A 121,896-nucleotide genomic window follows, 5' to 3' on the forward strand; every position below is an offset into this window, starting at 1 on the left:
CAGCAGCTTCTGGGGACAACCTCCCATTTTTTAACTGGGAGAGCAGCAGAAAATCCCCTATTGAGAACAGAGCATGAATCAATGACAACAGAATGACACTGATTAAGTTAAACACAAGATTAAGGAGGAGCTGGGGAGGAGGTGGGTTGCAAGCAGCGTTCAGTGGAAGCAGCCAAGCAGGCAGAGAGACGGGAGCTGCGTTTAAGTAATGCGCCTTATTTTATAGTTGCCAATGGAGTCCATAGAAGTTGGATCAGCTGATATGGGTGGGGTTGGAATTTGTGAATCAGCTGATAACGAAGCTTGACTACGAGGCCTGCCTGAACTAATGCTGACGCTTAATTTGTTGTCATAATCTTGCCTGTCTCTCATTGGACAATACTGATCTGTAAGATTAGATTTGTATTTAAAGGTTTTGCCACAGTGATTCATGATGCTTATCTAGAGAACACTTCTTTGCTTATCTGCTGCAGGCGTGAGCTCTTGGCCGTGTTTCTGCTCAGGGCCCCATGGAGCCTGACGTGATACGCATGTACTCCTCCTCTCCACCCCCGATGGAGGACGGCGTCGAGGATGACGACGATGAATTCAGTGACTTCACCGGCGTCCCGAACAGCACCAGCTTCTCGGAGTTTGACACACCCACTTCGTTCAACCAGTCTCAGGCTTTGAACGCCACTTCGCCGCCGGAGCTCTTGAGCAATGGAAGAATCGTAGGACTGTCTCCTCAACCCGCAGGGTCTACGAAGTCTAATGGGGTGGCACCTGGCGTTGGCCAGACAGGCACGCCCAATGGCAGAACAGTTAGCGTAGAGGAACTCAAAAAGTTGTCCGAGCACCAAGCTCACATCACATCCCTGGAGTTTGCAACGGGCTCTCGGACTGACAGCGACACCATTGACTGCAATGGCACCATTGAAGTGCTTACGAACGGATTTGCAACGTTAGACCAAGGAGGAAGCCCACCTACGCCACACAAAAACAACGAAATTGATGTCAGTCCAGATGATTTTGCAGATTTCTCTGCTTTTTCAAATGCTGAACACAACCAGCCTTCAAATACAGACTGGGAACATTCAAATCAACCGGCACAGAATGACATTAGCGACAGCATTGAAGTGCGAGGAGCTAGTATAGTGGACAACAGCAGGGACTCTAGAAACATAGGGTTTGGATTCCCTTTGGAAAACTCAGAAGGTCTCAGCAACGGGAACTGGAGTTTCCATGAAGGGTCGGATTTAGATCAAAGGGATCCAGAAGCTGATACTACTGAAGTGGTTAGCACAGCGCCACCGCTAGCCCTAAACGGCGTCGCTCAGAGTGAGGCTGATGACGAGGTGCCGCCCAATTCTAATGGGGAGCGATGTAGTGCTGAACAATCAGATGAGAAAGGCTCAGAGAATGAGACCGAAGAAACTGAGACAGAAACAGAGACCTCCTTCGGTCGGCCGCTATCGACAGACGCGCTTGAAGAATTTGGTGACTTTAGCACGACGGGATCCGTACCCTCGCCTCCGCTTCAGGAGGAGACGGCCACTCCGGCCGATCACAGTCAACTGGCCGAGGACGACGATGAGGATTTTGGGGATTTCGGCGACTTCGGAGACGCCAGCTCATTTAACACGACTGGATTTGCTGATTTTGACCAGCAGGGGGCCACGACACAAGTTGCTCAGTCTGAAACGGCCCCCATTCCACCGGTGGATGTTGAAGACGATGAATTTGGTGATTTTGACACATCAAAAGAACCTAGTAAAATAGATTCGGCAGGTGAGGAAGCAACAACGTTTGCGGACTTTCCTGAAAGTGACAGTTTTGCGGATTTCAGCTCCGCGCAGGTGGGCGATGCCGGTGATAACGGAGGATGGCAGGCTTTCTCTGAGCCCGATCAGAGCCAGAACGAAGGGGAATCGTGGGCAACGTTCGGGCAGGAACAAGATCCATCATGTACTGAAAAGACTAGAGACGACTGGCATGAAAGCCAACAGGTTACGGCGCCCCCTTCTGGTGCGGAGGACCGCAAAAGTTGTACAACGGTAGGTCTGATTACATAAAACACTAGTTTGATGGTTTATATTTACTGTTTTTCACTTTGCACCATTCTGTTCCTCAATGTTATTGTAAATTAAACACTGGAATTGAAAAAGGTATTGAAAACTGGCTCAGGAAATGATACCAGATTCAGGAATGTACCTGGGCTGGATGGTTTACTCTGTCTGCACGAGTGATTAAGCAGAAACAAAGCCTTTTCAGACTTCTCTATTTCATTAATTTCACTGTGCAATTTAAGTCAAAATGAAGCATTTGCTAAAAACACCAAAACACACCATGGTCTTGGTATTAAATAAATCCATCTTTCTTACACTAAGCATAAAGTTTCATAACACACATAAATATTGTGTAAAATATTCAGTTTTTCATTGCACTGTGCTATTTTCATAGATTAATGTTTTTAGTAATAAATGAAATATGATAAAAGTACACTGCTGTTCAAAAGTTTGGGGTCAGTAAGATTTATTAATGTTTTTTGAAAGAAGTCTCTTCTGTTCACCAAGGCTGCGTTTATTTGAGCAGAAATACAGTAAAAACAGTAATATTGTGGAATATTATTACAATTTAAAATAAGTGTTTTCTATTTAAATATATATTGTAAAATGTAATTTATTCCTGTGATCAAAGCTGAATTTTCAGCATCAGTACTCCAGTCTTCAGTGTCACATGATCCTTCAGAAATCATTCTGATATGCCGATTTGCTGCTCAAGAAACATTTCTGATTATTATCAATGTTGAAAACAGTTGTGCTGTTTAATATTTGTGTGGAAATGTGATCAGATGGTTCAAAAGAACAGCATTTATTTGAAATTTTTGTAACATTATGAATGTCCTTACTGTCATTTTGGATCAATTTAATGCATCCTGCTGTGTAAAAATTAATTTCTTTAAAAAAAAACTTTTGAACAGCTGTGTTTTTAATCAGTTTATTTTTATTTTATTTTTTTATCTTTATGATATTTTATGATCTTTTTCAAAAGGTTTTTGTTAAAGCTGTTGTTTTCCTCTGTGTTTTGTGCTAAGACTGCACTGTTCAGCCGTTTGGAGAAGATTTTCCAGGCCAGTTTCGAGCTGGTTCTCGCTCCTCAGGTGGAGGTAGACGTGACCTCGCTCAACTCCTTCCTCAAACCTCACACTTCAGACACATCAGAACCAGAAGACGGTGACAGAGGGACAACCAACGGGTAAGGAGCTACGAGTTTGTTTGCTGGGTGCCACAGACTTTATTGAAGTCATCATTATTTTCTGTTGTCAATGAAATGCTCTCTGTCTCCTCCTGTGGGTTTTGTAGGGCACTGCGGGACGTGTGGCAGCAGCTGCAGGATGTTAACAATGCCTACGGCCTCCGGTACCAGTGGGGCGGCTCTCACACCAATAAAGCACTGCTCTGCTCTCTTGGCATTGACACCAGAAATATAGTGAGTCGGATTGTGGGAAAACATGGGATTTGAAGAGGACGTATTATGTTTTTTTATTACATTTATTGTGTAATGTTGCTGTTTTCAAAGGGAGTTATTCTCTATCAGTAAGTGTTTCTGAACTCCCTGAAACGCCTCCATTGTAGTCTTGAGTTTTCTTCAGGGAACGAACTCGTCACAGTATTGCTCATTTTAATAATTTCCGCTCAAGGCATATGCAAATAAAGGGGCAGGGCCTGGTTGAGTTAGTTAGTAGTGTGTTGAAACTCGCAATTATGGTAAGAGGCATGACATTTCCCAAACACGCTCGAAGCGGTTGACCAATCACAACACACAGGTCCAGCTGACCAATCAGAGCACATTATGTTTTTCAGAAGGAGGGGCTTCATAGAGACAGGAATTAAACAGTTACTGAGTGTTACTGTCAGACTGGAAGAGGAGCTGCAACAATGTCAAATATGTGAAAAATAATGTGTTTTTTGAACATTCAAGCATGAACCTATTCTAGTAGAGCCCAAAAACCAAATCAAGACCTTTAAAAGGGCATAATATGGCCTCTTTAACTTTCCCTTTTCTCGACTTCTGTTTTTGTCTCTTTCTCTTCAGCTGTTCACGGGCCAAAGAAAGCAGCCTGTAATTGTGCCAATGTACGCTGCCAGTCTGGTGAGTCGAGCCCAGCTGCGTGCAAACTGTGTGTGTGTGTGTGTGATCCTGGTTTATTTTAAACGTCCTCTTGAGTGCATTTGTGTTTAATCAATCATCTTTGACAACTGTTGGCCTGCAGGGGATGCTGGAACCCACGAAAGAGCCGGTGAAGCCTGTCTCTGCCGCTGAAATGATCGCCTCAATAGCACAATCTCCTTCAGTCGCCACAGAGTTGAACACCTGTCCACCAGACACCGCCCAGGTGAGCGCCTTCGCTAACCTTCATCTGTTGAAACTAGGGCTGTCGATTCAACGTGTTAATTAGATCAATTAATTATGGTGAAAATAGCGTGTTAAAATTAGTCCCCAGACCTATGTAGATCATCTGACATTTCATTCAGTTGATGACGAATATGAAGCAGGGCAACAACTCTCTGCTGAGCCAATAGGATGTAGTCAGAAAGTCCCTAAAATTCAAGGTATGGGGCAAAACATGCACCTGTTTGAGTTTTTGTCTCATATTTACAGATCATATGATATAGTTAAGCACTCAATCACGAGTGCTGTTTTTCTCTCCCAAATAGCACGAGTGCAAATGTGATATTGATTTTATACAACAGTTCAGTAAATAAGAAGTTAATAATGTGTTATTTCAGACACAATATTGTCTGTTTTGCTCAATTTTGCCAACGAAAATATGAAGTCAAAATCTCTGAGCAACACTACGGCATTTCAATTCTGAATCTGCGTTTTGAACGAATCGGGTGAACTATTATTAGGCATGTTGGACTTGAAGTGGTGCTGCACAGACCAATCGGTGAAAGACATCAAAAGCATACAGAGCCGTCTGCTCTAATCACTCTCGCTGTACTGTAAATTTGATGTGCGATTAATCTGCGATTAATTAGAGAATTGTTTGGAAATGGTAATATTGCAGCATATCGCACAGCTCTATATGTAAAGTTGGATATATAAATATATAAAAAGTTTTTTTGTGCACTCTCACATTTCTTTAGTGTACTTTTAATTTGTTCCATTTATGTAAATCTTCAGTAAAAATCTTGCGCGAAGGACCTTGAACTTTGCATTTGTTTGGTGTGCGGATTACCCTTTTCTACTTATATTGTATATATAGATTATCCAACTTTATCTGCATACTCTATGTATACTCAGATAAAGCAAAATATATACTGTATTGAAAATCTCAATTGCATGATTGTTTATCATTGCAAAATGTAACTATTGTTCAGCTCTTTATATATAGTTGGATATACAAGTATGTACAATTTTAACTGCATACATACAGTACACTTGCGTAACGCAATTATATACTTTATAGCAAATCTCAACTTATGCGATTGTGTATATCATTGCAAAAAGTAATGATATAAAAGTACATTTTATCTCCTAGCTCTTTATATTAAGGTGGATATATAACTTTATTCGCATACATAAAGTACACTTGTGCGGGATGATATATACTATATATCAAATCTCACAAAAATGTAAACTATATTATAAAGTTTTATTATTTTTGCATTGTTTTTGTGACAAAACATCCTAAATCAGTAGCTACCACAATTTATAGCATCCCTTTCTTGACTCATATTATTATTTTCATATTATAAAAATGCAAAAAAACATATTTCTAAGGGTAATATGTTAATCACTAAATTAGATAATAAACCACGCGCTGCACATTTAAAAAGAAATCAGATAACTTTAGAACAGATGTTATACATCAAGTTTTTATTTTTATTTTACTTTTGTAAAATGTGATATGTTGTCTTTTTTTCCGTCAGGAGTCTCTTCCTCCCGTTCAGTTTGACTGGAGCAGCAGTGGCCTTACAAACCCTCTGGACGGTAACAACGATCTGTTGTTTCTCTCACTAACATCACAGAGAAGAATGGAAAAAACTAAGCTTTTCTTGTTCTTGAATGTCTGGCAATGTGAAACTAACCTGTTGATTAACAGATGTACAGTAACCGTCTCCATGTTTGTGCTGGATGTTCATGTACTCTTCATGAATCGCTAACAGAAAAGAGCACTAAACTGGTCATGTAGTTTTCATCACTAATCCAGATCTGAGCATATGCCAACTTCTGCTTTCCTGTTTTCTCTCTCTCTGTCCGTAACCCTTCTCCTCTCTTTCACCATCCCTCGTTCTCTCTAAAGCGAGTGGAGGCTCGTCTCTGCTCAACCTCGATTTTTTCGGCCCCGTGGACGAGTCACCCTCCGGCACAGCCACCTCCATACCAGGTTTGCTGTTTAACACCAGTGCTGTCTGTGTGTTCTTGATTTCTGCTCTATTTGCATCTATATCTTTAACCGTCTATTCAAACGATCGTTTTCACATGCGTACAAATGGTAATGTATCACAAAAGTGTGCTGATATGCTTGTGATGGTGTGCAGGAGTGGATCCGGAGCTGTATGAGTTGACCCAAGCGAAGCTGGACGTCAGCGGGAGCAGCAGTAGGGTCGTGGATGCGTTCGCTCGCCTCATGTCGACCGTCGAGAAGACCAGCACCTCCACCAGGTCAGTGAGCCTCACTCATTCACTCTACTGTTGGCATGGACTCATTTTTACACAAAATTGAAACAATTGCAGCTGTTTGAAACTTTTATTGTTATATTGCATACTTGTATGTGCTGCACATACTGTTTTTTTATGTGCAGCAGTAGGTTTTTATTTACTGTCCAGTTTTTATCCTTAGAAGTATGGTTATTTTGCATTTTTAATCTTACTTTGTGTGGCAATTTTTTAATTTTGTAAGTCTGATCAAATATTAAGTCAAGAAAGGGATGATATAAATTGTGGTACCTACTAATTTAGGATTTTGTGTCACAAATGTAATAAAAATGATTTTTTTAAAAAAATGTAGAAAAGCTGTTCTAATGTTTTATGTCTGTTCTGATCAGTCTTATCTGCCTGATCTCTCTGAGGTCTTTCTCTGATTTGTCTCGACTTTTTTTCTGATCTGTCTGGTTGGCTTCTGGTCTGTTTGTGATCTCTGATCTCGCTTTCTTCAATCAGTTGTCTGCATCTATCTGATCTCTCTGATCTCGTTCTTTCTCTGATCTGATTTCTCTGATATGTCTGATCTCCCTCCCTGATATATCTGATCTCTCTCTTTGATCTTTCTGATTTCTCCCTGATCTCTTTGTGTTGTCTTTTCAATCAGTCTGATCTCTTTGTATCTGTCTGATCTCTTCCTGTCTGATCTTTCTATATTTTTCTTATGTCTAAACTCTTTCTGATGTCTGATCTCTTTCTAAGATTTCTGATCTATTTCTATATTTTTATCAATCTGATCTCTTTCATATTTTTATCTGTCGGATCTCTTTTCTGTCTGATCTCTCTCTGATCTGTCTAATCTCGTTCTGTCTGATCTCTCTATCTGATCTCTTTCTGTCTGATCTCTCATCTGTCTGATCTCTGATCTGTCTGATCTTTCTGTCTATCTGATCTCTCTGATCTGTCTGATCTTTCTGATCTGATCTCTTTCTGTCTGATCTCTTTGTCTGTCTGATCTCTTTCTGTATGTCTGATCTCTTTCTGTCTGTCTGATCTGTCTATCTGATCTTTCTGATCTCTTTCTGTCTGTCTGATCTCTTTCTGTCTGATCTCTCTCTGATCTGTCTGATCTCTCTCTGATCTGTCTGATCTTTCTGTCTGTCTGATCTCTCTGATCTCTTTCTGTCTGATCTCTTTTATGATATTTTTATCTGTATGATCTCTTTCTGTCTGATCTCTTTGTCTATCAGATCTCTCTGATCTGTCAGATCGCTCTTCTGATTTCTCCCTGATCTCTTTGTGATGTCTCTTCAATCAGTCTGATCTCTTTGTATCTGTATGATCTCTTCCTGTCTGATCTTTCTATATTTTTCTTATGTCTAAACTCTTTCTGATGTCTGATCTCTTTCTATGATTTCTGATCTCTTTCTATATTTTTCTTATCAATCTGATCTCTTTCATATTTTTATCTGTCTGATCTCTTTTCTGTCTGATCTCTCTCTGATCTGTCTAATCTCGTTCTGTCTGATCTCTCTATCTGATCTCTTTCTGTCTGATCTCTCATCTGTCTGATCTCTGATCTGTCTGATCTTTCTGTCTATCTGATCTCTCTGATCTGTCTGATCTTTCTGATCTGATCTCTTTCTGTCTGATCTCTTTGTCTGTCTGATCTCTTTCTGTATGTCTGATCTCTTTCTGTCTGTCTGATCTGTCTATCTGATCTTTCTGATCTCTTTCTGTCTGTCTGATCTCTTTCTGTCTGATCTCTCTCTGATCTGTCTGATCTCTCTCTGATCTGTCTGATCTTTCTGTCTGTCTGATCTCTCTGATCTCTTTCTGTCTGATCTCTTTTATGATATTTTTATCTGTATGATCTCTTTCTGTCTGATCTCTTTGTCTATCAGATCTCTCTGATCTGTCAGATCGCTCTTCTGATTTCTCCCTGATCTCTTTGTGATGTCTCTTCAATCAGTCTGATCTCTTTGTATCTGTATGATCTCTTCCTGTCTGATCTTTCTATATTTTTCTTATGTCTAAACTCTTTCTGATGTCTGATCTCTTTCTATATTTTTCTTATCAATCTGATCTCTTTCATATTTTTATCTGTCTGATCTCTCTATGATGTCTAACCTCATTCTGTCTGATCTCTCTATCTGATCTCTCTGATCTTTCTGTATGTCTGACCTCTCTGTCTATCTAATTTCTTTCTGTCTGTCTGATCTCTCTCTGATCTTTCTGTCTATCTGATCTCTCTCTGTCTGATCTCTTTCATGATATTTTATCTGTCTGATCTCTTTCTGTATGATCTCTTTGTCTATCAGATCTCTCTGATCTGTCTGATCTTTCTGTCTATATGATCTATCTGATCTGTCTGATCTCTCTCTGTCTGATCTCTTTCTGTCTGATCTCTTTCATGATATTTTATCTGTCTGATCTCTTTGTCTATCAGATCTCTCTGATCTGTCTGATCTTTCTATATTTTTCTTTTCTGTCAGTTCACTCTGATCTGTCTGGTCTTTCTAATGATATCTGATCTCTTTCTGTGACGTTTCTCTCATCGGTCTGATCTCTCTCAGCAGAAAGCCTGTGCAGAAGGAGGAGAATCTGAGCGAAGAGGCTCGGCGAGTGATCGCAGGCCTGCCGGATCTGTCGTTCATGCAGGCTAAAGTCCTCATGTTTCCCTCCACGCTGACTCCTCTCCTGCCCTCCTCCACGCCCGACTGATGTGTTCTTCTCTTCCTTTCACCTCTCTTTCTCTGTGTATCGCTCTCCAGTCTTCACGATACTGACAGTTATATGATTTTAATTTCATCCTTTTGGTTTTCTAGTTCTTTTTTTTTTGTTATTTACTTGAGCGTTTTTAAGTTCAAATACATCATCCTATGTAAGAGAGATAATCGGCTAACGATCGATCGCTTTAGAGAAGAAAAGACTAGATCATTTTATTAGGAAAAGAGTTTGTGTTTATATTAGAGCCAATCTGTATATAATCAGGGATGAGAGTTTCCTTTTGAGTATCCTTTACAGATAAGTTAGTGTGTATGAGAGAGAGAGAAAGAGAAAGAGGCACTATTTGTTTTCGGTTGTTTGTTTTTATGAAACACTGGCTTAAAAGTCCTTCATTGGCACAAATGTTGATGTGAATGATCTGATTTATATTTGGATATATTAATGCATAGTTATATCGACTTGAAATCAAACCGCCTGCAAAATTTTCTTTCGATTTTGTGTTACAAAGGCCTTAGATTTTAAACGTTTTGGCTATTCCATTACAATCAATATTGGTATTACTTGTAGGTTTTAGTTTTTTGATTTCACACATGCATTAGTGAACACAGAAGACTAGTTTAACAATTAACTTGCTTTCCAGACTGTAGACGAGTCTTTCAACAACTATAGAAACGACAGCTTTTCTTCAATATTTTGCTGCTCGTATTTTTCAGTTCTTATTTTGTTGTTTATTTTTTAATGTAAGTTGAAACCACTGGCTTTGGACTGTAATGTAGTGAAGGAATCGTTGAATGAATGATTAACTTGAATATATATATATAGCTGTATTGAGAATAAGGGACCAATATCTGCTGTAACGTTTTGCTCATTTCCCTGTTATCATTGTGTTTTTGGTCATGCTGTATCTGTGTTTTATTTAATCTGCCAAATCCTAAGCGACTCTTTTAGGAGGACATCTGCCATCACAGCGGTCCTGTACACCAGGAGTGCATCATGGGAAATGTTCACCAGAAACATCTGTAAAGAGTTTCCCATCTTTTGGCTTTTTTCTCCCAGTTCTTTTTTTTTTGTGTGTGTCATTGTATATTCTGTCTCCTGGAGGATTTTGCACATTGTAAAGATATACGGAAGAACTGCTTACATAGTTAACTGTGGCTTCGGACTGTGTACAGTCAAACTATGGAACATGTAAAAATTGTTATGGGAAAATTCCTATGGAAAACTCATACAGATGAATGATATCTCTAAAGAGCCTGTACCGAGGTCAATCGCGCATGCCTGGGTTCTTTGAAAAAAAACAAACTAGTGTGTAAATTTTCTTTAAGTGTACACAAGAAATTAAAATAATTTAAGAGAAAATGCTGTTTCGGTGTGAAATCTTGTCACATGTCTCTATTTTACTGGTTTATTTTAGTGCTGTCAATCGATTTAAAAAACGAACTAATCAAATTTTTTCTGTAATTAATCCCGATTAAACACATTGGAGTATTTTTATATTGTAATAATTTCACAGTTACTCTCTATATTAATGTAGAAACATTCATATACGAAATTGACTTTTTAAAACATTAATTATAGACATCCAACATTACAGTACAACTAAAATCTATCAATTTCAACATTTATTAGGCATTAATTTAGGTGAACTTCAAACAATCTTCACATAAACCCGTTATAATATCATATTTACCTGTGGCCTGTCTAACAAGTAGGAAATATACAGAAATTCAATAAAGTTCAAACACTTTACAGTCTACAGTATAGATTAATCCTTATTAAAGCAACAATTTTCTCTTACCTTTGTTCTTATCATTAATGACAGATATTACTGGTGTATTAGGCTGCTGTCACTTTAAGAGCTGCTGTTGCCGAATATGACGCTCATCTCATTTTCTCACAAGTTCATTTTAGACAGTATTTAACTCATTTAAGACTGCTCTTATGAGGATACTCGACAAAACAGGCATTTTGTCATAATTCTGTGTTATTGTTTGTTCGAGCGCGAAAAAGAACTCTATAATGGCGAGCGTCTTTCTGTGCATGCGAGTCATGTGTCACATGACAGCGCGTTCTTGTTTGACTTGTGACGCTAGAATGGTTTAAAAGCATTTGTGTGAATAAGAGCGATCGTATAATGTAACGCTAGCCAAATTTTGACAGAAAAAAAAGGATATTGCGCTAAACTTAAAAAATTAATCGCATGCATTGACGTGCAAATTTTGATAGCACTAGTTTATTTTGAAAGGACAAACTGAAAGACATTTTATTTTGAAATTTCTTTTATTTTAACATTTTAAATACTAAAATAATGTAATTCGTATTAAATTTCCACAAGAAAAAAGAGTATTAAAATATCACTTTATAACATTATAATGAAATTACAAAATGGCTGCAATATATTACATCACGTTGAGCACCCTCTGCTACAGTATCAAAATAAATATATGAACATATGCATATACATTGCCATAGTAACCTTTTTGCAGTACATACCATAATACAGAAAAATTGACTTCCTGATACAAATACAAAAAGTATAATTTGCACGTCAAATTATGACCCAACCAAAACCTCCATAATGTGATCCAGTTCGTTCAGATCAAGTTTGAAAGTCTGATTAGACGGAAGAGCTGATTGGCTCGCCCCACCGTTTCCGTAACCAGTGAGTGTCTTAACAAAGTCGTCCGTTACCATGGAAATGACTCTCGACGTGCCTGAGGTCCCACTCAGGGATGAACTGCAGGGGGTGTTGTCAAACAGGATGTTGTCTATTTCCGTGAACAGGAAATCGTCCAATGAGAAATCAGCGAGAAATGAGGGGGTGTGGCTTAATGCTGACTGGGCGGAGTCAGAGAGAGCGATAGGTGGGTCCACACTGCTGTGCATTTCAGAAAGATCAGGATCTGTATTTCTCGATTCACCTGAATGAATCAAGTTAGTGCTGCTAGTGATATCTGGCATGTTCTGGTCTGATGTGAGTGAGCGAGCCGCCTCTGTAGAAAACAAAGCTGTTATTCCCACTGTCGGACACAGAGATTCAATTTCGGCCAGGGCTGCGCTGAAGCTGTCCTTTATAACGGGGGATGAAGGGGGCTGCTGTCTGGGAACAGATGGGGGCAGAAGGACCCCCTCCTCCCCTCTCAGCTCGTCCTGGATGTGTCTGAGTGTGTTCGTGATGAGCACCCTGCGGGCCAGGCCCGGGTCCGTGTGTCCTGGGTGGCTGTGCAGCTTCAGCAGGGAGAGGTTGAGCACGGTCTGCCGCTGGAGCCAGTAGCAGGTTGGCGACACTTCCTGAGGGGAGGCCATCTTCATGACGCCATTCTCTTCCTCCTGCTCCAACTTCCGCTTCAGGCCTTTACCCAACATGTAGCGTGTATCTAAGAGAGAAAGACGCAGTAATGAAGCATTCATATTTTAATCAATATATATTTATAATTTATGATTATACTTAAAATATTTGTATTTATTAATTTGTTTTTATTTCAAATCTATAGTATTTTACTTAAAGGGTTAGTTCACCCAAAAATGAAAATTGACGTTTCACACCCGTAAGACTTTCGTTCATCTTCAAAACACAAATTAAGATATTTTTGATGAAATCTGATGGCTCAGTGAGGCCTGCGTAGCCAGCAATGACATTTCCTCTCTCAAGATCCATTAATGTACTAAAAACATCTTTAAATCGGTTCATGTGAATACATTGATTCTACCTTAATAATATAAAGCAATAAGAATATTTTTTGTGCGCCAAAAAAACTAAACTTTTTAACAATATCTAGTGATGGCTGATTTCAAAACACTGCTTCATGAAGCTTTGGAGCTTTACGAATCAAATCAGTGGTTCGGATTGCCAAAGTCACATGATTTCAGCAGTTTGGCGGTTTGATACGCAATTCGAATCACTGATTCGACTCAAAAGATTCATAACGCTCTAAAGCAGTGCTTTTAAATCTGCCATCACTAGATATTATGAAAAAGTTGTTTTGAGTTTTTTTGCCGCATAAAATTTTTTTGTTACTTTATAATATTAATATTTAACCACTGTACTCACATGAACTGATTTAAATATGTTTTTTAGTACCTTTATGGATCTTGAGAGATGAAGTACTACTGTTGGCTATGCAGGCCTCGCTGAATATCTTAATTTGTGTTCTGAAGAAGTTCTGAAGAAGGTCTTACGGGTGTGGAACGACATGATGATGAGTAATAAATGACATTATTTTCATTTCTGGGTGAACTAAGCCTTTAAAGTAATGTGTAAATATTTTAATGATAAATTTTAATGAACAACTGAAAGTAACAAATTGCCAATTGTTTCAGTTTTCTACAGTATATATTTAAAATGTTTTTTTTTTTATTTTAAAAACAAAATAAATGTAATAAAATTATCAGATTTATTGTTAAAGTTATTAAATATTTTAATATTAATAACTTGATTATTAAATTTAATCAATACAATTGAATGTATTAAAACAGTAAAAATATTATTTCAAAATGTATATTTTATTTTTATTGAAATGTTTTCCATAGTAACAAACAGTATTTAATTAAAAATAACAAAAAATACAAAAATGTTAAAATATATTAATATATCTTAATTATTAAATTTAATGAATAAAATTGACTAATAAAATTATATATATTAAACAATATTTTTTAATAATTTGAAACATTTTAAACATTTTATTAATAAATGAAGTTAACAAATGAACTTTATTGGTTAAAAGACAGTATTACATATATTAATATTAAGATTTTGCTCAAATGAACATTTGGTCAAAAAACAGAGCTATAGTTCCTGATTTTTAGATAAAACAAAGAAGAAAATAATATTGCTCTTTATAGAATAGCCAAATACACAGTACTTTCCACTTACTCAGCATCCATCAAACATTTCTGACTACACATATGACTTTTCTCTTCAAACTCTGTGATTACTGTAAATCACAACGCTTGCTTTAAGTTGCATCACTTCCTCCCATCAGCTGATTGGTTGGTTGTTATGGCTAATCGTGTGTAACATCAAACTAAAAATGACAAACAATCATGTGTAGTTCATGTGAACAACAGCCAGAGCCTGAGTCACACTGACACAAAAGCTCACTGGATTCTAGAACCTTTAGTAAATTCTGTAATTCTACAACTCTAAATTCAGACTTTTACGTTCGAATCTCTTTCGTTCTTTGCTGAGTGACGAGATAATTCTGCAGAAGTTATGTCATAGTGTGCACATATATATATATATATATATATATATATATATATATATATATATATATATATATATATATATATATGAAGTTTGCAGTTGACGACACTGAACAGACATGCAGAAACGAACCAAACGTGAATCTAAAAGCTCTGTTTTGGCATCACTGAGTGGATATTCACACGAATACATTATTTCATGGCAAATCTTTTAATTAGTTTGCTGCTTGTGGAGCAACCGCTCGCGAAGGACTGTTAACGCAAACTTTAGTTCTTCTAGTGCTGAACGCAGTGAAGTGAACCCGTGACATTTAGAGCTGCACGCCCACATTATATCAGCTCAAAGTGAAACCTCAGCTGGCTTACAGTAAAATGAAAGCTTCAGGGCTGTCTAATACTTTTTCAAGTAAACCAACAAGTAACGAGAATACAATAGGCCTATCTGAAACGTGATTAATAGCATTAAGACCATGACCAGCTGCAGTACATACTGCACAATGGCTCGAGTTTCGTGTCCGTTTACTACTCATTTATGAGCTTTAAAACCCTCGTGTTTTACTTTCAAGTCAATCCAAAACATTTGAGACATTCAATACATTACAATAGTATGTAAATAAAACCACCGCACAGTCATACATAACAAGTTTTCACCTTTATATCCAATTTTTACCCTTCGTGTTCTTTGTATTTTTAATAAAAATAACCATAACGATTAAATATGTTTTCTAACGCTTCATAATGAATCACGAGTAACAGTTACAATGAACTGGTTTGTAAGAGTAAAAAGTACATCATAAACTTACCGCATGCAGGTCAAACGAGGACTTCAAGCTACTCATCGGACTCGTATATCGTGTCACTCTGGTCCCGTTCGACTCGCGCGACTCTATTCGGTGTGTAAATTAAAGCGTTTGCAGCGCGCGCTCACGTAAAGCTCGTGAAGTCACTCGTTCCAGTCATCGGACGGACGAATCTATTCCGCCTTCAAGAAACCCGCAAGCGGAGTCTTCAGGAGTGACGTAAGGCTCGCAGATGTCGACTGATGAACGAATCATTTGAATCGATTCGTTTGAATGATTCGGTACACCCGATTCGAGAAACGTTTTTGCTGCTCGTATGCAATACAAACCGTTAAATATGGTAATAGCTGGAACAAACAGCTATAAACCAAAGTCCCTTTCAAGGAAAGTCTGTTCACTCGGCGACCGTATTTGCAATAACTCCTCCAGGCAGGTATTTCGGCGTCCATTTGAATGGGGGAATCCTGAAATCTCAAAAACTGCTCGGTTGAACTCAAAATTAAATAATATTTCAAATCAGCAACAAAATCTGACATGAAATGTCTCGTAAATGTTGTTTCAAATAGGGTTAAAAAAGCTTATTTTTATGGCAAGACGAGCCAATGCGCATGTGCAGACGAGCCAATGTGCGCATAAGCGTGAGTTAGGTTTCTATGGCAACCGGAGCTTCTAAGGGCAGCTGCAGTGACGCAATGACTTTATCAATCGGTGATTGGCTCTTTTACTTAGAAGGCGGGATAACATTCCGCCATATTGTGCGTTGCAGTTTCATAACTATATCTGTAGTCTTTATATAAACTAATTTATTAACTTACTACTACAGGCATTTTACGATTGACAAGCAAGATCATAATTGGTGCAAAGTTTATCCATTATTTAATCCCCCTGAAATCAAAATGTAAGTTTTTTAGCTTTTATTATGAATATGTTAGCCTTAAAGGAACACTCCACTCCACTTTTTTTTTTTTTTTTTTTGAAAATAGGCTAATTTTCCAACTCCCCTAGAATTAAACAGTTGAGTTTTACCGTTTTCTAATCTATTCAGCCGATCTCCGGGTCTGGCTGAACCACTTTTAGCATAGCTTAGCATAGTTCATTGAATCTGATTAGACCGTTAGCATCTTGTTCAAAAATGACCAAAGAGTAGTTACATTGTGTACTAAGACTGACGGAGAATGAAAAGTTGGAACTTTTGCAAGGAACTTTGCTGCCCATGGGTGCAGCAGGCGCAATGATATTACGCAGCGCCTCTATTTTAAATAGGAAAAATATCGAAACTCTTTGGTCATTTTTGAGCGAGATGCTAACAGTCTCATCAGATTCAATAATCTATGCTAAGCTATGCTAAAAGTGGTACCGCCAGACACGTAGATTGGCTGAATGGATTTGAAAATGGTAAAACTCAACTGTTTAACTCTAGGGGAGTTGGAAAACAAGCCAATTTTCAAAAAAAGTGGAGTGTTCCTTTAATGTTATGAATAAGCTGGTGTGTTCCGAAACAATGACAAAATTCACATTTAGGAGATATAAGCATTCAAAACTTACAGTCTCTCACAGAGCGGATCATATCCGCGAGTCGGCTCAGACCACAAAACGTTCGGACACATTTGAATTCTGCACAGAATGTTGTACATAAGCGATATAAAGGAGATTATGAGGAGAAACGGTTAGAGATTAGAAGGAAACTGAGGTTTTACAGAGTCTTATGGCTCTGGATACACTATTGGCTATTTAAAAAAGGGTCGGGGCTGTTCGATATATCGCTATATTTCTGTTTCAGTTGAAATTACGTCAACACATTGAATAATGCTGCTCGTTCCAACACTCTTCAGTGGGCCTTTAAAGTAAATAAATAACATTAGCATACAAATAACTCAATATTAATGATTTTCTTTAAAATATTTTTGTCAACGATCATTTTAGAAAATAAACTTTCGACGCAAGAAGTAACAAATAGCAGGCAGCCTTTTTTTTTTTTTACCTAAACGTAAATGAATCGTTGTTAAAGAGTTCATTGGAAATGAATCACCCAAACGAATCGGTTCACAAAAACGAATCAGACTTAGCAATGCTACAGATATCACCCCTCCCCTCTCATTCCAGTCTGCGTATGTCAATGAACGTGATCTCGCGTTCCGCGCTCCCGTGGAAAGCCGCAAATATGTGAAGTATTCACGGCACGAGCTCTCCGCTACTCTCTTCAGAAAACAATCATGCTAAATATATCTCGTATAGTAACTCAAGTTTATGTGCACATAGACAGAGACATAGATGGAGATCAAATACAGAGAAGTTTCAGAAAACATTTCAACTCTTCTCAGATTTGCCAGTTTCACTGCAAAAAATGCTGTTCTTACTTAGAGTTTTTTGTCTTGTTTCTAGTCAAAATATCTTATTTTCTTGACAAATAAAAATTATTTTCTTGTTTTTAGGAAAAAATATGTCAAAATTAAGTGAGTTTTCCCTTAAAACAAGTAAAATAATCTCATAATTTTGACTTATTTTTCCTGAAAACAAGAAAATAATTCTTACTTGTCAAGAAAAGATCTTTAAGATATTTTTGACTAGAAACATAACATTTAAGTCTCCTATATGAAAGACCAAAATCTGAGCAATTTCATTCTCGCTTTATTCAAAACCAGAGAAGCCTATATGACTAGTTTTATAACAGGTTGTCTTTCGGTTTACGCTCATGCGAATAAATGCTCAAATCTTTGTGTGTCAAAATGTTCAGACATGTTTTCACATGGTGCCGAATGTCGTGGAGGTCATCCTCTCCCATCTGAGTTCATACTCTCCAGATGGCCTGAACAAGAGGAAGAGATAAAGCAGCAGTCGATCATCAGAGCAGCTGAATCACCACACGTCTGCTTCGAAACCACATCAGACCTGCACCAGACATCCTGGGACGCTTGTCACGTTAAAAAGGCAGAAAAAAAATCCCAGATTTACACTGAAACGGAGTCATATCTAGAGAGCAGGAGATCGTAGCAAAGTTTGCACCATCATTTGATGATAAAATCATTTTCACGAGATGATCCGTGTGTCGCTTCATCTTAAACGCACGCACCCTCCTCCTCCTCCAAACAGCTGTCGCACACGCCTCCCCCCGTCAGACCCGCAACCCTTCGTCTCCCAGCAACCCAGAACAAAACAAAGCCGAGGGATCGCGATCCGCATGCACACGCTCCCGCATTGTCCTTGACCCTGACCTCTGACCCCTGAGGCCCAGCGGAGGACAGCTGTCTCTTTCTGCAGGAGTGTGGAAGCGTGCAGATGTCAGACTTCAGGCATGTAAGCGTGCCGCTTCGATTTCATTCTGCGATTTTAATGCAAATATATAACGTTTCTGAGCTGCATCTCACGATTGTAACATGTATGTTCAGTTTTGGCTTCGTTTCTGTGTTCCTGTTTTACCTGCTTAAACTCCTATTCGTTTTTAATTAGTCCCTCATAACAGTTGCTGTATTTAAGCCTCAAGTCTCATTCTGTTCCTTTGTCCGGTACTGTCTGTGTTTATGTCTCAGTTTCATGTTGTTGCCAGTTCTCCTGAGTTTTCTTGTTCTGGATTATTGGATTAAGTTTTAAAGAGTCCTGAGTTTCTGAATTATTTTAATGCAAAATTTTTTTTAAGACCGAAAGAGCAGTTGTCATGTATAGGTATAAAACAGCTTCACAAACAGTCTTTTGAACATCACAGGATGGTTATTTCTGTGCTACAATAATTCAAATGATCTCAGAAGTACTGGATAAAAGTTTATAGTTCAGATATAAACACTGACGTCTATGGTAGCGATCAATAGAGTAAAGCAGCTTTTGAAAGTAACTTGAAGCTTCAAATAATGATTGTGTCAATAACATTGTTACACCAGTAGGTGGCGACAAGTGACTGTTAAAAAATAGGCTTGTTGGATTTGAAGCAGCACTATGCAAGTACTGCAAGAGCGATTCGAATGCATAAAGTATACTTCACTTTTTACGCATACGTGAGGGTCAGCATACAGTGCACGTAACGCAAATTTCGTCATCAGAAGAGTACTGTGTGCGCACCGCCGGGTTTTTGTAACCGCGCAAACTTTGCACACACAGGTCGCGCATTTCATTTTTTTTTTTTTTGCAGTAATCAGTTTATCCACAAGGTGGCAACCGTGCCCTGGGGTGTCGATTCACAAGGTAGTCAAAGAAAAACTGCATAAACAAACTAGTCTAATTCAAATTAGTTTAATATTTGTAAATAGACTGCAGCAATTTACATTTTGTCAGAACCTCTAGTAAATTACGTTATATTGTTTAGTTGTCTGTTCAGAACTGTGCTCTCTGTAAAAAAAAAAAGAAAAAAAAAAGTGATTAATTAATCCAGAATCGCGCAGCTCTACATTGTAATATATTTCAAAATGTTTTTGTATGGTATTTTAAATGTTTTTAAAATAAGCCTCTTCTGCTCACCAAGGCTTCATTTGTTTGATCAAAAATACAGCGAAAACAGTAATATTGTGAAATATTACAATTTAAAATAACGTTCTATTTGGATATATTTTAAAATGCAATTTATTATCTGTGTTGGCAAAGCTGAGGATTATTTGATGAATAGAAGGTTAAAAAGAACAGCATTTGACTGAAAAAGAAATCTTTTGTAACATCACGCTCAAAAGTTTGGGGTCAGTAAGAGTTTTTTTTTTAAAGAAATTAATACTTTTATTCAGCAAGGATGCGTTAAATTGATCAAAAGTGACAGTATAGGAATTTATAATGTTGCAAAAGCTTTATATTTCAGATAGATGCTGTTCTTTTGAACTTTCTATTCATCAAATAATCCTGAAAAAAATGTTTTCATCATTGATAATCAGAAATGTTTCTTGAGCAGAAAATCATCATATTAGAATGATTTCTGAAGGATCATGTGACACTGAAGACTGAAGTAATGATGCTGAAAATTCAGATTTGCATCACAGGAATAAATTAGTTTAAAATATATTCACAACTGTTTTGTGGAAACTGATGCTGTTTTCATTGTTGGATTCTTTGATGAATATAAAGTTCAAAAGAGCAGCATTTATTTGAAGAAAATAGAAATCTTTTGTATAATTATGTCTTTAGAGTTATTTTTGATCAATTTAAGACATCCTTGCTAATTTCTATTAAAGAAATAATCTGATTGACCCAAACCTCTGAACAGTAGCGTCTGTAACCAGTTAGATCATGTGAACAGTGATGACTCACAATCTCCAACCAGCGCCACCCTCTGGAAACAACGAGATTGGCTAGTTTGTGATTCTTGCACACACACACACACACACACACACACACACACACACAAGGATGGAAAACATGAAACATGTTACAGAACATTCCAGTTAAAACCATTTTTATTAAACTTCTCCTTCATAGTTTATTTAAACATCATGTGACATAAAAGAGAACAGAAATACAGGAGAAAAAGACCATTTTCTCCCCCAAAACAGAAAAATTACATAAGCAATGCTGCTTTAACTATTGTGATGTCATTTCCTGTTTATCAGTCACTCAGTGGGATCAGCATTTATATAGATACATTTATACATAAATCTGCATCTCTATGACAGTGACGCTGCTGTTGTGCTGTCAGTAAACAAAGGTCGAGTTCAATATACAGGATAATATACATAATAATATACGTGTAAGCATCAAAACTGATTAAGAGAAAGAACCAACTCCTCATATTGGCATTTAAACTACAAGGGCTTGGTTCTTGTTTTCCAAAGGATTATTACACAGAATTGCACAGGATGATAATGCTGTTAGAATGGTGGCAAACAACTAGCACATAATGACAATGCGTTTGAACAAGCGTCACGTTCAGAGGACCGCTGTCTTGAAATGCTGAAGAGGACAAATAATAAAAAAAAATCTGAAAAAAAAACAACAACGGTCCACCAAACGCAGAGAGAAGGCAGCGGTTGAAGGAGAGGTCGCCGGAGCAACCACACCGGGAGCCATAGTAACGGAACCCACTATTCAGAGGTCAGTTATGACATCACAGTCCACTGCTTCCTTCAAAGTTCTGAAGAGGAAGTTCAAAGCGAAATCTAGTTGCGGTCCTCTAAAAACCTCGGAAACGGGACTTCTTCGTCCAAAAGTGCTTTTGGATGCTTGTCTAAATGAGCGCACAGAATTCGAGATGTTTAGCCCAGCAGATTGTGGGCCGCTCGCTGAATTTAGGAAACGTGTTTGTCTGGTCATGCAGCGACGTGCATGCATGATTCATTATCAGGCAATGTTTAATTTGATCCTTTCTTACTCTGGTTTCATTAATATTCTCTCTCTCACACACACATTCACTCTCTCTCTCTCTCTCTCTCTTTCACTCAGCTGTGGCGTATGGTAGGTAACGTTACTGTCGTCTTGATGGAGTTGTTGGGTGTTTGAAGGCAGCGGGTCTCAGCAGCATCCTCCGCTGGACGCCTTGACCGGCGTGCTCTGAATCTTGACGTTGGATTTGTCGGGCCCTCCTGCGGTGGCCCCGGGGCCCATTCTCTTCTTGATCTCAGCCGCCATGGTCATGAAGGCCTGCTCCACGTTACTGGAGCTCTTCGCACTCGTCTCGAGGAACGGGATGCCGAGAGAGTCCGCAAACTCCTGAAAGAGACGCAACAACGGATGATCATGTGCTTATTTTAACTGAGGAATTAAATGAAAAATAAATAAATAAATATATTGTATATATAAAAATTGTGGGAATGCATTTTTTTTATACATATAAATATTCAAATTTATAGAATGTGTGTGTGTGTATATATTATATATATAAAATAGTAAATTAAAAACATAATTAATAAATGTAATACTTACCATAAACTAATATATTTACAAATGTTTAAGTGTAGAATCAACATAAAGGAAGTATATTAATTTAATATTTTAAAAAGTATAATCATTTAATATTTAAAAAAAATATAAAAAAAAAGTTTAATAAAAAATAATCATCTAAATTGCAATTTTTTTATTCATTATTCAATAATTAATAGTGATTAAAATTCATTTTGCAACCAGGAAAGGTTTATGATTAATAAAATATTTATAAATCATAAAATATTATTTAATAATAATTAATAATTTACAAAATTACATTTATTTTTTTGTCTTTTGGGCTGCAAACAGGAAAAGTAAGTAAATATATAAATAAATGTATTAATGACCGTAAATTAAAAAACGTCATTAATAAATGTTATGCCATTTTTCGTTACATTAATAGGCTGCATATCATAAACTAATATATTTACAAAAGTAGAAGTGTAGAATCAACATAAAGTATATAAAATAATTTAATATAAAAAAAACGTTTAAAATAAAAAATAAAATAATTATTTAAACTGCAATTATTTATTTATTATTCAATAATTAATAGTGATTAAATAATTTCAGTTTGTAACCAGGAAAGGCTTATGGTTAATAAATAATTTATAAATAATTCATTATTATTATCATTATTATTACTTAATAATTAATAATTTACATAATTAAATGTTTACAGCTCAAAAGACTTGGTGATTAATAATTAGCAATTTATTATTATGTTTTAATTATTAATAAATAAATAATTATTTATAAATATATATTTATTTATTAATATATATATTTTTTTTATTTATATTTTATAAATTGCTAATTATTAATCACCAAGTCTTTTGGGCTGCCAACAGGAATTTTTTTTACATAAAATGCTTTATTTATAAATTATTATTTATTTAATAGCAAATAATAATGAAAATACTGTTAATTGTTTTAAATGATTAATTAGCCAGTCTATTCGTGCTGCAACCAGGACAGGTGTTTTGTGGGCAGTAGAGATCATGTAGCAGTTGTGTCGTAACTTGTGATTCTGGTGAATGTAGCGCTCTGTTCACGGGACAGATCCTGTACCTTTGCCGCTGTGTAATCCACAAGTTTCTTAGTGGTCAGATCACACTTGTTTCCCACCAGGAGTTTGTTGACGTTTTCACTAGCGTAGCGATCGATCTCCTGAAGCCACTGTTTGACGTTATTGAAGGATTCCTGAGGAAACACATCACATTAAAACCAAACAGCAGCAGCACTGACACATGACAGAAACGCTTCAGCTCAGCACTGAACGGCCATACTAATGGAATGTTTGGTCACCTGATCTGTGACATCGTAAACAACGATGATCCCGTGAGCTCCTCTGTAGTAGCTGGACGTGATGGTGCGGAATCGCTCCTGACCGGCTGTGTCCCACTGTCCACACAGCAAACACACACAGTTAGCAACTCCACGAACATATGAAGCAGCGCAACTGTTTTCATCTTTGATAATAATATTCAGAAATATTCATATCAGAATGATTTCTGAAGGATCATGTGACACTGAAGATGGGAGTAATGATGCTGAAAACTCAGCTTTGATCACAGGAATAAACTACATTTTACAATAAATTTTTACTGTATTTTTAATAAAATAAATGCAGCCCTGGTGAGCAGAAGAGTCTTTCAAAAAACATTAAAACACCTCAAACTTCTGAACGGCAGTGTAATTAACGTGTCTTATGGCAGTAATAAAACTAAAATGCCGAGAATGTGACATTAATTTCTGAACTGCATGCTAAAATGCAACAATGCTTGAAATAAAGCTTGTGTAACTAGAAGAGTTTGCAATAGTGTCGTCAAAGATATCAATATTTCAATGTATCGATACTGAAATATCTGAAACGGTTCAAATGCTCCTTTTCTGCAGTATTGATGCACCAATACCAGCTGAGTGTTTTCTCTCTGACGGCGAATTGACACACACCCGCCTCCTCGGACTCATCTCATTCACCACAGTTGAACAGTGTTTATATTCGCGCATGATTTTACTAATTCCCGCAAGTATTGTGCTCAGACCAAACGCACATGCGCCACACTTTCATCAAGCCACCTATAAAACAGCTTGCAAGAACCAAATTAAGTTCTTTTTCATGACTTTCTGGGATTAAAGGATTAGTTCACTTTCAAATGAAAATTACCCCAAGCTTTACTCACCCTCAAGCCATCCTAGGTGTATATGACTTTCTTCTTTCTGATGAACACAATCAGAGAAATATGAATAAATATCCTGACGCATCCTTACTTTATAATGGCAGTGGAACATGGGAGGCGTTCTGATGGAAGATAGATATTTTACTTCATAACTTGTTAAATATGGATATATTTTTTAACACAAATGCATCGCTTCGCTTCAGAAGGCCTTTATTAACCCCCTGGAGCTGTGTGTAGTATGTTTATGATGGATGGATATAGGGCTGCACGATATATCGCATGCGATTGTCACGTGCATTTCGTCAGTAAAGCCGGTTCCCTAATTACCGCTAAATCGCCATCACCTGCTTTCAAATGGAGCGGCATTTAATAGACAGAGCCGTAGATCACTGACAAGCCACGCAACATCTCGTTCATTATCGAAGGTGATTCATCTGCAATATGAACGCGATATTGCGCGGCTTGTCAGTGATCTACGGCTCTGTGTTATTAAATGGCGCTTCATTTGAAAGCAGGTGATGGTGATTTAGCGGTAATCAGGGAACCGGCTTTACTGACGAAATGCGCGTGACAAACACATGTGATATATCGCCCAGCCCTAGATGGATGCACTTACTTCAGCTCATACTCGTTGATCCCTGTTCACTGCCATTATAAAGCTCAGATGTGTCAGGATATTTATTAATATTTCTCTGATTGTGTTCATCAGAAAGAAGAAAGTCATATACACCTAGGATGGCTTGAGGGTGAGTAAAGCTTGGGGTAATTTTCATTTGAAAATGAACTAATCCTTTAAATGAAAATTCTTTCATTTATTACTCACCCTCATGCCGTTCCACACCTGTAAGACCTTCGTTAATCTTCAGAACACAAATTAAGATATTTTAGTTGAAATCCAATGGCTCCGTGAGGCCGAGCAATGACATTTCCTCTCTCAAGATCCATTAATGTACTAAATCAGTTCATGTGAGTACAGTGGTTCGATATTAATATTATTAAGTGACGAGAATATTTTTGGAGCACCAAAAAAACAAAATAAAGACTTATTTAGTGATGGCCGATTTCAAAACACTGCTTCATGAAGCTTCGAAGCATGTCGAATCTGCAGTTCAGATTGTGTGTCAAACTGCCAAACGGCTGAAATCACGTGACTTTGGCGCTCCGAACAGCAGATTCGATACACTGATACATTATGCTCCGAAGCTTCCTGAAGCAGTTTTTTGAAATCGGCCATCACTAAATAAGTCGTTATTTTGTTTTTTAGGCACTCCAAAAATATTCTCGTCGCTTTATAATATTAATATTGAACCACTGTACTCACATGAACTGATTTAAATATGTTTTTAGTACCTTTATGGATCTTGAGGGAGTAAATGTCATTGCTCCCTATGCAGGCCTCACTGAGCCATCGGATTTCAACTAAAATATCTTAATTTGTGTTCCAAAGATTAACAAAGGTCTTACGGATGTGAAACGACATGAGGGTGAGTAATAAATGACAGAATTTTCATTTTTGGGTGAACTAACCCTTTAATCAAAGAACAAAAGACAAAGAGAAAATCACTAGCTGCTCCTGACTGAATAACATTTGTAACATTAAATTTAAGCATTATTCTGTATACAATTTTTACAATGAAAACTATCCAGTGTTATTTTTGATTAGTTTAATTTCCGTAGTATTTCTTAGGGTGTACTCACACTAGGCGCTCTGGACTGTGCCCGAGCGTGTTTGACCGCCAAAGCCCTTGTTTGACAAGCGTGATCGCTCTGTTCCGTTCCCTGGAGCGGTTCATTTAGCCGGCCCTGACCCGCTTGGAAGAGGTGGGCCAGAGCGCGGTTCACATGCACTACTACTTTTGTGTGCACTACTGTCATCATTATGACAGCAAACGTCTTTATTACTACTCTGATAGTACACGTATCAATTCATGTAATTAATTTGAGTGTATTTGGTTTTATAGCAGGTATATATCTCACCTTATGTATGAACAGAAATTGTACTTTGCAAATAAAGCTGCAAATTCATCCATGAACATCAGATGCTGTAATAATCCTCTGATACATGCAAGTGAAAATCGATGCACGGCATAAATGATAAATATATTAGGCAGTATTTTAGCAAAAGTGCATTTCTTCCATTCAAAAAGTTGCATCGTACATGACGTAAGCGTGCTCTGGCCCGGAGCGTTCAGTGCAGTGTGAGTGCGGCCAGCAGTGGAGCTGGGAGGGGGACAATCGTGCTTACCCTTACTTGAATACTACTGTTAGACCCACCTGAAAAAATGCTTATTTCATCTGTCTCTTTATTCTATTGTTTTTATTTGTGCTATTGTTTGCAATTTTTTTTGTTTGTTCTTATTTTATTACAGTTTACTTGTCTTTTTTTGTAAATGTAGTTCAGTTATTTCTAAAAAAGCCTCCCTGTTTTGTGTGTAAACTATTGGAGCAAAATGACCCAAATCATCAAAAAATGATGAGCTAATAACAAACTACCTGTATGGCGGTACATATAGCAGTTTTCCCCGTGGTATTAACTATTGATATTTTTCAAGGTATCGTATCGAAGTTCTAGTATCGTGACAACTGAACGCTAGTTTGCGCTGCACTTGTGTCAAGTAAGTGTCAGTTGTTGAAGTGAGCACTTACGATCTGTAGTTTGATGGTCTTTCCATCAAGCTCTATCGTCCGGATTTTGAAGTCCACTCCGATGGTGCTGATGTAGCTCTCCGTGTACGTGTCGTCCTGACGAAAGAAGCACACACAATATTTAGGGTTTTCTTAAACACTTAATACTATGTTTCCATCCACAGTTGTGAAATTAACTTGGAATATCACATAAAACATTTGCGATGCATTTCAATCCCATGTGTTCAAGGGGACAAAATCACCTCTGGGAAATTGACACAAAATATCAGTAATAGAAATGGAAGTTGCTGCAAACAGGGAAGAAACTGTGGCTCTTTTTTCCTCCATTAAAAGTGACTTGCATCTCAGTTTGTTCCCTTGCGTTCGGATGCTGGTGTTTGTGAACACAATCATGTGAGACGCTTCTGGAGGGGAATTAAACCAAATCATTCTGATGACAGACTTTGACTCCAACATCTGAGAATCTGTGATATGATTGGTCCGCTAGTTAGTCCAGTCATCCAGTTTTTTGTAGTGAATCAGGGGATTTATTCAGAAAAATGTATTTCCATCGCATGTCTTTCTAGCAGATCAAAAAATTATCCAAATTATTCATTTTTTACGTGCATTTATGTGCATCTTGGCATTTCCATCCAGGGTTTATCCCAAAATGCACATAAAAATAGGTGGATTGAAACATAGCAACTGAATAGAGTTGCAAAATTAAAGGGTTAGTTCACCCCAAAATGAAAATTCTGTCATTAATTACTCACCCTCATGCCGTTTCACACCCGTAAGACCTTCGTTCATCATCAGAACACAAATTAAGATATGTTTGTTGAAATCCGATGGCTCAGTGTCTCTCAAGATCCATAAAGGTACTAAAAACATATTTAAATCAGTTCATGTGAGTACAGTGGTTCAATATTAATATTATAAAGCGACGAGAATATTTTTGGTGCACCAAAAAAACTAAATAACGACTTATATAGTGATGGGCGATTTCAAAACACTGCTTCAGGAAGATTCGGAGCATAATGAATCAGTGTGTCAAATCAGCGTTTCGGAGCGCCAAAGTCACGTGATTTCAGCCATTTGGCGATTTGACACGCGATCCGAATCATGATTCGATACACTGATTAATTTGTGCTGTGAAGCTTCCTGAAGCAGTGTTTTGAAACCGGCCATCACTAAATAAGTCGTTATTTTGTTTTTTTTTTGGCGCTCCAAAAATATTCTTGTCGCTTTATAATATTAATATTGAACCACTGTACTCACATGAACTGATTTAAATATGTTTTTAGTAGATGGATCTTGAGAGAGGAAATGTCATTACTGGCTATGGAGGCCTCACGGAGCCATCGGATTTCAACAAAAATATCTTAATTTGTGTTCCAAAGATTAATGAAGGTCTTACGGGTGTGGAACGACATATTCATTTTTGGGTGAACTAACCCTTTAATAACTGTTTTCATGCAACCAGGTAAACAGGTAGTGCCGCCCCTCCCGACCCAGTCAGCCTGGAGAATTTCGCATGAAGCTCTTTGACAGTCAAATCACCTGTGCAATAAGAGCCACTATCTGACCTGTGTGTGTGTGTGAGTGTGAGCAGTATCTCATAACTTACAGCGAAACGCAGCAGAAGGCAGGACTTCCCAACGCCTGAGTCTCCGATCAGCAGGAGTTTGAACAGGTAATCACTGAGAGAGAAAGCAGAGGACAATAACATCTGTCAGTAATCGCTGACACTCCTGCTCGGCTGTCATCTGTGACGTGGAACTGGGAACTGCGTTACGCAACTCGTGCACGTGTCAGCATGTCTCAACGGGAAAGAAGGGAAATGATGGACAGAAACCACATCTCAGGGTCATACATCACCCCAAAATAATCAAATTTGCAAAAAAAAAGGCAAAATGTGTTTTCTTTTCTTAGATCTGGACATGCTCTTGAAAGGTTCCCAGATCACATCCTTAAGTGCCATGGTATCACAATCACTGTACCATGGTAAAACCACAGACTTTGGAAGAGTGCTGTGGTAACAGGTGATTTAATTACCCAACAGCCCCTAAAACTGTCAAGCTGTCAGTAAGTTCAGGCCCAAGATCACATTTCAACAGTGTAAGATCCACTCTCTTAAACAGTTTGATCATCCTGAGGATGATTTTATCTCCTTATAAACATGATCAGATGTGAAACTGTGTAAATCATTCCTTCAGTTTCAGTTTAACTTGTCAGTTTAATAACGACGTGGCAGTTGAGTGTGTCAGAGCTCAAGAAACAGCCTGACAGTTATGTTATATATCATCATTACTACACATATCTCTATAAACATATTTATTGATAATCATTTTTAAGTCAAATCGAAACGACACCAGTTGTTTGATCCGATTAAACAAGAAAAGCACAGTTGTGATAAATAATAATAATAATAAATTAATCCTGATATATAAAGTAAACGTTTAGTTCAGTGTAATATTTTGTTTAGTTTCTGTGAATGTTAGTAAAGCAGGAGATGAGTGCGCGCTCATGTGTTTGATGTGTCATCAGCGCTTTTTTTCTTCACAAACTTACTATTCGGGATTCATGATGGACAGCAGACGAAAACTTCCGCTTTATCTGTCGTTTTCTTCCTCGCGGTGAGTGTTATTAATGTTCGAGACTCGTTTGCCGGTGATACCCGTTATTGTTCGGTGTTAAAAGCGGTTTTTAGGAGAGAAACGAGCAGAACCGGGATCCGGACACACATAAAAATGGCCACTCGATAGTGAAGCTTGAATAATAAGAGAGGCGATGTTCGGTCACTTTCGCTGCGCAACCCGCCAAAATAAAAGTCCTGACAAATAAATGACTAATTATATACATTTTTATAGATTTTGAAAGTATCATAATTTATTATTCATATGTTATATTTCTGGAAATTGTTTTGGCGAAATTTGTTTATTATATATTGCTTATTATGGATAATGTATTTGCAAACGACTTTTATTATGCCAGAAAACGAAAATGTTTATTTAAACATTTTTTGTTTTGGTTTCAAAGGCTTTTTTGGGCTTGACCTGACCGGTATTCACGCCACATTTTTAAACTTTAAAGGATTAGTTCACTTTCAAATTAAAATTTGCTGATAATTTACTCCCTCCCATGTCATCCAAGATGTCCATGTCCTTCTTTCTTCAGTCGAAAAGAAATGAAGGTTTTTGATGAAAACATTCCAGAATTATTCTCCTTATAGTGGACTTCAATGGAGCCCAAACTGTTGAAGGTCAAAATTACAGTTTCAGTGCAGCTTCAAAGGGCTTTACATGATCCCAGATGAGAAATAAGGGTCTTATCTAGAGAAACAATCGGCTATTTTCTAAAAAAAATTACATTTTTATACATTTTAACCATAAATGCTCATCTTGAACTAGCGCTCTTCTTCTTCTTCTCTATTTGAATTCCGGCAGTGTAGACGCTGCTAAGTGTATTACTGCCCTCTACAGGTCAAAGTTTGAGCTAGTTCAAGATGAGCATTTATGGTTAAAATGTATAATTTTTTTTATTTTTTTTAGAAAATGAGTGATGGTTTCTCTAGATAAGACCCTTATTCCTTGTCTGGGATCGTGTAGAACGCTTTGAAGCTGCAATGAAACTGTAATTTTGACTTTCAACCGTCTGGAGGCCATTGAAGTCCACTATAAGGAGAAAAATCCTGGAATATTTTCATCAAAAACCTTAATTTCTTTTCGACTGAAGAAAGAAAGACATGAACATCTTGGATGACATGGGGGTGAGTAAATTATCAGGAAAATTTAATTTGAAAGTGAAATAATCCTTTAAATCGACCAAAAGCTATTCTTTTAGTAGATGCATCATTTACAAACTGAGGCTCTGCAGGACATCCTGTGAAGCACATCAACCGTTTTCCCCTCCAGATGGCGCTACAATCCAGTCTGCTGTCATTGAGCGGGTCAGTCTGTCTGTGTGCCAGTGAAACACTCGGGTCATCATTAAATCTCCCTAAACTCTCAGACTCAGACTATTAAAAGGTCTCTGTGAGTTGCCAAATACTTTCTTTTAGGCTAGTGGAGCACGTATTCTTTCTCTGTTTTGCTTTTGGTGATTTCACCACAACAGTTTAACAATCTTCATCTCATGGAAGGGTCTGAAGTTCAGAGGTAATGCCAATATCTTTAACTCATCATTTCTACCAGGATTTGGTAGTTTGGCAGTGTCCGCTGATCTTGACCCGTCTTTGAACCGGTCTGAATGGAGGGGAAAGGCTTTTCCCTTATCCAAAAACACACACACACACACATGCAATGACCCCACAAATGCTATTAATACACCTGTCTGGTGACTGCATTGAGTGCTGGGACAGATATGGAAAATGACAGTAGAACGATGGGGCTGTGAGCCTTAATTGTTCGGATTTTATGTATAAAAGGCTTGAGGTTAAGTGCTGTTTTCCTGTGTTTGTTTGCACACGTGTCGGTCATTGTCTTGTTTTTCCTGAGCTAAACACACCTATAAAGCAATCAAACTCATAGACATCTCATGAGCTCATGAGTGATGATGATGATGCTGTCTAAGTACTAATGGAAAATGAACCTAAAGTGACTGTAGTGTGCTGTACAGGTGAGTATGTGTGTCTTCTGGTGTTTGGGGCTTGTGGAGTAATACAGCGATGGAATCAAAGAATCTCGAACGGCTTCTGAGCCTGTGAGTGTGTGTGTGTGTGAGCGAGTGTGTGCGTCTCTGTGTGAGTTTGTGTGCGTGTATTTTCTGGTGGGGCAAATAAAGGGGTGTGGTTAACATTTCAAGACAAGGAGAGGGACAGTGTGATTGACAGGTGATGTCACAAAGACGCAGTATAAAAGTTGAATGTGGAGCAAAATTGATAATCTGAGTTTATTTGGGGAGATTTCCAAACCCACAACCAGTCACACACTCTTCAGAGAGGACGCTGATATCGGTAAGGAGCTTGACTGGACTTTCTAATGCTTTGTCCAAAGGTTAAGATGCAAATGACTGCATATGCTATTATTCTAATACATAAAATGCTTTAAAAAGCAACGCAATTAAGTCTACTAGTTCTGCATTGATATTTAAAATAATACTATTACTTTTACTTATTTTTTTCTAGTGGAATTTGATTGAGAAGGGTAAACTATAATTTAAAAAGTGAAAATTAAAAGCTTAATTCTTGTAGGTTTTAAGAAGAATTCATTGGGACAAGGTAAAATAGTCAAATAAATGTTAAAATTGAGTGTTACAGAATTTGTTGAGAAAGTGAAAACTAGTAAATTCATTTACAAAGATAAAATGATGTAAACAAAAATTATATTTCACTGCAGAATTTTTTTTTACAAAGGGAAACCCCCTGAAATCGAATTAAAAAGTATATAATTTGTTTGATAAGGCTAAATTAAAAAGATTTAAAATTTAAATTGTAGTTTTTAAGCACAATTCATTGGTTAAAATTAAACTTAATTAAAGTTTAATGTAAAATTATAGTTTATTATATGCTGAGAAAGTGAAAACTAGTAAAAAAAATAATAAAGTAAAAATTAAGTAAAATTAAATTTTACAAAAAGGATGAAAGGATAAACATGCACATGAAAGTCCTAATTGAATTTAAAAATATTTAGTTTGAGAAGGGTAAATTTAAGTTAAACTTAAAAGTTAAATTGTAGTTTTTAAGCAGAATGAGACTTAAACTTAAAATGAAAAAGATAAAACAACTTAATAGTTTGTGACAGAATTTGTTGGGAAAGTAAAAACTAGTAAAAAACAAAAAAACAAAACCAATTAAACTTGAAAGTAAAAGTTAAGTAAAAAAATTATTTTCCAAAGGGAAAACATGCACAAAAAAAGTCCAAATTGAATTTAAAAGTGCAGCGTTTGCTTGAGAAATAAAGAAATAAAGTAGTAAAAAAGCTGATTTATTAGCCTATAAATTGATGATGGGATCTACGGAGCGTTTCGTTTAACTGTGAGTCCTCAAGGTCACCGGAGTGCTCCGGATCACCGGAGCCTGACCCTGGAAAAACACTTGAGAGCAGTTTAGTGAACATCACTGCAGGCGTTCAGCTGTACATTAACAATGACACTACATTCATCAATGCAAACAATTAGCCAAGCAAAATGCAGACAAACTGCATGAGTGTAAATGAACCTGTTTGAAGAGGCGAATGTCCAGCAGACATGAGTTCTTCTGAGGTCACTTACAGTATCATCTAAAAAGCTCCCTGTAAGTGTCTCATGTTTAGTGCGTGCAAACAAAAGTCATTAAACAATGTGCCTTTAGATGAAAGCGATGATGCTCATCTGACTGCCACATTAAATATGTGCTCAATTCCTAACACCTGAAATGTTGACTTCAGCACTTCGGATTGTTATTTTAAGACAGGTGTGTGTTTTTCTGGCTTGTACAGACGATGGCCGATCATGAGCTGGTTCTGAAGTGCTGGGGAGCCGTGGAGGCCGACTACACGGGTCACGGAGGAGAGGTTCTGACCCGGTCAGTTCCCGACTCGATGAGACAGAGCTGAACGTCATCTGCCCAGGTCTGCTAATGTTTTCTTTCTCTTCAGTTTGTTTAAGGAGTATCCGGACACGCAGAAGCTCTTCCCGAAGTTTGTGGGCATCGCTCAGTCTGATCTGGCGGGAAACGCGGCGGTGGCGGCTCACGGCGCGACCGTGCTGAAGAAGCTGGGCGAGCTGCTGAAGGCCAAAGGGGATCACGCTGCCATTCTTAAACCGCTGGCCAACACGCACGCCAAAACACACAAGATCGCCCTCAACAACTTCAGGGTATCGCAGGACACTTTCACCGACGATCTTCGTTTTTGGGCTCTGTTCCAAAACCTACTGCGCTTGCTCACTGCAGACAGCATCTTAGTGCAACTAGTACTTTATTAATATATAAATAATACTAATATTTATTAGAGATGCACCAATATATTGGCCAATAATCGGTATTGGCCGATAAAAGCAAATTTTCACACTATCGGCCGATAAAAACAGCCGATAGTCAGTGCCGATATATCAAAAGAGGGAAAATGCACTGAATTTGTGCTTTGTTTAAAGAAAAACGCTAAGAAACCAGTTTGATGTTCAATATTAATAGTAATTATATGAATTAATAACATTCAGAAAGTAAAGAAATATTAATTTATTCTTTAGAATTTAGTTAATGTGTGTAAATATTAATTTTAGTATGTGTTTGTTTATACTTTGAAACTAGAGGATGAAATGGAGAAAATAAAGTTTTTATTTGCATTTCTTTCAGAATATAATAATTAAAAATATAATGATTAATTATTAATTCTAATGAAATTATTCATTTAAAAGAAGGTTTAAAAGGCAGAACCCCCAAACTATCGGTATTGCTATCAGCAGATATCACTCTGAATAAAATTGGCTATCGGTGGAGAAATTTAGTATCGGTGCATCTCTAATATGTATTATTGATAAATAGATAATTTATATTAAATGTAAATAATAAATATATGTAATAAAAATGAATAATTAATAAATATATTTTAAATATCTGTTAAAATGAAATGAAGTAGAAAAAAAGACTTAAGATAAATTGTGATAAATTATTTATAATTATATAAAATAAAAATATATTTTATAACTTTTTTTATTATATATACATATACATATATATAAGTCTTTTTTGGGTAATATACTTTTGGTAAAACATTAATAAAATTATATTTTTGGAGCAGAATATTTGGAGCACTATATTAAATATATATATATATATATATATATATATATATATATATATATATATATATATATATATATATATATATAGATAGATAGTGGCTGGCTGAACTATTATAAGGAATATTTAGTATTAGTGCATCTCTTATATTTAGTATATCTAGATATATTAAATACAAATAATAAAATATATGTAATAAAAATGAATAATAAATAAATATAATATTTAAAATATTGTCAATGACATGAAGTAGAAAGAAAAAAGACTTAGGACCAATTATGATCAATTATTTATAATTATATATAAAATAAAAATGTTATATATTTTAAGTTATATATTAAGTCTTTTTTGGGTAATATACATTTGGTAAAATGTACACATTTTGTTGCAAAGCAATTAAACAAAAAATGAAATAAAATATATCATATTTTATATCATGATATAAATGATATGATGAAACCTATAAACTAGCAAACTATAACCTAACCATAAGTATATACTATTATAAGGATAAGTGACTGACTTTGAATGCTGTTCATTAATTCTATGTAAATAATAGTACTTGAATTCAAATGTCAGATCTCGCCAATGACGTTAGCAAGTTAATATCATGATACTATAAATACACAACAGCACAATCAGTGCTGGACACAGTCCACGATGCATGTGGAGGAACTCGTTTTGAAGTCCTTCTGACTTCATTTGCAGCTTTTGTATTCTTAAGCACACACACATGCCCTCGTAAACAGTTTGTCGTGAGAGGAAACGCCAACCGTGTCCTCTCTGTGTCTGTCTGCAGCTGATCACGGAGGTCCTGGTGAAGGTGATGGCGGAGAAGGCCGGTCTCGACGCCGCCGGTCAGAGCGCGCTGAGGAAAGTGATGGACGTCGTCATTGGCGACATCGACGGCTACTATAAGGAGGTCGGATTCGCCGGTTAAAGGATCTCAAGAAAACTGGGGTCTAGAAGAAGCGCTTGGCTTGTTGTTGCCGTTAGTGAATAGTAGTTACTGTGCAGCTAATCAGATTAAAAACTATCCACAGAGAACAAATCATGTTTAAAACCAGAATACACACGCAACCGTGTTTGTTATTGTATGCAAATGTGCTTTGGAATGAACAGAGCCAATCACGTCGAGTTTAGAACGTCACCTGATCTGATGATGTCATCATAACAGTGATTTTGGATGTGTTAGGGTCTCAGGAGGAGCGTCTAAACTTCATGTGAATTGCAAGTGATAGCACATTAAAATATCTTTAATTTGGGAAATGATCAATGAAAATGAAATTGATGCTTCTCTTATTTTGTTTCTCTGCACCTGCTTCGTCTTCATTATAACCTGCATTATAAGATTATGCTTTTGTAATGCAACACTTATTAATAAACATGCTTTTATCTGCTGAAAAACTGATTTGTGTCTTTGTCATTCATGCATTAAAAAAAACCTATTTTTGAATTATTATAGCTGCCATATGATTGAGGTTGGGCTGTTTCATGGTTAATAAGCATCACAAGGATTTTGTGTTTATGGTGCGTTTGACAGGTGCTTTATTCTAATCTGGTGTGTAAATCACATGGTAAAGTCATTCGGCCTTATCTGCGTGTGGAATGTGATTTATTTATGACTTTGTGACCCCTATGTTTTGTTAAGAGCATTTGCTAAATCTCAGCCTTTTGTTTTTATGTCTTTCTAAGTAATTTTTATCCCCAGAAAACTGCGGGTCAATCTGTAGCCGTGCTCCAAATCACATGCTCACGGACACACAGTTTTCCATTCCTCCCAAATCTCATTCAGGACGTTTGTGGACGTGACTGCAGCCACAGAGCTTTCCTGTGCAGCGATTTCCATTCCCATTTACTTTACCCTTAAGCCAAGAGATGTGTAATGAGCATGTGTGAAGTTCTCCCGGCGGGTTTGACTCGTTGTCACACCAGACGTGACAACAGTCACTCTCAAAATCTCTTCAGCCTGTCTCCCTCTCTGATTTCTTTAGTTGTTTCTGGCGAAACATAGCCGAGGACAAAGAGTTCAGCGAGTTCAGAGAGCTGACCTCATGTCCGAGAGATCCATGTGAAATCACACACATAAATATGACATGACTGACATATAAAGTACATCAGTTTGAGCTCTAATATCTCAGTTATATAGCAATGAGATCGAATGGAGACATTTGCAGAAGTTTCTTGCTTCTTAGATGATTCTCATAGAAAAAGAGCTCAGTAGTCTCCTGTGTGTCTCCTCCAGAGCAGGGGTGCAGGGACCCCCAGGGGCCGCAGGGGGTCTGAGGAAATTAATAATAATAAAAAACAAGTTTATAATAGTAATAATGGGGGCAGTTGTGACCTAATGGTTTGAGAGTCGGACTTGTAATCCTAAAGGCCTGTACACACCGGGACGAATATCGTGACTAAACAAAGAGCACCAATGTGAGTGTGCACACTGACGCAAAAAACGGCAGCTGTAAAAGCGTATTTAAAAAAAAATAATAAAAAAAAAACCTCAGGTTCGTTATTTTGGTTTGACATGCTGCGTTAAAAACTGGAGCTGGAGCTGCTGGAGTTACGGTAAAACACGACTTGGTGGCGCTCCAGCACAAAACGGTCTTGCCTAGCACACACTGATACCAAAACGACGAAGAGGAAGTAAGTAGATGACAAAGACCCCTACAAACTATCTGTAACGTAGTTTGTAGATACGGGAAGGAGGAGGCGGGAACCAGCGAAAGTTCAACAAAACTTTAATATATAAAATAAACAAATACAAAACGAAAGTAATGCCGGCAGACCCTCGCGGACGTCTGCTGCCCACACAAACATAATAAAACATAAAATAAAGTCCAGGCCTGGTCCTCTCTCATCCTTCACGGTCGTCGCTCCTCCTTTTATGCTTCCGGAGCTCCTCCGTGAGAGACACGAGGCCGGTGCGCCTCGCAGGTGGAGCTCGTTATCTCTCGCGTCACCGGCCTTGCGCAGTTCCCTCACGGCTCTCGCCCGCCCTGCTCGCTACACTATCCCTGCGTCTCAAAGAGCTCCCTAGCTTCCCAGGTCGTGTATAAGTATACCATGTAAATGAATGTGTCTTCTTTAACTTTATTAATATCATAAATGTTTATTTAAGCACAAGCACCATATACTGTCAGGGAGTGAATTTGCACGTTCACTCTGCGTATCGCCAGTGAACATCGCTTGGGTATTAACACAAAAAACATCTCAAAAAACGCTTGCGATAAGCGTGTGCGATATTCGTGTGCGATATTCGTCCTGGTGTGTACAGGCCTTAATGCTGGGTGCACACCACACGACAATCGGGCTGATTTGGGCCGATTTCTCCCCTTCCGACAGTCCAGTCAAGTCAAGTCAAGTCAGCTTTATTTATATAGTGCTCTTTACAATGTAGATTGTGTCAAAGCAGCTTTACATTGATAACTGGTACATTATTTTGGCTGCACAGCAGCTCTTAAAGAATAGTGTCAATGCAGGCAGATCAAAGCACTGTTGAATATCAAATGTCAAGTGTCCCCGACTAAGCAAGCCAAAGGCGACAGTGTCAAGGAACCCAAACTTCAACAGGTGACATCAGGTGGCAAACAAGAGGCAAATAGGTGATTATCTTGATGGTTCTGCAGATTATCTTATCAGATTTTCCTGTGGTGTGAGGTGTGTTAAGAGTGACTGAATCTGCTCAGAAGGTTGCGGGTTCGAGTCTCAGTACCAGAAGGAAATGTAGGTGGGGGAGTGAATGAACAGCGCTCTCTTCCACTCTTCCTGGGCGGCACAGCAAAAACGGCTGCCCACTGCTCCAGGTGTGTGTTCACTGCTGTGTTTGTGTGTGTGTTCAATACTCTCTGCTGTGTGTGTGCACTTGGATTGGTGAAATGCAGAGCACAAATTCAGAGTATGGGACACCACATTTGGCTACATGTCACATCACTTTCAAATAACAATAAATATAGCTGCAAGCATCAGTTAAGAGGCCAAGCACAAAGAAAGCATGATAAGTCATGCCAGCTTGGCTGGGAGCATCAGAACAACTGCAGCAATAAGTAATTAAAGACATATTACGATGATTTTAGGCAAAATAGCTGAATAATCATAAAGTCACTAGTAAAATGATTTAATGATTTCTCTTTTTTGACAAACAGGTGGTGCTGTGACCAAACTGATGTGGTATGGTCAGAGTGCAGTGACAATGACACTCGCAAAGTTTGGTGTCAGTGTGTCAAAGCATTGCAAGGATACAGCCTCAGAGTCATTTTGGCATCGTGCCTCAACTTTGTTGATGCGGTGTACGAAAGCAGTTTCGTCTATTGATACGAAATACGAAACCGATTTTTACTGGCATGGTCTGAAGATGATCTGACTTAAATTTGGTAAATATCAGACAAACGGTTTAGGAAGAGTTTGAAAAAGTAGGTTTTCAAAGAAAATAAAAATGGCGGACAGGAAGTTCGACCGACTATAGCAAAATTGGTATCTGTATTCTCAGCATGACCCAACAAATCTATTAAGATCAATTAAGTTATTAATCTATTAAAATTCATTGCAACAGGCAAAACTAATCAAAAGCTATTAACATCTTTTAAAATGTATTATAATTTTTGACCACAAGGTGGTGCTGCCAGAACTTTTTGAGTAACTTCAGGGCATGGTGCCGAAGACACACACCAATGCCAATGCGATCATAAAATATAACATTTTACGACAAAACTCAAAATGGCTAATGCCCAAAATAGCCGATATGAGAAAATTCAGCAAGCTGCACTGAATCTAAAGAGACCTGTTTTGTGATATTCAGAAAAAACGTTCAGAGGTTAAGCAAAAATGTCATATCTCCTGACCACTAGATGGCACTGTGTCGAAACAAACCAAGTTTGGTCAGAATACTCTAAAGCATTGCAGAGATATAGCTTCACATCCATTTTGACATGCTCGTCATCGAATTCGTTCGCATGTTATTCGAGAACGTTTTTATGGCGCTTCGGTGCTAGGCCCCTAATAATAAAGATTAAAATAAATAAATACATTTTTTATAAAGATACATTAAAATAAATAATTAGAATTAGAATAAAATATGAATTCGATTTTAAAATAAAATTGATTAAAACAAATAAAACTAAATAGACTAAAATAAAAACATCACATTTTGTAGCTCTATACTCATACCGTGTGTCTATAATTGACAACTGTGTTTATTTCTCAATAGAAATTAAGAGAATTTGAGACAAAGCTGATACTTTAGTATAATTCCCCTGAGCAATAAAAGAGCTACTTGTGAGCATGAAGACTTTTCTCTGAGTAGTTTGAGCCTGAGCTCTAGAAGCGCCTGTTGGTTTGATGCGTCTCTCCTCCTCAATACCAGCATTGTTCTGCGGGTCTGTTGAAAAGGGGCATCTGGTTTCTAGGACTTTTTGAATGTGTGTGTGTGTGTGTGTGTGATTTGTAAGGAAGCTCAGTGTCATCCTGTATTATCTGCTGTGAGAGGAAGAGGCAGGGCAGGAAATCGGAGGTATCCTGAGCTCTCCTGAGAGGCTATATACACACACGCTATTGACATCAAATTCAAGCTCACAAATAACTTGTGATTTTATAATGGCTGCATATGATATTGATACCTGAAGCCAATCAATTCTTGTTTGTCTCAAAAAACAAAGAAATACTGAAAATAAAAGGCTGAGCGAGATTTTTTTTGATTATACAAAACTCACTATCATAATGGTAGAGCGTTTCTAGGTGGTTGCTGTGTTCTGAATGTTTTTATTTTAGCATTTGTGGGATGTGAGGTGTTTTATGTGGTTGCTAAGGTGTTGCTATAGTGTTCTAGCTGGTTGCCAGGACAGTGCTATGAAGTTGCCAGATGCTCTGAGTGTTTTACAATATATCATGACTTTAACCTGTTGTTATTCCATTGCTATATGGTTGCTACAGCGTTGCTATGCTGTTGCTAAAGTGTTCAAGGTGGTTGCCATGACAGTGCTGTGCAGTTATCAGCTTTTTTTAAAATTGTTTTTAGTATGCTCCTGTCATTGCTAGAGTTTTCTGGGTGGTTGCTTGGTGTTTTGAGTGGTTTAACTTTCAACATGTTGCTATATGGTTGCTAGGGTGTTGCTAAAGTGTTCTATGTGGTTAATATGACAATGCTAAGAATGAGTGTCAAGTTTCTGCAGCATTTCAGCATTTTACAATATATGACGAGTTTGACCTGTTATGCTGTTGCTTTGTGGTTGCTAGGATGTTGCTATGCAGTTTCTAGGTGTTCTAAGTGTTTTTAACATGCTCCTATGTCAGTGCTAGAGTTCTGTGGGTGGTTGCTAGGTGTTTTGAGTGGTTTAACTTTTAACATGTTGCTAAGGTGTTGCTATGCTGTTGCTGAAGTGTTCTAGGTGGTTGCAAGGACAGTGCTTTGCAGTTGCCAAGCACTGTTTCAGTATAGAGCATTTTACAATAAGTCACGACTTTAACCTGTTATGCCATTTCTTTATGGTTGCTAGGGCGTTGCTATGCAGTTTCTAGGTGTTCTAAGTGTTTTTATCATGCTCCTATGTCAGTGCTAGAGTTCTCTGGGTGGTTGCTAGGTGTTTTGAGTGTTTTTACTTTTAACAGTTGCTATGTGGTTGCTAGGGCGTTGCTATGCTGTTGCTAGAGCGTTCTAGATGGTTACCAGGACAATGCTCGGAGTGTCAAGTCAATTTTATTTGTATAGAGATTTTTACAAAACACAACTTTAACCTGTTTCTAGAGTTTTCTGATGGTTTCTAAGGTGTTTTGGTTGTATATTGCAACTTGTATATATTGTTTCAAATCATCTTTACCCAAAATAACACAGATTTCTTCCCCAAGACACATGATATAAGCCATCATTTATGTCTATAGCACAAAAAAAGTTACACTCTAAAGTTTAACACTCAGCATTAAGGGTTGGTTTGGATCACTAACTATGAGCAATACCAATAGTGATGCTTGATTTAGCAAACACCCACTTTACCTGGCCATAAATAAAGGTAGGAATGTGTGTGAAAGTGGTACGTGCGGGCAGAAACGCATCCACTGCCGTCCTGCTCTGCCAATCTCTCAGCATGTGAACACACACACACAATCTGCATTATTCAGTAACAGAATGTTGAGTGGGACAAAGGCAGGTCTCTGGAGAGACAGCTGCACTGTAGATGTGTTTGTGAAGGACTCTAATGGACGCCAACAGAGCAGATCATAGAACAATATCACACAAACCTACTGAGACTGAATTAAAGTACTGTCTCAATGCTTTGTGTGTGTGTGTGTGTGTGTGCGACCTCATAAGTATAGCAGACCAATAATTTGGGACAATACTTGACTAATAATGCCTTTTATATAAGAAAGAATATGTCTTTCTGGAAAGAAAACCAAAACCTGACAATTGCTCTTGGACTAGAAAGGTTGTAGATTCAAGCCCAATTAAAAGAACAATTAAATGAAAGTGCGATGGCCTCTTCCTAACTGTCGAAGCACTATCGTGTGTCTGTGGGGTAAGAGGATATCTGGACCGTAACCCTGTGCATGAAGTGGTCAGTGAAGGGATGTCAAATGAGGTCAGTCACGAGGGACCGAACGGAAAGGTTGAGAGAGAGACGGTGGCACAGGTAAGATGCCAGAAAGCCTTTTTGTCATTTCTTCGCAAAGAACGTCCATTATTCAGGACTCAGGTTACTGATAGGATTGGTTTGCAACAGGTGAGGTTGTCATGGAAACACAAAAGAGGAAAAGAGTTGGGGGAAACACAGAGCATTTGGGATGAGGTTACTGTAGTGCAGCAAACGGCCCTTATTCAGAGTAGACCAGAGGTATTATAGGTAAATGAAACCATTAAAAAATATAATTTTGTTACTGTCACCCCCCTTTTTGAGCATACATGTGAAAATGCACAATCCAAATTTAAAAGGTTGTAATTCATGAATGCTTTGGATTATAGACCTAAGGTTGGTCTCTTTTTTAAATTGCTTAAGTGTAAAAAATGCACTGGACTAAACATGTTTGATACAAAATATATATTTTACTAAAATAATTTTACTCTAAATTTTTACTCTATTTTATCAAAGCCATAATGTCTAATCAAGTTGTGTTCCAAATTTGAAGTTGATAACACAAAAATTAAAGTTCCCATGAGATTTTGTTTAGGTGTAATACCAAAAGTAACCATCGGGTGAAACCGACAATCCATTGAATACTTTTAGATGTGTGACAAATTAATACATTTCTGTCACAACATCACTTCTATCACAAAACAGTCACCAAATATGGAACCATGAGTCTCTGAGCTTTCCAACAATGTGTGACTTGTCAAGAATTGAACTATTTAAATAATTTAAAAAAAATGAATAATATGAAACATGACACTGCCCACTAGAGGGAGGAGCCAGCTAAAAGGATTTAAAGTACTGTTTCCATGGTAAGGCAATGTCTGATTTCAAAATGGTTTTCACAGGATGAATTTTGCGTGTTTAAGCTTTCGATTGATACCTCATTTATGATGATTACAAAATATGTGATAGGAAAAAAAGGCAATTAAAAAACAGAGCACCAAGGGGTTAAATATTGTCTCGCGCTTATACTTCAATAAGTGTCAGACATCACTGCCATTGTCAGAGCGCGATCAGACCTCACTAACCGAGTGCTGAACGCAGTTGGACATAGTGGTGTTTTAGAGGTAAAAAAAATATATAAACAATCATCATTTGTGTTCTGCTGAAGAAACAAAGTCACCTACATCTTTGATGCCCTGGGGGTAAGCAGATGAACATCAAATTTTCATTTTTGGGTTAACTATCCCTTTAATTGAAATAAAAAAAAAACTAAAAAAAAAAAAAACTTTAAACTTATTTTATTTCAGCATAACTTCCAAAGAAGCATTTCTCATTTTCATTCAGTTTAACTTGATATACTAGAATACCTAAATCTAAAATAAACAAAAACTAATAACTAATAAAAATGACAAAAACACACAACAAAACTACTAAAAGTATGGAAAATATAATATGAAATATAAACTAATTCAAATCAATAATAAAAATCTATAATAGCATCTCAATTTACTACCAGTCACACCTAGTCAAAAGTTTGAACTCATCTACTTTCCTTCTTATTCCATCTACTTTTTCTTTATTTTTACAAGTATAGCCAAACTTACTAGTACTGTGTAAGTATATGTGACATACAGTACGGAAAAAAGTATCAAACTTAAATAGCCCATTAAAACAGTAGTCATTTGGTTAAAAATTCAAATATTTTATTCATAAATATTGTAGAGGGGTAATTATTTAGGAGAGACCCATTAGCTACCCAATGGCTCCCCCTGCTGGTTTGGAGGTTTTACTAATTCAGTAAAAGAGTGAATACGAGAGACAGCCAGTCATAATAACACACGGCAGACAATAAAGTCCGATTTCTTACACCCACCTGAACTATTCTGCAATCCCGTGAGATTATCTGCAACTTGTCTTTCCCTGGTGGAAATTCAAAGTAATGAACCGATTCTTAATGTTGTTCTTAAAGTAACTAATTCGTCTTATTGGTGGTCAGTCGTCTTCGAGGTCAGAGGTCACAGAGCAGCGGGTCAGTGAGGACAGATAGAGGGCGGTGGTTGCTATGGGCGACATTCCCGCTGACACCTTCAGAATGTTGAGGATCCGCACAGCTGCTGCGTTCACGCCATCTGCCGTCTGACAGAGAGAGAGTGACGTGTTGATGAGTGAGTGTGTATATGTGAGTGTGTGTGTGTGTGTGTGTGTGAGAGTGTGTGCGTTTACCCTGTGCTCAGCGCAGAGGACGGGACACTGATGTGAAGCAGCCAGTTTTCTCACGCTGACCATTCGCTCCTGTGTGTGAGAGCCACAGCGAGCTGCAAACAAACACACACAAAAAACTTACTGACCACAAACAGAAAATTAACGCTTTCATTCAGCAAGGATGTGTTCAATCGATCAAAAGTGACAGTAAAGACATTTATAATGTTACAAAAGATTTTATATTTCAAATAAATGCTGCTCTTTTGAACTTTCTATTCATCAAAGAATCCTGAGATAAAAATGCATCACGGTTTCCACCAAAATATGAAGCAGCACAACTGTTTTCAACATTGATAATAATCAGAAATGTTTATTAATCATCAAATCAGCATATTAGAGTGATTTCTGAAGGATCATGTGACACAGAAGACTGGAGTAATAATGCTGAAAATTCAACTTTTGACCTTCAGAAAATGTTAATTTATCTTGAGGCCAAATGCCATATTTATTTACTATTTTATGTTATCATTCTGCTACATTGTTACCAAAATGGGACATATCTGAAAACAATTTAAAATTTACAGCAGCGCCATTTTGATTTTATCGGTAATTAAAGCGAGGCCGTGAGGGATAGACATCTCTTCAGTGGGTTGTGCAGTTACTTAAAGGGTTAGTTCACCCAAAAATGATAATGTCATTTACTCACCCTTATGTCGTTCTACACCCGTAAGACCTTCGTTCATCTTCGGAACACAAATGAAGATATTTTTGATGAAATCCGATGGCTCAGTGAGGCCTCTATTGAGAGCAATGCCATTGAAAATCTGATAAAGGTACTAAAAACATATTTAAATCAGTTCATGTGAGTACAGTGGTTCTATCTTAATATTATAAAGCGATGAGAATACTTTGTGCCCCAAAAAACAACAACAAAATAACGACTTTTCAACAATATCTTGTGATGGTCAATTTTAAAACACTGCTTTGGAGCGTTACGAATCGAATCAGTGATTCGAATCTCCTATCAAACGGCTAAACTGCTGAAATCATGTGACTTTGGCGCTCTGAACCACTGATTTGATTCGTAAAGCTCCGAAGCAGTGTTTTGAAATTGACCATCACAAGATATTGTTGAAAAGTCGTTATTTTGTTTTTTGGTGCACAAAAAGTATCCTTGTTTCTTTATAATATTAGGGTAGAACCACTGAACTCACATGAACTGATTTAAATATGTTTTTAGTACCTTTATGAGATTTTCAATGGCAGTGCTGTCTATGAAGGCCTCGCTGAGCCATCGGATTTCATCAAAAATATCTTAATTTGTGTTCTGAAGATGAACGAAGGTCTTACGGGTGTGGAACGACATGAGGGTGAGTAATTAATGACAATTTTGGGTAAACTAACCCTTTATTTACGTTAAAAATGTTGGTTTGATATAAACATTAACAGCCAATCAGAATCCATCATGCTTTAACGACTGCAGCGCACGCTTTTAAAAGAGATTGTTATTGTCCGTTGGTGCGGACGCTATTATAACGATCGTTTCACTCACCATCAGTGACCAGGAAACACACCTTCCCCAGGAAACAGTCTGAGTGCAGATGACTGAGAGAGCTCTCGGCTGACTGAAGACTACAGAGAGAGAGAGAATGAGAGTCTGTCCACTCACAGACAGATCAGATCAGATCAGACAGAGAGAGCAGCGTACCTGCGCTCGGACAGCAGATTGATTATGAACACGATCAAATCAATGCGCGGACGAGTTTTCTTGTTCTCGACGGGCAGAGGGAGTTTTCTGGCCAGCCGCCTGAAAGACATCAGGAACATTTACACTCACTTATGTATGGTAAAAACTCAACACAATCTTAGATTATAATTAGAATTCCATATACCATCCATTTAAGCAGAAATTGCTATTATTAATATATTAATAACATTTAATAACAATAATATATTAATAACAATTGTTTTGAATGTGTGTGTGTATTATATATATATATATATATATATATATTATATATATATATATATATATATATATATATATATATTATATATATATATATATATATATATACACACACACATTATATATATTTCTCAATTTTAATTGAGTCTCAATTTTATGAACCGATATCGATTCTTAAATCCCAAGAATCAATTAGTCTGTTTTCAGTTGATGAATGAGCAGAATATGTAGCGACTCCCATCCAATAAATCACAATAATCTTTGTGCTTTGTTACTTTTGATATGAAGCAAAATCTCAGATTTCAAATGCCGTCCATCTTACTATGAGATTCAAAAAATAAATACCGTTTTGGCGCTGCTTAATGTGGCGTGACAGATCACTTTAGCGCCTCAGTTAAAGAGAAGCATGTGATCATCCTCTCCTCCGCTTTAATACCAGTTACAGCGCAAAATAAACTTGAATAAACATCTGAAGGTGTGTTAAAAGACACAGTACAACTTACTGAAATCCTTATCATGTCTCGTGTAATCGTCAATAAAACAGCTTGTAAACAATGACACGTAACGTCACATTTACCTCAGAAAAACATATTCAGTGACCATAAACTCATTAGTCAGCTAGAAAATTGAACTCTATAAAGCAACATTCTGATAAATATAGCTATGCACCGTTACATATTCATATTTTTTAATGTTCTTCAGTATTTAATGCATGTTTGAATAAATCAGTTATGACAGCCATGATTTAAATGTTTATATTTCAAAAAAAGGAATTGGAGTAGAAATATGATTATGTAATTCTAAACTTTATTTATAATAAAAACATAATTACGTGTAATTTAAGTGTTTTATATAAAAATAAGTTAATTTAACCTTCAATATTATTATAGTAGTACCAGCTGACTCCCATGAGTAGTTTACAGCATTAGTCGAGAGATTTTTCCTCTAGAAAATTTGCCATGTACTGTAACTGAAATACTACATCCAAAATAATCGAAACGAATCATAATCGAATCGAAAGCATGTGAATAGTAATGTAATCGAATTGTGAAAATTGTGTCAATACCCAGCCCTAATAATATATATATATATATATATATATATATAGCCTCCTAGGATTCAGGAATAGACTTCTGTCCTCTGTAGTGGACATTATATTTTAGTGATTTTCTCTGACATTATACGGTTTTAACTCTGGACATCCTGTAAAGAGCAGATTCAGGGCTTTGCAGAGAAACCAAATTTGTATAGGTTTCGCCATGAAAACAACTCAGTGGTCTTTAAATATGACTGAAAATCAAAATTAGCACTCTTATGAAAATATATGATAATATTTTGTAATTATCATTTTATCAGGCATTATAGGAGACACAACAAGTGAACAGTGAAATAAATTATATATCAATATCCCTATTAACTATTAGATATTATTATGAAAATGTTGCCAATTATTACTCCCATTATTACACTTCTTTTTTCATTGCATGCTGCTCCAAGACAACATTAATATGCAAATTAGATACAGTGTATAGATGCATTGAATTGAATGGGAAAACCCATGTATTTTACCCACATATTGCATAAAGTAAAATGGTATATCAATTCATTCAATTATATGAAGACTTCAGATGTAAAAGCCTCCAAGTGCCATCTGAAATTTTCTTCTAAAATGAGCATTTTTATCAAGCTCGTATGTTTATGTTCAGTTAATTCACTTAAATGGCAATGAAAATTACCTATTAATTGCCATTAAAGTGAAATTACTAAACCTAAACATACGAGCTTGATAAAAATGCTAATTTTAGAAGAAAATTTCAGATGGCACTTGGAGGCTTTTGTATCTAAAGTCCTCAAATCTTTAGATATTTGGCACTCACACGTTGACGTTGAACTCTTTCTCACATTGCACTATGACGTCGGCTAGTTTGGACTGAAGCTCCTCTTCATTTTCAACCAACTATCAAAAGAGACGATAAATATTAAAGTAAACTATTAAAATGAAACAACATCATCACTGACATCATCTGACGCGCGTTACTCACGAGGACAGTGGCGGTGTTCAGCTCGGGGACTTTACTGTACGGTGTCAGGAGCGACATGATGAGGTATATCAAAGACGCATTAAATTTTGTTTGTTTGTTTATCGATAAAACAGCGAAAACTCCTGATTCGCGCGCAGCTTCCTCCTCGCGCTTATTTTCAAAGTTCACGCGCTTGACGTCACATAGACGCGACTCATCATAGTGCGCGCGATGCTGCCCTCGCGCGTACAGAAATTACCTCACATTTACGAATAAGAAATTATATTATTAATATCCATTAATAAAGTGTTTAAAATACTTCATAGCTTTAATTTTTTTCCATAGGAATATTTTTTTTTTTTTAAAAAAAGCAATCACATACATACGCATAAATATACTAAATCTGAAACTAGCTTCCTCTTATCAGATACTGTAAAATGTGTCAATCTGTACGTTAACTGATTTAATCCTCAAGTTTAATATGGTTGGTGCAACCTAATGTATTCAGGTTGATTCAGTGATGTTAAACAGCATTTCTGACTGTATAAAAATTTATAAAACTGTATTAAATTTAGATGTAACCACATTTTTAGGGTAACATTTTTAAGTGTAGTGGTCTTTATAATACTTTTAACACTTTTGTTGCATTGCACAAACTTATTTCATGCAAATCTACTATTAACATTGATATTTATTTCAACAGAAGCAGAAAATCAGTTCGAACGACTTTCAAGATGAAAACCCAGAAACACGTAAACAATGAAAGCAACAGATTTATTATTTCATAGCACAATGACAAGGCAAGATGAAGTTTCAAGACAACGTCTCAACACCGCAAAACCAAAGAGTGATAAAAAGGGGAAAAGAGAAACTCAGAAAACATCCTGGTACCATGAGAAACTGTAAGCCGAGCTATAAAACGTGTGCGGTTATGTGTGAAAAGATGGTTTGGTTTATGTGAGGGGGTTAACAGCTCAGTCCAGCTCTGAGTTTATATCCATGTCAAATGAAATCAGAGAGAAAAAAATAATATCCACATCAAAAATCAATAATTTCAGTCATTTAAGGACCTTTAATTATTAAAAAAAAAGGAAAAAATTAACAGAGAAACCAGTTTAAAATGATGAAAAGAGAAAACTTCAGTGGTAGTTTTATATTCCTGCAGGCATTTCCTTCAGCCACCTGCCCTTATCTTCCAAGATAAAAAAATAAGCTACTTCTAAACGCACTCTTTCCCCTCTATACTTTCATCAAATGTTCTTTTGGTTTGCTGACTAGTTTGGAGCAACTAGATCAAGGTGTGTAACTCTTGCTGTCGGAGGCGTTGTTTGTATCTCAAATAATGATGCTGGTCTCACACACACACTCTCTCTCTCTCTCACACACACATCTGCGACTGGCTTCCTCTCTGTAGCCGCCGAGCTTCTACTGATGTATAAGTAACCGGATGAGACGGCCATTCAGTTATTGACAGATCAGTGTAGGCTGCGACTGCCGGCTGCGAACGCGACAGGGATCGGTAGCTACAGCATGTAAAGTATCTGATTCTCGTCTTCTAGATCTCTCCGGACTCTCTCTCTTCAGAGCTGGAGCGCTGGTCTCTCTCCAGCGACACGGATCTCTCCCGCTCTCTCATCTGGCTCATGTCTGGGGAGGCGGGGGATCGCTCTCTCTCCACCACGTCTCTCCGTCCGTTGTCCCGCCATCTCTCGTCTGCGGCGTTCTCCCGCCATCTCTCCTGAGGCAGAGGCTGTTCCTGATCTCTGGTGTGCGAAGACCTGGAGGAATTAGCCAGAACGAGCAACGGACTGAGTGCGACAGAGGAAAGATGGGAATGCACTATTATTAAATGCTACTTTTTGTTGGTAATGTTTACAACACATATATCACAATCATTTAATATAAAAACAAATGAAAACATTAAAATGGAACTTCAAATCATTTAAAATAATAAAAATTTTAAATATACATTTAGAATTTAAATTATTTAATACTTTTAACACATATCAATTAATTTTTTTTTTTTTTTAATGTTTACATTCCACAAATAAATTTCACAAAACTAATTTCAGTTATTTAAAATAGGTAATACAGTAATTTATGGTTAAGGTCATTTTAAATATATATTTAGAATTTAAATTACTTAATTTTTCATTATTTTAAATACAATTTAAAATATAAATGAATACATTTAAATAATTTCAATGTCCAATTTAAAGTACTTAATTTTTAAAAAATATTTCATATTAAAATTCCAAATAAATAAATAATTTAAAAAGTAATTTCAAATTATTTAAAAGTTTTCAATTTAAATTCCAAACATAAATCACTTAAATTTACAAACAAGTTGAAATTATTTCATATTATTTGAATTACAAACATAAATTAAAAAATTTAAAATTAATTTCAAAACTACTTTATTAAAAATTATTATTAAATTTAAACACAATTCCAAATTAATACATTTAAATAGTATAATTTAAAAAAAATAACAATTTAAGTTTCCAATATAACTTGAAAAATAATTTAAATATCATACTTAAATGTGAAATATAAATACTTTAAAAGTAAATTCGAATTATTGAAAATAGTTCAAAACTTATTTTAAATTAAACTAATAACTTAATTCAAATTCTATTTATAACGGACTTAATTTAAAAATAAGTTGAAATTATTATTTTTTTAACTTATTTAATTTTCCTAAAATTTAAATAAATTTAATTTCAAATATTAATTATTTAATAATTTATAAATTATTTCAAATGCTTAATTTTAAATTCATCTGGCGCTAAAATGTAAATCAGTATTTAACACAGCACATGTATTTGTTTTAACTGAACATTGCTATCTTGTCATAACGCTGTTGTTTACACTGATTTTTTACCTCATTACCACACACAACTGCCCTTCACTATGGTACAATCACTGTAAATCATGCCTCACTGCTCGAATGTAACAGTTAAAGGAAGAGGTTCCTCCACAAAAGATGTCAGATGCAGGTCAGGTCAAACTGAAGTCGATCTGGTACCTCTTCCTTTTGCTCCTGTGCGAGTGGGAGCGAGAGCGATGGCGGTCTTTGTGTCTGTGTTTCCTCTCCCTCTCTCGTTCCCGCTCTCCATCCTCACGGTGCCGACGAGAGCGATGGGAGGAAGAGCTTCCTCCTTCCCTGAAAACCAGAGAGAAAGATGCATAAACAGGAGATTTCCTTGCTTCAGCAATACATATGTTACGAGAAATAAAGACGATCCTCACCGATAACGCTCACCGCTCCTGGATCTGGACCTAAAAAGATAGGAATAAAGAGATCTTCATGATGAAACACTTAATTATATTTGATAGCTTCTCCGATTTAAAGATAGATCAATTTGATTCATTAATGTGAGTCAGTTCTTTCAAAGTTCAGTGAATTAGTTCAAAACACTGATTGCAGGCTTAATTACAAACGTACCTCCTGCGGTCTCTCTCTCTGTCCCTCTCACGCTCCCGCTCTCTCTCCCGCTCCCTCTCACGCTCACGCTCTCGCTCTCTCTCCAGCTCCCACTCTCTGGCTCGCTCCTCTTCTCTGTCGCGCTCCTCTCTTCTCTTCGTGCGCATGCGCTCCTGTTTCTCCGTCACAGCTTTCTGAAAACCAGAGCAGTTCATCTATGAGACGCTGAACGACACCAGGCTGATTGAGCTCCGTGTGCTGCCATCTTACCCGCAGTTTATCCAGTTTCTCACGGATTTCGATGAAACCTAGATGTAGTTTCCCTCCAAAGTGGTCGGCGAGGCGGCGGTCGTTGTCGTGGAGGCCGAGGTAAGCGGAGCAAACCTCACACACTCGCAGTTTCTGCTGCTGGAAGCTGGAGGCGGGCATAGAGTTGCGGTATATGTCCTAAACACAAACACGCTGTTCATATGAGCATAATTAACTGTAATAACGCCATTACAAACATGAACACTTTTCATTTGTGATCTGAATCAGTTCTAGAGCTAGAACTGAGGACTACAATGACATTTCCACCTTTGACCCACACTGACCTCTGCCTCTTTCTTCAGAGTGCGCGTCTTCTCCACCTTCTCCAGCACCTGTTGAGCCTCATCCACGTTCCCCTCGCCGCCCAGCTGCTCCGCACGCGCCAGCAGCTTCCCGATCTCCTCGTTCAGCTCGTGCACACGCTCCGCCTGCAAAACACACCCGTCAAGAAGCCTTAAAGGTAGAGTAGTAAAAATAGGCAGGTTAATACTAAGGGTCGGAGAGGGTGGCAAATTATCGTGAAAAACAAAATTGTGAAAAAAAAAAAACAAACAAAAAAAACTTTCTGTTATGAACGAATGAATGAATCTGTTACATCTCGCAATTCTGACTTGTTTTCAGAATTCCAAGTTTACGTCTCGCAATTCAGATTATTATCTTCAGAATTCCGAGTTTACGTCTCACAATTCAGATTATTATCTTCAGAATTCTGAGTTTACGTCTTGCAATTCAGATTATTATTTTCAGAATTCTGAGTTTACGTCTCGCAATTCAGATTATTATTTTCAGAATTCCGAGTTTACATCTCGCAATTCAGATTATTACTTTCAGAATTCCGAGTTTACGTCTCGCAATTCAGATTTTTATTTTCAGAATTACGAGTTTACGCCTCGCAATTCAGATTATTATCTTCAGAATTCCGAGTTTACGTCTCGCAATTCAGATTTTTATTTTCAGGATTCCAAATTTACATCCCGCAATTCGTACTTCTGTTTTTAGAATTCCTAGTTTACGTCTCGCAATTCAGATTTTATTTTTCAGAATTCCAAGTTTATATCTCGCAATTTGTACTTCTGTTTTAAAAATTCCGAGTTTAAGTCTTACAATTCTGACTTGTTTTCAGAATTCCGAGTTTACGTCTCGCAATTCCGATTTTTATTTTCAGAATTCCGAGTTAACATCTCACAATTCAGATTTTATTTTTCAGAATTCCAAGTTTATATCTCGCAATTTGTACTTCTGTTTTAAAAATTCCGAGTTTAAGTCTTACAATTCTGACTTGTTTTCAGAATTCCGAGTTTACGTCTCGCAATTCAGATTTTTATTTTCAGAATTCCGAGTTAACATCTCACAATTCGGACTTCTATATTCAGAATTCCAAGTTTACATCTAACAATTTGGACTTCTGTTTTCAGAATTCCAAGTTTACATCTCGCAATTCTGATTTTTATTTTCAGAATTCTAAGTCTACATCTTGCTATTCAGACTTTTTCTCGGAATTCTGAGTTTATAGAAGAACTGTGAAACAAACTCAGAATTCTGAGAAAAAAGTCAGAATTAACTCATGTCAGAATTCTGAGTCAGAATTTTGCAATTACCCTTTTTATTCAGTGGTGGAAACAAGCTTCCGTAACACATGGTCCCTTTAAAAAACCCAGATTGAGTTTTTCTGTTTCTAAGTATTTCCTATTGAAACAGGAAGTTGGAACGAGACACATTGAAGGGCTCATCCTCTTTTTTTTCTTCATTAAATGCCTATTTATATCAGAGCTGGGGAGCATGATTCACTACTTTCTAGTCTGTGTACAAAAAGCAGGTGTGTGAAACTTCAATATGAAAATGATCTGAAAGTGAAATGTCATATTGCCGAGAAGCGTTCAGGGATTCCCCACCGCTGCTGTGAGATCACATGGTCAGCTCTTTACCTTGGCAGCCACCTCAGCACTGATCTCCTCCTGCGTTTCGGCCAGTCGTTTCTTGGCCAGTTCGGTTCTTCGGTCACAGTCTGCGATGAAGGACTGCAGGTGCTCTGCAGCCTGAGGAGACGCGCCACAATCAGCCATTATGAGCAGTTTGCACACATACAGCATAATGTAGATGAATATAAAGGGTTCATACTCACGTCCAGCTCAAAGAAATACTCCTGCTGTTTAGATGCGATCTCATAATCTGCTCTCAAAGCCAGGTCATGAATTTTCACACACTCGCCCAGATCCATGCGCTGCACAAACACAAAGCAGGATGTCATAATGTAACTGTGGTGAAGCATAAACGAAGTGCTGCAGTTATCAAAAACGTTTTAGATGAGTAAAGTCATAACCACCGAAGCAATTATTGAGACACTTACAGTTCCAGACAGTATGTCATGTGGACACGACTCCAGCAGATGACTCTTACACACCCGCTCATCCGTGAACTTGATCCTCTGTCGCATCGTGTCGCCTGTGGGCAAATTATGAGCATCAAAAATCCTCAAATCGGGACTCAAGTCACATGTCATGTCAAACAAATAATGAGAGAGGAAATAAACAATCGTGCCACAAATCAAATCACCATTCCAAAATCATAATTTGATAAACACCAAATAAATAATTATATATAATCATGTCAACCATATCACGTTAATCATGAATTGCCTCAAATCATGGGCAAACGAATCATCATAAGCACAATTCTTGTTAAATTACATCCATGAATTTGACGGCTATAAAATCATTCCAGACTAATCCTAAGATTCATGACTTGTATTAAAGGATTAGTTTACTTTCAAATGAAAATTAGCCCAAGCTTTATTCACTCTCAAGCCATCCCAGGTGTATATGACTTTCTTCTTTCTGATGAACACAATCGGAGAAATATGAATAAATATCCTGACACATCCGAGCTTTATAATGGCAGTGAACGGGACCAACGAGTAGGAGCTGAAGAAAGTGTCTCCATCCACATCCATCATCATAAACATACTCCACACGGGTCTGGGGGTTAATAAAGTCCTTCTGAAGCGAAGCGATGCATTTGAGTAAAAAAAAAAACAAAAAACAAACATATTTAACATGTTATGAAATAAAATATCTAGCTTCCACCAGACCGCCTTCCCTATTCAACTTACGAAGAAAGTGTACAAAAGTCCTTATTAACCCCCAGACCCGTGTGGAGTACGTTTATGATGGATGGATGTGGACGGAGACACTTTCTTCAGCTCATACTCATTGGTCCCGTTCACTGCCATTATAAAGCTCGGATGCGTCAGGATATTTATTAATATTTCTCTGATTGTGTTCATCAGAAGGAAGAAAGTCATATATGCACCTAGGATGGCTTGAGGGCGAGTAAATCTTGGGCTAATTTTCATTTGAAAGTGAACTAATCCTTTAAAACAAGCCAACAAAATCATATGAACCATGACAATAATGGTTAACAACCAAAGGAAAAAAAGAGAATAACAGTCATGACAACGAATTCATGAAAATGTTTCAACCCAATCATGATTTCCCTCAATTCATGATTCTCATCACGGCAAATGAATCATAACAATCATGATTATCATGATAAATATCATGTATATCAAATACTTACAGACAAAATCATAAGATACATGATTTTTAATCAAATCAAGTCAACGACATGAGAAACAATAATGGTGTTTGCCAAATCATGGCCATCAAAAAGCAGAATAACATGGAAATAATCAATAAGACGTGATCCCCGTCAATCAAACCAATGAATTCAATGACATCAAATTATTTAAGCAAATCACGAGAACCATGAATCAAATGAAATCGTGACTCTTAAACACACATCAAATTTGAGTATAAATCAACGAGTTTGAAGGAACGAATCACAGACTGAATCAAGTAAGTTAACGTTAACGTTATATGGTTTAGTTTCGATTTGACGAGAATGAAAGAAACACTCACCATCTCTGCTGGTTCCCATGAGCTGGTCCAGCATGGCTCTCATCTGCGCCTGGGCCGACATCTTCAGCGGTTCACCTCTCAGTCTCTACACGCGTGTAATGGACCTGCTTTAACAGTAAACAAGTGCTGTTTCTCTAACCTGTTAAACTAACTCCTCATACAGCAGGCCTCAAAGCCACCGGCCGCCGAAAACAAGACGAAGCAACACTTTCTACCAACACCAGGTTCACTTCTGTGCTTAAAGTCTCTCAGATTCTTCAGTTTATAGTTGAGATCTCGCTGAAATCTGGCAGATCATAAATCAGTGAGTTTGAACAGTCTCGTGCGTTAGCAGCAGCGGCTAACTCTTCCCCAACGCCCCTGAATCCGCCTTATAAGCGCTTATTTATCAGTCCTAGCGCTGCTTTATCAGCCCGCAGATCAATATTTTGTGTAATGATCCATATTCGCAAAGTTTTGACAGTGTTTATTTGTTGTTGGTTTATTGTTTTATTTCTTTTTTTCCCTGTCGGAATGAGACTTCCGATCCGCGCGCGCGCAGCTCCTGCTTGGTTACGCGGCCTCGAGGAAGTGCCGCAGAGCTCGCGCGCTGATTGGCTGACGGGCAGGTGACATCATAACGGTCGCGCGGCCGAGCGAGTGTAGTTCGGGCCATTTTGATGTCATCAGAGCATGTGGAGCCACGTGGTTTTTTTTGGGGATTAAAAAACTCATGTTGAACGTTAACTGTGTCGTTTTAAATGTAAATATTTCATACATAACAACAAATTAAGAACAAAAACATAATGTACCACGAATGTCCGAAAAAATACAATAGTTTTTGAACCATACTATAGGAAAGTAACGTTACTTGAATTCATTTATTGTGGTATTTCTGTAGTTACTGTGATAATATAACAACTATAGTAATATAAACAAATTACTTTACCCAATACTGTACTAAGTCTTCTACACAACTATACGGTATATTATACTACAGTTTACTGAAGTAAAAACTAAAGTATACTACAGTATTTATTACAGTTTATCAGTTCACTAGTTAATACTACAGTATGCTGTAGTACTCATTAATAAAGTGTTGTAAAAAATATAATATATATAGTTTACTACAGTATTTACTATAAATTACTATAGTATATTTTTTTAATTAAGAGTTTTTTACTATCTTACTGAACACACACACACACACACACACACACACACACACACACACACACACATATATATATATATATATATATATATATATATATATATATATATATATGACTACTCCAGAATTATTGGCACCCTTGTTTAATGTGAGAAAATGTGACTTTAGGTACCGATAGCCTCGTGGGCAGCACCAACATATAACGCCATTGCGCTTCGGGCGACCTGAGTTCGAGTCCAGCTTGAGGACCTTTCCTGATCCCACCCCCTCCTCTCTCTCTCCCACTTCACTTCCTGTCTGCTTACTGTTCTATCATAATAAAGGCAAAAATGCCAAAAATAAATCTTAAAAAAAAAGAGAAAGAGATATACATTGTTTATTCTTTTGATCACGTTGGCCACAATTATTGCAGCCTCCTTTTGCCAAGATAACAGCTCTGACTCTTCTTCTATAATGCCTGATGAGTTTGGAGAACACCTGACAAGAGATCAGACACCATTCCTCCATTCAGAATCTCTCCAGATCATTCAGATTCCCAGCTCCATGTTGGTGCTTCTTCTCTTCAGTTCACTCCACTCATTTTCTTTAGGGTTCAGGTCAGGGGACTGGGATGGCCATGACAGAAGCTTCATTTTGTGCTCAGTGACACATTTTTGAATTTCTAGCAGAAGTGGTCAGGTTTTGATTTTTTATCTGTTGGCATTAGAACAGAATCCATGATACCATGTATCTGAACAAGAGGTCCAGGACCTCCAGCAGAAAAATAGGCCCACACCATTAAAGATCCAGCAGTATATTTAACCGTGGGCATGGGGTACTTTTTATCCATGTGTGCACCAAACCCATCTGGTGGGTTTGCTGCCAAAAAGCTCTTTTTTTAGTTTCATCTGACCATCTGTCCCATTTGAAGTTCAGCTGAATATACAGGAGATTGTTTATGGATGAGCGAGGAGGATTTTTCTTGAAACCCTCCCAAACAACCTGTGGGGATGTAAGTGCTTGATTTTTTTTTAGGCTTTCTGAGACTCAAGACTCAACTAATCTCTGCAGTTCTCCAGCTGTGATCCTTGGGGAGTCTTTGGCCACTCAAACTTTCCTCCTCACGGTGCATTAGGATGATTTAGACACACATCTTCTTCCAGATCTGTAACATCTTTAGTTGATTGAAACTTCTTAAAGTCCCCCTGTGGTGAAAATCAAGTTTTTAATGTTGTTTAAATGTCTATGTGGTGTTTTTAATATATTTTAAGACAAATCATGTGCAAATTCATCAGTCAACACCATTGCTGAGTATTTTATGTTTGAAACTGCAGTGAAACAAGACAGTCTCAAACCCGTGGTTTGAAATCGCTGGTGTTTCTTACGTCACAAACTACCTTATAACCAATCACGTCAACGTGCCGGCGGGCTTTAGCATAATTAAACATGACTGCTCTGAAGCAGGGGAGTCCCAATAGAGGCCAGGTTATCCTGGTATATTTTTCTGTTGATATGAAAAATCATGTAGATTTGGCAGTATAGCAGGTGTGATGTATATTATGATGTTATGATGAACTATATGCCTTTCTCCACTGACGTTCTGAGGTGCTCACAGCGTTTGTAAGGATACTGATTGTTAGAACAGGAACATGGTTTGTGTAACATTAGCAACACATTATCAGCTGTTTGATAAAAGAGTCAAGCAAAAAGTTATCATATTAATTACCGTTATGTGTCCAATGTTGTAAAGAGCGACACCATTGTGCAGCGTTTGCCTCAGTAAGTTGAGCTGGTGTCAGTGGGTAGAGGTGGGGCTAATTAGCATATTCATAGATCTGCATATAATAAATGAGGCAAGGGTTGAGTTACATCAATCTACTTTAAGGCATGAATTTTTTTTTTTTCACATGAATTTGTGTCATTTTGGTGATCAAAGATGAATTTTGAGGGATAAAATTATTGACAGGTGGACTTTAATTATTGCCCTGATGGTGAAAATGGACATTTTCAATGCTTCAGCTATTTTCTTACAGACACTTTCTATTTGTGAAGCTCAACAATCTTTTGCTGCACATCAGAACTATATTCTTTGGTTTTACTCATTGTGATGAATGATTAAGGGAATTTGGATTTTGTGTTTCCTCATATTTATCTCATGTGGAACAGGAAGTCATTGCTGGACAATTTCATGTTCCTGATCACCCTGGTGGGCTAAAAAACATAAATATGAATTTGTAGAGGTGCCAATAATTGTGGCCATCACGTATCGGAGAAAAACATTTATTTCATAACATGACTTTCCCCCCATTTTCAATTATTTCACTTGAAATGAAAGATCAAAACTATAAACTATAAAAGATCAAGGACACATTTATATGACTGTTTTAATATTAGGTCTCTTTGTTTTCATCTCACAGCTCAATAATGATCATAATTACATTGTAATGAATGACCACAAACACACAACAGTATTGGTTCTCTCTGTTTATTGTACTGATGTGGAACAGACATCTCTTAATTTATGTATGTTGTATATTATATTCATATGTATAAAAAAACATCCAGTCTAATAGTTTTTCTCCAACTACTTCCACAGAATACAAAATCAAACCCAGCAGTGATTATTAATTAGAAGAACGAGAACAAACAGAAACACAAAGAGGTTCTCTCAGACCGACGTCCATCCACCCGTCACACTGTGGTTTGGCACCAGATTTCAGGAGAAACTCCTCGCTCTCACCGCACTAAAGCACATGTGAAACACTTGACTACACATGCAACTAACCCTCCTGGATTTAGACTATCTGGTGGAGGAGAAAACGGCCCATCTATCGGCTCTCTCATGTGTGAGTTGGGATAAAGGTTTATTTTTTTTTTGCATTAGAATAAAAGTCCGAATAATACAGAGAAAACAATCATTAACATTAACATCTAACTGCTTGATTCAGTTTCTACGAGAGCCAGGCCGTGCATGTGAAGCGCTTCAAAGAGAGCGAAAACTGCTTAAATTGTGGATTTCTCTTTGCTTGTTGCATCTAGTTGTGGATTAGCTCATCGTGTCTATAGAGGGCCTCTCAATGAAAGCCTTTAAACAACAGTTTCATCACCAAGAATCACAATTCATGGATACACAGTATATAGATATACATAAAACAAATAATCAGCTCACATAGTCCCCCCAAAAAAATAAAATAAAATCAATTTAAATGTGAAAAACAAATTTTGTACCTCCAGAACAACACAAATCCACACACGGATGACCTCGAATTATGCTACATTTGACTCTTTCCATATTTCCCATTCATAGTTCTGGTCTCAAAAAAGAAAAAAAAAAAGAAAAAAGAAAAAAAAAAAGAAATTAAATTTGCCAGAAAAAGAAAGACATTTTTTTTAGCTGTATTATATGATAATTTGAATTTGAAAAAAAAAAAAATTAGATGAACACATTTACAGCTGCTCTACGTGTTTGATGCTACATTTTTCGATTTAAACATGAAATTGTAAAAATAAATGTGCATTCATTACCATATGTGATCCAAAGTTATCTAAATTAATGTGACAGTGATGGTCTTGTTGTGGGGGGAAAAAAGAAAAAAGGGGGAAAATGATTAATTCTGTTTCTTTTCATAGATTTATATGACCGGGTTGCACTTTCTGAGAAGTAGGCGTGGCTCCGTCTCATTCAACCAATCGGACATCAGTGGGCGGGGTGTTTTTGCTGGTCTCGTAAGGCAGTGAGGATTTCAGGCCTCGTTACATTCGGTAACACGGAGCAGAAGCCCTGACCGACTCGCGACGCTGATCCCGGATCAGATCTGCACCCAAACACACAGCGGCCCGCGTCAGCAGCATTCCGGCCGAATTCTGACCCAAGATCAGCCATGCATGTGTGTGTGTGAGAAGAAATAATTACGACACAGAACTACGATAAAAAACAAAGTGGAAGTACTAGAGGAGTTCAGGATCTCTTCTGAGGTATCGTCTAACGTCTAGCTCCATAGCACCATTTCCCTACGCCCTGATCAGATCTATCTAAATGACAGATTTAAAGGAACATCGCAGGTTTAAATCGAGTATCTGTGACATGATGTTGATTATGAGTAAAAATAATTTCTCGCCATATGAATGTCACAGACACGGCCCACAGAGCTCGAGATGAACCGGAAACCTTGAAGTTCAAATCACTGTCTGGTAATTTTATGTTTACGGTAGATCGACCATTCTGGTCGGAATTAATTAAATACATTTAATACACGCTGTCTTTCACTTAATGTTAAAAATCGTCTGCGCACGAATGTTCATAGTCTCTGTATCCGTTTTATTTGTTCGACTGCAGGTTTCAAATCTCTCTAAATGTTAATATAACATTTGATTCAGTAACATGCGATTCAATTGGCACTCCCTGTAAAAGTACTGCCGCTCAGATTGGCATTATGCTGATAAATCGTACATATGTACATTAAAGTACAGCCCTTATTTAAACCGGGCTTAGACTTTACATATCTATTATTATTACTACGAAAAAACAGTTGAACCTGTAAGGGAAAGTCTTATGGAAACACTTCACCTCAAAATCAAAGGAAAATGTGTGGTATTATATTTAGCATAAAGCTTTGCAACGACTTTACGATCAATAAGGTGACAATAAACACTTTTTCCCACCAAAATTCTCATTATTGTAATGCAAAAAAATCTCAACGGCATTCAAATAATATAGACTACCTTTCACAAGTTTGGGGTTGATAAGATTTTGTAACATTTTTTTTAAAAAGAAGTCTCAATAAAGGCTCATTTATACTTAAGCATCGGAGCCTCTGCGCTGTAGGCTATGCGTCTGTTTTCATTTATACTACTGCGTCGACGTGCATGCAGACCACTAGGAGGCAGTGTCCACGGTCATGTTGAGTATCAAAACAAAAGCCAAAGAAGCAGCAGCTCGTCATGTACGTTGTCAGAGAAGCTTACAAACAGAAACGGCAGAGAAGCATGAAATAGGTAATGACTTTTGTTGTAGTTTGACTGTATGTGTCCTCTGAAACAGAGTGTTTTTTAATTCATAGTGAAGTTGAAAGTGCTTGCTCTTCTCAGAGTGCTCTGCGCCAGTTATTTGACCGGAGGGAGGGGTTCTAGCAGACCAATCAGAGCGCTTGCGGTCCGCGTAGAATTGATGGGGGTTACATTTTTGAAGAGGTGCATGTCAGGCTACGTCGTATGCTACACGTGCTACGCACAGCCTATGCTGTAACTACGGCGTACACTTGACGCAGAAGTATAAATCAGCCTTAAGGCAGTGGCTCTAGAATCTGCACAGAGCAGAAAAATTAAGAGAATAACACAAAAAGGAAAAAACAAGAACAAACTTTAAATTTGTAAAGAACATCTTTAAAAGTGGATCTCTGAAAGTGTCTAAAGAGGATTATGAGAGACACTGGCCCTGTCCCAAATGGCACCCTAAACCCTCATGGTCTTCCTCTGGAGTTCGCACTTTAATGATTTAATGCTGCTTTGACTGCTGGGTAAAGTCCTCTACGTAGCTCACAGTCTTGCGGGCTCAGCAGAAGTGCGCATAGAAGATGCATAGCAGCCGCAAAAGGGGGTGCTCACGAGCACCATTCTTTAAGCTTAAATGATGAATGGGACACCCTACGGTCTTGTGTCCACAAGACCGAAAGTGCACAAGAAGTGTGCCATTTGGGACAGGGCCACTGTCCATGAATTTTCTTGGCAATGTTTGCCAAGCCTTGCCCCAACCCTCCCCATTACATTAAGTCTTGGGACTTACGCACGCATTCACACCTATGGCCAATTTGGCCCACCTAACCTGCATGTCTTTGGACTGTGTAGGGGAAACTGGAGCACCTGGAGGAAACCCACGCTGACACGGGAGAACTTGCAAACTCCACACAGAAAGCGCTCCTGGCTCAGCCAGGGCTTGAACCGGGGACCTTCTTGCCGTGAGGCGACAGTGCAACCCACCGATCCACCATGCCAAATTTGACATCAGCCCTCCCAAAATGAATGAAGTGCAAGAGGCAGTGAAGGCAAAAGATCAGCATCAGTCTTCCATATAGTATCTACAAGACTGCCCCGGAAGTTCTGAAATTTCTTTGGAGAAACATGAGGGTAGTATGGGAAAAGCAAATTACTCCCAAAGCCTGGCAAAAAGCATATTGAAGGAACTGCACGTCTTGTTCCTCGATCTGGTCGACCATTAGAAGCAGGCATCATGGCGGGGTGCACCATCTCCCTCTTGCCTTTAATATGACAACAGAGCTCAATCAGAGTCTCGAAATGGGTTGCCGTTGGCCTTTAATTGTGTACAAGATCCCCCTCAGCAGAGTGGAAAAGATGGAAAGGGTGATAAGCGCACAGGTGAAACAGTGGACTGCCACAGTGCTTAAGTGCTTCGAGATTACAGGAATTGCAATTACAAGCATGGTGGAAGAATTCAAATGCACCAAACCAAGGTTGGTCATGAGCCTCACTGACTCTGAAGATATTGCTGTTCGAACAGCGGTCCCTCGGGAGGCAGTGGGGAGAAAGTGGACACCATCTGAAGCCGTGTACAATGCACAGTCGGCGCTTTATTTCAGGGATGCGGTTGGTCAAGTTCAACATGGGAGAGCTGGCCTTGCGCTCATTCCAAAAGCTCTTCAATGGCACAAGGCAACATCAAGGCCGAAGAGAGAGCTTGTTTTGGAAGAGATTAGGAGGCAGGAGGACGAATCTCAATGGCCAAGCAGGGTCAATGGACTAACTGGGTGGATCCTGAAAAGAAAAAACCCAGCTGGCGTGACATTTGGGGGATGGAGGGACCTTGGGTAAGCTTTCTTATCAGAGCCACCTATGATCTCCTACCCACACCTCAGAACCTGAACCAGTTGTTGGGGGAAGACCCCGCTTGCTCCCTGTGACAAGCACCTGCATCACTGAGACACATACTAACAGGATGTGCTACAAGCCTCACCCAAGGCCGTTATACTTGGTGGCATAATCAAGTTATGAAGCAGCTGGCATCAATCTTGGAACAGAGGTGAACCACCACAAACATCAGCAGGACTTTCCCACTGCATTTCTTACCAGCAGGCCAACCTCCAGGACACCACATGACAACAAAACATGGAAGCATTCTGTGGGCTGCTCAAGGCTGGAGGATGGATGTGGACTAGGAGCAAAAACTGTTGTTCCCCCCAGATATTGTTGCTACAACACTCCAGCCAGATATGATCCTTTGGTCTACACCATGGAGGAAGCATTCGAGAGAGGTACTCTGAAATGGCAACCGAAGGTGCACAATATGGCTGGAAGGGGAGGATTTTTCCAGTGGAATTGGGATGCTGGAGTTTTGCGCCACATCCACAACCAGTCTACAGAGTAAAATGTGGGTTAGGGGTCGCTCTCTCCAACAGGCAATCAAGTCCCTGTTGAATGCAGCAGAAAAGAAAAGACATCAGCTGGGCAGCGAGATGAAGACGGGAGGACATTGAGGGGGGTGTACCTGGGATGTCAGGTGTCACCGTTGAGCCCTCTGGAGACGATGTGAGTTCATCAACGAAACGTCCATGAAGGAGGGTGCCCACTTGATGACCCCACTGATATTTGATAATTCTGACTTTAACCAAAAATTTATATCGTGCAATTCTGAGAAAAGAAGTCAGAATTGTGAGATATAAGCTTGCAATTACCTTTTTAATATTTTTATTTCATGGCTGGTACAAGCTTTCATAGGATTCTCACTACTGTAATACAGTATTATTATTATTTTTACAATATTACAGCAATAAGTACCAACCATGATATAAGTGCCACCATGATATATTTTTTAAATCTAAAGTATAGTATAAATTTACAATTTAAATAAATGTTTTGCATTACAGTACTGAGAATATGGAGGGAAAATCTGCATGACATTAAAATAAAGTCAACGCAAAATCTTATTGGTCCTGAAATAGGCTTTGTTTACTTTATGAAAGATTATTTTTCCATTTGATTTTGAGGTGAAACATGACCTGGACACACTATCGGCAGGTTTTGTGAGATTCACCCTCAAAGGGCATCAGTTCAACCCGTATTAAACCTAAGACTTTTATTTTGAAATACTCTGAATGTTCTCAATGGCTGCCCACCGTTTGCCATCTCTCTGAAATACTTCCTGTTATAAACTGAAGCTGAGCCACATAGAGGGGAAGAAACGAGTGGAAAAAAGGAACAGATGAATGAGGTTTTCACAACGATGTAGACAAAAGACATGAGATGGTGTGACATGAGCTGTACACACAGAGAGAAGGAGAAGGTGTGTCTGTTTGCATGTGTATGTGTGTGTGTGTTTACAAGCATCCCTGGGTTGCACAATTTTGTGTCACATGGTGTTATTCCACTTCACTTTGTAAGTGTTGAATTGAATGGAACGTGCGTGTACCTTGTTAACACTTCGGTGCCGACGCTTGTGTGTGTAATTAAAGGTGCAACTTCCACCACAGTGAGGTGAAAACATTACGAGAGAGACGGAGGCGAGAGGTGTTTGAGGTGCAGTGATACACCCGTGCCAGCGGGGGCGCCGCGGCCTCACAGAGCAGTGAGTCTCCCCGTCAGAGCGGCCTGGAGTTCAGACGGCAGGAACACGCCGAGCTCGGTGATGATGCCGCCCGTGATCAGCTGGTGAGGAGTGACGTCAAACGCCGGGTTCCACACGTTGATCCCTACGACACAGATATAACCAGAGAGAATGAGCTCCTTACAAACAGCCTTACTGTAGTATCACTGATATACCATTATAGTTTGTCATTATATTGTATTTTCTATATAACAAAGTAAAATTAAAGTGAAAATAGAAGTTTTAGTAATTTTGTTGTGCGTTTGTCATATTTATTAGTTTTTATGCCATTTTAAAGGTTCCTAATTTTGTTTCAGAGTCTCCTACAATAGGGTTACATGCATCCAAGGTCAAAAAACACTAATAAATTAGTCTGTTGTGACTGGTCTACTCTGCTATGATTGGTCAGACGGCCCAGTCTGTTGCGATTGGTTGACTGCTTACAGCATGTGTCAGAAACCAAACATCCATTTCTATATCTGAATTTCAGCTCTGGATGCTTCTTCAGCACTTGATACACAGTGACATGAACAGTAATGATTGCGTTATTGTTCGCAGGCAGCCAGTGAAGACCATAGGCTGGCATTATGCAAATTTGTGATGGTCTACACTCCTTTGATTGGTCAAGGAGGGGTTTAGAAAGACTGAAACTTTGAACAAACCATTTTCAGACTCTTTGAGAAATGAGGCGATGTGCAATGTATATTACAAGAAAATTAAAGCGTTTTTCTGACCTTGGATGCATGTAAACCTAATGTAGGAGACTCCAAAACAAAATTGGGAACCTTTAAAAATAGCTTAATAGGGGGACTTCAAAAGGAGCTAGTTGACCTTAATAATCGATTAGTCTGTTAGATGTCTAGTAGGAACAGTTCTCTAATGGTAACGCTATACAACTGCACTCTATAGACAGCTCACATTGAAACATTGTGCTTCTCTTCAAATATAACAGACATGTAACAGTTCCGGTGAAACTCTGTCAGATAAAAAGTTAATGAATGGATGGAGGTGTGCAGCTCTCCAGTCCTGTTCCCATCTCAAACTCCTGGTCTTGTCCACTGTGTGTCAGACAGCGGAGTTCATGAGAGTCATGCAGTAATCTGTCTCTCTCCCCCCCCGAGACGCCGGCAGCTATTAAACGCTGCAGCTTTAATTAATCTGATGCTTCTGACTCGTCTCTCTCTCCCTCTCCTATTTTCACACGTTATGTAGGATCATTCCTCCCTCACTCGGTCTCATATCACAACCGTTTAATTAAAAGCAGCTCCGCTCTGTTTCAAATCTCACTTAAGCCCTGTGGTATCACACACACACAAAATCGCGCACACACGCGCACACCATCTTTTTCTGACTTTCTCACCCCTTCTTCACTACAATAACCTACTGGTTTGAACATTTACAAAAAAAAAAAAAAAAAAAAATTATATATAGCCCCAGTGGCTTCATGGCAACTGTGCACGATGGGCAATATGCATTTAAACCAGGTAAATGTAAAAAGACTATTTTAAATTCACTTGAATATGCCTATGACCACAAGCCACAATAGCCACACCCATGATGTCATTTAATTGATGTCATTTCATGTCACAGGATGCCATAGGTCACTTTGAAATTAGTGCAAATTATCTTTTGCAGCTCAAACATTTGTAAGTCCAGTATTTATCTCTATAGTTGCGTCCCAAATGACACACTATACACTTATGCACTATGTACTCATCAGTGTAGTGCGTTAATTGTATAAGGTTATTTTGTTATTTAACATTGGAGTCTGACAGCCCCTTCCCCTCCGCTACGTAATTAAATCTGTGACAGTTGAGTGCATGAAGTGTCCAACATTCCACACTTTGTTTTTTCCGTTAATTTAGTGCATCTTCCAGGTTTTTAAAGTGTACTTTTTCTTTTTGGAATTTTTAGGGTGAACACACTACTTGCACTATTTTTACTTAAAAGTGTCAGAATAGTGCATAAGTACGCGAATTGGGACACACCTTATGTCTTTAACATCATTATTAAATGACCTAGTTAGCCCAATTATAAAACTTTGTCATTGTCATATAGAAAAGGATAAGGCCTAAGAGATTTCTTATCCTTTAATGTAGGCAAATGCACACAGCAATAAAAGGGTTAAACTCTAAACCATCAACACACTCAAAGAGAAAGAGAAGGATCCAGTGAGACGAAAGTACTGCACAACACTTTTAGAAATATACCTATGCTGCCATCTAGTGGTTATACTATGCATGAAATTAGATTTTTTTCATTCATTTATAGTAGTCAACTTTTGAAGTGGATCAAAACCTTTCATCAAAGTTGTCCTAAAACCTTCCTCTTAGGACAACTTAGTTCTTAGGACAGTTTTGATTAACTTTTTTGATCCACTTCAAATGTTGACTACTGTATTTCAAAAAGATAACAGCAATCTGTCTATTTTTAACTTGCACATACTTCTTGAATTGAAAAAAAAAAAAAAAAATAGAATGTGTTTATTTCTAATATTTGTATTTTATATAGTAATAAATGGTGTATAAATTATTGTTTAGAAGATATGAGACTCTTCCTGTTTCCTTTTTTTTGACATTATTTTAATCCCTCGCCATGGCAACACCATTCATAATTTCCAATATCCATTCGCAATTTAACATTTTCAATGTCTTAAACCGCTATAGCTTGATTACAAAACAAAACAGAAATTATATTCCATTAATAATATAATAAAATTCAATATGAATGCATTTCTGCCACAATACCATGGTTACAGTTAGCGTTACTACAGTAAATCATGGTAAATGTCATGGTAAAACGACTTGAGGATTGAAAAGCGTGCCAAATTTTTGTGTTACTCCTTGTACGCACTCACCAGGTGCAGCTACAGGAACTCCATTGATGCTGGTGAGCTCCTCAGGTGGACGTTCCTCAATCACGATGTCTCGTCCGCTCTCCAGACTCAGATCACAGGACGTGCTGGGCGCCGCCACGTAAAACGGTACCCCATGATGTTTGGCGGCGATGGCCAGCTGATACGTGCCCACTTTGTTCGCCGTGTCACCGTTTGCAACAACCCTGTCCGCTCCGACGACGACAGCTGTGTGCAAACAGGAACGTTAACAACATCTGGTAAAACTGATACAGAAACGAAGCTCAAGCAAACACGTGTCACCTCACCTGTGATGCCTTTCTCCCTCATGGCGAGCGCCGCCATGCTGTCTGTGATGAGGGTGGCCGGGAATCCTTCAGCGACTGCCTCGTACGCCGTCAGTCGGGCGCCCTGGTTGTAGGGCCTCGTCTCTGTGCAGTACAAGCGCTTCAAGCGTCCCAGTGAGTGCAGCGACCGTACCACTCCTGTATGGATCGGTTACAGCGATTCATTTCTATCATTTCTACACGAGCGCATGAATAACACACGCGCAGACTCACCGAGAGCTGTGCCGTATCCCGCTGTGGCGAGGCTGCCAGTGTTGCAGTGTGTGAGGATGGTGACGGAGTCTCGCGGGACTCCAGACAGGATGTGCTGGGCGCCGTAGTTGCCAATTTTTTTGTTGTCGTTCACGTCTCGCTCCAACATATCTTCGATCCAGCCAATCACGCTGTAGCAGGGGCGTGGCCAAGAGAGAAACACATAAATAGTCAGAGAAAGCAAATGTTTGTTATGATTATCAGTACTTTGCTGGAGATTAAAGGTCATACAAATAATTCTAATTCTCTCCCACAGTGAAAGTTGGATAAACAGTGAATTTGGATGCACACAATAACAATTATAATTTCCTTTAAGGCTCTTTATTAAATATATTCTTCATTTAAAAATAACAGTTATTTATATTATAATATGTAGATTTATATTATTTATTTATTATATAAATAGAGAAAAACAAACAGTAATACTGTGATATTACAATTTAAAATAACTTTTCGATATACAACATATTTTTGAATATGTTGTAAAATATAATTTATTCATGTTACAGCAAAGTTTATTTTCTAAATTATATATTATAATATTATAAATGAAATGAATTCTTATTAAATTAATTAAAATTCTTAAATCAAGATTTCAATTCTTCAAATATCACAACACGTGCTGGTTAAACTCCGGTTTCACGTGAGTGCCCATCAGTGTCACCTGTCTCTCAGCTGCTCTGCGTTTTTCTCCATGCTCTCGTTCTCGGTGAACTCCATGAGCTCGCGGGCGGCTCGACCCATGTTGACCGCTGTGGGTCGCGCGGAAGTCAGGTGGCACAGAGAATCCCTGATGAAGGAAACGAGGTCATCACCCCCAGCGCCCGCCCGCAGCTCCACCGCCAGGCTCAGGCACCCCACGATGGCGATGGCAGGAGCGCCACGCACCTGCAGGGTGAAAGGTCACACGCCAGAGAGTCAGAACCACACGTTCTCCAATGATTCTCATTAAGAGGAAGTTTATTCCTCACGCACTCTGCTCTCACAAATCATCTATTTAAATTGATTTTCATGATTTTAATGCTTCCATTCAGGTCTAAAATCAGCTCACTGGAATGGAAAAACACATTATTATAGTGAAAAGCCCCATTAATTAATTCATACTGATGTGAGACAGTTGAATGAGTTTTTCTGGACACATTTTTTGAGGAAAACAGCAATTCCTTTTCAGAGTTTCGATGAAATTGTCATAGTGTGACTTCAGTTCAGAGGTTATTAAACAGCTCCAGCTGAAATTACATAGTGTGTGGTAAGAATGATGTCATCATTCCTTAAGCACTTCTGTCATTATGATAACAATGGATAATTATGACATCAGTGGTCGAATGACATCATTTAGTTCAAAGAGATGATTCCCAGCAAACATTTGGCCGTTTAATGACCGTTGAAAAGACGTCCCTCCGACATGGTTAAAAAAATAGTTCCAAAATGAAAGTTATAAAACGTATCTGAATGCATTTTTAGCAAATGTTCTGTTGTTACATATTTTTATCGATTTATGCCATCCTACCTCGACTATTTTTGGCCCGCAATGTTGCTGTTGGACCAATGTTTGTTGGGTTTACATGACTGTGGTGGTTTAATAATAGTATGACATCACCATTCTTAACAGAAAACACTCAAATCTTTGTATGAGACACTCTTGGTGAATCATCAGAGAAGATGAATGGAAAGTATGACCATTACTTAAAAGGAATTGGTCACTTTCAAATAAAATTTTCCTGATAATTTATTAATTTATTAAAATTTAATGTCCTTCTCTCTTCAGTCTAAAAGAAATTAAGGTTTTTGATGAAAACATTCCAGGATTTTTCTCCATATAGTGGACTTCAATGGACTCCAAAGGGTTGAAGGTCAAAATTACTGTTTCGGTGCAGCTTCAAAGGGCTTTAAATGATACCAGACGAGGAATAAGGGTCTTATCTAGAGAAACCATCACTCATTGTCTAAAAATAAATGAAAAAATGTTATATGTTTTAACCATAAATGCTCATCTTGAACTAGCTTTGAACTAGTTTGAACTAAAGTTTGAACTAAATTGTCATATACAATATGCTAGTGCAAGTATATAACAATTAGTTCAAACTTTGACCTGTGGAGGGCAGTAATACACTTAGCAGTGTCTACACTGCTAGTTCAAGATGAGAATTTATGGTTGAAATGTGTAATATATATATATATTTTTTTTTTTTTTTTTTTTTTTTTAGAAAATGAGTGATGGTTTCTCTAGATAAGACCCTTATTCCTCAACTGGGATCATGTAAAATGCTTTGAAGCTGCAATGAAACTGTAATTTTGACCTTCAACTGTTTGGAGTCCATTGAAGTCCACTATAAGGAGAAAAATCCTGGAAAGTTTTCATCAAAAACCTTAATTTCTTTTCGACTGAAGAAAGACATGAACATCTTTGATGACATGGGGGGTGAGTAAATTATCAGGAAATTTTAATTTGAAAGTGAACTACTCCTTTAAATGCTTGCGCGTGCTTGTCACTTCCCGCCCATTAGTAAAGCTCTTGTGACAGTGACAGTGCCTGGCACAGGGCCGAGCCCCTCAATCCCTGATTGATCAATAATTCATGCAAGATATTTGCAGTAACGACTATTAATGAGGCGCAGACATGGCTGCCGGAAAACCATCACCCCAACACATTAATTATGCACCACATTAATCAAGACTGGAATGGCTTAAGAAAGAAAACTGGAGCAACAACACCTTGATGATGTCACAATGTGTGTTCATGAGCAATAAGTGGGCCGTTCACACGGGACAGGTAGCTATTTCCCAGCAAACATTGGACAGACGTCCCTGGTCAAAAAATAGTCGCGGTAGGATGGCATAAATCGGTAAAAATATGTTCACAGAACTAAAAATGCCTTAAACGTTTAGTTCACCCTAAAATGAAAATAATGTCATTAATTACTCACCATCATTTCGTTCTTCATGATCTTCGGAGCACCAATCAAGATATTTTTGATCAAATCCGATGGCTCAGTGAAGCCTCCATAGACAGCAATAACACTCCCTTTTTCAATGCCCAGAAAGCTACTAAAGACATATTTAAAACAGTTCATGTGACTCCAGTGTTTCAACCTTAATATTATAAAGCAACGAGAATACTTTTTGTGCGCCAAAAATAACAAAATAGCGACTTTATTCCACAATATCCAGTGAAGGGCAATTTCAAAACACTGCTTCATAAAGCTTCGAATCATAAGTTTTGAATCAGTGATTCGGGCGCGTATCAAACTGACAAAGTCACGTGAACTATTGAAGTTTCAAAACACTTATGACGTAACGAAGCCTCGTTTACTGAATTCGAGTGATTTTGGCGCTCTGAATCACTGATTCAAAACAAAAGATTCATAAAGATTCGAAGCTTCATGAAGCAGTGTTTTGAAATCGCCCTTCACTGGATATTATTGTGGAATAAAGTCGCTTTTGTTATTTTTGGCGCACACAAGCATTCTCGTCGCTTTATAATATTAAGGTTGAAACACTGAACATGAACGGTTTTAAATATGTTTTTAGTAGCTTTCTATGCATTTAAAAAAGGGAGTGTTATTGCTGTCTACGGAGGCCTCACTGAACCATCGGATTTGATCAAAAATATCTTAATTTGTGTTTCGAAGATCTCTTACAGGTGTAAAACAACATGAGGGTGAGTAATAAATGATATAATTTTCATTTTTGGTTGAACTAACCCTTTTCATAACTGTCAACTATTTTTCAACCATGACGTATTTTCAACGGTCATTAACCGTCCAAATGTTTGTTCAAATAGTTCAGAACTGTTTAACTTGAGTGTCATCGTAAAACACAACAGCCAAAAGCATCTGTGTGACTCATTTGTGCACAGACCAACAATTTAACAACAAAGTGCTGACCAAACGCAAGAAACTGTGTGAACGACCAAAAAATTAAACAGCGCAAAACTCTTTTGACGCAACACTTTAAAAAGGTGTGTGAGACGCTGAAAAAAATGATGAACGATAAAATATGTCTGTCAAACAAACAAACCAAAAATTAGCACATCAAAACACAAGAACAAGAGCCAGCTAATGCAGAACGTTCCCTTAACGTTAGTGTAAAGCATAGACTGTAAAAGGTGTTAAGTACTTGATTTTCTTTTTAGGAACATATTTAATTATTTACAACAATAACGTTCCCAATTATGTCGGAAAACAAAATAAAACTCACGCGTGTATTATTTAAATAAACATAGCGCAGAATGGACGCAAGAACGCGTCCTGATGCGCACAAGCGTTCATCACACTTTGAATGATGTGCGGGATCATTCCAGTAGATCAGAGAGGCCAACTGGGGTTTCATTAATGACATTATTAACGGAGATCCGTACCGATTAATCATTTAATTTAGTATGGTATAAATTGCAGGGACTTTATATCAAGCGCAGGTTATGCAGATCACACATGCACACGCACGAACAAAGCGCGACCCCGTGCTCTGATCCGACACAAAGGAACCTCTGCCCGGCATCGAGATGTTCGGACGTGCGTGAACGGAACCGGGCAGAGGATCCGTCGATCGGGCCTTCCGTACCTTCATGGTCTTGATGGCCTCATATCCGTCCCGCACCGAACGGATCTCGTCGAACACGGTCTCGTGCGGCAGCAGCAGCTGGTTGAGGATCTGCAGAGACCCGGACCGGTACCGGATCGCTTCCAGCGTCATGACCCGTATGAGATGCGGCTGAAGGTATTCCGGGAGCGCTGTCGCCGATGTGTGACGGGTTCCGTCGGTTAGTCTCGTGTCCTGTAGATTCGGGGTGTGTTAAAAGCAGGGTGAATCGTGAATCTTGAATCGCGAGGTGTGGGCGTAGTTTAAAGGCCTGCACGGACTGGGGGGGAAAAGCGCACGGCTCACGGAACCGCGTGTTCGCTCCGGTAGGAAGCCCCGCCCATCTGGTTCCTCCTACTCCTGTCAATCATCCTCCAGCGGCTGTGCGCGCTCCCGTGAATTTGACGTTCAGATGAAACCTTTTATTATTCTTTTAACTTCGGCAAAGCAACAGTAAGCGATTCAGACTATTCTTAGAGTGAATTGTAGGATCTAATGAAGAGCAGATGTGAGGACACTTAAGATCATGTTTCTGTGGAAGAATGTATGTATCGATTAAAATGCACACTAGCGCAGTTTGATATTTTTATACGTCATGACGTTATTCACCTCAGAGGGCTTTTCTTCTTAAGTTAAAACTTTTGTTATCATTTGCTCATCCTCACGTCTTTGCAAACGATATATATTCTGTGTAAACGAGATTTAAAAATGTTCACACAGATCTTTTTATACAGTGGAAGTGAATGGGGACTAGTTCGAGCGCAAAAAAAAGTCAAACACACTAAAGGATGATAATAACTGTTAAGATTTAATAATAAAGCATTTTAATGCTACAAGAAAATGAAAGTACACCACGACTATAATAACCATAGACTGTAAAAAAAATTGACGGCGCTTAATTCCTTTCATTGTATTGAACTTAAGCCAAAACGGACGCCGATGGGCGCTGACACGTTACGCAAAAACGTCAAAAAAAAAAAAAAAAAGTTTGGAGCCTGGGCAAATTATGCACAATTTAAAATTCTACCTATAAAATAATAGGCTATTCTGTTTCTAGACCAATAATATTTTGAAACAGCAAATTCAGTAGATAAACTCAATATAATATGCCACTAGAAACAACTCTAAAAATGTCAGAAACGGTCCTTCCATTTTAAATAAAAGGTTTAAACTAACGTTACAGGAGATCGATTGCTGTAGACAGTGCTCTATAATTAATTAGAGTAGGCTATCATTAGTTTTGTCCTGCTAATTATTATTTTAGACACATAAAAATAATTAGTAACTGCCAGATAACGATCACCTGCTTTTTCCCGTCATGGCTAACATTAGTGTTATCTTGGCTAATAACATTTATTAATTAGCTTATGAAGCCCACATTTAACGTTACCCAGAAAAGCTCAGATATCCGTCAGATCCTGTAGGTCGGTCAGTATAGTTTACTGCTGAACAACTCATTTTGTCGGTGTGAAATAACAGAAATTGAAAAATAATAGTTTTATATCTTGAATCTCCCCTCGAAGCTCCGACAGTCCTCAGAGAAGCTGTCAATCAACTGTGAATCACGACGACACGCCCCGTTTCTATAGCATCCAATTGCTAGCTAAAGTCAAACTTATCACAAAAACGAACAATTGAATATAAATCAGCGTGATAACAATACCTTAAATGACCAAAACCATCTTTCGGTAAATTTTATTTGAAGCATAATTTATTTTTATGTTTTAATTTAAGTCTCATTTGTTCGCATTGAGAGGGTGGGGTTTATGACCTGTTCTGCATCCTGTAGAGCCCGCAGCTTCACTTTTCAGGAAGTATGAGACACACCTATGAGACACACCCATAACATGAAAGATTTTTCCAGCTTATGAACAGTAAAAACATCGACAGCCAATCAGAATCCACCCATCTTTCAAGAGCTCGAGCATTTAAAGAGATAATTCACCCAAAAATACGGACCCCCGGACATGACATGCAGGAAAAAAATAGTAGGCTAAATCGTGGACACGATTTACTAATTCGTGCGCACAATTTACTATTTCGTTCCCTCGATTTACTCATTTGTGCGCAAGATTTACTAATTGGTAAATAGTAAATAGTGCTCACAATTAAATTTTTTTTCTGGCATGTCATGTGCGGGGCTCTGTACAAAAATGAAAATTCTGTCATCATTTTACTCACCCTCATGTCATGTCATTCCAAACCTGTAAGACTTTTGTTCATCTTCGGAAAGCGGTAGTTGCGTAGGCTGTCAATGGAGGGACAGAAAGCTCTTAGATTTAGTTAAAAAGACCTTCATTTGTATTCCGAAGATGAACGAAAGTCTTACAGGTTTGGAACCACATGGCATGAGGGTTCGTATATGATGACAGAAATTGCCACTAACCCCAAAGTGGCAGACGACAGTGCGTATTATAATAAACAACTATATAATTTGTTGGTATTTAAGCTAATATAGTATTGTTCTTATTCTGAACGGGCCTTAGGGGGCCATTCACACAACGCATTTTTGTGTAGAGAAGATTTAAAAAAACAACAACTCATGAATCTGCAAGACGCAGCAAAAAAAGAAAGAAAAAAGCTAGACAGGCACAGTAGTCAAAGATGTCTGTCAAACACATGCGCAGTGTTTTGAAAAAACGCATTCTGTGTGAACAGTCTCTAAAAGTATAAAAAAATCGGTATGATTTGTGCACAATTTGAACTTCAATTCTCAATTGCGCTTGCTTACTTGTAAATATGGCATGTCAAGATGCCTCATGTCAAGTATGTATAATGAACAAGCTGAATTTATAACCAAACTTTAAAGGCATGGTTCAACCAAAAATGAAAATTTTCCCATGATTTACTCACCCTCAAGCCATCCTAGGTCTATATGACTATCTTCTTTCAGATGAACACAATCAGAGATATACTTAAAAATATCCTTAGTTCTCAAAGCTTTATAATGGTAGTGAACAGGGGGCCGCGTTTTGAAGCCCAAAAAAAGAAATTGCATCCATCCATGGAAAAAGTAATCCATACGACTCCAGGGCATTAATAAAGTCCTACTGAAGCGAAGCGATGGGTTTTTGTAAGAAAAATACCACTACCATGTGTTCGTCTGAAAGAAGATAGTCATATACACCTAGGATGGCTTGAGGGTGAGTAAATCATGGGATAATTTTCATTTTTGGATGAACTATCCCTTTAAGTTGTTTTTTAATTTTTTCTTGAGAACGACAGTCCCAGTCCACATTCACTTTCATTGTACGAAGCAGCCAGGACATTCTGCAAAACATCTCTTCCTTTTGTGTTCTTTGTAAAAATGAAAGTCATACGGGTTTGTAACAACACAAGTGTGAGTAAAGGCCAGTTCACCCCAAGAACGATAAGTATGAAGATAACAATAACGATAACTATATTATAACATTGTGTTTACTATAAATGCACTCTTCAGTTTTGTCACCTGCCACTTTAAATGCTCGAGTTCTTTAAAGCTGGATGGATTCTGATCGGCTGGCGATGTTTTTATCATTCATCAGCTGGAAAAAAATTCATGAAAATGATTCCAACGTTATCGTTCCTCTGTGTCGTTATCAGTGTGGTGTGGGCTTCCCTATTCTCATTGGATTAGAACGATAATTATCATACATGCTGTGAGCGAGCCTTAAATGATGACAGAATTTCCATTTTTAGCTCAACTTTTCTTTTTAATTGCCACATTAGACATTATCATATCCTTCACCGTAGATACATTAGCAAATTAATGCAGCTTTTAAAAAATAGACCCATCATCAGAACATCAGTACATACATTAATACATTAGAAGTGATTGCCTTCAATGTGTGGAAACGCAATAAACCTCATCTGTACATACTGGAGAGAATGAGGATGATGAAGATGAAGGCAAGCTAATGGAGTTCAGACACCATCCTAAAATAATAAAGAGGTTGTCATGGAAACGAGGCAGCTTTATGTCTGGCTCTGAAAATGCAAACCAAACAAACAAACAAACAAACAAACACCCCCATGAAAGAGTTGATATGCATCACACAGACATACTGAGATCTAGAAATGTGGATCTGCTCTACACAAACAACAAAGGGGTCGGATTGTGTCGGTCAGGGGTTAAAGTTGATGCCCTTTGACTCTGAAATAGACAAGCGAAGAAAAAGAGGCGACAGCTTCCCAAAAACATGCTGATCTCAGCATCTGAATCGACACCACATGACACACACAAAACCTCTTTATCAGGTTTTCTTCATTATCACCCAGATACAAAACCTCTTTATACACACTTGCTCGATTTTATAAAACCAAACAGATCCATGAACACACACACACACACACACACACTCTGACACCATCCCCCATCCGAAACCCCCTCACAATGAACCCCATTTGATTTTCCCTCACGTCTGTTCTCCAGCGGGGTGCGGATAATCCGTGATTATGGGATATTATCCGCATCTCGTCCATCTAACACACTCACACACACACTTGAACATCTTCCCTAGAGTGCTGAGATTATTCCCATATCAGGGCCGTGCAGCGGCATTATCCTAATCTGGGAATACTGTAGGACACAGATTACTGTAAAGATGCTATTATAGACCGCAGATTAACAGCACTTATACATGAGAGAGAGAGAGAGAGAGAAGAGAGGTTAGGGTGAACGAGAGGAGGAGATGGATGACGAGTAAAAGAAAAATAGGCATAAAATAAAAAGATCAATGTCATTTTTGTAGTGCTAGTTACGTGCATGACTGTCAGTGGGAATGAATTCGGTTCTCAGATAACTATGGAAGCTTGTTTCTGCTACAACAAAAAGCAATTCTGACGTTTTCTCACAAGTGTGAGTTTTTATCATGCAATTCTGACTTTCTGTAATTTTAGTTCTGACTTTTTTTCTCAGAATGGCAATATAACTTACAATTGCATGATATAAAATCTGAACTGTCATATAAAGTCAGAATTGAGATATAAAGTCAGAATTGCGTGATATAATCAGAATCGGGAGTTATAAAGTCAGAAATGTGATATAAACTCACAATTCTGACTTTATAACAAGCAATTCGGACTTTATTACTTGCAATTCTGACTATATCTCAATTCTGACTTTATTACTTGCAATTGTGACTATATAACTCGCAATTCTGACTTTATAACTCGCAATTGTGACAACTTGCAACTGTGACTTTATATCTCAATTCTGACGTTATATCTCACAATTCTTATTTTAGAACTCACAATTATGACTTAATAACTCACAATTGACAGAAAAAAGTCAGAATAGTGATACAAAAATTCGCTATTACTTTTTTTATTTCATGGTGGAAACAAGCTTCCATAGATAACAGTGATCGTATGATCATATTTAGTTTTGAAGTATTTATTTACAGAGCATTTAGGAGGAATCTCACAGATTAATGTCATATTTCACAATATATATAAGAATTTTAAGACCATTTGAATTGGAAATTAAGCACAATTTTCCCCATAATTCTCATTAATAAGATTTTATATATATATATATATATATATATATATATATATATATATATATATATATATATATATATATATATATATATATATATATATATCCTAATCTTATTCCTTTTAATACTGTTATGTGAATCTAACCAGACACTAATAATTTGAATTACTTTTTAACAAATATTTTTAATTAATTTCAAATTGTATTGAAAAAATAAATGTACTACACTAAATATTACCATCCTGTATGCTTATTGTACGCTTTAAATTATATATACATTTTTAACATTATAGTTTAAATGTGCTTAATTATTATTAAAAAAGTCACAATGCAAAAAAAAGAAAGAAAAGAAAATAATAATGGTCCTAAAATAATCATATTTTGCTTTATCCAAAATATAATTTCAAATCTTTTGATTTTGGTCCGAAAGATGACCCAGCCATGTTCTTGATGGGTTTTTGTGAGATTCCCCCTATAGTCTATGATTTATCTTCATTCTTTTCATGAGGTGAGAGGAGTCTGATCTCACTGGAAACATTCAGACGTCTGTCCTTACAGAAGACGAGGAGTGTTCTGATGGTTTGAACCTCAGAGTAATGAAGTGCAGCAACGCAAAAAGCGCTTCAGTGTGTGTATGTGTAGTGTTTCCCTCTGCCGCTCCTTTACATCTGTCACGATTCATTTATATTCCCATGATTTCAGAAGTGTGTGAACAGTTTTCTTCACTCTCTGACAGCACGTTTCTTCCTGACTGACTCCAGCTGTGAGGGAGAGAACGAAAGACACGACAGTGAGTTCAGCGGAAACGTGACCGAGCCGGAGACTCTGCTGGCTTTAATATTCACCTCGTTCTCCACCATCTTCAGTCGGCCGAGGGCGTCTTTCGCTGCATCCTGAGAAACGAGAACAATTCTTTAGCTTTAATCAAAATGACTGATGCAAAAAAGCAGAAATTATTTAATCTCTTTAAAATGTAAATGTGGCATCCAGCGTCTGCTGGGTCACATCACAAAGTTTTGATGAAACATCTGCGTGAGGAACTGCATTACTGTTTCATTTCAACATGAAACAACATTCACAACCCATTTTACTTCTGTCGTGTCAAGTATTTCTGAGTGAAATGGGATATTTAATGAGAAAAATAGGACACCTCATACTCGATGGAGGACAATCAAGAAGCAAAGGACAAACTTATCAATACAAATGTGTGTGAGGTTTGCTCACCCTCTTGTCTTGGCTGGAAAATGTTTTCACTGAATCGGAGAGACCGTGAACGAACTTCCGCAGCACATTTTCATATTCTGAGACACAGACAGAGAGACACATTATTGATCATCTGTTTCTTTCTTAAACATATGTCATATGTAGCCTGGAAAGTCCAATGCATGGTAATGAATCAGTTTATTTAGACGATTCAATTAATTGAACCACTTAAAAAATGATTCACAGATGCGTTTGAATCATCAATCAATATTATTCCCAGCAGTCCACAGGCAGCATTTTTTTGTAATTAAAATAGTGAAATACAGCTGTTTATGACCATGTTTTTTTATTTATTTATATAAATTAGGATGTTTTTCATTTGAATAATTGCATTTCATGTAAATGTATTACGAAATACAAATAATGTATTAACAATTTAAAAACAGTAATATTGTGAAATATTATTACAATTTAAAATAATCATTTTCTAGGTGAATATATGTTGTCATTTATTCCTGTGATCAAAGCTGAATTTTTCAGCATCATTACTCCAGTCTTCAGTGTCACATGATCCTTCAGAAATCATTCTAATATGATGATTTGATGCTCAAGAAACATTTCTGATTATTATCAATGTTGAAAACAGTTGTGCTGCTTAATATTTTTTATCTCAAGATTCTTTGATGAATAGAAAGTTCAAAAGAACAGCATTTATTTGAAATATAATCTTTTGTAACATTATAAATGTCTTTACTGTCACTTTTGATCAGTTTTAATGACTCCTTGCTGAATAAAAGTATTATTTTCTTTAATTAGATTTCTTTTCCCATGGCTGCCTCTATTAAAGTTTGATGTGTGGTACCTGTCAGTGCTGCCGGATGTTTCTCCAGATATGATTTCTGCCACTGCAGTCGATGACAGACGTCCATGTGCTGCTTGATCAGCTCTGACGGATCTCGTCTGTTCTTCTTATAATCGCTGATCTGAAGAGATGCACAAAATGACTCATGATACAATCTATATCTGCTTAAAAACAGTCAACAGCTCACGACTGACACCAACACACACCTTCCACTCCAGCCTCTCTTTGTCGTGGTGAAGCAGGCTGAAGCTGTGCATTTTATACTGCGGAGGAGACGAGCTGAAACAGAGAGACACACGTGAACACGCTCACAGAGGAACATGAGATAAGTGCCGTACAATCAGCTTCAGTTTTACCTGGGTTTAAAGTTCCTGTCATGATCGTTTTGGGGTTTGGATCTTGGAGGGGGTGCTTGCTGGAAAGAAAATGTTTTATGAGTTTCTGTCTTTGTATGCAAGATTGAAAATACCACCAATTATGATCTCATACCCGTTCTTTTTCTTTGTTCTTGTCCTGCTTTCGCTCTTTCTCAGGTGAAGGTGTGAGCGGGTCGATGACGAGCCATTTCTCCGTCACCGGCTGCAGCTGAACTCCACCCAGCGGCTCCCGGATCTTCACACGCACCTCCAGCTTCCCTCCCGTCGCCTTCCGTCCGTCCAACACCTGAAATGGCAGCACAGCCTCATGGGACGCTGGCGCTTGTGTGAATGTGACACGTGAATGTGAGTCTGTGTGAATCACTCACGTCTATGATCTCTCGGATCTCACACTGGTTCTCCAGGGCTTCTAGCTTTAGCTGAGCGCTTCCCACCACTTTATCCGTCTTGAAGAGACCGCTGCGCACACACACACACAGATTATTAAGAGTCAGATCAAACCAATCTACTGACTATTTTGCCTATAGAAAATGAAGCTTTTTAAGATGATTACGTTCGTTTTGCACCATTTTCATGACAATTACAATTAAAATTTAAATAAAAAATGTGAGGAAATCCCCCCACCCCCCTCAAAAATCTCATTAACATATTGCCAAAAATATAAACTTTTGTAACACAAAACATTTATGATTATTTAATGATTATTAAATTATTTAAATTGTCGCAAAGCATTTATTAAGAATTTATTTTGCTGGCTTTAATTTATGCTGATGTGTTAAAATTACTTTTAAAATATTATTTAAAATTAGGGCTGTCAAACGATTAATCGTGATTAATCACATACAAAATAAAAGTTTGATTTTGCATAATATATGTGTGAGTAATGTGTGTAAATAATATGTATATATAAATACACACAAATTAATGTATATATTTAAGAGAAATATGTTATTTATGTACAAAAAATGTATTTATATATAATATAAATTATATAAAAATATAAATAAATACATATACTTGTAAATATTTCTCAAATATATACATTGATGTGTTTGTATTTATATATACAAAATAATTACACACAGTACACCCACATATATTAGGCAAACTCAAACTTTTATTTTGTATGCGATTAATCGTGATTAATCGTTTGACAGCCCTATTTAAAATATTTACAGTTTAAAAAAAAATACAATACAATACAGAGAATCACCAAAGAAAAACAAGAATTTGCCAATAAAATAAAATAAAATAAAATCCAGACATACTACGGCAATTTGAAGAGAATTTGGGAGGGAAATGTCCCAATGCAAAAACCAAATGATTCAAAAAATTAATAATCTCACCCTTTGTGTATGATTTCAAACTTGATGCCTTTGGCCTGAACGACCCTCTTAAAGCCTCTGTGATCTCGCTTGATGTTCAGCTTGAACTGCTCCTTAAACTCTAAAAACACACACAGACTGTCATCTAATGCCACCACCTGTTAAATACACAGATCTTGTGTGTGTGTGTGTGTGTGTGTGTGTACCTGGACAGTTGGTGTTTTTCACAGTGCTGGTTTTGTCCCTCTGAGCTTCTTCCTAAGAAAATAGTAGAAAAAAAGAGATATGTTTCCATTAAAGTTGTGAAATGAACTTGTGTGCAAGATTGGAATACTGCATTAAACATTTGCGAATAAAGCAGCGTTAGAATTTATGTGCATCTTGGAGTTTCCATTCAGCATTTTTATGCAATATTCCAAAAATGCACACAAAAATAGGTGGATGGAAACATAGCTGCTGTTAGATCCCAGTTGCATGCATGTGTATGTGTATGTATGTGTGTGTGTGTGTGTGTGTGTGTGAGAGAGAAAGAAAGTGTTGCATACCGCACTGGGGAACGGAAACTCAAAACGCACACTTGCATCCAGATCGTTGGCGGAAACTCCTGGAGAAAACACCAAAACAACATTTTGTCACAGAATTTCATTATTTATATTAAAGTATTAACTTTCTATTCATCAGAGAATCCTGAAAGAAATGTATTACAGTTTCCACAAAATTATGAAGCAGCACAACTGTTTTCAACATTGATGATAATCAGAAATGTTTCTTGAGCAACAAATCATCATATTAGAATGATTTCTCAAGGATCATGTGACACTGAAGACTGGAGTAATGATGCTGAAAATTCAGCTTTGATCACAGAAATAAATTACATTTGAACATATATTCAAATAGAAAACAGATATTTTAAATTGTAAAAATACTTCACAATATTACTGTTTTTACTGCATTTTATTTAAATCAAATATATGTCCTAAATACGTCCTAATATATACAAACATATAAGTAAATCATAAACAGACATATTTCACTAAATATTTATATTAAAAAAAGAACTTTCAAAGAACTGCTGGGAATAATATTAGTCAGCATAAGAGACTTCTTTTAAAAAACATAAAAAAAAACATTTGGAGATTAATCACAATCATTAATTTGAAACAATCTCTTTCCAGTCATATGACACACACACACACACACACACACACACACACACACACACACACACACACACACACACACACACTTGTACATCTATCTTTGTGAAGACATTCATTGACACAGTGTAATATCTAGTTCCTAATCCTGACCATCACAACTAATTGCCTAACACTTACTCTAAACCAACCCTTAACCCAATCATAACCTTATGCCTAAAACCAAGTCCTGAACCTCAGACAGGACTTTAAAGGGCTCTCAGAAAGTGTGGACCAGTCAAAATGTCCTCACTTTGCTCTCTTGGTTTTCACTCCAATGGTCTAAAACTCAAACTGGTCCTCAGAGAGACAGTTGTACAAGTAAACGCTACACACACACACACACACACACGCTACACACACACACACCTGGAGGAGCGGGCAGGTTGATTCCTTTCACGATGGTCAGCACCATGTCACTGGACGTCAGGTTAGGAAAGATCCTAAACACAGAGATGAAGACATTCAGGGAATCTGTGCAGGACGTCCTCCTCACTGACAAACGTGTGTGTGTGTTCTTACTTGAAAGAGTTGAAGGTGCGCTCCTCTGTGTGGTACTTGGGTACTGATCGGCCTTTGGCATGAGCTTTCTTCAGTATTTCAATATTACTCATGCATTCCTCTGCCAGCTTCTCAAACCTGCAACACACACATTTGTTTTTTATCATAGGCACTTTTCATTGACTTCTATTGTTTTTATATTGAGATAATGATCTTTGCTCTACAGCAAAACCAAACCCTCACACAACCCTTTCAGCATTTTTCATTATTTACTGTGTTTATTGAGCAGGTTTCCTCATGGAGACTGTTTGCTGCTCACATTATGTGTGTAATTTCAGGTTTTACTGTCCATGTGGGGACATTCGGTCTCTACAACGTTGGCAAAATCTGACACACTTTAAGGCTAGCTCAATATTTAATATTTCAGTTTAGGATTTTTAATAGTATTTATGTCTAGAACTTGATAGATATTAAATATTTTTTAATAAAAAAATAATAAATTCAATTTAATTTATATAATGGTAAGCTTTTTATACCATTAATTTTTTTTTTATAAATTCTAAATTACTAAAAAAAATAACTACTTAAAAAAAAAAACACATAAATTTATTAAAATTAGATGTTTAAAAATTGCAATTTTAGTGCTAATTTAGGAAAGTGGTTTTTGTTTTATACACAACTATTCAAAAGTTTGGGGATGACAAGATTTTCTCTTCTGCTCACTAAAGCTGCATTTATTTGATCAAAAATACAGTAAAAACAGTAATATTGTGAAATATTATTAGTATTTAAAATAACTGTTTTGTATGCAAATATATTATAATGTAATTTATTCCTGTGATCAAAGCTGAATTTTCAGCATCATTACTCCAGTCTTCAGTGTCACATGATCCTTCAGAAATCATTCTAAAATGCTGATTTGATGATTAATAAACATTTCTGATTATTATCAATGTTGAAAACAGTTGTGCTGCTTCATATTTTTGTGGAAACTGATCATTTATTTCAGGATTCTCTGATGAATAGAAGATTTAAATGGAAATCTTTTGTAACATTATATGTCTTTACTCTCACTTTTGATCAATTTAATGTGTCCTTGCTTAATAAAAGTATTAATTTCTTTTCAATCTTTTGAACAGTAGTGCACATTCATCACTCAAAACACACCTGAAAACTGTATGTAAGAATCTAAACAGACATGTACTAACACAAACACAGCATGAAGATGAATGAAAACACTCACCTGGCAGTTTCTGCTACATTCCCCATATGAGTGAACTGCTGGGAGTATTCCAGGCATTTCTGGAAACATGAATCATTCAAACAGTAAATAAGCGTTTGTCTTTAATTCTGTGTGTGCTTTATATGTTTCAGATCTATGGCATGTTCTTGAGTTGTTGTGTGAGCAACCCAGGAGCAGAGACCTCGTGCTGCTGTTTGAGCTGTCCCATGAGCTGTGTGTACTGCTCAGCCGAGCGCGGAGACACGGCCGACGAGCGAGACTGAGACAGTCTGTAGTCCTCCTCACTGACCGGAGCGCCTGGCACCTGCACACCAGAGACGAGACCGTCAATAACACATCAGCAGCACTGCAAACCGCACACTGACATCCGAGTTACGCACACATCTCGTCACATTAACACACACATCTGTTCAGACTGTCCAGAAATGCCATGAAATATAATTTAGCTGCACAACGAGATCAAGATATGAAAATAATCAACTTTTTCCTCGCTTAAACACATACAAACACTCATTCACACTAGAGATGAACAAAATTAATTTTCTCCTGAAACCAAAATTAAGTTTTCATTTAGCCATTACTGAAAAAAAAAAGTTTATTTAATAAATCAATTAATTAATCAAATTTACTTAAAACGAAACACTCAAAAAAACAGCTGAGGGAGTGATCCACTAGTTCCTAGAAATATTGGCGGAATTACCCGGATTTTGCCGTGTTCGCACCACAGGAACTAGGACTGATTTTAGTTCTAGGAACTCCTTTCGGGGTAACTAAACTTCAGAGTAGGGTCTAAACCAGCACTATAGGAACTATATGTAATGTAAGTGTACATTGATTGGTCAAATGCATGTCAAACACCGGCATTTTAAAAAGCCGTTTAAACATATGAAGAGTTTGGTTCCAAAACGCAATAACTCCATTTTGATTATTTTGAGTAAAAAGGTGTTTTCTTTACCAAGAAAGTGGCAGGATGAAACCCCTATTTTCTGTTTCAAACTTTCACATAGCATCTTTTGGATATAAAACCATTAAAAATTCAAATCTACATTTTGATTTTAAAAAGTTTATTATAAAAACGTATTTTTGTCCCCCAAAATGCAATAAATCCATGTCACATTTTTTTTTCAAAATGCAATTAATTCATCAGTATAAAAGTTATTTTTCATATTGAAAATACACAACAAAGTAAGTTCACATATATGACAGTCTAAACTTTGCCAAATATTTATCTTATATTCAGGCATTTTACTAAAAATACATTCAGCCGTCGCTCCCAAAATGGTCATCTTGTTAATGTTATGAATTATTTGTCATTACCAATTAAAGAGTATCTGGCGCCACCGCACGGTTAAATAAACACATTTGTCGAGTACATTTGTATTAAAAACAGCTTTTAAAAAAGCCTTCAATGTTTACAGTGCGTGGAATGGTGCGATGTGATTGGTTGAGAGCGGATATATCGCTTTCTGCAGAAAAAGGAGACTGGCGTTTGTCACGTTTTGGGAAGAAAGGGAGAAAACATGACAGAATAACATGACGGATATCGCATTTTGTGCAAAATTAATAAATGACTTTTCAATACCGACCAGACACAATACTGATTTTGGCAGAAACTCAATTTTTTGAAAATGGCGTTTATCACGTTTTGGAACCAAACTCTTCATATTTACTTCACGAACATGGAAAACAGCGATAACTACATTTACCTGTTGTCTGCAAGGTTGTGTTCTTTTCTCAGCCTTAAAGATATGTAATACTGAAAGTTGTCATAGGAGATTTCGTCTCTTAGCCCCACTTTTTGCTCTTTAAGTTGTGTAAATTATGCATTTACATTCCTTCTCTGTTATCACGAAACCCACGACACACAACAAACACAGCTCCGATCACGACATTCTCCATCCACTGGTTTTTGAAGTGTGTATATTACGCTCTTAAAGACGCCACTGTCAGCCGCTTCAGAGTTCCTACTTCCGGTGCGAATGCAGCTATGAAAATAGCCCGGGAGAGAATTTAGTTCTCGGGGAACTATCCTAGTGGCTAGTTACTATAACAGAGTTCCTAGAATTACCCGCCACGAAAACCCCTATAGAAAGCCTATCATGTATTTTTCTTTTTCTATTGGAGCAAATGGGAACACAACAAATATATTTGTTGTAATTTCTGTTTACACAACTAAGACGACATCTGCTTCTGAGAACCCTGTAAAAATGTGAAAAGGGTGGAATTCCCAAACCTTGGTGATGTCAACAGGAAGTCCGGCCTTGGCGGCATTGATCATGGAATCCATGCCTTTAGCATTTCTGAGGTGCTGTGCAGCGCCCTGCATGTCCTTCATCTCTTTAGAGCGCAGCGCCGCCTTCACAAACTGCTGCCTGCGCATCGTCAGGAAATCCAGCTGCTGCTGGGCTACAAAACAACAACACACACATTACACAACAGAACAGACACATTATGCCTTTATATAAACTATATCTACCTTTCCCTCCTGGTTTGGGGGCGTTTATGGAGCCAGTGGGCGTCCCTGCGGCAGACGGGGCTTTCGGAGGAGCGGGAGCTCTTGATTTCTGAATGGCAGGCTGAGCTGATGGCTACACGGAAACAGAGCGATGAAGAATCAGACTGAAACACAGTTTCTAGATCAGGGATGGGCAACTTCAGTCCTGGAGGACCACTGTCCTGAAGAGTTCAGCTCCAACCCTGACCAAACTCACCTGCCTGTAGCTTTCTAGAAATCATGAAGAGCTTGTTCAGGTGTGTTTGATCAGGGTTGGAGCTAAATTCTCCAGGACAGTGAGCTGAAGTTGCCCATCCGTGTTCTAGATGCTTCACTGACCTTTGACGCTACCTTTTGTGGCTCCTCATCTTCATCCGCGTCAGCATCTGCATCCTGATTGGCCAGTTTCATGGCTGTCTCCAGGACGCCCATAAAGTTCTGGTTGCCTCCCTCGGTGCCCTGCAGTGGAGGACAACCTGACATGCACACATACACAACGTCAAGAGAGGCACACAAACGATCTACAACTATTCTTCTGAGGACTTTCCTTTGACATCTGATTTTTTCAGGCCACTGCCCTGCAGAGTTTAGCTCCACGCTAGTGGTTCAACAGAACACAAAACTCACGGTTCGGATCATATATTGTTTTTTGATTCACGGATCAGTTCATTTTTCGGATCAGCAAAAGAAAATACTTGTAACTTTGCTTTCCATTTATTACTGAAATCCAACTTTAAGTACTTTGATACCACAGCAAAAACTACTAGCCTAATAGTGTTCAATCATTGCTAAAGGCAAGTGAAAAAAATATGACAGTAAAAAAATATATATTATCAAATTACAAGCATAGATAAATACAGTATAACAAAGTTACAAATAAAGCAAGGTCTAACTGTAGTATTCATTTTAGGCACAGAAATATAATCGTTAAATATAAAATAACACTATAGTGTTCACTGTTTAAATTAAATATAGATTAATCTTCTTTGTTAAAGCTGTGTTTCATTATTTGAAAACTTAGACAGCAGCAGATCATATAATGCCACTTTTAAAAGATGTCTCTGGTGTCCCCAGAGTGTGTATGTGAAGTTTTAGCTCAAAATAGAATGTTAAATTTCTCGCTTTTTGAGGGTGAGCAAAAATGCTCCGTTTTTGTGTGTCCCTTTAAATGCAAATGAGCTGCTGCTCCCAGGAAGAAGGCGGGGTTTCAAGAGCTCATGTAGCTCAGATCACCTCATGCAGACTCACTGAAAAGGTCGGAAACTGTTCAACATTTTATGTTCAAACCGATGTCGGACAATAATGGAAAGACTTAAGAAGAAGTAATATCTCCCTTTGCATTGAACTTTGAGCATCGTAACTTTGCGGATGTTGTACCTAATTGTACCGTTACATGGGGCTTGGTCCGAACAGATCACGGATCAACCATGCGTGCGTCTCAATCAGCTCCCAAGCTCATGAATCAGTATATCGTGTACACAAATTCGGGCACTGGTAAGGACAGTAAGGACCCTGGCTCACTACACATTAGGACACTGATGACTCTATATTTTCAGCGACATCATGATAACGTTCTCATTGTAGAACGTGATTTATGTTTCACGCTTCAGAACTTCTGTTAAGGGAACACAAAGAGCACAAATCAGTGCCCTAACTAGTGAACTAGGGAGCTGATTGAGACACACCGTTTAATCCGTTTTATCTGTACTCCAAACCCTAATCAAACACACCTGAAGAAGCTAATCTTCAGGATTACTAGAAAGCTACAGGCAGGTGAGTTTGATCAGGGTTGGCGCTGAACTCTGCAGGAAAGTGTCCCATGCTACCAACAAGTAAACAAGCATTACCTGGTGGAACAGGAAGTTCTGCCAAATTCACAGGCCGCCCAGCTTTATGAGCTTTAATGGCATCTTGATATTGCTGAAGTGAAAAACACACACACACACACACACACACACAAAAGTTGTTAAATAAATGGCTTTTTATTATTATTTTTTTTTTTTTAATTTTTTTTTTTACATATTGGCGTGTTACCTTGACTATGCGCTGGTGCATGCGTGCTTTGCGGTCATCTCCTTTGCTCTTGGCGCTCTCCGCAGCTTCTTTGTATTTGTCCATGCGCTGTTGTAAGGCCTCTGCGACGCTCCGGGGAGCAGAGAGAGCTGAAACACACACACACCACCTTTCATATACAGCGTAAATGATATCTAGACTGGGTTTCATCTGTGTCTGGGACATCATGTGATCACACACACGCTCTCACCTGTGTCTGGGGCAGCAGCGGGTGCAGCAGGAGGGGCGGCTGGTTTAGAGGACAGCTGGGGAGGGTTTGAACGTGGCACTTCGACCTCAGCTGAAACAGAGAGACTCTCATCAGTATCTGAATACACTAACTAGAATGTAACTGGCTTGAGTGATGATCTGTGAGGTGAAGATGTACCAGGAGGAGGCGGCAGTGAGCTGATGTCAACAAACACCCCTTGGTCAACTGTCTCCAGCAGTGAGTCTAACCTCTGAGAGACAGAGAGCAAATAAAAGTTCATTTTCATAGTTGTTGTGGTTAACAGTAACTGTGTGTTGTGTAAATCTGCAGTCCACAATAACAGACCTACACTTCTGTTCAAAGGTTTGGTGTCAGTAAGATGTTACAATGTTTTTGAAAGAAGTCTCTTCAAGGCTGCATTTATTAGATTAGAAATACAGCAAAAACATTAATATTGTGAAACATTATTACAATTTAAAATAACTGTTTTGTATGTGAATATATAGTAAACTGTAATTTATCGCTGTGATCAAAGTTGAATTTTCAGCATCATTACTCCAGTCTTCAGTGTCACATGATCCTTTAGATATCATTCTGATATGATGATTTGATGCTCAAGAAACATTTCTGATTATTATCAATGTCAAAAACAGTTGTGCTGCTTAATATTTTTGTGGAAGCCATGATATATTTGTTTTTAGAATTGTTTTAATGAATAGAAAGTTCAAAAGAACAGCATTTATGTTAAATAAAAACTGTTGTAACATTATAAATGTCTTAACCAGTACCACTAAGATACTTATCATTTTTTTGTATTTTTTTACTTTAAAGTTGTAGTCATTTTGTTGTGCTTTTTATGTCTTTATTAGTTTTTACTATTTATTTCAATTTTACTTCAAGACATGAAAAAAATAGCTGAAGATATGAAAACTTTTAGTTAACATTTATTTTATTACAAGTAACAATATTTTTTATGCTTTTATTTGTATTTACCTATACCATTTAAAATAATATTTTATTTAACTATAATACAATTTTACTGTTAAATAAATTTTACACATTAAAGTTACACATTAACTATAATACAATTCTGTAGTTAAATTTACTTTGAAATAACTATAAATATTTAACTACTTATTTAACTAATTATAGTATTATTAAATATATTTAAGTTTTTTATATTTAAATAATCTTTACTGTCACTTTTGATCAATTTAATGCATCCTTGCTGAATAAAATCTTTTTTTTTCTCCAAATAAAATATCTTACTGACCCCAAAATTTGATCAATAGTGCTCCTAAATAAAATGTGAAGAGAAACAAACAAATGAATGTAACTGTGGCCTAAATTACTTGTACTATTAATCATGAATCAGTGACACTCGGGTACCTTGGACACTTGGTAGAGTTGTTTGGCTTGGTCAGTGTTTCCGCTCTGTTTGGCCTTTATGGCTGCCAGCTTATACTCTCTCTGTCTGCTCAATATACTCGCTTTGAGCTCTGAAACACACACAAATGTGGTTATGTGTACAAGTAATAGCTTTCGAAAGAGTTTTCGAAAAGTTAAATGAGAAATTCAGTGCGTGTGTACCTGAGTGCTGTGCGTTGGGCTGGCTGGGCGTGAGGGGCGATATGGCTGGTGTATCAGGTGTTACGGCCATTGGTCTCGCTGATGGAGGCTGTAGCAGCTGAGGTTTAGGTGGAGCGACTGGCTTCACATTAGCCGTCTGCGGTGGCGTGTTTGCTGGAGCAGGTTTCTCTTGCTCTTTGATTGGCTCGGCCTGCGGCGAAGCGGAGGGTTTTCCACCAGTGGCCACAGGAGGAGGAATCTCATCTTCATTGATGGGTTTCCCCTTTTTAACTGATGTCAGCATAGACTGTAGAGTCTAAAAACAAGGAGATCATGTTACCGAACAAGTTTGTAATGTCTCAGATGGGATTCGACAGATATATATCGCCAAGAAATTTGGTCATTTTCTCTTTGGCTGATAAATGTCGTAAACAGGACTTTTATTTTGACGGCGGCCACCCTGCTTTCTCAGATATTGGCAGTTTCTATTAAAAAAACCCATATTGGTCGATCACTACTCTCAGATACGCTCCACCTTCAGTCCGCGGTCGTATCGCCGTGCTTTGCTGGTCTCTCCCCCAGCCTTGGCGTTGGTAATGGCTGTTTGGTACATGTCTAACCGCTCTTGCAGGCGGGACTCCAGGCTGGCTGTGGACTGGGGCGCTGCATTTGAACGTTGAGGAGGTGCTGGTGACGGAGGGGGTTTCCTGACCACTTGCTCCTCGTCTTCCAACACCTCATTCAGCTCGGCCTGAAAAACGACTTTGATCAAAATCTTTTCATGCGAGAAACATCATATCCCATGTAGTGGATGTAAAGATGAGAAGGTTTTTGCCTAACCAAGAGATCAGCATCATTCTCCAAATCACCGTCATCGTCTCCATCCTCGTCCAGGTCTTTCATACAAAGAGCTGCCATCCTCTCAATGTCCTCCATGGGAACCGGAGCTACATGATGCAAAAAAGAGAGAAAGATGATGGGAAAATGCCATGGTTTAGATAATTATAATTGTTAGTAGAGGTCCTATCTACATAACGTTTGGTGTCCTCACCTTTTCCTCCAGGCTTCCTGCCCGCTGGTCCGCCTCTCCCTCCTCCTCCCATCAAGGCCAGAAGCTCCGCCTCTAGCTCCTCCTCATTTCCTCCAGAGTCATCCAGCCCACCATCAGGAGCCAAATCCAACAGCAGTCCCATCTGATTACATGTGAGGATGGAGATTGAGATACTATTATATTGAATTAGTTGTTATTTTTATATTTTCCAATTTATTTTTAATTTCAGTTAGCTTTAATAATTTTGTTGAGACTTTTTTAATATGTCTATAAAGTTTTTATTTTATTTCGGTTTTAGTTTTATTTGTTTTAGTACTTAGTACAAGTTGAACTAAATGAAAATGACAAATGTTGTCAACTAGCAAGTTTTCATTTTGGCTAACATTTATTTTTAGAAACAAAAAAAAAAAGGGTTTTAACAGGTTTAATGTGTTAACCCTGTGCAAAGCGACTGATTTATATTGTTTGAACATTACTATGACACAATGAAAAGAGTGTACGCGTCTGATTGCTGCATAATCATAATAAAAGCTCAGCTGGACTCGAGACCGGTGTATCACACAGGTATCTCTCATTAGCGTTTGCTCCAGCGACCTCATTCCGCTCCCGCGGCTCCTGGCTCACCCTGCTTCATATACCACAGTAACTTTAATAAAACTTTAATACATTAGCTCATCCATGAACATGATTTCTGCCGGTCTGTCGGATTGCTTTCTATTGGCTGTGGAGGTGAAAAAAAAACAACTCCCATGATTCCACGCTCATTCACTGTCATTTAGCTACGCTTTTGTTTTGAATAAGTGACCTCTAGTGACTAAAATTACATATTGTGCCTTTAAGTGTATATGCATAACAGGTCATGGAGTTTTACCTATTAACGTCAGGATGAAACGGAAGTAGCGGCAGATCTTTTCTTTCATATTATGACATACATCGGAGTGTGAAAAAGGATCAGAAAATAAAAAAATGTGGGGCAGGGACTTGGTTCTGTGCATCAGTTGTTGATTGGATTTTAAGATGTGGGCGTGGCTCTCAAAAGTGGGGAATAATAACCAACTGCAGAACAGCAGTCTGAGTTTAAGTTGAGCTTATAGTTCTAGCGGAGGGTAGGGTTAGTGGTTGGGGTGGGATACGCGAGTTAAAAACTACGAGGTAAAAATATAAAACGGATGAATTAATTATTAGATCTATAACATGCATTTATAAAATAGATAGGGTGAATTTTTGTTTCATGCTGACTTCAAAGCTGAGGTTTAGGCTGTGATTTCATGACTCTGGACACAGTACTGCCTCTCATCTTGTTTATTACCTGTTTGGCCCTGGCGGCCCCCTGGCCCTTCTGCGGGGGGTTCCGGCTTCGACTCATTTTCTCCGCAGTTCCCTCAAACCTGCAGTGAGAACAAGAATGATTAATTTAAAAAGTGCATCAGGATCAGCCCTTCAATAACATCTCAGCCAACCAGACCAGAAAGTGAGAGGCGTCATGGCGCATTCCTAAATCATGACGTTTACATTAGCATAATCCATGCCTAGACAAAATCAACGCTAAAATGTTTAATTTTGCTATATATCCCTAGATCTCCATCATCTTACATTAACTGACTACGAGCTCAACAGCTAATGTTTAAACAGTATTTAGCCTGCTAGTGTTTACAGGTTTAAACAAGGGAAGCTGAAAGCTGATTTTGCAGTAAAAACTGTTGGAGGCAAAGTTAAATGAAGCTATGAAATACATTTCAGCTCATTCACAATATAAATCAGAAAGTAAACAACTAATTCAGTCAAAGTGCCAGCTAGCGAGGAGGCTAGTTCTTACTCATCCATGAACATTAACTAATTTGAACACGATACCTCGATCATATGTTCCTCCGAGGGCGGGTTACGTGGTCACTGTCTGTTCCGTTGAGAAGAACAAGCTGTCTGTCACAAAGTTTTTGCACTAGAGTTTCATAAATACAGAGGTAAACACAAATCTGCACTGCTGTCAATGACAATTCAGCACTTCCTGCTTTTCGCCAGGTTTCCCATAGCAACGGCAGAGCCTCGCGCTTTACGGCACGCGGGAACGCCCCACAGACTTGTAGTTCATTCGCTAGCGTCGATGTATTGACAATTTAAATCATATATTACGCTTTTTCGTGTTAAAAATTGTTTTTCTTCGAAAAAAGGTGCAGAATTATTAATATATATATATATATTTTTTTTTTACTAAATATGCTACCCCGAATAGCGTCACGAGTCTTTCGCGCGCATTTGACTTATCAGTTAACGTCTGTCAGATAAATTATACGTTATTTACTTAAGCTAAAATGTTTATTTTGTTTGTTGAACGTTTTATACATGTTTATAAGTAAATATTTTATGAGCTTGCGTTAAATTAATACATTTAAACAAACAAGCTACAAAATAATCAAATTAAATGAGTTAAGTGCATCATGAATTTGTTTTAAACTGCTTCTTTTTATTCACTTAGTTAAATCCGGATTAAAACAAGACAATGACCAAAAGAAAATCAAAGACTACAGGTACATTGAACCCATGAGAACATAATTATCATTAATTCACTGAATTAGCTTGATTGCAGTTGTATTACTTTTAATTTAATTTTCAAGTAAATAGACATGTTAATGTAAATGAATGTATTTTAGCAGAGTTCAGACCCCCTAATAGAATGCAGCCCAGAGCAAAACGACAGAGAAGCACTAAAGAAACAAACCTGCAGTCTGCAGATGAAACTCAGGTGATTTGTCTTTCACATTTCCTATATGCTTTGATGCAGTTATAGTTGTGTTTCCTTTGCTGATTCACATAACTCTTCCCCTTAATGTCTAGATTCAGACACCACAATCAGAAAACAACAACTCCCAAAATGCATCATGCTCAGACAAGCTGGATGAGCATCAGCCTGGACAGAGCACATTACAAATCTGTCAGAAAACAGAGTTCCCTGTTGATCCTTCTTGTTCACTGGAAGAAAAAACATGCAGTGGTGACAATGATGAGGAGGGAAATGACACGAACCCACCTGAGGTTTCTCATGAGATTGAACAAACTGCAGAGATTGCAGTACAAACCCCAGAACCGAACAATAGTGACAAGTACGCTCTCGCTAGACCTTTAAATGTGGAAGTTACCAATGAAGATCCGCCTGACGTAGACCTGGAAGATGAAGAAAGTGATATCGCAAGCAATTCAAACCATGAATGTCAGAAGAATTCTGAATTACCATCAGATGAGTGTCAGGACAGTATAGACACTGAACCCAAGATGGCTGAACGATTAGGGTCTTCGGACATCATAGTTGAGACCTCAGTTGATGAGACAGGAATTCAGATGACTGAAGATGCAGATCCTATAGTAAAGAGGAAAATAAGAAAGAGGATGGGAATGTGTCGGCTTGGAGAAAGGAAGAGGATGCTCAAGGGACAGCCGATTAGAGGGAATGTGTTTGGAGGAGGACAGGAGAATGAGGCAGGTCAAGGTATTAATGAGGAGTTGGTCACGATGAGTGACGATTTAAAGAAGGATGGCTCCATCTCTTTCGAAGATGAGGGAACTACTGAGTCAGAGGTTTCAGCATCCCCATTCCCAACCCCTTGCCCATTGGAGGATATGCCTGTGCAGGAGGAACTGCCTGATGTGCAGTACGGGAATGATGTTCAAGTTCAGATATTGGCGGAAGGCATGTCAAGCGAGGGTCATAAAATTGACAAAATAATCCCGTCCCATGCTGATGATTCTCTTGTGGAAATTGAAACTGAATATGTGGAGCATAGCACTACTGAAAGCAACATTAGAGAAGATAAGCCAGAAATGTGCAATGATGTCACAACTGAGATTGGTACCAAAATGATGGTAGATCTAGCTGAAGTTTGCAAGGAATCAACTGATGTTTCGGCTCAAGATGCAGTTTTGATAGAAGGTCATCTTGAAGTTCTCAAAGAGATCAAGGAAGCCTCAGTATCCACTTCTGAGGTTGCTAACCATTTTGAAGAACTACTCGTAGTGGGAGGCAATGAGATGGAGGTTGAGGAGTGCTGTCCATCTGAACGTGACATGAACACTTCTATCAGCAACCACACTAATGAACAGTGTGCGGAGTCCACGGATATTGCAGCCAATGAGACCATCAGTGTACTCCCTGTAATCGACCAGATAGAAGATAAGTGTGAGTCTTTGGACTGTACTTTGGTTCCTGCAGCTGTAACACCTGAGAAGAACACAGTTTACTGCGAGGACAACAGCATCTGGAGTTTGTCCTTACCTGCAGCCCCACCTTGTGGTGAAGATAATGAAGTGCAAGTGAGTTATTCATTTGAATGAAGAGCATACAAAAACAGTTCAGCCAAATTTAAAATTCTTGTCATTATTTACTCACGTAAATCATGTAATTACAAATTCTAAGAAGATAGATGTCCTAAGTGCTTTTTTAAGCTTTATAAAGTACATAGAAGTATCATAAAAAGTATTACATTTCTATAGGAGAGCTTTGGTTGAGGAAAAGGCCAACTGAAAAACTTCTCAAATCATATTTAAAGGGTTAGTTCAAGCAAAAATGAAAATTTTGTCATTAATTTCTCACCCTCATGTCGTTCCAAACCCATAAGACTTTCGTTCATCTAATTAAATCTGTTCATCATATATAGCAATCGGGTCCCTTCAGAAAGTTTGGACTAAACCACTCAATTTTACGATCTCTTTATGAACTTAATGAACTTTATCTCTCAGATTTCATCAAAAAGATTTTGTGTTCCGAAGATGAATGAAGGTCTTGCGGGTTTGTAACGACATGTAATTAGTGACAGAATTTTCATTTTTGGGTGAACTATAGCTTTAACTCAAATATGACATATCAAGATGCATTGCACTACATTTGACAATGTCAAGACATGCAAGAATCAATGTTGTTTGACCTCAAACCTTGTGTGGACTGCCTTATTTGAATTTAATTAATTGATTTGAAATTAGAATTAAGTAAATTTTTGTATTTAGAAAATTCCTTTGAAACACCAGAACCACTACTTTGGATTTGTTAATCGACTTTAAGTTTGCTGTACTATAAGTAGCCAAAATAATGTGAGTTTTCGTTTGAACATTAATAAAAATGTCCAAAACTCTCACGTCCTTTAAAGTTATAGTTCACCCAAAAATGAAAATTCTGTAATTTACTCACCTTTATGTTGTTTCTTTCTTCTGTTGAACACACACACAAAAAAAAGATATTTTGAAGAAAGACAGTTGATGAACCCCTTTGATTTCCATAGTATTTTTTTCCTACTATGCCGTCAACTGTGTAGTTATCAACACTCTTCAAAATATCTTCTTTTGTGCTGAACAGATGAAAGAAACTCATACAGGTTTGGAACAACTTCAGGGTGGGTACATTTTGACAGAATTTACCCAAACTATCCCTTTAAAGTCAACATTAACATACTAAAAGTGAGCTGGATCATCAGTCAGATACAGAGCATGATGGTTTACTGAGTGACGCTCATGAGCCTCATCTGAGTCCTGCCGCTGAACCTGATCCCTCCAGCCCCTTATCCATCGACTCTGTGACAGATTCCCAGCTCAACAACATCCCTCTGAGGTGAGACAAGTGCGAACGACTGACTTTTATTGGTGTATGTCTGTTTAGCTAGCAATTGGTTACATTTCGGAATTCACTGTCTAGGAGTCATTAATGTGCGTTTTGTCCTTTTCATGGTTTACTCTTGCTCAGTTTGGAGGACCTCCCAATCTTAGAAGCTGCTAGTGATCTGGAAGATGCCACAGAGATGGTGTGCGGCCTAATCAGAGATCTCGCCTCTCTGAAGTAAGTCCTGATTCGTACAGGTCTTGAGCACTTAAACATGATTCTGATTGTGTGGTTTACACTGGAATATGTCCCATAGAAATACCTTTAACCATAAACAATCATAATTTTGATGCTTTCTTGCTCTTTATCTTGCAGTCAGATAGTGAGGGATGCGCACAAGAAGATTGGATTTCTGCAACAAGGCAGAAAACCTCCAAGACCACAGTTTCGCTGCATGTATGGCCCTCCACACTAGAAATATTGGCACACCTTTGAGTTTCTGAATATGTTCTAACATAGGATATAGTGCACAAAAAATTGCTTTGATAAAAGAAGTGTATAATTTGCACTGGTTTAGATTGATTTTGCTAGCAACCACTTGTTCACTTCTTTGTGTCATCTTGCATAGAGCGGTTCTGTTTCAGTAAGCTGAAGTTAATTTTCTTAAGAAGTTCAAGCAAAGAAGTAAACATTGTAATTCTGTCAATCACAGGTTGTGACCCCTAGTCTGAAGGGTTGTAATCTTAGCAGCCGGTAAATCCCTTAAATCTGTCTGTCCTACTTTGCAACCCTTACTACACAAATTATAAATATTAATTAAAAACTTTACTGTTTTTGTTGTGGTGTCTGATTCTGCATCTTCATTTTTTAAAACTAGACATCATTGAGATAGTTTCAACAGAAGTGTGGTGATATTACACTACACACAAAAAAGTTCTAAAAGTGAAAATACTTATATTTTTCCCATTTAACTCAATTCTTTAGTGTAACTTGGTCATTTAAAAACATGCATTTTAATGCGATAAAACCTAAAGGATCATGTTCTGCAGCACAATTAAATCAACATGAAGAGAGAAAAGCTTTTGATATAGTTTTGTTATTGATGCAATACACATGCAGCTCTAAAGAGTAAAACAATATTAACAGTAAAATATATTTTTTTAAACATTGATAAAATAAAACAATTAAAAAAGCGGTTTATATCAAATACAAATTTGTCAGAATAAACAGTTTTTCGAGAAAGAGCTCAAACGGTAGCACCTGTAGCGAGCCTAATGGCTGGTGTACAAGTTTGTTAAAAAGAGAAAAAGTGAAACACACAAGACCATAGTGCACAACTGAAATACAAAGAAAAAAAGACATAGAAAAGACGTAGTGCAAAATCAAACCGTGAAAGCACACATGCATACAAACTCACACACAAGCCATTATGGATAAAAACAAACAATGATAAATTAAAATTTGAACATTAAAACTTTCTGTAAAAACTGTCCTTTTTAAATAGTCTCGATTACCAGGTCCAGATCTTCTGTGGGTCAGAAATGTCCCGTTCACCATGTTGTTTTGGCGTACACGGAGCTGTAGGTTTTATCCACCAGCGGGCAGAATCTTTTAGTGTGCGCGCTGGCGCCGGTGGCTCCGCACAGGGGACACACGTACTGGCTCAAGTACGGGCACGTCACATTCCCGTTGCGGTCTTTGAGGTAGTGTGAGGAGAATACGGCCTCAGCCTCACCATTATGTTTGCAGAAACTGCAAAATTTCCTCTCGGGCGGGATGCTGGCGCTCTTGCAGTGTTGCTGGCTCCTTTTCTGCTTGGTCTCAGGCGTGCGCGCACGCGCCGGGCCGCTTGGAGACTCCATGAGCGCGGCGGTTGGTTCCCTCTTGTCATCTCCCGCGCCTGATTGCTCTCCCGCCCGCTGCATTCCTTTGATCATGTCAGACAAACCCATGTAGTCCTTCCAGGGCTGAAAGTCCTCGTTGTTAGACTCCATGGATCCATGAGATGACAGGATGTAACGGAGGAGAGAAATAGCCATGTCACACTCACCACCTAGCGAGAACTAAAACAACGAATAGTCAGACACGAGACCAATTAGGACATGATAAGTACGCCAGGTGTCCTCTGACCCCCCCAAAAAATAAAAATAAGGAGAATGGCAGGTCAAAATGAAATAAATTTCCTCTAAAGTTACTATTGTAAAATTACTGAAATATCACACTCACCAGACCACAGAGCGAGACCAAAATAACCAGTAGTCAGGCACGCGCTCAACACGCGTGGGTTTTAAAGGGCAGACGTCACAACACGAGACCAATTAGGACTCGATAAGTTTACCATTTGTTTCTGAAAATAAATAAATGTTATCGGAGAAACGTCAGTGACATAAATTTAATTTGAAACTCTGTGGTTACTATTGTAACATTACTGAAACTGATTGGAAAAGACCGGCATTTTTGAAATGTAAAATACATAAAAAGACCTTGTAATATCGTTAAAGATAACATACAAAAGCATAAAGCCTTTATTTTTGGCAAACAAAAAATTATTCAAGACCTTTATTGTCTGTATTTCAGTACAATGAAATTCTTTTGTTCATTCCTCACAAGACAGACAACATACAAAGACAAGATATGTAAAAGAATAAAAAAGTTCAAAAAAGAATACACAAAAAGGGACAATAACCAGTAAAAATAATAATAGACAACACCAACAGTATGAATAAGAAGAAACAATATGCAATAAGAAAATAAAAAAGGAGGAGGAACAATGTCACAGTATACATTATAATTTATAAAATTATGAAAAATTGCAATAAATAATATGGGACAACCTGCAAAGTGCTTTATGAAACACTTCTTTTAATAAAAAACTTTTTGAACTAGTATTTGAAACCAACAAACAAAACCACTCAGAAAAGAAGTGGATTTCTGAATAAAATCTTATGCAATTGTTGATCTGAAGTGTGCATTTATGAGATGCTGATGTTGGAAAGAGAAAACACCACAAGGTAATTCCATATATATAATGCATCTCTTTATTTATTTTATTCAAAAATGTATCCAAACAGTGAATCTTCACAAAACACGGCATTTCCAGATAAAGCATAAAGTGTCAACTAAAAGGGCCAGTCCGTGTTGCGTTCATCGGGTGACTGAAGCATCCGCTCCGACCTGAGACAGAAGAAAGGACACCTCTGAGCACCTCATGCACCGTTCATTTCAACACACAGCGCCAAGACAGACAGAGAAGAGATATTAGACCTGCGGTAGGGCAGTTTAAGTGCGGAGTACAGGGTGGTTGGGGTGTTGGGGGTCATGATCATGTTCTGACGGGACCCTGGCGTGACCTCTGACCCCTCAGATGATGGTGTGGCACACGGAGAGAGAGAGAGCTGATCCGGAGCTGCCGCACCTGCACACACACACGGCTGTATTATAGTGTGATATTAATGCTATAATCATGATCTGTGAGTGGTGTGTGTGTGTGTGTGTGTACGTAGATCGCTGAGCGCTGTGCTCTCTCTCCTGTTCCACTGAGAGCTCTTCTTGACGGGAGAAAAACTGAGGAACTCGGACTTCAATCGGGAGGCTTTCTGCTGCTCAAACTCATTTCTCTGAAACACACACACACACAGAGCTGAGGGATAATTATGATTATTAAGCATCAAAAAGGAGTAATTCACCCAAGAATAAATCCTGTTATTTACTCAATCCATATGATGTTTTTTTGTCTATAGAAGACAAAATGAAAATATAAACCTTCACACAGATCGTGTTCATACAACAAAAGCTGCCAAGTGCTAAAAAACATTTCAGATGGACTTTTGTATACTTTATGGTGATTTAAAAAAAAAAAAACAACAACAAAAAAAAATTGTAAACTGTCGATGTAGCAAAAAGCTGTGTAACTATTCTTCAAAATGTCTCCTTTTGTGGTCTGCAAAGTGTGTTGGGTGATTTGTGGCAATATTTGAAGGCCCCCAAGATTTTTCTGGTATTTCTGCTGATCATTTTCAAAATTTCCAGACCTATGAGTGTCAATTTAAATGAAATGAAATTGAATGTTATATTAAAAAAAAAAAAAAAATATATATATATATATATATATATATTATAATAATAAAAAAATAATACAATTAAAATAAATTCGACAATTCCAGAAGTTTCAATAAAGAAATTCAGTTGAGTTTAAAAAAATATTTTTTACTCCCAAATAGCAATATGCATAACCAGAAAAATGTTTATTATAAAATAAAAATTATAAAAACTACTTAAGATTTTATTAATCTTTTCCAGGTCTAGACTTTAAAAATCCCCCATATATCCAGGTTATCCAATACTGTGAGGTTCTAACATAAAAATAACCGTTGTTGAGGGAGTGAATTCAAATTAGAAATCTCTTTAGTCTTTTAGTGTATTTTAAAGCTTGTTTTTTCTTATTTTAAATAATGAAGCCATTTTGCACCCCCTTTGAAGTGTGCTTGGTTGAGAATTAGGGTATGTTTACATGATAACACTGTACTTAAAATGGAAAAATCTTTTTTGCGTTTTTGAAAAACTTCACATATAGACATCAATGTTGTAAAAACAATCCCCGTTTACACAGATCCGTGAAAATGACTCAAAACGCTGTATTATTCATGCCAGGCCAGTAGTTGGCGATGTCACTTTGTAAAGAAACACTCTCCGCCTACAGACTGAACACGTAATACCAAAGTCCCTTTCAAGGAAAGTCTGTTCACTCGGCAGCCATATTTGCAACGCTATTTTGGGCATCCAAGACCAAGTCCCATCTGTATGAATGGGGGAATCCTGAAATCTCAAAGTGCTTGCCAAACTCACAATTAAATAACATATTTCAAATCAGCAACAAAATTTGACATTGTTTCTTATGCTCAGGTAGCATTAAAAAAAAAGCGTATTTTTCATTATTGTGCAGTCCTAAGCGCGAGTCTCAGGTTTCTATGGGAACCGGAGCTTTAACATGGATCATGTTGATAATTTGATGTGATTTCCTACACCTGCGGCCCATGTAAACTTAAAGATAACTGACTTCATCCACTAAAAAAATCAGCTGATTAAAAAAAAAATGAGCAAAAGTGATAAAGAAAAGTCAGTTCAGAGAGATAAACGTGCACATGCATACATCAACTTGAGTGTATCACCTCATAACCCAATCGAATAGCCGCTTCAGTGAAGGCCTGCCTCTCTCGCCGGAAGCTCCGCCTCTGCCTGTTAAACTCCTCCCAGTGGTCCTGTAGCCGCTCCCACTCCTCCAGATAGTAGCAGTCCATCAGCACAGCGGGGAGGGGCGGAGTTACACTGTCCTGAGAGAAACGACTTCCAGCTACTGTCATAAACACAGCGTCACACATGACGGCAGCTCTGGTGTCTGACCTGCAGTAACTGCTGCTGTGCTCGGATCAGATCTCTGCTCTGCTCCAGCTCCTCCTCCAGATGAGCCAGCAGCTTCTCCTGGTCTGTTCCTTGAGCAACAGCACCTGAGCACACATATATATTCATAGATAATCGTTGACTTCAGTCCATAAAGCCTCAAGGCGTTCAGGTCTTACTCTGTGACACGAGCTCGCAGAGTCTTTTCTGGACTTGCATCCACTCCTGGACCACACCTCCTGTCACATGATCACCAAGGCACTGCTCTGATTGGACCAGCACATTGTCTTTGTCCTCATCCTCCAGTTCTGTAGTGTCATCTTGTAGTGTCTAATTAAAAAGATTTTACTATATGATTCACCTGATTTGCATACTTCATATCCTAAAGAGTATGCCATAATGGGTGCATCACAATTCATACTACACTAATATTTCCATCATCCCATTGCACAACTGACTGAAGGGGTTTTGATTACTTTCACTTTTTCAGTTGAATAAAAATCATGAGAATTTGAAGCCTCAGTAGCCTGTATGTACTTTAGATGTGGTGAAGGGGTCTGTAGTGTCAAGACACATTTTAATGATGAAGCAGTACGTCTTTCTGCACACTTAGTAGTTTGTTTTTGCCCTTTACCAGGGGAGGACATACTTTTAAAGCAGTCCAAGTCTGCAAACTCAGCAGTACATCCTCTATTTTTTTCTTTCCAAGTCTTTCCAGTGAATGTGCAGCAGTCTTTCTCACCTGTGTCATGTTATTTCTGAGCATGTGCAGTAGTGTCGTGAGCGCGTGCCGTAGTTTCATGGCTTCTCTAAGCTCAGCTTCCCTTCGGTCCAACAGGAGACGCAGTGCTTCTTCTGTCCTGCAGGGGGAGACAGAAAGCGCTAATATTAAGGCTTTTATTTTTAATATTTCTCTTTCCTCAAATGTTCCTGTTCCTCAATTTTTACATAGAAGATGCTTAAAGTCAACATTAAAGCACATTATTGCAAGTTACATAAACATTTCTGTTGATTAAAGCATGTTGTATAGTTTATTAGGTCATACCTCCCATCAGACTTTGCGGGCTTGAAGCCAGTCTCTCTCCGTCCTGTCCGTTTTGGCAACACATTTATGATCTCCATGGCTATGGACGGGGAATATCATTGTCACTGTGCAGTTTGTGTGTTTCGTGGCGTATGCATCCTAATACAGTTGAATGTTTTGTGGGATTTAGTCTATATGTTAATGCACCCATAAATCCTCAGGAAAAACAGCACAAAAAAAAACAATGACGTCATCTTGCACTCAGGGGAGTTTTATATTATGCAAATTATAAAGCTACTTAGAATAATAGCATATCATGATTCGTGTATGTGACAAATTGTCAAATAACGTGTAAATATTTCCAAACAGAAAGGACAGAATTTAAAGTAGTGAATGAAGTCACTAGAGGTTGAACATATAGTATTGTAGCTGCAGGCCGTGAATCTCACACACGCCGCGCTGCTTGTGTCTGTCAGTGAACTGCGAGAGTTTCTCCCTCATGCGGTGGATGTGCTGCTCTCGGCGCTTCAGCTCCACCCCCTGCTGGTTACAACGACACTGCAGCCGCGCGCACTGCACACACACACACACACCATCACCTGCTGCGCTATATCGCCTCGCACTTTACTATAGGAATTACTTTTTAATAATAACATATCACAACCTTTTCTCTTTCAGAGGTCAGAGCATCTTGTAGCCTGGAGATGTGCAGGTCTTTCTCTATAAGCTGCTCCTGTGAAAGACAATAACATCAGCCATTCTATAATATAATATAATATAATATAATATAATATAATATAATATAATATAATATAATATAATATAATATAATATAATATAAGTGTTTAATATTAATTCATAATATAATAAAAAGCTGAATTAACAAATATAAGTTTATTAATATTATTTTTTTACAATATAATGTCATAATTAAATATTCATTACGAATATTATTTAAATATGGGTATAATAAATTAAATATTAATTGTAATTGTTATTAATTTTATATTGGCATAAACCCCAAGATGTACATCTAATTTTCAAGGAATTCCCAAAATATGATAAAAAAATATATAGCAAATAATATGATATTAAAACTAATTTATATAATATATTAATATTAAGCATTAATTTGGAAAAAAATTTATATATTGGGATAAACCACTTGAAATGTACATCTCGTTTTTGCTGGGGTTCAATAATATAATAGGCCATAATATAAGTGTTTAATATTAATTCATAATATAATAATTATGTTTAATATTAATTCATAATATAATAAAAAGCTGAATTAGCAAATATAAGTTTATTAATATACATTTTTTACTATATAATGTCATAATTAAATATTCATTACGATTATTTAAATATGGGTATAATAAATTAAATATTAATTGTAAATATTATTTTTATATTGGCATAAACCCCAAGATGTAAATCTAATTTTCAAGGAATTCCCAAAATATAATAAAAAAATATATAGCAAATAATATGATATTAAAATTAATTTATATAATATATTAATATTAAGCATTAATTTGGAATAATTTTTATATATTGGGATAAACCACTTGAAATGTACATCTCGTTTTTGCTGGGGTTCAATAATATAATATAATAGGCTATAATATAATATAATAATTATGTTTAATAATAATTCATAATATAATAAAAAGCTGAATTAGCAAATATAAGTTTATTAATATACATTTTTTACAATATAATGTCATAATTAAATATTCATTACGAATATTATTTAAATATTGGTATAAACCCCTTGAGATGTTCCATATTTTCAAGGGGGTCACATAACATATTTAATATAATATAATTAATAATATAATAATTAAATATTAATTAGAAATATTATTTATATATTGGCATAAACCCCAAGATGTACATCTAATTTTCGAGAGGGTCCCAAAATGTAATATAAAATTATTTAGTAAATAATATGATATTAAAATTCAATTACATAATATATTAATATTATTAAGCATTAATTAAGAATAATTTTTGTGTATTGGGATAAACCCCTTCAAATGTACATCTCGTTTTTAATGGGGTCCCATAATATATCATACTATAATATATATTAATTCATAATATAATAAAAAAATAAGTTTATTAATATTAATTTATACAATATACTGTCATAATAACAATTAAATATTCATGAAGAATATTATTTAAATATTGGTATAAACCCCTTGAGATGTTCCATATTTTCAAGGGGGTCCCCTAATATAATATAAAAAGGCAGCTAAATAAATACTTTATGGTTTATAATAAAATAAGCATAACTAATCTCTAAGTAATGTCACGGCTTTAAGCAATATACGCTCTTGTCATGTTTTGCCCCTGAATCGTGTTATTTAGAGAGGCTCAGGTGTCATGTGAACCTGTAAAGAGCTGATCAGGTCCCTCTGCTCCTCTCTGAAGATCCTGTGTGAGAAGCTGAGTTTGGTTTCATCATGGTGCACCTCTGAAAGAGAGAACACAAGCTCAATGGCCATCAGGCTGCTGCTCTTTCATGGGTTTTGTGATAATTACACATTGACATATCGTCTGTCTCACATCTGACTGTGTGATCAGTTACCTGAGCAGTCTTGAGCTCGTATATGGGACGATGGTGATCTTGTGAGGTGTTTGTGTGCCATAAGCCCAGACCCTGCAGATACCATCAACACATCAGAAATCATTGCAACAAACATTTCTATTGATGAAAATAACCAGAAATAATTGTGAAATCTGTAAACCACCGCAAATTGGCTTGTCTTTTTTTCATTAAGTGAATCACATTGTTATCAAAAAAAAATGTCTGCATCAATTAAATGATTGATGTACGAATATGCAAATTGTTAATATGTTAAACTACATCTTACCAGAGCAAAAGAAATCTGTTGTGCCTTTCAAAAGGCAGATAAAACAGCACAAGCTGAGATCTCCAGTGACTTCTGGTTCACTCCATCAATCACGTCATCTGCAGCTTCCCTTCAATCATCTCATCAGTGATTGACAGCTGTGAGCCGCAAACACACATCACATACGACAGATAACGGAGTGAGTGTTGAGAAACACTCCACTTACTATATTTAGACGTCAATATTCATTTTAGAGCCCACACAACAAAATATAAATGATCAATAACACTTTATTTTAAAAGCAAAAAGACAATGGAAAAAGATTCAAACGTAACACGTTCATTCAGTAGGTGATCGTGTCGATCAGGGTTTCCCAACACTGCACATTTATTACATCTCCCTCATCAAGTGCACCTGATTCAACTTTTAGGCTCATTAATAGAGACTCCAAGACCTGAAACAAGTGTCCGATAAAGGGAGATGTCCAAACTGTGAGGGTGAACACTGTATCTGGACACAAAGCATGCTTAAAATGACCTTCAAGCCAAATTCTGCTGGCCATAAATTAGTAAAACACTATAGTAAAAATCAGTCTTTTTATGTCAGCTAGTTTTAGCTAGGAAAAACATTCTAATAGTTTTGAATTCTTCAATCCCTTCCACATAAACCAGGGAAAACTTCATATAAACTGTTTTTGTTTTATACACATCACATGGAATAAAATAGCTTTTAGTGTTATGGGTAATGAATTTTTGGAAACGTAAATACAGTAACTGATCGTACCATGTCATACAGTGTAAATTCAGCATAGTCAAAGTATTATTACTCATAATACAGTTCATTCAAACAAACAGCAAAACAAGTGTGAAGAGAACGAACACAATGGGGATTTTTTAGTGTTTTTTTTGTGTGTAGTGAGCTCTTTATGAAGTAGTGTAAAGGCAGAAACGGATGCTTTAGGACAGACATGTCTTCTGAAACGGCTTCACCGTCTCTGAAATAACAGATATAATATAAATATTATTAAATCATGACAAAATAAATGAGAGCATTGTCGTTAATGATTTTGATTGTGCATGCACATCTACAGAGCTTTATAAGATGAGGAGGCTGACGGTAACCTGCTCAGAGCAGCCCGCAGGACTTCGGCGGACGGAAGGGGTTGTCGCTGGACGGGACGCCCATCAGCAGAGGGTCTTTGTGGGCATTTTGCAGGCAGAAGTTCTTCAGGTCTGTTGCAGCTTGAGACACCTGCAGAGATTGCAATCAAGACGACATGTTAAATGATATGCATTGAATCCACATACCCTGATTAACACAGTTTTGAAGCACTGGATAGAAAACAACCATGATCCAACAAGGTTCTGCAGGTCATACACTGATGAGCCAAAACATCATGACCAGTCACAGGTGAAGCAAATATCGTTGATCATCTCCTAACAAGGTCACATGGGTAGATTAGATGGTAAGCAAACAACCAGTTCTCATAATCAACATGTTGGTGGCAGGAGAAATGGACAGGAATAACAATCGGAGCGATTTTGACAAGAGCTAAATTGTTAAGGCAAAGCGAATCAGCGAGTCAGAAGCTGCGTTTACATGGACCCTAATAACCCGACTGCAATCGGACTAGTAATAGAAGTGGAATGAAAATGTCACATGTAACCACGTCAATCGGCCAAATCTGATTACAATTTCATTCGGATTGAACACCTTCAGGGGTCTAGTGGACTACAACAGCATATATTAGGCAGGAGGTCAATGTTTTGGCCCCTCTGTGTATATTTTTAAGGCAAGACACTATGGACAAAACCATTATTATTTCATGCACTGGTCAATTTTGCTTCCACAACAGGTCTTCTCCAAACATCCAAAATACAAATTTATTTATATTTTTAAAAGTTTACAGGAGTACAATAAATCAATGCATTGTTTTGTTTCCTGCACCGAAATCTCCAGCTCAGGAAAACTCTATATTCTATATAGAGAATTCTATATTCTATCTATATTCTGAAAGTTTGTTCTTTCATTCGCCGGATTTATTCATCAAACACGCCATGTTTCAGGAATAAAAAGGTGCAAGTATTTTCTCATTCATGGAGTGATTAAAAAAAAGAGAAAATCAAAAATCCCTAAATGAAATTTTGAACCTTGCTTTATCCAAACTTTATATTTCTGTTCTAGAAACTGTAAGCAAATTCATGCAGATTTAATTAGTAATGCATCACTTGCATATTTAAACAATGTTTCAGAAAACTTGTAATTAGGGATGTCGATATTTATTGGACGATTTTTGCTCAATTTACAGCCATTGGCATATTGGCTGTAGCAGGAAAAAGGCCGATATAACAAACCGATGGTTTATAAATTAACTGTGTGAAGGCACTGAGCTAGTGCTACTAATCCTAGTGCTGCTGTCTGCATTTTAATGCTAATCAAATAACAAAAGATTGCACAATATTCTTGACTAAATAACTTCTGTAACTTTCATAAGTGTAGCGGACCCCATCTGAATGATGACAAACTTTATTGCGTCCGTTTTCACTCTAAACAAATCACCACAAAAGCTAAACATTACAGAGCACAAGAAGTGCGCATTAAACTCTCTCTCTCCATTGCATTATCATCAACATACAGCATCTCTGAAGAACTGCATGCTCTCCTCAGACCGTAGACGAAAACACTCGTCAAAATAAGAGTCCCGCCATAGTACAGGAGATACATACATATTTAAACTTACAAAAAATATTAAAAATGTATACAAAAACAAATTAAACGATTAATCACAATAAAGCCTGTTACAATAAAGGATTAATATGTATATAATTTATACAGTGAAGAATATGCAGTGCTATTTTACATTTGTTTACTTTATTTCTGTACCTGAAAACTATTAAACCTACCTTAAAAATCACTGTTTATTTCATATTTGTTCTGTTGTATTTATGTAGGCCTGCTGAATGTTAAATGGATCCAATCCATGCTCATTAAAAATTACTTGATGATGCAGAAATAAACCTACTAGTATATTTTAACGCAGGTGTTTTTGAACTTTGCTTATTTAAAACATGATCAAAATGTTATCTATTTTGATGACAAAATTTCAAATAAGAGAAGAAGAGACAAATATCAGTATCGGTCCCAAAAAAATAATATCCGTGCATCCCTACTTATAATAAAAACAACGGTCTTAATGTCCTGTGATTAATCAACTGTGGTACATGGGGATATCTATAGATATTTTAACCTAATAATGGTACCGTTCCTTTAATTTATGATCGAAATATTCTCTATTAAGCAAATGTACCCGTTTCTGTCAGACAACACAGTGGCATGATGAATCTATGGGCAAGGGTGTAAAAGCTAGTTAACTGAAAAATTAGGTTAACACTACTTTAACATAATAACATATTAATAATAAAATAAACTGCATGTATTATAGAGAAAAACTGCTTTATCATATTAAAGTATATGCTTCATGATTTGGAAACATTGTAACGCAAACAAAGTTGTTTTGTCTGGAGACATACCAGTTTGGACAATTTTATTATTTAAAGTACCATAGTACACGACAAAGTACCATACTTTAATCTGACACCATCACTGTACCATGAAGTACCACCAGAGTCTCAGTTTATAGCTCTGCTCTCTGAGCGTTTGCATTTATTTGCATTATTAATGAGCAGAGGATAACAACTAACAGTTGTCTGAAGTTTACGACATCTGACCGAATAAAACTACCATGAAACACTTTAAAAGCATCTCGTTGAAGTCGTGACGTTAGAAAAAAATGGCGTAATTCACCTACACATGAGTTAGGACGCGTTTAAATAGTTGGTTTGTCGGTTAGCGTTAGCACTAGCAGTAACTGACACCGGTTAAACTCTTTTGTTCGTGTTCTGCTTCAACCCGCGAACTCTGTCATCTTTAAAGTTTACATTAACATACTTACGTTAATTCGCCGTATTTTGGCCTCTAGTCTGAGCTGTTTGACGGCTTTCGTCGCCACAGCCACACTACTGCTGCTCGCGTTATTGTTGGACATGATGACTGACTGACTGAAGAGAGTTTGCGGAAGTTTGGGAAAGGAACGCACGCGCGCGCGCGCGAACGAACACACGAACACACACACACACACACACACACACACACACACACACACACACACACACACACACACACACACACACACACACACACACACACACACACACGACTTTAACTTTAATGTGGGCACGAGAGACACTTAAAAGGTGTTTTTAATATAGGTTACAGCTAAGAATACGTTTTGCGTTTTAGGATAAAAATGAATACAGAATCTACTTTAGGCTACTTATTACTGTATATCGTTTTTACAAATGGAAGTTTTGAGTTAAAGGATTAGTTCACTTTCAAATAAAATTTTCCTGATAATTTACTCACCCCCATGTCATCCAAGATGTTTATGTCTTTCTTTCTTCAGTCGAAAAGAAATTAAGGTTTTTGATGAAAACATTCCAGGATTTTTCTCCATATAGTTGACTTTCAAAAATTTAATTTGAAAGTGAACTACTCCTTTAATTAATCTTACTTCTGGAGACAAATTTGCCCCCAACATATTTGAATACTTGCGCAGTGTCTCAAAGACTGCAATACAATGTGGAACCAAGAAATAACATCAGTTTTGCAAGTGTAACAAGTCATATAAACTGCCAGAGTGTGTCTAACTTTGTTATATATTCTCTTCCTTATCTTTTGAATTCTTGAATTCTGTTCTAGAGACATTAAAACATGATATTATGACATGTTGTGGTCTGAATATGACTATAAGGCCTTCTTTAACATTTCCAAAAGGTGAAATCTATACTCAGTTCGAGGTATTATTGTCAAAAACACTGTGGGACAATTTATGCATCGTAAGCATGAGCAATACTGATAATGAATTTTGGTGCCTTTATCTAGTTTTTTTTCGTAGTTATAAAACAGTTTGTGGTTAGCAGTTTTTTTTAACATGACATCTAGAGTTCTCACTTATAAGGGGAAGAAGAAATTGGACAGTATTTTTGGTCTTCGGCCAACTTCTGTTACTAAAAAGTTTGATTTCACTTCTGCCGGTCACCATTAGAAGACTTCAGGATCATGGTAATATATTTAATTTCAAAACCTTTGACAGAACTGAATACATATTAGCTTATATGGGTGATATTTCTTAGTGTGTGAATACAGATCAGATATCTTAAAGATGTCATGGAGTTCCTGCAAAATAATCTCATATCTTGCAGGTGTCTGCTGTACTGCTTCAATCCTTCATCTGGATCTCTCTGATAGCAACAGGTAATATAATATCTGTGTTATAAATCAATGAACACCAGACTTTGCTGAAGATCATGTTCTGACGAGGAGCAAAACAGAGTTTCACTTTATTTTGATGGTCCCTTTTGAACATTTGGAAGCAACCACATGTCAAGACTGGTAGGGTTAGAGTTAGAATGAGTTGACATGTAGCTGCAAAAATACTTATAATCAACAGAATGTTCATCAAAATAAAGCGTTTTTATTACTGGCAGCTCATTCGCTTTAACTAAACTTCTCCTTTATCTTCCTGTGTAATGTTCAGCTGCAGCTTTCTGTGGTTGCAGTGCATAATGAATTAGACTCCATTAAATAATTCACACTGACAGCAGTTTGCAGTGATAAAGCAACCAATAGTCAAGCCGGGTACACACACTGCATGATTTTAGCCCAGATTTTCTCTTGCTGACAATGGCCAAAATCGGAGCTCGTTCATGTGAGCAACAATCAAATAGTGTGTATTATCAAAGACACGATCTGAGAGAAGCGCCATTGATCGCTGATACCCGTGAGATACTGTATTTAGCATGCAAAATATCTGCAGCATGCATTTCCTGTGTGTATTTGGTTGTGAAACATAGTTTGTAGAGCAGAGTTGTTTGCGATTCTTCTGTAATGTCTGACCCCCTGTCGCCAATCCGTTGCACCTCAGAATTTAAGGTGGATAAATGTTTTGATCCGCTTGGAAGTCGTACTATGGAAAAACAATAAATCCCTTGATGTGCAACAAAAAACCTTGTGTGACTTTGTCTCAACAGAGGATGTAATTGGATAACTGGACCAATCAGAGCATGTCAAATGTTGGTTTGGTCCTTCTGAAATCCCTGCCGTCTGTCATCAAATGATACTGACATACACGATTGTGTTCCCAAACACCAGCATCTGAACACAAGATAACATTACAGAGTTTATTGCATTTCGTCTGCTGCTCTCAAATCATTTATGATGGAGGATAAAAGAACCACAGCAGCTTTGCCGATTGCAGCAACTTTTATTTTTATTTGAGATAATTTCCCAGGAAGTGATTTATTTTTCCTCTTGAACACATGGATGGAAACGCTGCTTTATTCGTAAATGTTTTGTGTTGCTTTTTACAAGAAATCCCTCAGTTCTCACCATCTTCGAAAAGCCAAGCCAATGTTGATTCTGGTTTTATTAAAGAGGCGGTTGATTATTATTTCACTTTTTTAACTTTAGTTAGTGTGTAATGTTGCTGTTTGAGCATAAACAACATCTGCAAAGTTAAGATGCTCAAAGTTCAATGCAAAGAGAGATATTTTCTTTTAAAGAATTTGCTGTTTAAGGACTACAACAAACGGCTGGTAGGGACTACAACAAGCTTCTTCCTGGGTTATTCACATGAATAACCCTAAAATGTACATAAACCCTGCCCTCGAGAACACACAACAAAGGGGTTCAGGTCATGTTGGGCTGCTTTAGAGAAGAGGAAGAGTTGTTGAAGTACAGTGTTGTTGCCATGCTGTCATTTTACGCCGGACTGCTTCACAAACGAGGGTCAATTCAACACTGGATTTGCACAAAAGATGAACATGACGGCACATGCTAGTCGATGAGTTGAATCAACTCGACAGCAACTACAGAAATTTATCCATTAACCATTCAGAAACATCCAGTTTCATTCTAAAAGTTGTAACTTCTTCCTGAGTCTCTCCATCAGTGTCGACTCCGGTTTGAACAATATAAGGCTGAACACTGTTACTGACAATCCTCATTTTGGCTGCGTGAGATTCTCCAGCTTTGTTGTTGTTAAGCAACCAAAGTGCTAGCTATTAAAGCTCCGCCTTCTTCTGGAAAACTACAGCAACTTATTTGCATTTAAAGGGACACACACAAAAATGTTGTATTTTTGCTCACAACCAAATAGGGGCAAATTTGACAAGCTATAATAAATGACTTTGAGCTGAAACTTCACATACACATTTTGGGGACACCAGAGACTTATATTACATCTTGTAAATGGGTGATTTTGGAATCTTCATTTTTAAAGTGCACTGATGGTTTTAAGGTTCTTCAAGGAACCATATTGCCTATAAAGAATCTTTTCTAGTGTATAGTCTATATATGCAACTAAAATGCAAATCAGCATTTCAAGCATGCATCTGTGTGTATTCCAGGTGTGCAGTATGACATTACTCATATTATCAGCAGAATGTGTGTTGTTCGGCAGTCGACGGTGCTCATACCCTGCAAATACACTCATCCTCAACATGAGCAGGTGAGCGCAGTGGAATGGCTCCATGAGAAATCACCGGAGAAGGAGGACAGAGTTTCTCAGGATCCTGCGTTTGAAGGGCGCGTGGAGTTGCAGGCTGACGCGGGAAATTGCTCGCTGCTGCTGAGGGACGTGAATGAGAGTGACGCGGGTCTCTTTCGCTTTGTGCTCAGCACTGGATCCGGGCGAAACTGGACGAGCGCTCAGGGAATCCGTCTCGAAATAACTGGTGAGTTGGAAAATAACAGGTGTGAGAAAAGACATTTACATTCACGTGAGAACAAGAATTTAACTGATGTTTCATTACTCATTTAAGACGATTCAGCAACTTGAAATACCCGCCACTGAATATTGTTGAGTTGCTTAAAGTCACTAAGCAATCAAAACCGAAGGAGATTTTTTTTTCTCACATAAAAAAAAAAATAATAATAATAAAATCATTTTCAAAATTATTTTGAAACGCTCGGAATGCCACACTGTGACGCCTGCTGGTCAAAACAGTGTCAATGCAATGCAACGAAAACTAAACTGAAACGTGCATTAAACTGTTAGACTAAGTAAACCCAGCCTGATCTGCCGGCGATTTGATTTCGCCCGGCAACTCAGTGTGGAAACCCGTACATTCATTTCTGCTGCATCTGTTACACTCTTGCGGGAACCAATCACGGACTGGCTTATCCACCTTGCTCGCTATTGGCGAGTACAGAGCTCTTTCTATGGCTCTGAGCGGGTATAACACCATGACGTCTCTCGCACGACCGTCAATCCAATTCCTTTTAACCTCTCAACGATGCTAAATGACTTCTTTAGTTTAGCAAACAAATCGCTCGACTTGGTGTAAATACCACTCACTTTCATGTGTTTTTGCACAACCTGCAAAAATCGCTAGATGCCATTGCTGCTTCTGCAAACCACTGATCAATGCTACAAACCAATACAAACTATGATCACGCCTCTTGTGCAGTAGGAAATACATAGCAAACTCCCCAGACCAATGTTCAATTTTAAATTGAGCTTGGTTTGGTGATAGCCAGACAATTAAACTGTTAGTTCACCCAACTATTCTGTCATAATTTCTCACCATCGTGTGGCTCCAAACCCATAAGACTTTCGTTCATCTTCGGTACACAAATAATGCTCTTTTAGAGATTTCTGTCCGTCCATAGACAGCTATGCAACTGAAACTTTGATGCTTCAAAAAATTCATAAAGACATTGTAAAACTAATCCATAAGAATTGAGTTCTTTAGTCCAAATTTTCTGAAGAGACACAATCATTTTATGATGAACAGATTGAATTTAGGCTTTTTTAAATTTACATATAGCCTAAACATTCATCAATACGTACATCAGGGCTGCGTTCAGCCCCGACAAAACGTTGCCAAACGTTTTTTTTAAGCGGAAACGGTGGTGCATTGAACCAAAGTCCCTTTAAGTGTTATTCTTTAGTGCTCGGTTGAACACCCTGTTCTGACGACGCAATGCAACTGGCAGCTGAGAAGGTCATTCTTTGGGATGACCCAATCGAGTGAAGGGATTGTGATCCAACATTTGCCTTTATATTTATGAAAGTTTATGAAAGTATCACTCCACAATACAATAGAAAAATATATAAGTATAGTATTTTTATGTTACATTAATCAGTGTCTAGCACACCTTCCTAAGGAAAGGACTAAATAATATTTAGACTTAAAGAAGTTTCAGATCTATTCTTGTGCTCTTATTATTTAAAGGTGCTCTAAGTGATCCTGGGTGGAGTAACTTCCTGTTGATGTTCGAAGTGTTGTTAAACAAAACAGAGGCTAGCTAGACCCTCCCTCCTCCTCCTCCTCCCCTCCCCTCCCATCCGTGCTTCCTGAAACAGTCATGAACGCGCATTTAAAATCATTCTTGTCGGTTATTGGCTGGAGCATGTTTATTATGTTAAGTTGGTCCAGGCTGCTAGAGTTTGTTTTTATTGCCGTTTTTGGAGCTTGTGGCGACTACAGAGACTGTGTTTTTTTACAGTGTGTTCAGGGGACAGGCAGCTAGCGGATAGTGAGGAGATGTTTGCTGTATGTGACAAAAAAATGTTTTGGCCTAAAAATGCGTGACATCGCTTAGAGCACCATTAAGTTATTTTGCCATTAATGTGCAAACAATTTACTTGCTCTTGTGAACTTATTTTGATGTTAAGTACATTTATGAGTTTATGTTTCTTTAATACTGTGTGGTTTATATGCATATTGTTGCTGATTGGTCATTTTTGACACACCCACTAAACAAGAGAAAATTGCACACCGTATCCAGGAAACATGTTGTTCAACCAAGAAACTGTAGCAAAACGTTGTGCAGCGGTTTGAGCTTGAACGTGCCCCTGTTGTGTTAAACAGAAGCTCAAGCATGTTCGTTTGACGTATGCAAGTACCAAGGAAAGTACTGTTTAGTGTAAAACATGCTAAAGATTGCCAAACAGCCTGTTGATTAATTAAATGATTAGCTATTTCCCCACAAAAGCTGTTTAATCAGCATAGTGAAGCCTCTCATCCATTCAAAAAACAGCCTCTGGTCTCATTCCCTGCGTACCACCGGGGGCGGAGCGTTAGCATTAGCCATTACGCTTTTTTGCTAAAGCTTGCAGGCTTGCCTTCCAGTGGCTTTGACACAGCATGTTTGAGATTTAGCAAGAACCAATGAGGTTCATTCTCATGTATAAAACACAAATTAAGTCTGTTCATCATATAAAGCAATTGTGTCTCTTCAGAAAATTTGAGTGGACTAAACCACTCAATTCATAAGGATTAGTTTCATAAGGATTAGATCTCTTTATCAACTTTTTGATGCATCAAACTCAATGGAGGAACAGAAAGCTCTCATATTTCATCAAAAATATCTTAATTTGTGATCCAAAAATGAACTAAAGTATTACAGGTTTGGAACGACATGAGGGTGAGTATAATGACATAATTTTCATTTTTTGGTGAACCAATTGCAAATGTTTTATTGAAAATGTAATCTATTAAATGCAATTAAAAAGGTCATGTGATACCATTAAATATATATAATATGTGTTGTAAAAGTGATGTCAACAAAGGTGGACACATGTGACATATGTCAACAGATGTGGAGTTGAATCCCTCAAGTACTAATTTGTAGGGCTTGTTTTGTTTGTTTTAATTAGATCAATAAGAGACTATTAAAGGTACAATTTGTGATATTTTTTTCCGCTAGAGGTCGCTAGAAGCCTATTCAAAACAAAGGCGTAGTTTGATGACGTTTTAGAGCGGAAACTTGGGACATGTGGTCTCCATCTCAAAGGACGGTGCAAAAGAATAGGGATTGGAGTCTGGAAGAACTCATGTTCGTGGATGCGATTATTAACGTTATTGTAGTATGAAGCAGAGTGTTGCGGGAGCTGAACGAGGAGCTGGAGCGATTGATCAACACACGCCTCACGAGCAGCGGGACTTTTATTATGACACAGTCGCCGGCGCCGCTTCCGCTTTTCCGGTCATGAGTTTACAGGAGCTGTCCTTGTCGACAGAGCCAGCGGCAGATGGTAAACAGTAATTATGTTCCATAAATAAGTAACACAATCCACCATAAAACGTGCAAGAAGTAAATAAGGAACTGCTTGAAGCAAGCTAGTGGTTTGCTGGACGCTAGACTCTACTTCCGCATTTGTCCACGGCACTGTTGTCATGTGGTTTCCACGTCAGTAAAGGCGGTAACAAAGGTAACTGACGTCATTGACAGGCGACTGCACTGCCCCGTGTCACTGTTTAGAATGGGAATTTTCTCATGATTTACAAGTAGTTGAAAACATTAGAGATATTGTTTGTAATCAGCTGGACAAAATATATAACACTAGCCTAGTGGTTTTTGGATATTTTACTGCAAAAATCTTACATATTGTACCTTTAACTACAGCTCTTAATTTTTATTCTGCTGAAATGTGTATTCAAAAAATGTATATAACTGAAATCAAGTCAAAACCATATAGATGCTGGTTCATGGGCCCCCTAGTGGCGAACCCTTGACATTTCAAAACATTTCAAAACAGTTGCGCCAGTCTGTCCCTCCACCCATTAGATCCACAGAGCACCACTTCACCATCTTCAAAGAGCACCACTTGTAACAATGCCTTGTTTACTGAAATCACATGACTTTGGCAGTGTAATGCATGCTCTGAATCACTGGTCAGAAACAACAATGCAAAGGATTTGAAATTCAAAGTTTCACAAAACAGTGGTTTAAAAGAGCCCATGACTATTTTACACTCGGATTTACGTCACATTAGGGGAATAGAAATAGATCTGTACATTCAGCCTTTGTAAGATGCTTATATCCAAAGTACTTTACACTTGCATTCAAGGTATGTTTTTTGGGAATCGAATTGTTTCTAGTGTCATGCTTCACCTGACGAGACCATCTTGAGAAATGTCAAGTGTCGTACACTTTGTCTTTTTGGTCCAGATGCGGAGGTGGAGGTGAAGGCCCAGTCTGACAATGTGACGGAGGGAGATTGGATTTTGTTTATCTGCGGTACATGCATCCCCTCCATGACTGTACCAACCTACATCTGGAGGAAAGACGGGCATCTACACAGTCAACTCCATGGGGAAAACCTACTTGATTTGGAGTCTGTCGGGCTGGAGGACAGAGGACAATATTCCTGCACCATGAGCGGCCATGAGAGACTCAACTCCACATCTGTCAACATCACTGTCAGACCTGGATGTAAGTTTTCTTGCATTTATCAGATGCTTTTATCCAAAATGACATGCATGCAAGGTATACATTTTATCAGTATAATTCTAATAAAGCAATACCCATAAAAACTCTGTGTACATGTTTGTCTTTACAGATCCTCCAAAGAGCGTCTCAGTGTCCATCAGTCCGTCTGCTGAAATAGTGTCAGGAGATTCAGTGACTCTGAACTGCATTACTAACGCAAAACCACCTGCAAAAATCAGCTGGTTTAAGGAGAATGAAACCTCAGCTGTTGGATCTGGACAGAGTTTCAGCATCTCCAGCTTTAGCTCCAGTTTCAGTGGACGCTTCTACTGTGAGGCTCAGAATAAATATGGATCTCAGAGATCAGCGTCTGTTTCTCTCACTGTTAAAGGTGAGAATGGTCTCAGTTTTGTCGGTCTTTGTCTGTATGTAGTGAGTGAAGCACTGAGTTTCTCTTTCTCTCGTCTGCACGACTGAAGAAAGCAGCTGGTCTCTGATCACAGTCACAGTGGGAATCACTGCAGCTGTTGTCATGACTGTGATTGTGATGCTGTTGATCAGAAGGTGAGAGAAACTCTGTGTCTGTACCGTCATGAAGATCACAGTCAGTTTGTGTTCATGTTCATTTCTTCTTCTCTCTCAGGAATCGAGTGACTCCATCAGAAGAGCAAAAGCACAGAGGATCACGACAACATCAAACAGTGTGACAATCTTCTCCTGCTTCTTCTCATTTGTGTCCTGTCAGTTATGAAGGCAGAATTCATTCTCTCATCATTGTGTCGTCAGGTCGAGTCTCCTGAGGACGCCTACATGACCCTTGACCCCAAGTCCAGATGTTCTGAATACGACACACTGGATGTGAGTTCTTCTGCTGTTGTTGTGAAGGTGTTACATGAGATCTTATTTCTGATGCATATGTTCACTTCTTCTCTAGAATATGAAGAGATCATGTGACACAGACGAGCCGGAAGATCAGGATTCTACATATTATAACATGGGCGAATGATTAATCCAAGTGCTCATATCATGACATTTTTTTCCAATTACATTTACTGTCCCCTATGAGAGGCAATTCTAACATTAGTCAGATTTCCACCCTCTCTCTGACTTAAAATTTAAGGGTTGATATTTATTAGAATTTAACGGTTGATATCTTCTGCACCTTTAAGAAACGCCACTTAGAATCTGTGTGACGTCACAGTTGTAGATGTTCAGAATTAACCAATTTTAAAGGTTAGTTTAATCTGTTTTGTAGAAAATCGAGTTGTGTATGATAGTCGGATTTCTTTCATTCATGATAA

At 37.6% G+C, this 121,896-nt stretch overlaps 11 protein-coding genes and 1 long non-coding RNA gene across 19 annotated transcripts in view; 3 read left to right on the forward strand and 9 right to left on the reverse strand.

Moving 5' to 3' along the window:
- The window catches only part of aftpha (aftiphilin a), a 14,371-nt gene extending 3,657 nt beyond the window's left edge, over positions 1 to 10,714 (forward strand). The window contains exons 2-10 of one of the 4 annotated variants that reach the window (XM_067404479.1): positions 474 to 2,036; positions 3,077 to 3,237; positions 3,345 to 3,471; positions 4,078 to 4,134; positions 4,256 to 4,378; positions 5,919 to 5,979; positions 6,293 to 6,376; positions 6,531 to 6,654; positions 9,210 to 10,714. In XM_067404479.1, the coding sequence (XP_067260580.1) occupies positions 510 to 2,036; positions 3,077 to 3,237; positions 3,345 to 3,471; positions 4,078 to 4,134; positions 4,256 to 4,378; positions 5,919 to 5,979; positions 6,293 to 6,376; positions 6,531 to 6,654; positions 9,210 to 9,357 (2,412 nt within the window). In that variant the 5' untranslated portion in view covers positions 474 to 509 and the 3' untranslated portion in view covers positions 9,358 to 10,714. The remainder of the gene's footprint in view (positions 1 to 473; positions 2,037 to 3,076; positions 3,238 to 3,344; positions 3,472 to 4,077; positions 4,135 to 4,255; positions 4,379 to 5,918; positions 5,980 to 6,292; positions 6,377 to 6,530; positions 6,655 to 9,209) is intronic. The other 3 variants (XM_067404480.1, XM_067404481.1, XM_067404483.1) reach the window with 3 other exon arrangements.
- An 888-nt stretch (positions 10,715 to 11,602) lies between these two features.
- sertad2a (SERTA domain containing 2a) lies at positions 11,603 to 15,596 on the reverse strand. The gene is made up of 2 exons (XM_067404989.1): positions 15,375 to 15,596; positions 11,603 to 12,740 (listed from the first exon to the last, which is right to left on the reverse strand). Exon 2 carries the CDS (start codon positions 12,727 to 12,729, stop codon positions 11,917 to 11,919), a length of 813 nt encoding a protein of 270 aa, XP_067261090.1. The 5' UTR covers positions 12,730 to 12,740; positions 15,375 to 15,596; the 3' UTR covers positions 11,603 to 11,916.
- Positions 15,597 to 20,697: 5,101 nt separating this feature from the next.
- rab1aa (RAB1A, member RAS oncogene family a) lies at positions 20,698 to 29,765 on the reverse strand. The gene is made up of 6 exons (XM_067403596.1): positions 29,579 to 29,765; positions 28,635 to 28,707; positions 27,029 to 27,124; positions 23,508 to 23,603; positions 23,271 to 23,402; positions 20,698 to 21,986 (listed from the first exon to the last, which is right to left on the reverse strand). The coding sequence occupies exons 1-6, from the start codon at positions 29,590 to 29,592 to the stop codon at positions 21,789 to 21,791; spliced, it is 609 nt and encodes a 202-aa protein (XP_067259697.1). The 5' UTR covers positions 29,593 to 29,765; the 3' UTR covers positions 20,698 to 21,788.
- A 2,041-nt stretch (positions 29,766 to 31,806) lies between these two features.
- On the forward strand, positions 31,807 to 36,138 carry mb (myoglobin). The gene is made up of 4 exons (XM_067404714.1): positions 31,807 to 31,961; positions 33,424 to 33,509; positions 33,583 to 33,802; positions 35,527 to 36,138. Exons 2-4 carry the CDS (start codon positions 33,427 to 33,429, stop codon positions 35,665 to 35,667), a joined length of 444 nt encoding a protein of 147 aa, XP_067260815.1. The 5' UTR covers positions 31,807 to 31,961; positions 33,424 to 33,426; the 3' UTR covers positions 35,668 to 36,138.
- A 7,587-nt stretch (positions 36,139 to 43,725) lies between these two features.
- pane1 (proliferation associated nuclear element) lies at positions 43,726 to 48,788 on the reverse strand. The gene is made up of 6 exons (XM_067404694.1): positions 48,497 to 48,788; positions 48,332 to 48,411; positions 46,194 to 46,292; positions 46,038 to 46,117; positions 44,507 to 44,598; positions 43,726 to 44,419 (listed from the first exon to the last, which is right to left on the reverse strand). Exons 1-6 carry the CDS (start codon positions 48,551 to 48,553, stop codon positions 44,276 to 44,278), a joined length of 552 nt encoding a protein of 183 aa, XP_067260795.1. The 5' UTR covers positions 48,554 to 48,788; the 3' UTR covers positions 43,726 to 44,275.
- Positions 48,789 to 49,230: 442 nt separating this feature from the next.
- Positions 49,231 to 56,681, reverse strand: zgc:158803 (LUC7 domain-containing protein). 2 transcript variants are annotated; one of them, XM_067402961.1, is made up of 10 exons: positions 56,129 to 56,681; positions 54,559 to 54,653; positions 54,334 to 54,432; positions 54,137 to 54,247; positions 52,496 to 52,639; positions 52,173 to 52,349; positions 51,924 to 52,096; positions 51,728 to 51,757; positions 51,504 to 51,641; positions 49,231 to 50,253 (listed from the first exon to the last, which is right to left on the reverse strand). In XM_067402961.1, exons 1-10 carry the CDS (start codon positions 56,187 to 56,189, stop codon positions 50,031 to 50,033), a joined length of 1,251 nt encoding a protein of 416 aa, XP_067259062.1. In that variant the 5' UTR covers positions 56,190 to 56,681; the 3' UTR covers positions 49,231 to 50,030. The 2 variants fall into 2 exon arrangements, with proteins under 2 accessions (XP_067259062.1, XP_067259061.1); XM_067402960.1 differs by having other exon boundaries at positions 49,231 to 50,283.
- A 3,050-nt stretch (positions 56,682 to 59,731) lies between these two features.
- Positions 59,732 to 74,257, reverse strand: mri1 (methylthioribose-1-phosphate isomerase 1). The gene is made up of 6 exons (XM_067402493.1): positions 73,870 to 74,257; positions 69,971 to 70,194; positions 69,268 to 69,437; positions 69,016 to 69,192; positions 68,711 to 68,935; positions 59,732 to 65,959 (listed from the first exon to the last, which is right to left on the reverse strand). The coding sequence occupies exons 1-6, from the start codon at positions 73,999 to 74,001 to the stop codon at positions 65,826 to 65,828; spliced, it is 1,062 nt and encodes a 353-aa protein (XP_067258594.1). The 5' UTR covers positions 74,002 to 74,257; the 3' UTR covers positions 59,732 to 65,825.
- Positions 73,915 to 86,323, forward strand: LOC137031501 (uncharacterized). The gene is made up of 3 exons (XR_010896562.1): positions 73,915 to 74,025; positions 81,968 to 82,156; positions 86,208 to 86,323. It is a non-coding gene; the product is annotated as an uncharacterized lncRNA (long non-coding RNA).
- cc2d1a (coiled-coil and C2 domain containing 1A) lies at positions 79,491 to 95,462 on the reverse strand. Of its 3 annotated transcripts, none has more exons than XM_067402491.1 (29): positions 95,305 to 95,462; positions 94,763 to 94,841; positions 93,454 to 93,595; positions 93,243 to 93,349; positions 92,938 to 93,153; positions 92,424 to 92,718; positions 92,223 to 92,332; positions 91,011 to 91,083; positions 90,834 to 90,923; positions 90,605 to 90,732; positions 90,418 to 90,490; positions 88,922 to 89,046; positions 88,553 to 88,664; positions 88,310 to 88,482; positions 86,258 to 86,380; positions 86,077 to 86,135; positions 84,855 to 84,971; positions 84,702 to 84,775; positions 83,682 to 83,740; positions 83,343 to 83,394; positions 83,158 to 83,257; positions 82,180 to 82,270; positions 81,924 to 82,097; positions 81,791 to 81,849; positions 81,641 to 81,713; positions 81,435 to 81,555; positions 80,594 to 80,670; positions 80,215 to 80,262; positions 79,491 to 80,130 (listed from the first exon to the last, which is right to left on the reverse strand). In XM_067402491.1, exons 2-29 carry the CDS (start codon positions 94,817 to 94,819, stop codon positions 80,092 to 80,094), a joined length of 2,967 nt encoding a protein of 988 aa, XP_067258592.1. In that variant the 5' UTR covers positions 94,820 to 94,841; positions 95,305 to 95,462; the 3' UTR covers positions 79,491 to 80,091. The 3 variants fall into 3 exon arrangements, with proteins under 3 accessions (XP_067258592.1, XP_067258591.1, XP_067258593.1); XM_067402490.1 differs by having other exon boundaries at positions 88,910 to 89,046; XM_067402492.1 differs by lacking the exon at positions 92,938 to 93,153 and having other exon boundaries at positions 88,910 to 89,046.
- Positions 95,463 to 100,229: 4,767 nt separating this feature from the next.
- On the reverse strand, positions 100,230 to 101,618 carry nanos3 (nanos homolog 3). The gene is made up of 2 exons (XM_067404826.1): positions 101,258 to 101,618; positions 100,230 to 101,094 (listed from the first exon to the last, which is right to left on the reverse strand). The coding sequence occupies exon 2, from the start codon at positions 101,068 to 101,070 to the stop codon at positions 100,582 to 100,584; it is 489 nt and encodes a 162-aa protein (XP_067260927.1). The 5' UTR covers positions 101,071 to 101,094; positions 101,258 to 101,618; the 3' UTR covers positions 100,230 to 100,581.
- Positions 101,619 to 101,720: 102 nt separating this feature from the next.
- si:ch211-286b5.4 (afadin- and alpha-actinin-binding protein) lies at positions 101,721 to 108,477 on the reverse strand. Of its 2 annotated transcripts, XM_067404599.1 has the most exons (13): positions 108,338 to 108,477; positions 108,052 to 108,123; positions 107,855 to 107,937; positions 106,117 to 106,185; positions 105,902 to 106,025; positions 105,474 to 105,552; positions 105,171 to 105,288; positions 104,608 to 104,758; positions 104,432 to 104,535; positions 104,200 to 104,361; positions 102,531 to 102,648; positions 102,296 to 102,446; positions 101,721 to 102,205 (listed from the first exon to the last, which is right to left on the reverse strand). In XM_067404599.1, the coding sequence occupies exons 2-13, from the start codon at positions 108,110 to 108,112 to the stop codon at positions 102,151 to 102,153; spliced, it is 1,275 nt and encodes a 424-aa protein (XP_067260700.1). In that variant the 5' UTR covers positions 108,113 to 108,123; positions 108,338 to 108,477; the 3' UTR covers positions 101,721 to 102,150. The 2 variants fall into 2 exon arrangements, with proteins under 2 accessions (XP_067260700.1, XP_067260699.1); XM_067404598.1 differs by having other exon boundaries at positions 101,721 to 102,446.
- A 111-nt stretch (positions 108,478 to 108,588) lies between these two features.
- On the reverse strand, positions 108,589 to 112,415 carry si:ch211-286b5.5 (uncharacterized protein LOC100003596 homolog). Its single transcript, XM_067404600.1, has 3 exons — positions 112,269 to 112,415; positions 109,438 to 109,567; positions 108,589 to 109,310 (listed from the first exon to the last, which is right to left on the reverse strand). Exons 1-2 carry the CDS (start codon positions 112,359 to 112,361, stop codon positions 109,442 to 109,444), a joined length of 219 nt encoding a protein of 72 aa, XP_067260701.1. The 5' UTR covers positions 112,362 to 112,415; the 3' UTR covers positions 108,589 to 109,310; positions 109,438 to 109,441.
- Positions 112,416 to 121,896: the final 9,481 nt, after the last annotated feature.

The sequence above is a fragment of the Chanodichthys erythropterus genome, chromosome 12 (genome assembly GCF_024489055.1).
Source record: "Chanodichthys erythropterus isolate Z2021 chromosome 12, ASM2448905v1, whole genome shotgun sequence".
Taxonomy (NCBI): domain Eukaryota; kingdom Metazoa; phylum Chordata; class Actinopteri; order Cypriniformes; family Xenocyprididae; genus Chanodichthys; species Chanodichthys erythropterus.

What these genes read in the sequence shown, in the direction of transcription:
- sertad2a (XM_067404989.1), bottom strand. Translation starts at nt 12,729, where the DNA reads ATGTTGGGTAAAGGCCTGAAGCGGAAGTTGGAGCAGGAGGAAGAGAAT.
- rab1aa (XM_067403596.1), bottom strand. An exon ending in GCCTTCTGCTGCGTTTCGCT is followed by an intron (nt 27,125 to 28,634) that starts GTAAGTTATGAG and finishes TTCTTTCGTCAG; the next exon opens with GACGACACGTACACGGAGAG. An exon ending in TTTACGATGTCACAGATCAG is followed by an intron (nt 23,403 to 23,507) that starts GTGACCAAACAT and finishes GTGTTTCCTCAG; the next exon opens with GAATCCTTCAATAACGTCAA.
- mb (XM_067404714.1), top strand. Translation starts at nt 33,427, where the DNA reads ATGGCCGATCATGAGCTGGTTCTGAAGTGCTGGGGAGCCGTGGAGGCC. An exon ending in GGAGGAGAGGTTCTGACCCG is followed by an intron (nt 33,510 to 33,582) that starts GTCAGTTCCCGA and finishes CTTTCTCTTCAG; the next exon opens with TTTGTTTAAGGAGTATCCGG. An exon ending in TCGCCCTCAACAACTTCAGG is followed by an intron (nt 33,803 to 35,526) that starts GTATCGCAGGAC and finishes GTCTGTCTGCAG; the next exon opens with CTGATCACGGAGGTCCTGGT.
- pane1 (XM_067404694.1), bottom strand. Translation starts at nt 48,553, where the DNA reads ATGTCGCTCCTGACACCGTACAGTAAAGTCCCCGAGCTGAACACCGCC. An exon ending in TGAACACCGCCACTGTCCTC is followed by an intron (nt 48,412 to 48,496) that starts GTGAGTAACGCG and finishes CTCTTTTGATAG; the next exon opens with TTGGTTGAAAATGAAGAGGA. An exon ending in AATCTGCTGTCCGAGCGCAG is followed by an intron (nt 46,118 to 46,193) that starts GTACGCTGCTCT and finishes CTCTCTCTGTAG; the next exon opens with TCTTCAGTCAGCCGAGAGCT.
- zgc:158803 (XM_067402960.1), bottom strand. Translation starts at nt 56,189, where the DNA reads ATGTCGGCCCAGGCGCAGATGAGAGCCATGCTGGACCAGCTCATGGGA. An exon ending in AGTATTTCTTTGAGCTGGAC is followed by an intron (nt 54,248 to 54,333) that starts GTGAGTATGAAC and finishes GCGTCTCCTCAG; the next exon opens with GCTGCAGAGCACCTGCAGTC. An exon ending in GTGCTGAGGTGGCTGCCAAG is followed by an intron (nt 52,640 to 54,136) that starts GTAAAGAGCTGA and finishes TGTGTTTTGCAG; the next exon opens with GCGGAGCGTGTGCACGAGCT.
- mri1 (XM_067402493.1), bottom strand. Translation starts at nt 74,001, where the DNA reads ATGACGCTGGAAGCGATCCGGTACCGGTCCGGGTCTCTGCAGATCCTC. An exon ending in GGGATACGGCACAGCTCTCG is followed by an intron (nt 69,193 to 69,267) that starts GTGAGTCTGCGC and finishes CGATCCATACAG; the next exon opens with GAGTGGTACGGTCGCTGCAC. An exon ending in GAGGGAGAAAGGCATCACAG is followed by an intron (nt 68,936 to 69,015) that starts GTGAGGTGACAC and finishes GTTTGCACACAG; the next exon opens with CTGTCGTCGTCGGAGCGGAC.
- cc2d1a (XM_067402490.1), bottom strand. Translation starts at nt 94,819, where the DNA reads ATGAGTCGAAGCCGGAACCCCCCGCAGAAGGGCCAGGGGGCCGCCAGG. An exon ending in AATGTAGCAGAAACTGCCAG is followed by an intron (nt 84,972 to 86,076) that starts GTGAGTGTTTTC and finishes TGTGTGTTGCAG; the next exon opens with GTTTGAGAAGCTGGCAGAGG. An exon ending in ACATCCGGCAGCACTGACAG is followed by an intron (nt 80,671 to 81,434) that starts GTACCACACATC and finishes TCTGTGTCTCAG; the next exon opens with AATATGAAAATGTGCTGCGG.
- nanos3 (XM_067404826.1), bottom strand. Translation starts at nt 101,070, where the DNA reads ATGGCTATTTCTCTCCTCCGTTACATCCTGTCATCTCATGGATCCATG.
- si:ch211-286b5.4 (XM_067404598.1), bottom strand. Translation starts at nt 108,112, where the DNA reads ATGGCACACAAACACCTCACAAGATCACCATCGTCCCATATACGAGCT. An exon ending in TCAGAAATAACATGACACAG is followed by an intron (nt 104,759 to 105,170) that starts GTGAGAAAGACT and finishes CTTTTTAATTAG; the next exon opens with ACACTACAAGATGACACTAC. An exon ending in CACAGCGCTCAGCGATCTAC is followed by an intron (nt 102,447 to 102,530) that starts GTACACACACAC and finishes GTGTGTGTGCAG; the next exon opens with GTGCGGCAGCTCCGGATCAG.
- si:ch211-286b5.5 (XM_067404600.1), bottom strand. Translation starts at nt 112,361, where the DNA reads ATGTCCAACAATAACGCGAGCAGCAGTAGTGTGGCTGTGGCGACGAAA. An exon ending in CCAAAATACGGCGAATTAAC is followed by an intron (nt 109,568 to 112,268) that starts GTAAGTATGTTA and finishes CAATCTCTGCAG; the next exon opens with GTGTCTCAAGCTGCAACAGA.